At 45.4% G+C, this 144,179-nt stretch overlaps 1 protein-coding gene and 1 long non-coding RNA gene across 5 annotated transcripts in view; one reads left to right on the top strand and one right to left on the bottom strand.

Annotated features, from left to right (window-relative positions):
• The window catches only part of LOC132835962 (uncharacterized), a 134,454-nt gene extending 104,699 nt beyond the window's left edge, over positions 1-29,755 (bottom strand). Inside the window, exon 1 of the long non-coding RNA XR_009647315.1 lies at positions 29,599-29,755. This is a non-coding gene — a long non-coding RNA (uncharacterized LOC132835962). The remainder of the gene's footprint in view (positions 1-29,598) is intronic.
• Positions 29,756-40,094: 10,339 nt separating this feature from the next.
• On the top strand, positions 40,095-120,980 carry LOC132835998 (adhesion G protein-coupled receptor E2-like). 4 transcript variants are annotated; one of them, XM_060855184.1, is made up of 17 exons: positions 40,095-40,340; positions 52,387-52,524; positions 68,286-68,381; positions 76,242-76,385; positions 80,020-80,145; positions 82,611-82,672; positions 84,635-84,812; positions 87,343-87,447; positions 88,949-89,160; positions 92,836-92,997; positions 96,449-96,652; positions 100,310-100,530; positions 102,474-102,540; positions 103,936-104,027; positions 110,441-110,609; positions 116,756-116,851; positions 118,600-120,980. In XM_060855184.1, the coding sequence occupies exons 2-17, from the start codon at positions 52,458-52,460 to the stop codon at positions 118,648-118,650; spliced, it is 2,052 nt and encodes a 683-aa protein (XP_060711167.1). In that variant the 5' UTR covers positions 40,095-40,340; positions 52,387-52,457; the 3' UTR covers positions 118,651-120,980. The 4 variants fall into 4 exon arrangements, with proteins under 4 accessions (XP_060711167.1, XP_060711166.1, XP_060711169.1 ...); XM_060855183.1 differs by lacking the exon at positions 52,387-52,524; XM_060855186.1 differs by lacking the exons at positions 40,095-40,340; positions 52,387-52,524 and adding an exon at positions 41,698-41,718.
• Positions 120,981-144,179: the final 23,199 nt, after the last annotated feature.

Genomic DNA, 144,179 nt, shown 5'->3' with positions numbered 1-144,179 from the left:
AAACAGACCCTTTGGTCCAACTCATCCATGCCAACCAGTTATCCGAATCTAATCTAGTCCCAGTTGCCAGCACTTGGCCTATATCCCTCCAAACATTTCCCATTCATGTACCCATCCAGATGCCTTTTAAATGTTGTAATTGTATCAGCCTCCACCATTTCCTCTGGCAGCTCATTTCACATACACACCACCCTCTGTGTGAAAATGTTGCCCCTTAGGTCCCTTTTAAACCTTTCCCCTCTCACTCTCAACCTATGCCCTCTAGGTATGGGCTCCCACATTCCAAGGAGACAACTTTGTCTGTTTATCCTATCCAGGAAACATCCCACTATACGTCCAATCCTAGACTCCCTCTAAGGTTACAACAAAAAACGGTAGATGCTGGAAATCTGAAACAAAAACAGAAATTGCTGGACTAACTCAGTAGATCTAGCAGCATCTGTGGAGAGAATACAGAGTTGACGTTTCGGGTTCAGTGAACGTTCTTCAGAAAGGTTGTGATGAAATTGATTGAAATTGGATTTGAAATTCACAGCATATAGACAGATTGGTCAGATGGAATTTGACCTTGAAAAATGTTGGATTTTGGAACAAGGAACAAGACAAGAGAGCACTCAATGAGTGGTAGGACGCTAGGAGGCTCAGGGGAACAGAGAGATCTTGGGGTGCTGGTCCACAGATCCCTGAAGATGGCAGGTCAAGTTAATAGGGATAACATCTGCCTTTACCAGTCGTGGTACAGATTATGAGAGCAGGAAGTTTATGTTGGAGTTGTACGGGAACATTGGTGAGGCCACAGCTGGAGTACTGTGTGCAGTTCTGGTCCCCACACTACAGGAAGGATGTGATTGCACTGGAGAGAGTGCAGAGGAGATTCACCAGGATGTTTCCAGGGATGGAGCATTTCAGGGATGGAGGGAGGCTGGATAAGCTCGGGTTGTTTTCTTTGGAACAGAGAAGGTGGAGGGGGGACCTGATCGGGGTGTGTAAGATTATGGAGGGGTATGGACAGTGGGGCGGAGGGGCAGAGTTAGCAGCTGTTCCCCCGAGTGGAAGGATCAGTAACAAGGGGGTGGAATTGTAAGGAAAGGGCAGGAGGTTTAGAGGGGGGTTTGAGGTAAAATACTTTCACCCAGAGGGTTGTTGGGGTCTGGAAAGTATGGCCTGTGAATGTAGTTGAGGTGGAAAACCTCACAACCTTTAAAAAGCACTTGGGTGAACACTTGAATTATCATAACATTCAAGGCTACAGGTCAGCTGGGGGAACGTGGGACTAATACACAGTTCAAATAGCTTTTCATCAGCACAGACACAATGGCCTCTTCTGTACTGTATGGTTCTTTACCTGTGCATCTGTAAGTGTAACCATCAGGGAAAGAAGGGCAATTCATCGCCCTGAATTCGATTTCTCAACACAAACTTCAGAAAGGGGACAGAAAAGCTGGGGGCGGGGGTGGGGGGGTGGGGGGGGGGGGGGGGGGAGAGAAATCAGCAATTGGAAACTGCATTGGAAAAAGATTGCAAACTACAAAGAGGAAGTGTGGAAGGGTGTTTTCTTAACACCCACGACGTACATGGGCTGACTTTGTGTGAGAAATTTATTTTGCATCCCTCAGAGAATCGAAACGGCTGGTGAAACTTTGCAAAGCTGCAGGACATGAGTGATCTTTCTCCATCTAGAAGTTTAGACCCCACCTGGCACAGCTCCAGCTGTCAAACCTACTTCTTCAATAGAAATCTCGCAGGGTAGCGAAGAGTAAAAGTGTGAAGCAGCTGACTGTACGTTATGCATTCTGTTGCTTAACTGCTAAAAGGATCCTGCAGAGAGTACTGTCAGAGATAGATCAAGTGATTGCGAGTTAGCGTGGGAAAGTAACAGCTTTGAGGAAGACACAGGCTACTGGAGAAATGGTCACTGCTGGAGTTACAGTGACAGAGGGATAACATTCCGGGGGTTTGGAAGGATGGATACTATCAGAGAGTTAGGGTATGAGGAAAGCAAACTTTGGGAGCAATTTGGAGTTGCAGTAGAATGGATATTGTGGAAATTAGGAGGATGGATTTTTAAAATTCAATCAAGGGATTGCCCAGGCCAGCATTTATTATCCCATCCCTAATTGCCCAGAGAGCAGTTAGGAGTCAGCCGCATTACTGTGGGTCTGCAGTCACATGCGGTCCAGAGTAAGCAAAGATGACAGCTTCTTTCCCTAAAAGACAGCTGTGGAGGGAACATCTCCGAGACACCCGCACCAGTCAATCACACCGCCCTGTGGTCCAACATTTCAACTCCCCCTCCCACTCTGCCGAGGACATGGAGGTCCTGGGCCTCCTTCACCGCTGCTCCCTCACCACCAGACGCCTGGAGGAAGAACGCTTCATCTTCCGCCTCAGAACACTTCGACCCCAGGGCATCAATGTGGACTTCAACAGCTTCCTCATTTCCCCTTCCCCCACCTCATCCTAGTTTCAAACTTCCAGCTCAGCACTGTCTCCATGACTTGTCCGGACTTGTCCGACCTGCCTAGCTCCTTTTCCACCTATCCACTCCATCCTCTCCTCCCTGACCTATCACCTTCATCTCCTCCCCCACTCACCCATTGTACTCTATGCTACTCTCTCCCCACCCCCACCCTCCCCAAGCTAATCTCTCCACGCTTCAGGCTCTCTGCCTTTATTCCTGATGAAGGGCTTTTGCCCGAAACGTCGATTTCGCTGCCTGTTGGATGCTGCCTGAACTGCTGTGCTCTTCCAGCACCACTGATCCAGAAGCTGGGTTCAAGTCCAGGTCTCCAAGATATTACCAGGGTCTCTGTATTAACCCCATTCAGCCAATGCCTCCCCATGATATTGTGGAAGTTATGATCTCGGGAGAATAGATATTGTGGAAATGTTAGAGAATGGGTATTGTGGAGGTGTGGATGCCAGGGGAATGGATACTGTGGAAGTGTTAACAACCGAAAGGGTGAGCTCAATTGCACAGCACTGATCATGAAAAAAATGGTAGTTCAAATAATATAGTTCCAAGAAATTCTTGAGATGTTTATAGAATTACTAAAAATGTTAATTGTAGGTATGAACACTGAGGCTGTGGTTTCTTAGTTCCGCTGATCAAGTTCATGTTCAAGAATCTAGATTAGAGTGGTGCTGGAAAAGCACAGCAGTTCAGGCAGCATCCAAGGAGCAGGGAAATCATCAGGGCCGAAACGTCAATTTTCTTGCTCCTCAGATGCTGCCTGAACTGCTGTGCTTTTGCAGCACCACTCTGATCTGGAGTCGGTTTCCAGCATCTGCAGACCTTGTTTTTACCTTGTTCAAGAATCTGTCCAGTCTCTGCACAGACGCAGCCCAGTCACGGGTCCATCGCTCACCCCAAGCATGTTACCTCACTCACACAGCCTCTTCAGGTGCTGACCTTCCTCAGCCCAGTACAGTGGGGTTTCATGTCCCCATATCCAAACCAAGGGATGAGATGTCCTCCCAAGGGATATGCAGTGAAGTGAGCTCCGGAACAATAGGAGGGTAGAAAAGGAACACAGTATTTAGAGCAACAACTATTCATAGACAATTTGGATGGCAGGATGGAATTGAATGAGTGAGAATACCCAATGACATTTAGCAATAAAATATACTAGAATATATTAAATACACTGTATATGGGGTATTCTAAAACATACCAAGGAAAGATTACTTAGATGCTCCCTGGACTGGATGGCCTGTGTTATAAGGAGATGCTGGATAAACTGGGGCTGTTTTCCCTAGAGCATGGGAGGCTGAGGGGTGACCTGATAGAGGTTTATAACATCATGAGGGGGGTAGATAAGGTAGATAGCCAATAGCTAGGGAAGTCTAAAACTAGAGGACATAGGTTTAAGGTGAGAGGAGAGAGATACAAAAGAGTCCAGAGGGGCATTTTGTTACACACAGTGGGTGGCGAGTGTCTGGAATGGGCTGCCAGAGTAGAATCATCGAATCCCTAAAGTGTGGAAACAGGCCATTCAGCCCGACAAGTCCACACTGACCCTTTGAAGAGTATCTCACCCAGACCCATTCCTCTACCCCATTACCCTACATTTCCCCTGATCAATGCAGGAGTAAAAAGTGAGGTCTGCAGATGCTGGAGATCAGAGCTGAAAATGTGTTGCTGGTTAAAGCACAGCAGGTCAGGCAGCATCCAAGGATCAGGAAATTCGACGTTTTGGGCCACAGCCCTTCCTCAGGAATCCTGATGAAGGGCTCTGGCCCGAAACGTCGAATTTCCTGTTCCTTGGATGCTGCCTGACCTGCTGTGCTTTAACCAGCAACACATTTTCACCCCTGATCAATGCACCTAACCTACATATCCTGAACACCAGGGGTAATTTAGCATGGACAATCCACCCTGACCTGTACATCTTTGGTCTGTGGGAGGAAACCGGAGCACCCGAAGGAAACCCACGCAGACACAGGGAGAATGTGCAAACTCCACACACACACACACACACACACAGTCGCCCGAGGGTGGAATCAAACTCAGGTCCCTGGCGCTGTGAGGCAGCAGTGCTAACCACTAAGACCCAGGTAGTGGTGGAAGTGAGTACAATTTTAAGATACATGGATATGAAGGGATATGGACCAAACACAGGCAAGTGGGATTAGATTAAATTGTGAAAACTGGACGGCACAGATAAGTTGGGCTGAAGGGCCTGTTTCCGTGCTATAAACCTCAATGTCCCTGTAACTAACAGTCATCTCAAAAGGAAAGAGCACATGAGAAAGGACCAAGAGGTTTTTTAGTGTCTGTAGATTGAGTTAAAAACTACCATCGCCAACGGTGACAAAGAGGTGATTATTGCAGACAATACTGTGTCCATCAGATTCAAGACCGGTCAAACTCTCACCTCTCCGTTATGTCTATTGCATCTATTTTGTCCTCCATTTAAATTGATAGCTCTCAAAGAAAACACACTTCAAATGTTATAACTAAACCATTTGTGACTCTTTGTCTCTCTTGGGTAATCTATTACCCCTTGTCTAGATTGTACGCTAAGCGTAGGAAGCTGTTTTCTTGATTCTATAGAAGGAGAATGAGGGAAGAAAGATTAAAGACAATCTTGAGGACGTTGCACTCATTTCAAAACCTGTGGGAAAGCTTCCTGATCATGAAAGAAATTTCCAGAACTCCATCCAGTCTGATGATCCCACAGGGTAAACCCATTGATCCCATTTTCCCCACAAACATTCTTAATGGATGGAAGAATCAGTCAAAGGTAAAAGATTCTTCCCTGTTCTCTCAGAGGGGAGGGAAGCTGTGGAATTCTGGGACATGAAGTATATTTAAGAGTGAGACAGATAGGTTTTTAGGAAGGGGATTGAGGGCAATGAGGGAAAGGCGGGAAAGTGGAGTTGAGGATTATCAGATCAGCCATGATCTCACTGAATGGTTGAGTAGAATCGATGGGCTGAATGGCCTACTTCTGCTTATGGTCTAAGCGTACAAAGAAATGCATCAATTCCTCTCCAAAAGCAGTCAACAGGCAAATTGCAGCTCACTGACTTACTTGGACAGCGCAGTTGCTTGTGTAACCTAGGAGTCATGATGACCAATTAGCACACAGCAAGCTCTCTCAAATGTAGTAATGTCCGGATTTTCTGTTTTGCCTGTGGTGTTGATTGAGTGATAGATATTGGTCTGGACCCCAGGCTAAATCCCATGCTAATCTTTGAGTAGTGTCCACATTCACCTGGGACTGCAGACAGACCATCTGCCGAATGCTTCATCTGAGGCATGTTCCTTTAACCTTGTGGCAACTCCCACAGTGCAGCACCAGAGTTTTCAGTGTAAAACACTGCACTCAAGGCTGGGTGCAAGAATTGAACCCATAACCCTCTAACTCGGACACAAGATTGATAATACCTTGGTTCTAGATTAGAGTGGTGCTGGAAGAGCACAGCAGTTCAGGCAGCATCCGAGGAGCAGGGAAATCGACACTTCGGGCAAAAGTCCTTCATCAGGAATACAGGCAGAATGCCTGAAGGTTGCAAATGTGTTGCTGGTCAAAGCACAGCAGGCCAGGCAGCATCTCAGGAATAGAGAATTCGACGTTTCGAGCATAAGCCCTTCATCAGGAATAAGAGAGAGAGCCAAGCAGGCTAAGATAAAAGGTAGGGAGGAGGGACTAGGGGGAGGGGCGATGGAGGTGGGATAGGTGGAAGGAGGTCAAGGTGAGGGTGATAGGCCGGAGTGGGGTGGGGCGGAGAGGTCAGGAAGAGGATTGCAGGTTAGGAGGGCGGTGCTGAGTTGAGGGAACCGACTGAGACAAGGTGGGGGGAGGGGAAATGAGGAAACTGGAGAAATCTGAATTCATACCTTGTGGTTGGAGGGTTCCCAGGCGGAAAATGAGGCGCTTCTCCTCCAGCCGTCGTGTTGTTGTGTTCTGCCGGTGGAGGAGTCCAAGGACCTGCATGTCCTCGGTGGAGTGGGAGGGAGAGTTAAAGTGTTGAGCCACGGGGTGATTGGGTTGGTTGGTTCGGGCGGCCCGGAGGTGTTCTCTGAAGCGTTCCGCAAGTAAGCGGCCTGTCTCCCCAATATAGAGGAGGCCACATCGGGTGCAGCGGATGCAATAGATGATGTGTGTGGAGGTACAGGTGAACTTGTGGTGGATATGGAAGGATCCCTTGGGGCCTTGGAGGGAAGTGAGTGTGGAGGTGTGGGCGCAAGTTTTACATTTCCTGCGGTTGCAGGGGAAGGTGCCGGGGGTGGAGGTTGGGTTGGTGGGGGGTGTGGATCTGACGAGGGAGTCACGAAGGGAGTGGTCCTTGCGGAACGCTGATAGGGGAGGGGAGGGAAATATATCCTTGGTGGTGGGGTCCGTTTGGAGGTGGCGGAAATGGCGGCGGATGATACGTTGTATGCGGAGGTTGGTGGGGTGGTAGGTGAGAACCAGTGGGGTTCTGTCTTGGTGGCAGTTGGAGGAGCGGGGCTCAAGGGCGGAGGAGCGGGAAGTGGAGGAGATGCAGTGGAGGGCATCGTCGATCACGTCTGGGGGGAATCTGCGGTCCTTGAAGAAGGAGGCCATCTGGGCTGTGCGGTGTTGGAATTGGTCCTCCTGGGAGCAGATGCGGCGGAGACGAAGGAATTGGGAATATGGGATGGCGTTTTTACAGGGGGCAGGGTGGGAGGAGGTGTAGTCCAGGTAGCTGTGGGAGTCAGTCGGTTTATAATAGATGTCTGTGTTGAGTCGGTCGCCCGAGATAGAAATGGAAAGGTCTAGGAAGGGGAGGGAGGAGTCTGAGACAGTCCAGGTGAATTTCAGGTCGGGATGGAAGGTGTTAGTAAAGTTGATGAACTGTTCAACCTCCTCGTGGGAGCACGAGGCAGTGCCGATACAGTCATCGATGTAGCGGAGGAAAAGGTGGGGGGTGGTGCCAGTGTAGTTGCGGAAGATGGACTGTTCCACATATCCTACGAAGAGGCAGGCATAGCTGGGGCCCATGCGGGTGCCCATGGCAACTCCTTTAGTTTGGAGGAAGTGGGAGGATTGAAAAGAGAAGTTATTAAGGGTGAGGACCAGTTCAGTCAGTCGAAGGAGGGTGTCAGTGGAAGGGTACTGGTTGGTGCGGCGGGAAAGGAAGAAGCGGAGGGCTTTGAGTCCTTCGTGATGGGGGATGGAGGTGTACAGGGACTGGATGTCCATAGTGAAAATAAGGCGTTGGGGACCGGGGAAGCGAAAATCCTGGAGGAGGTGGAGGGCGTGGGTGGTGTCCCGAACGTAGGTGGGGAGTTCTTGGACTAAAGGGGACAGGACCGTGTCGAGGTATTGGGAGATGAGTTCGGTGGGGCAGGAGCAGGCTGAGACAATGGGTCGGCCGGGGCAGGCAGGTGCCTGAAGGGTGGAGAGATAAATGAGAGGAGGGTGGGGGTGGGGAGAAAGTAGCATAGAGTACAATAGGTGAGTGGGGGAGGGGATGGAGGTGATAGGTCAGAGAGGAGGGTGGGGGAAGGTAGCAAAGAGTACAATGGGTGGATGGGGGTGGTGATGAAGGTGATAGGTCAGAGAGGAAGGTGGAGTGGATAGATGGGAAGGAAGATAGGCAGGTAGGTCATGTCATGGGGACAGTGCTGAGCTGGAAGGTTGGAACTGTGAGGTGGGGGAAGGGGAAATGAGGAAACTGTTGAAGTCCATATTGATGCCCTGGGGTTGAAGTGTTCCGAGGCAGAAGATGAGGCTTTCTTCCTCCAGGCGTCGGGTGGTGAGGGAGCGGCGGTGAAGGAGGCCCAGGACCTCCATGTCCTCGGCAGAGTGGGAGGGGGAGTTGAAATGTTGGGCCACAGGGCGGTGTGGTTGATTGGTGCGGGTGTCCCAGAGATGTTCCCTTAAGCACTCTTCGAGGAGGCATCCAGTCTCCCCAATGTAGAGGAGACTGCACTTTCTCCCTATCCCCACCCTCCTCTCATTTATCTCTCCACCATGCAGGCACTCTGCCCCTATTCCTGATGAAGGGCTTTTGCCTGAAACGTTGATTTTCCTGCTCCTCGGATGCTGCCTGAACTGTTGTGCTTTCCCAGCACCACTCTAATCTAGAATCTGGTTTCTAGCATCTGCAATCCTTGTTTTTACATATCTGATACTGCCTTGGTGGTCTGTGTGTGTGTGAGCTATGTCCCCTGGAACCATTGTGTGAGACAGAACTTTCTAAAAAACATAAGTGCATCTGTACAGGGGTCTTCACAACATCAGAGTGATTCAAAACATCTTACAGCCAAAGAGACAACAGCAGAGATTGCTGGGAAATCTCAGAAGGCCTGGCAGCATCTGTGCGGAGACATCAGATTAACCTTTCAGGTTGAGTGACCCTTCCCCAGAACTGAGCCAAAGAGCCTTGATTTGATGTCCCATGTTAAGGACAGCATCTCAGGCAAAGCAGCACTCTCTCAGCATTCCCAAAGGAAGACAATTACAGACCAGTAAGTCTCACGTCTGTCGTCTGCAAGGTGTTACAAAGGATTCTGAGGGATAGGATTTATGACCATCTGGAAGAGCATGGCTTGATTAAATGCAGTCAGCACAGCTTTGTGAGGGGCAGGTCATGCCTCACAAATCTTATCGAGTTCTTTGAGGATGTTACTAGACAAGTTGATGAGGGTTGAGCGGTGGATGTTATGTATATGGACTGCTGTAAGGCATTTGATCAGGTTCCCCATGGTAGGCTTGTTCAGAAGGTCAGGAGGAATGGAATACAGGGAACCTTAGCTGTCTGGATACAGAATTAGTTGGTCGACAGAACACAGCGAGTGGTAGTGGAAGGAAAGTATTTTGCCTGGAAGTCAGTGGTGAGTGGTGTTCCACAGGGGTCTGTTCTTGGGCCTCTACTGTTTGTAATTTTTATTAATCACTTGGATGAGGGGATTGAAGGATGGATCAGCAAGTTTGCAGTCGACACAAAGGTTGGAGGTGTCGTTGACAGCATAGAGGGCTGTTGTAGGCTGCAGCGGGACATTGACTGGATGCAGAGATGGGCTGAGAGGTGGCAGATGGAGTTCAACCTGGATAAATGTGAGGTGATGCATTTTGGAAGGTCGAATTTGAAAGCTGAGTACAGGATTCTTGGCAGTGTGGAGGAACAAAGGGATCTTGGTGTGCACGGACTTTTTTCACTGGAAAAAAGAAGGAAGAAAGGAGCCCTAATTGAGGTATACAAGATAATGAGAGGCATAGATAGAGTTGATAGCCAGAAACTTTTTCCCAGGGCAGAAATTGTTAACATGAGGGGTCATAGTTTTAAGCTGTTTGGCGGAAAGTATAGAGGGGATGTCAGAAGTGTGTTCTTTACACAGAGAGTTGTGAGAGCATGGAATGCGTTGCCAGCAGCAGTTGTGGAAGCAAGGTCATTGGGGATATTTAAGAGACTGCTGGACATGCATATGGTCACAGAAATTTGAGGGTGGATACATGAGGATCAGTGGTCGGCACAACATGGTGGGCTGAAGGGCCTGTTCTGTGCTGTACTGTTCTATGTTCTATGTTTTAAGTGCTACCTGATGGCTGGCACACGGGAAGCACAATGTGGGAAAGTGTGAGGTCATGTAGGAAGAATAGGGCTATTTTCTAAATAGGGAGAAAATTCAGAAGTCTGACGTGCAAAGAGACTTGGGAGTTCTCGTCCAGGATTCTCTCGAGGTAAACCTGCAGGTCGAGTCAATAGTTAGGAAGGCAAATGCAACAATGGCATTTATTTTGAGGGGACTTGAATATAAAATCAGGGATGTACCTCTGAGGCTCTATAAGGCTCTGGTCAGGCCACATTTGGAGTTTTGTGCACAGCCCCATATCTCAGGAAGGATGTACTGGCCCTGGAGCGTGTTCAGAGGAGGTTCACAAGGATGGTCCCAGTAATGAAAAGTTTAACATATGAGGAGCATTTGAGGACTCTGGGTCTGTACTCGATGGGGTTTAGAAGGATGGGGGGGGACCTAATTAAAACATACAGAATACCGTAGGGCCCGGACAGAGTGGCTGTTGGGAAGGTGTTTCCATTGTCAGGAAAGACTAGGAACCAAAGGCACAACCTTGAAGTAAAGGGGAGACCTTTCAGAATGAAGATAAGGAGCAACTTCTGCAGCCAGACAGTGGAGAATCTATGGAATTCACTGCCACAGAAGGTTGTGAGGGCCAGGTCATTGAGTATATTTAAGAACAAAGAACAAAGAAAATTACAGCACAGGAACAGGCCCTTCCCTCTCAGCCTGCACCAATCCAGATTGTTTATTAAACCTGACAAAGACTGAGATAGATAGGTACTTGAGTATCAGGGGGATCAAGGGTTACAGACAGGAAGCAGGAGAATGGGATTGAGAAACTCAACAGCCATGATTGAATGATGGAGCAGATGCAATGGGCTGAATGGCCTTTCAGCTCCTATGTCTTATGGCCTTATGGTTTTCCACTGTGTAGGTCTGGAACATACACCTTTCCAAATCAAAGAGCAACAGTGATATTCTCCGACAAGTTAACAACTCCCACCTATTTTCAGCCTGCCACATCAGGGTAGACTGAGCGAGCTTCCTGGCATCGCTGATGACCCAAGCACCAAGTCCAATTCTTAAACAACGACAACCTGCATTTACATAGCACCCACAGCAAGGTAAACCACCCCTTGGAGTACCACCTGACATTTTTGACAATGAACTGCCTCAGGAGAGGCAGTTTGGGCGGGTGAACCAAAGGCTTGGTCAAAGAGGTTTAAAGAGGATTGTAAACGAGGAAAGAGAGAGGGAGAGACACGGAGAAGGGTTTTTCAGCATTTAAAGCCCAACTAACTGAAGTCATTGGCTACCAAGGATGCTGTGATTAAAACTGACACTGTGCTAAAGGTCCCAAGGTGGAGTGGCTCAGAGAACCCATGGTCACTGCTGGGTAATGCCTGAATTGATCCTTCCATAGACAGAAAAATCTGATGGTACACAGCTTGGATATTCCTGACAAAAGGCACATTTTCTCAAAGCCTTTCATCTTGCCCTCATCAGGACCATTTGCAAGAATATCAATGTAGCATGTTTATCCTGTACAAGAATACTGATTGGCTGGCAAGTGGACTCTGAACAGCAGAAGAGTTGATACAGGAAGTCCTGACACGTGAAGGATGTTAAATTTTGAACTGAGATGACAAGACAAGTTGACCAAGTAATTATAATAGACCATTATTATAGACCATTATTAAAATTGAAATAAGGCCTACAATGATCAAATTGTTTCACAATTATAAACATTCGATGGGCAGAAAATTACAAAACATCACAAACCACTGACTCAGTTATTTACGCAGTAACAACGCGTCTCCTGCTCTCGGCATTTTGTATGAATCCATAGATTGCACATTGTTGGATTGAATTCATTAAATGTATTTATTCAGGGAATGTGGGCGTCGCTGGCTGAGTCAGTATTCATTGTCCATCCTTAGTAGCTATTGAGAAGGTGGTGTTGGTGAGGAGCCGACTTGAATGACTGCAAGATGTAAGTCCACCCACAGTATAGGCAGCTCCAGCAATATAATTGTGGCATGGTGGCTCAGTGGTTAGCACTGCTATCTCTCAGCACCAGTGACCTGGGTTCAATTCCAGCCTTGGGTGACTGTGTGGAGCTAGTGAACAGTGGGAGCTATTTTGTCACATATTAATGTATGGAAGCCATTTTACCTCACGTTCAATGCCTGTCCTGTAGGAAGCTTGTCTCCCACGCCTGCCTGAGATGGTTGGCCTTGCAGCTGTGCAGCGACCTGATAAACAAATTCCTCTCTTTGCATGAAGCCCTTCGTCTCTTTGCAAGCACCTACTGTATACGAACGCCTGCTCTCAAGTTGCTCTCCTTGTTTCTCCCCGTGATATCATGAATAACCGTGTCAATCCTCATCGACACTTGTGTGCACCTTACTTTCTGAATTAGACCGCTACAGGTTGGTCACCCTCTGGTTAACCGACTCTTTCCCGACACACATTCTCCCCGTGTCTGTGTGAGTTTCCTCCAGGTGCTCTAGTTTCCTTCCACAGTCCAAAGATGTGTACGGTTGAGTGAATTGGCCATGCTAATGTGTAGGTTAGGTGCTTTAGTCAGGATAAATGTAGAGTAGTGGGGGAATGGGTCTGTATGGGTTACTCTTCAGAGGGTTGGTGTGGACATGTTGGGCTGAATGTTTCTGCACTGTAGGGGATACTATGATTAATAAAGTTGGGAATTAGGCTGGTGAATCTCATTTGCAGACTGTTGTCTCACCTCCTTAATCCCAATGGACATTTCCCTTTCATCTGATTGGGGTAAGAGATAGTGTCAGTATGAGGTGAGATTTAAACTGTGGAGGAAGTTCAGAGGGGACACTGTCGTATTTCACCCTGGGGGAAGCACACTCAGTTCTCTAACCAGCTCGAGTTTATCATCGGGCACAAGCCACGATTTGAAGATGAGGGGGATTTCCTGTTAAGAAACATTCACATGACTGGCATTGGTGGAAGTTACTCAAGAAGAAGCTTTCCCACACTCAGCTCCCAGAGGGGAACCAACAAAAAAAAACACCAAAAGAGAGTTCCAACATGGTTGGTTTCAAAGCAGATTAATCTGCTGCATGGATCTCTCAGGGTGGGGTTCAGGGCTGATGTTGTCACCAAGAAATATGGGAATAGAAACTAAGAAGGAACATGATCTAGCCAAAGCCGAGAAATACATATTTTAGATTAGATTAGATTCCCTTCAGTATTGAAACAGACCCTTCGGCCCAACAAGTCCCACACTGACCCTCCAAAGATTGACCCATTCCTTATCGAATATTTACCCCTGACTAATGCACTTAACACTGCGGGCAATTTAGCATGGCCAATTCACTTCATCTTTGACTGTGGGAGGAAACTAGAGCACCCGGAGGAAACCCGCGCAGACATGGGGAGAATGTGTAAAATCCACACAGACAGTCACCCGAGGGTGGGATTATCCAACATCCTGATTTCCTCACCCACACCAGCAATATTGACCAAACACTCAATCTCCCAGCTTCCTTCAGGTACACTGCTGACATCCCACGACAGCAACCAATGAAATTTAAACTCCATTTACGCAAAGCTGCAATTGCTGTGGACTCGTAGTGTCCCTACCTCTGAGCCAGAGCCTCAGGTTCAAGCCCCACCTCCTCCAGAGGTGTGTCATAAATCCCTTGAGCAATTTGGTCAGAATCATATTTATCCCCTTACCTCTAACAGATGCTTGTGGAGCAGTGGTAGTGTCCCTACCTCTGAGCCAAGCAACTCAGGTTCAAGTACCAGAAATGCATTATGGCATCTCTGAACAGGATGAGTTAGAATACCATTTATTTCCACCCTCTAAAAGACTCTTGTGGTGAACTGGTAATGTCCCTGCTCCTGAGCTAGGAGCCTCAAAGTTCACATCCCGCCTGCTCCAAAGACCCATCATAACATCTTTGAGCAGGTTGTTCAACCTACATTTGAAGACTTGAGTCAATGGTGGTGACCATGAAACTATCATTGGTTTTTGGCAAACCACACCTAATTCTCCCGTGTCTGCATGGGTTTCCTCCGGGTGCTCCGGTTTCCTCCCACAATCCAAAGATGTGCAGGTTAGGTGAATTGGCCACATTAAATTGCCCATGGTGTTCAGCGATGTTTAGGTTAGGTGCATTAGTCAGGGGCAAGTATAGAATAATAGAAGAAGGGAATGGGTCTGGGTGGGTTCCTCTTCGGAGGGTCGGTATGGACTTGTTGGGCCAAAGGGCCTGTTTCCACACTGTAGGAATTCTATGATAGCTCACCAATGTCCTTTAGGGAAGGAAATTTGTTGTTCTCATCCTATATGTGGCTCCAAACCCACAACAATATAGAAATTAAGAGTAGGAGAAGACCATTCAACCCTTCAAGCCTGCTCCACCATTCACTAAGATCATCCAAGCCTGTTCCCATTATTGCCCCCATACCCATTGATCCTTTTAGCCCTACCAAGATGGTTGATTCTGAACTGCCCTCTAACATAGCTGTGGAAGTTTCTCAGATCGAGGGCAGTTAGGGACATCACATGAAAGATTAAAGGAAAACTAATCGTCATACCAACAAAGCATGTGACAACTCGTTGACACAACTTGTCTCAAGCAGTTGACAAATGCTTTCATTTTGCGCTCAATGGTTGCTGACTCATCGTTAGACCATTACACAACCCCAGAGCTAGGAGTCTGAACATTGGTGTATATCTTTGTTTCACTCTATGTTTTCCAATTCTAGGTTACCTGCAGCGGAAAGTCATTTGCTCGAGACGACGATATTTGGAATGAAAGGTTCCAAGCCAAAACCTCTCGCTCCTAAAACCTTCTCACGATTGCCTCCACCAGCTCAGATTTCGGAAGCTGACAAGCCAACACCCAGTCATGGTATGAAACAAAACCTCCTCTGATTTCACGTTGGAAAATCTGAAAACATCCCGTTTGTTTTCTGCCCACTGACCCGATGCCTCTGTCTGTCAAATGTCTGAGACAGCATCAAATCATTCATAAATTTTGCATCAGATTTTGTCTTCTGACTGCACATCAACCATATCTTCAAAACTGCCTATTGTCACCATCATAATAGTGCCTCCTGTCTCGGTCATTCAGAAATATAGAAGCATAGAAGCAGGAGGAGGCCATTCGGCCCTTCGAGCCTGCTTCACTATTCAATATGGTCATGGTTGATCATCCAACTCAGTCCCCTTTTCTCATGTTCTCCACATACCCTTTGATCCCTTTAGCCCTAAGAACTGTACCTAACTCATTCTCGAAAACATTCAATGCTTTGGCCTCAGCTGCTTTCTATGTTAGTGAATTCAATGGGCTTACCACTCACTGAGTGAAGACATTTCTCTTCATCACAATCCTAAATGGTCTACCCTAGATCCTTAAACTATGACCCTGGTCAGCACTCCTTGACTGTTGGGAACATCCTTCCTGTGTTTACCCTGTCCAGTCCTGTTAGAGTTTTATAGATTTCTATGAGATTTCCCCTTATTCTTCGATACTCCAATGAATATTATCCTAACTGAACTAATCTCTCCTCATACATCAGTCCTGCCATCCCAGGAATCAGTGTGGTAAACCTTTGTTACCCTCCCTCCGTAGCCAGAGCACCCTTCCTCAGATACAGGGACCAAACCTGCCCACAATGCTCCAGGTGTGGTCTCACCAAGACCCTGTACAATTGCAGCAAGACATCCCTGCTCCTGTACTCGAACCCTCTCACTGTGAAGACCAACATCCCATTTCCCTTCCTCACCTCCTGCTGCCCCTGCAATGCTCCCTTTCAGTGACTGGTGTACAAGGACACCCAGCTCTCACTGCCCCTCCCCCTTTCTACTTGTCAATGAAACCCTCATTCATGTCTTTACTGCCTTGAGACATAATTCTTCTAACAATCTCCCATTTGGTCTCTCAATGCAAGTGCATCCAAAATGCTCCTGCCCATCTCCTCACTCGCACCAGGTCCTGTTTATCTGTCACCTTTTTTTTAACTGACACGCATTCGCTCTGAGTTAAGATAAAATCACAACTTTAAAATCCTCACCCTTATTTCCAAATCCCTCTGCAGTTTCTCCCTTCCCTATCTCCATAATCTCCTTCGTGCTTATACCCCTCAGACATCTCTGAACCCTTCCAGTCCTGGAGCATCCCTGACCCAAAGTGCATCACTACTGGTGGCTGAGACCTGAGCTGAGAACTCTGGGATATCCTTCCCAAGCCTCCCAAACTCTCTCTACCTTCATAATGCTTCTTCAGGACACAACGTTTCTCATCGACCTTTGGCCATCCACTTTCATGCCTCCCCATTGATTTCAGATTCACATTTGTGGCTTGTTATGGTTTTGAAAACCATTTGGTCACAAGGAACTTGGATGTTGCTGAGAAAAAAAATCACTGTTCATCAGGACACTTCACAAGAATACCAATCCAAGGGCAAACACCAACATCCATACTGCATGAGAGGAGGGAATTGATTGGCTGGCAGGTTAACTCTGATTGGTCAGCAAGTTGACCCTGATTGGTAGAGGCATTGCCATAAAGAATATGCTCTTTAATACTGATTGACAGTCAACTGCCAAATTCGGTTTAAATCTGGTAGGTTGATCCTAACTGCTTAGGACATCTTGTTTTAAGTTATTTGTAGGATGTAGCCACCACTGGCTGGCCAACATTTATTGCCCTTGAGTTGCCCATTATCCTGAGTGAAAGGATACTGTCTCTTTTGTCAAGATACAGTGTATATATATGTTATTTCTGTCCACAGAGAACTGGGTGCTCTCTATTAATGCGGATTCCCATACACACAAGTGTGCTATCCTGTGACCCTGTCGACAATCCTAGTTTGGCAGCACAACTCTTACCACTTTCAAGCCTATCTAGCCTAACGGATCTAATTGATGCATCCCGCACTGGAATTCATGTTTGAAATAGAAGGGAGAAATGAGCTCCCTTTTCTTGATGTTTCAGTTGATGGGGTAGGCTGGGGTGTTCTCAACTACTGCCCACTCCCTTCACTGGTCAATATACAAGTTGGGATTCCAACAGTCCCAGGTGCTGTAAGTTCAGCTTTATCGGCAACTTTGTAAACGGGTGCTGGGGATTGCGTTCACTGCACAAGCTTAAGGCATCCTGCTGGATAATGTTTACTCCAATCAGAACAGTTCTCGCTGCATCTTGGTGGAAAGTCCCAAGGTTCTGAAAAGTCTACCTCAGAATACTCTCAGATGGTTTGTATCTCACATGTGTGACCTAACTGATTCCCGCTGCTACACTGCAACAGGAGTGAATCTCACCATCCACAGAACGTGGCCATCAAGATGTTCTGCCTCTCACAGTAAATGAGTGGCGCGGTATATGAGTTTCAGTGCTGGTGTGATGCCAGGTGGCCTGAAGATTGATGGATCATCATGGCAGCATAATCTCTCAGCTATTCACAACAAGGAAGGCACTGATTTTAAAGCAACCACGTTGTGTCCAGTAAATATGGTTTTGCTAATGGGCAGCATTTGCTAAACAGTCCTAAAAGCACAAAGAATAACAGTGATAACCAAATCAGGATTGTCAGTTGGGCCCACAGACTACACATACAATCGTGTCTACTGGAAGCTACATATAGTATAAAACACAAGACCCTGGTGTTTCAAGGTGGAAAGGATATATTTACAAAGTGCATCTTCCAACTCATCAAGGGAGGTGATAGCCATTTGCTTGTTCATTCATCTTTGCTATGTCCTGACCAATCAAAGCCAACATTCCTGCTTTAGAATTTAAACAAACCCTAGCAGTTAACTCAGAGGAAGTGAGGACTGCAGATGCTGGAGATCAGAGTCAGAAGGCATGGTGCTGGAAAAGCACAGCCGGTCAGCCAGCATCCAAGGAGCGGGAGAGTCGATGTTTCCAGCATAACGTCCTCATCAGAAAAAGCTGATGAAGAGCTTATGCTCGAAACGCCGACTTTCCTGCTCCTCGGATGCTGCCTGACCGGCTGTGCTTTTCCAGCACCACACTTTCTGACCCTGGCAGTTAACTGTTAATCAGCATGAATGGATACATTCTACAGGACACCACCTCAACCAATCAGAGTCAGTCAGCCAGAATAATTGGTGTCTTTCCCCTGGAATTGCATTCTTACAGATTGTCCTGATGAGTGCAAGATAAAGCTTCAACAAAATGTTTTTAAATGTGTAATGACTGCTGTCAAAGATCAGCAGGCCCAGCTTTCCAGCATTTTACTGTTTGTAGCTATGGACAATAATTGAAACCAAACATAAGCTTTGAAGGAGCAGAATCTTGCTCAACCCTCAATGGACATTCTGTCAGCAAAAGAGGATTCGGAACAGTTCTCTTTTTCTGATTCAAAATCGCTCTGTTTAGACTGAAGAGTTCCTCTTCTGTGATTAGGGAGCGCAAGTCAACTTTCTCTGTTCCTTTTACAAGTTCTCTGTGAACATCGACCCCAAGAAGTTTCACACCTCTTTAAAGTATACTCTGCTTTTTAAGTCATAACAACCACCTTGTTGCTCAGGTTGTACTGCACTTTTATACTCTGTCTTGCTGCTTATTCAGTCAACTCATCAAAAGCTCCTTGTGAGCTCCTCACAGCTTACGTTCCCTCAGAGCTTTACATCGCCAGCAAATTCAGACCCATTACTCTCACACTCGTCATCTCAGTCAATAATCATGATTGTAATTAATAAATCTTAATGGGTAGCGCTGACCTTTGAGTTGGAAGGCTATCCATTCAGGTGTCACTCCAGATACCTGGCAACATAATATAGGTTTCATGGTTAGTATGCCAGCCCACCTATGCTCATGACAGTATCACAATATTGTAGACACTGAGCTCAGGTTATAAAGGTCTCACCTTAACTGAGGCCACGTGAAGCATGACTTGGAGACGCTGGTGTCGGACTGGGGTGGACAAAGTTAAAAATCACACAACACCAGGCGATAGTCCAACAGGTTTAATTGGAAGCACTAGCTTTCAGAGCGCTGCTCCTTCATCAGGTGGTTAAGATCATGCTCATAGAATTTATAGCAGAAGGAGTCCAGTGTGGTGGAGATGTATATAGTAAACAATCTTAGATTAAAGCTTCCATCTTTTATAATGGGATATGCTGGTTTCTGTCCTTTGATGTGTAAGTCCCAGAACTTCTTACAAATTACATTCTCAAGATAGCTCAGGTTATTAAACAATTGAGGTGAAGTCTGTCTGTGTCCCGATGCTATGTCAGTTTTACAGTTTTACATAGATTCATACAGTTTTTGAGCAAAATAAAATGTAATTCTGCAAAAACAAATTCACCCCAAAAGCATATATGTCTGCACATATAGTGGGCGGCACAGTGGCACAGTGGTTAGCACTGCTGCCTCACAGCGCCAGAGACCCGGGTACAATTCCCGACTCAGGTGATTGACTATGTGGAGTTTGCACATTCTCCCCGTGTCTGCGTGGGTTTGCTTCGGCTTCCTCCCACAGTCCAATAATGTGCAGGTCAGGTGAATTGACCATACTAAATTGCCCACAGTGTTAGGTGAAGGGGTTAATGTAGGGGTATGGGTGGGTTGCGCTTCGGCGGGTCAGTGTGGACTTGTTGGCCCGAAGGGCCTGTTTCTACACTGTAAGTAATCTAAATATATACACCAGTCCGGATAGATATGCATCCGTTTGTATGACATCTTTGCGTGCCAATGAATCATACCAAATGTTCTCACAGACTCCCCATAGTGCTGACAAAGGCCATTTGGCTCATCAAGTCTGCACCTACCCTCTGGGGAGCATCTCTATGACCCCACATGTGCCACGGCTAGCCTACTTATCCCTGGGCACTACGAGTAAATTAGCATGGCCAATCCACCTAACCTGCATAATTTAGGATTGTCGGAAGAAACTGGAACAAACCCGTGCAAACATGGGGAGAATATGCAAATGCAAAACAGACATGAGGCTGGGATCGAAGCCAGGTCCCTGACAGTGTGAGATAGCAGCGCTAGCCACTGTGCCAGCCATTTTCCATTCGGATTAAACAATATCACATTGCCCACATCTAGTTTTTTTTTGTTTCAAGGAATAACATAAGCATTGCTGCAGCGGAAACCCACATCCTAGCTGACTCTCTCATGCAGCATGCTGGGAGTGCTGCACTGCCAGGAACACTGTCTTTGGGTGAGCCTGCCCCCTCAGGTGAATGATTATGGAGTAATACTAGATCATTTGCCCTCAGGATACCCAGCAACTGATGACAGAGGTTACGTGGTCATTGACATGTTGCTGGCTGTCTGTGGAAATTTGTCTGCAGTATTTGCTGCATTGCAGTGTGACAAAACGGTGGCTGTAAAATGTTTTGAAAGGCAGTCTGGAAAGATGATACGTAAATGCACATTTAGCAATTATTTTCCTAATGACTGGGTGCAATCAACCCCAAAACAAATCACCTCAATTTTGACTGGATGGTTGTAATGGTTCAGTGACGTGACAGATTTGTTTACTGTGTTTAGTGAAGAATGAAACAGTGGGCTTACCCAGTTCAGCCCAAGTTAAAATACCTCCACCCATTGGGACAATGCCAAGGTTATATGTGTGCTGGTCCCAATCACCAAGTAATTGTGTGTATTCAGCTCATGTGAGACGGCAGTCACATGTAGTGCAGACTAAAACTACATGATAACATTATCTACTTCATTTGCAAAGTGGCTAGACACCTCTGCGAGATAGGGATTCATGGACATATACGTAAGTTCTTCATTGTCGACTTCCCCGAAGCCAAGGAATGGAAACAACAAAAATATCACACATCTCAGTGGCACAATAAGGCACTCAGCTGAGGTTATGGTTTCATTTTGCGTCGAACTCTGTGCTGTCCCTGTCCTGGGAGTGGTTGATGGGGACAGTGTAGAGGGAGATTTACTCCATATCTAACCCCATGCTGTCCCTGTCCTGGGAGTGTCTGATGGGCACAGTGTAGAAAGAACTTTACTCTGTATCTAATCCCATGCTGTCCCTGTCCTGGGAGAGTTTGATGGGAACAGTGTAGAGGCAGCATTACTCTGTATCTAACCCTCTGCTGTCCCTGTCCTAGGAGTGCTTGATGGGGACAGTGCAGACAGAGTTTATTCTCTATGTAACCCTGTGCTATCCCTGACCTGGGAGTGTTTGATGGGGACAGTGTAGAGTAATAGAGATGTACAGCATGGAAACAGACCCTTTGGTCCAACCCGTCCATGCCGACCAGATATCACAACCCAATCTAGTCCCACCTGCCAGCACCCGGCCCATATCCCTCCACACCCTTCCTATTCATATACCCATCCAAATGCCTTTTAAATGTTGCAATTGTATCAGCCTCCACCACTTCCTCTGGCAGCTTATTCCATACACGCACCACCCTCTGTGTGAAAAAATTGCCCCTTAGATCACTTTTATATCTTTCCCCTCTCATCCTAAACCTATGCCCTCGAGTTCTGGACTCCCTGACCCCAGGCAAAAGACTTTGCTTATTTATCCTATCCATGCCCCTCATAATTTTGTAAACCTCAATAAGGTCACCCCTCAGCCTCCGACGCTCCAGGGAAAACAGCCCCAGCCTGTTCAGCCTCTCCCTGTAGTTCAAATCCTCCAACCCTGGCAACATCCTTGTAAATCTTTTCTGAACCCTTTCAAGTTTCGCAACATCTTTCCGATAGGAAGGAGACCAGAATTACATGCAATATTCCAACAGTGGCCTAACCAATGTCCTGTACAGCCACAACATGACCTCCCAACTCCTGTACTAAATACTCCGAACAATAAAGGAAAGCATACCAAATGCCTTCTTCACTATCCTATCTACCTGAGACTCCACTTTCAAGGAGCTATGAACCTGCACTCCAAGGTCTCTTTGTTCAGCAACACTCTCTAGGACCTTACCATTAAGTGTATAAGTCCTGCTAAGATTTGCTTTCCCAAAATGCAACACCTCACATTTATCTGAATTAAACTCCATCTGCCACTTCTCAGCCCATTGGCCCATCTGATCAAGATCCTGTTGTAATCTGAGGTAACCCTCTTCGCTGTCCACTACATCTCCAATTTTGGTGCAATCTGCAAACTTACTAACTGTACCTCTTATGCTCGCATCCAAATCATTTCTGTCCTTGGTCACAGGCCTCCAGTCTGACAAACAACACTCGACTACCAACACCCTCTGCCTCCAATCTTCAAGCCAATTTTGTATCCAAATGGCTAGCTGTCTCTGGATTCCATGTGATCTAACTTTGCTAACCAGTCTAACCTGTCGAACGCCTTGCTGAAGTCCATATAGACAAAGTCCACTTCTCTGCCTTCATCAATGTTGTCTCTCAATCAAATTAGTGTTACACAATTTCCCCCACACAAAGCCATGTTAACTATACCTAATCAGTCCATGTAATTCCTGTCCCTCAAACTTTTAAAACACAAGCCTTTAGCATGACGGAATCATGGAATCCGTAGAGAAGTGAAGCAGGCCATTCAGCCCATCAAGTCCACACCGGCTCTCCAAAGAGCATCCCACCTAAATTCATCCCATTCCTGTAATCATACATTTCCTGTGGATAATCCACCTAGCCTGCACATCCCTGGACACTATTGGCAATTTAGTATAGCCAGCCCACCCAACCTGCACATCCCCGAACCGGGGGAGGAAACCCGAACACCCAGAGGAAACCGCGCAAACACAGACAGAACGTGCAAACTCCGCACAGCCAGCTACCCACGAGTGGAATCAAACATGGTCCCCGGCACTGAACCACTGAGCCACCATGCCACGTACAGGAAAGCCTTCTCGAAAATAATGGGGAACAAAGACAGCATTGTGGAAATGCCTAGTCTGCACACAAGACAGAAGCACTGAGTTATACATCCCACCCAGGAAACCAGGACCTCCCAGAAATATTCAGAGTGTGCAGATAGCCGAGAACCAATCAGATGACAACACTTAATGGACAATGAGCTTTACTCTGTATCTAACCCCGTGCTGTCCCTGTCCTGGGAGTGTTTGATGGGGACAGTGCAGAGAGTGACCTTTACTCTATATCTAACCCCGTGCTGTCCCTGTCCTGGGAGTGTTTGATGGGGACAGTGCAGAGAGTGACCTTTACTCTGTATCTAACCCCGTGCTGTCCCTGTCCTGGGAGTGTTTGATGGGGAGAGTATTGAGGGAGCTTTACTCTGTATCTAACCCCATGCTGTCCCTGTCCTGGGAGTGTTTCATGGGGACAGTGCAGAGAGTGACCTTTACTCTGTATCTAACCCTGTGCTGTCCCTGTCCTGCGAGTGTTTGATGGGGACAGTGCAGAGAGTGACCTTTACTCTGTATCTAACCCTGTGCTGTCCCTGTCCTGCGAGTGTTTGATGGGGACATTGCAGAGAGTGACCTTTACTCTGTATCTAACCCCGTGCTGTCCCTGTCCTGGGAGTGTTTGATGGGGAGAGTATAGAGGGAGCTTTAACCAAAAGAGAAAATGCTGGAAAATCTCAGCAGGTCCGGCAGCATCTGTAAGGAGAGAAAACAGCTGACGTTTCGAGTCTAACTGACCCTTTGTCAAAGCTAAAAAAAGGGAGAACTAGGGAGGGATTTATACTAGGCTGAGGGAAGGTGAGTCATGGCTCCAGAAGCAAAGGGAGCAATAAAGAAGTGATAATGAACGAGAGAGAGAGAGAGAGAGAGAATCAAGAAATAAAAGATACAGAACAGTGAAAAAATATTTAAAAAAGGATAAATAAAATAAATGAAATAAAATTACGGAGCAGGAAGAAAACAGAGGGGTTGAGATGGGATAATCATCTGGAGTTGATAATAATCTGAATGTTGACCCTTACCCCCTCCCTCCCCTCCCAGAACAAGGAGAGGGTACCTCTTGCTCTGACCTTTCACCCCACCAGCCTTCACATACAAAGAATAATTCTCCATCATTTTCGCCAACTCCAACACGACGCCACCACTAAACACATCTTCCCTTCCCTCCCCGTGTCTGTATTCCACAGAGACCGTTCCCTCCAGGAAAACTTAGTGCACTCCTTCATCACACCTAACACCTCTCGCATCACACACGGCACCTTCCCATCACACCTAACACCTCTCCCATCACACACGGCACCTTCCCATCACACCTAACACCTCTCCCATCACACACGGCAACTTCCCATCACATCTAACACCTCTCCCATCACACACGGCAACTTCCCATCACATCGAACACCTCTCCCATCACACACGGCACCTTCCCATCACACCTAACACCTCTCCAATCACACACGGCACCTTCCCATCACACCTAACACCTCTCCCATCACACCCACCACCTCTCCTATCACACACGGCACCTTCCCATGACACCTAACACTTCTCCCATCACACCTAACACCTCTCCCATCACACACAGCACCTTCCCATCACACACGGCACCTCTCCCATCACACACGGCACCTTCCCATCACACCTAACACCTCTCCATCACACACGGTATCTTCCCCATCACACCTAACAACTCTCCATCACACACGGTACCTTCCCATCACACCTAACACCTCTCTCATCACACACGGCACCTTCCCATCACACCTAACACCTCTCCCATCACACACGGCATCTTCCCATCACACCTAACACCTCTCCCATCACACACGGCATCTTCCCATCACACCTAACACCTCTCCCATCACACACAGTACCTTCTCATCACACCTAACACCTCTCCCATCACACACGGTACCTTCCCATCACACCTAACACCTCTCCAATCACACACGGCACTTTCCCATCACACCTAACACCTCTCCATCACACACGGCACCTTCCCATCACACCTAACACCTCTCCCATCACACACGGCACCTTCCCATCACACCTAACACCTCTCCATCACACACAGGACCTTCCCATCACACCTAACACCTCTCCCATCACACACGGTACCTTCCCATCACACCTAACACCTCTCCAATCACACACGGCACTTTCCCATCACACCTAACACCCCTCCCATCACACACGGCACCTTCCCATCACACCTAACACCTCTCCCATCACACACGGCACCTTCCCATCACACCTAACACCTCTCCATCACACACGGTACCTTCCCATCACACCTAACACCTCTCCCATCACACACGGTACCTTCCCATCACACCTAACACCTCTCCAATCACACATGGCACTTTCCCATCACACCTAACACCTCTCCCATCACACACGGTACCTTCCCATCACACCTAACACCTCTCCCATCACACCTAACACCTCTCCCATCACACACAGTACCTTCCCATCACACCTAACACTTCTCCCATCACACACGGTACCTTCCCATCACACCTAACACCTCTCCCATCACACACGGTACCTTCCCATCACACCTAACACCTCTCCAATCACACATGGCACTTTCCCATCACACCTAACACCTCTCCCATCACACACGGCACCTTCCCATCACACCTAACACCTCTCCCATCACACACGGTACCTTCCCATCACACCTAACACCTCTCCAATCACACATGGCACTTTCCCATCACACCTAACACCTCTCCCATCACACCCGGCACCTTCCCATCACACCTAACACCTCTCCCATCACACCCAGCACCTTCCCATCGCACCTTACACTTCTCCCATCACACACAGCACCTTCCCATCACACCGAACACCTCTCCCATCACACGCGGCACTTTCCTATGCAATTGCATAAGGTGCAACACCTGCCCCTTTACCTCTTCTGTACTCACCATCCAAGGCCCCAAACACTCATTTCAGATTAAGCAGCGTTTCACTTGTACCTCTTTCAATTTGGTCGATTGCATTCGTTGCTCCCAATGTGGTTTCCTCTATATCGCAGTGACAAAACGCCGACTGGGTGATCGCTTTGCTGAGCACCTTCGGTCTGTACACAATCAGGTCCCGGACCTTCCCGTGGCTTGCTACTTCAACACCCAATCCTGCCCCATACCCACATGTCTGTCCTTGGCCGGCTGCAATGTTCCAGTGAAGCTCAACGCAAACTGGAGGAACAGCATCTCATCTTCCGACTAGGCCCGTTACAGCCTGCCAGTCTCAACATTGAATTCAACAACTTCAGATGATTATCCCATCTGTTTTCATTCTGCTCCATTATTTTATTTAATCTATTTTATTTATCTTTTTTTATATATATTTTTTCACTGTTCTGTACCTCTTATTTCTTGATCGTCTCTCTCTCTCTCTTTCCAATACCGAACAACCCAGATGGCCTCCTTCTTCAAAGACCGCAGTTTCCCCCCAGACGTGGTCAACGATGCCCTCCACCGCATCTTCTCCACTTCCCGCTCCTCTGCCCTTGAGCCCTGCCCCTCCAACCGCCACCAGGACAGAACCCCACTGGTCCTCACCTACCACCCCACCAACCTCCATATACATCGTATCATCCGTCGTCATTTTCGCCACCTCCAAACGGACCCCACCACCAGGGATATATTTCCCTCCCCTCCCCCATCAGCGTTCCAAAAAGACCACTCCCTCCGTGACTCCCTCGTCAGGTCTACACCCCCCACCAACCCAACCTCCACTCCCGACACCTTCCCCTGCAACTGCAAGAAATGGAAAACTTGCGCCCACACCTCCTCCCTTACTTCTCTCCAAGGCCCCAAGGGATCCTTCCATATCCGCCACAAATTCACCTGCACCTCCACACACATCATTTACTGCATCCGCTGCACCCGATGTGGCCTCCTCTATATTGGGGAGACAGGCTGCCTACTTGTGGAACGTTTCAGAGAACACCTCTGGGACACCCGGACCAACCAACCCAACCACCCCGTGGCTCAACACTTCAACTCCCCCTCCCACTACACCAAGGACATGCAGGTCGTTGGACTCCTCCATCACCAGACCATAATAACACGACGGCTGGAGGAAGAGCGCCTCACCTTCCGCCTTGGAACCCTCCAACCACAAGGGATGAACTTAGATTTCTCCAGTTTCCTCATTTCCCCTCCCCCCACCTTGTCTCAGTCCCAACCCTCGAACTCAGCACCACCTTCCTAACCTAAAATCTTCTTCCTGACCCCTCCGCCCCCACCACCACTCCGGCCTATCACCCTTACCTTATCACCCTCACCTTAATCTCCTTCTACCTATCACATTTCCAACACCCCTCCCCCAAGTCCCTCCTTTTATCTTAGCCTGCTTGGCACACTTTCCTCATTCCTGAAGAAGGGCTCATGCCCAAAATGTCAATTCTCCTGCTCCTTGGATGCTGCCTGACCTGCTGTGCTTTTCCAGCAACACATTTTCTACTCTGTACCTAACCCCATGTTGTCCCTGACCTGGGAGTGTTTGATGGGGACAGTGTCAATGGAGCTTTACTCTGTATCTAACCCTGTACAGTCCCTGTCCTGGGAAGGGTTGATGGGAGACAGAGTAGAAGGAGCCTTACTCTGTAACTAACACTGTGCAGTCCATTTACTGGGAGTGTTTGATGGAGAGAGTATAGAGGGACCTTTCCTCTGTATCTAACCCTGTGCAGTCCCTATCCTGGAAGCGTATGATGGGGACAGTGTGATTGGAGCTTTTCTCTGTATCTAACGCTGTGCTGTCCCAGTCCTGGGAGTGTTTGATAGGGACAGTGTAGAGGGAGCTTTGCTCTGTATTTAACCTCGTGCTGTCCCTGTCCTGCGAGTGCTTGACGGGAACAGTGTAGAGGGAGCTTTATTCTGTATCTAACTCCGTGCTGTCCCTGTCCTGGGAGTGTTTGATGGACTCAGTGTAGAGAGAGTTTTACTCTGTATCTAACCCTGTGCTGTCCCTGTTCTGGGAGTGTTTGATGGGAACAGTGTAGAGGAAGCTTTACTCTGTATCTTTTTCTTTTACCCTATGATATCACCAGCTTTCGGTATATTTGCTAATCACCCTTGTCAGAAGTCTTATGACAGACCCCTGGAGCAATTAACACTTGAACCTGGGCCTTCTGGCTACTGACACTACCACTGCTCCCCAAGAGATGCTAGGACGTCCAGCATCCAGCATCCTGGTTGAATGGTTTCGAATCTCTCTGAGTGTGATGAGGACAGTTGTAACTACCTTAACTACTTGGTTCAGTAAGGAAGCGGTTAAAGCAGTCCATTTTGAGGTGGCGGAAATGACGACGGATGATACGATGTATATGGAGGTTGGTGGGGTGGTAGGTGAGGACCAGTGGGGTCCTGTCCTGGTGGCGATTGGAGGGGCGGGGCTCAAGGGCGGTGAATGATGCCTTTGGTCAGTATGGCACCGGTTTGAGGGCCCACTGCATTGCTTACGCTTCTTGTGTTTTGCCTGATGCTGGTTAATGTGACCAACTAAACCCTGTCAGAAAGAGCAGTTATGCCGAGCTTGTATGATGGTCAGACACACACCTACGGAGGGAAACAGAAACCACCTCCTCTGTGTCACTGTCCCGCTAATCACATGACGTGCAGTCATTCGAGAAGGCATCTCACCACCAACTTCTCAAGGGGCAATTAGGGATGGAGGATAGACAGGCAGCCCAGCTAGTGACGCCCATTTCCCATTTAATAAAAATACTTTATGATCAATACTTTCGAACCGTGAGACTGAATCATACTTCCACAGGATGGGAGGTCTCGGTGTCACATTTGGCTCAAAGCACAAATATATCTGGGCCAGGAAGTGACTCCACATCGGAACCCCGGGCAAGTGAGCAATCATATCCAGGAGGCAAAATGATCAAACTTTTACAAAATTACAAGAGGCAGACAGTTAGGGTTTCTTTTTTCCCAGGCTGGAGATGTCAATGGCTGGGGGAGCAATGGTTCAGGGCAAAAGGGAGAATGTTTAAAGGAGATGGGAGAAACAAGTTTTTTTTTTACATCGAGGGTGGTGAGCGCCTGGAACATGCTGCAGAGGAGCTGGTGGATGCAGATAGGGTAGCAACGTTTAAGGAGCATCTTGGCAGACACATGAATAGGCAGGGGATAGAGAGATAATGGACCACATCCAGGTCATCCTGCTAGAACGCTCACTTCGTCAGCATGAATTCACTGTAACATGATTGATGATTAGTGATGCCGTTTCTAAAATGCAAATTTTTCAAACACACGTGGGCTGTAACATGATTACATCACCAACACTTTAAGCACTATTTCTAAAGCGTGATTTTTCTATAATTGCACAAAAACATTGTGTTATAGAACTGACTGTAGGGGTAAAAGGGCTTATAGTTCAGAAAGGTATTGTGTGTCAGCGATGAGTTGGTGGGCCAAAGGGCCTATAGCTGTGCCCTACTGTTCCTCATTTCTCTTTGTCCTTTTGATTATTGCCATGGGGCTGTGATACTCATTTTAATAGTTGTTTAATTGATCGCCATAGCGACCCGGGCCTGGAACACCACGGAGACTGGAAGGAGCAGAGAAATGGAGGAGAGTGGATTCACAACACGACATGTGCACCAAGGGGAGCAGAATTCTAACTGTAATTATAATTATAAATATAACTTCTTGCCTCCAAAACAATGTTGAACCATCTCCCCCCTTCCTCCCCCCAACATCTCACCACCTCCCACCGAAACACTCCCCCATACACCTACCTGCTTTTGTGTGCCTTGGCTTATGAAACAGGCTTCAAGCCTGCTTGGCCTCTCAGCCTATCGATGGGTCTCTGACTTAAAATAGCACCAGAGTGCATGGCACTGGGGTTTCCCACAGTAGGCACAAAGCTGCTTGTTTGGCGCTGTGGCTGGTTCCTTTTTCTTTTTTCATTGAGAGGAAGCAGGTAATTCTCAGCACAGCGTGATGAAGCAAGGCCCAGGGCACGCATCGTTTGCTGTCTTGCTATTGGCTGATTTGACTGGTAAGTCATGACTTCTTTTACCACTTCCCTTCCCACAGCCCCAGACTGTTGCTGAATCTTCAGACACATTGTGCAGTAACTGGGGACACCGATGGCATCCTGGAACTGACTGCATTTCTTGTAAACCATGTGTTCATGGCTCTTCCACTTTTGCAGAATGGTCTAAGTCACATTTCACTTGGGAGGCTCGACATTGAAAGTTTCCCAATTATTCAACCCCAACTAACCCTTAACTCACACAGAAAACACTCGTACTGTTATCCTGCGTTACACAAACACACTCACAAATCTAAACACTTGCAGACACAGACACACCCACATACACCCACAGAAAACAGACAGACAAACACACTCCAACACTGTCATATAGGCACTGACAATCATAGAAGTACACACATCAATCATAGAGTCATGGAAAATAGACCCTTCGATCCAACTCGTCCATGCCGACCAGATATCCTAAACTAATCTGGTCCCATTTGCCAGCACTTGGTCCATATTCTTCTATACGCTTCCTATTCATATACCTATCCAGATGCCTTTGAAATGCTGTAATTGTACCAACCTCCACCACTCCCTCTGGCAGCTCATTCCATACAGGCATCAGCCTATGCATGAGGATACACAGATACACACATACACTCATACAGACACACACACACACACACACACACTCTCATATAGACACACACACACAGATACAAACACACATACAGACGCACGCACACAGACATACACAGAGACACACAAGCACGCAGACAACGCACACACATACATATACGCACACAGATACACAGACATACGCACAGAGACACATTTACACACACACACACAATACAAACTTTCTGACAACAGTGTCTACCAGTTGTAATGATAAAAAATGAGGGAGAATCTCATAAAAACCTACAAATTCTAACCAGACTAGACAGAATGAATGCAGGAAGGTGTACTTGATGACCAGGAAGTTCCGAACCAGGGGCTCACAGTCTAAGGATACAGGATAGCCCATTTAGGATTGGGACGAGGAGAAATGTCTTCACCCAGAGATTGGGGAACCTATGGAATTCTCCACCACAGAAATGACGGATGCCAAAACATTAAATGTTTTCAGGAATTGGATATTGTACCTGAGGCTAAAGGGATCAAAGGGTATGGGGAGAGAGCAGGAACAGGGGATTCAGGTGGATGATCAGCCATGATCCTCTTGATCGCTCAATACCTGGAAAGTTTTCTCATCCTGACATCGTTGCTTCTTTTGCCAATTCTGTGTAAGACACCCCCAGACGTGGTTCTGAAGCTCCTGGATCAATAATCAACAGCCACACAATGAGTTGGGTACAGCCTGCGCTGAATGAGGTGCTCCATTATGACTGCGCTGAGTTATACATTGACAATGACACTGCCTGCTCAGAAGTCCCACAGACCGGGCATGGCCTCGGGGATCTCGTGGTGTGATCTCAGAGCAGGGGACTGATCAGCTTCACTCAGCTGCAGCCACAATTCCTTTTCTTTTATTTAGTTTTTAATTTACTCCGGTTTTAATTCCATCCTCTGTGCTATTCAATGCCATCAGCCTCTGGGCACCTCCTCATATTTCTGCTGAAAGAAATGCAGGCAGATATCAGGGCTGGGGGAGGGGGGGAGGTGTTATCTCTGTACCTCCCCCGCCCCGATCATTAAATTACTTGAAACAGTAGAGGCCCAGTCCCAGATCTTTAAAATATGACACAGATCTTTCAAACTGCTTCACAGGCTTGCCAGAACTGTGCCCCTTGACCCATATCTTCTCATCCTGCCTCTTGTTCTCAGGCCCATGATGCATTGCTTCTGTCTGTCAGGATGCCAACTCCTTTGTTGTCCAGTCACAAGATCAAGCCTTGGCTCACAGAACTTCACCACAAACATCAATAGTCTACTGGATTACAAACCCTGCGTGTGTGTGTGTGTGTGTGTGTGTGTGTGTATATCTGTCCATCAGTGTTTGTGTACATCTCTGTGAGTGTGTGCATGTGTCTGTGTGTGCATTTATCTATTCATGTGTGTCTGACTGTACATCTGTGCATGTTGGCTCATAGCCTTATTAATTCATGGGATGATGCCAACACTGGCTGGGCCAGCATTTATTGCCCGTCACTAATTGCCCAGAGGGCAACTAAGAGTCAACCACATTGCCATGGGTCTGGAGTCACATATAGACCAGACCAGGTAAGGATGGCAGTTTCCTTCCCTAAAGGAAGGAACATTTGAAACGTTAACTCTGTTTCTCTCTTCCACAGACCACCAAACACTGGCATTTCACCAATGACCCAAATTGAGACCAATTAGCTGCACAGAGCGTGGAAACAAACCAGTGAGCCTTCTGTTCATTGTCGGTCAGTGCTGGACCAAACCTCCAATGTCTCCAGCACCTTAAAAAAATCGATCATTCAGCCCATCAAGTCTGCTCCATCATTCAATCAGATTGTGGCTGCTCTGAGAATCCTCAACGCCACTTTCCGGTCTTATCTGGACAATGTTTGATCCCCTTCCTGATCGAAAGTCTGTCTATCTCAGCCTTGAATAGACATAACTACCCAGCCTCTACAGCTCACTGGGATCATCTTCACAGTGTGGAGGGATTGTCTTACAAGTGGAGGGTGACCAGGTTGGGACTCTACACACTGGGATGTAGAAGAATGAGAGGTGACCACTTTGAAACATATGGGATTCTTAAGGGGCTTGACAGGGTCAACGCTGAGAGAATGCCTCCCCTCATGGGAGAGTCTAGGACCAGAGGGCAATGTCTCAGAATAAAGGAGTGCCAATTTCAGACTGAGATCAGGAGGACTTTCTTTTCCCAGAGGGTTGTGGGTCTTTGGAACTCCTTACCACAGGGTGAGCCATGGAGGCAGAATCCTTGTGGATATTTAAGGCTGAGATCGATAGATTCTCGATCAGTTGGAGAATCGAGGGTTATGGGGAAAGGGCAGGGAAGTGGGTACGAGGAATGTCAGATCATCCACGATCCTGTTGAATGGTGGGGCAGGCTTAAAGGGCTGGCCTACTCTTGCTCTCCACTTCTATCTCTTTTTACGGTTTAACTCAATTTGTGCCCCAAACTCTGTGTCCTTCCCCAGTTTCACACGTTCAGGTTCCCAAATTCCCAACTGGTTCGCAAGGTCCCACTTCCTGCTTCCGCAGCAGCAGAGTGATTTTCCCGAATGTGAAATTACGTGACAGATACTGTCGTAACACACAGCTTGATTTGGGGCATCAGTAAATGGAACTTCCGAGGTTGGCATTTGGCTGTTTTTGCCAGAAGACAGTCTGCAACACTGTTCAGAAAAACTAACCACCTTTATTACCGTTTCCACCAGATACAAGAGTACGTTAAGCAGGACATTACTTCGGCATTCAGCTCCCAGTTTTATTTGCTCAGACATCACTGAAGTAAAATTCTCCTGAAACGGAGGCAGTTACTTTTTGGACAGTAACCCCAGCTCCCCCATCTAGTTCTGGGCTCATCAGCAAGAGAAAACATCCTTTCCATAGCTACCCTGCATGTTCATCTGGTAACCCCATAAATGAAAATTGCCCTCGGTAGCCATCTTGAAATGTGGCACCATTTTGGCCCAGTGACAATGAAGGAACAGCGATATATTTCCAATTCAAGATGGCGAGTGGCTTGGAGGGGAACCTGAAGGTGGTGGTGTTCCCATTATCTGCTGCCCTTGTCTTTGATGTTAGGGGTAGATTCTTTACTCAGCGAGTCGTGAGTTCATGGAATGCCCTGCCAGTAACAGTGGTGGACTCTCCCTCTTTATGGGCATTTAAATGGGCATTGCATAGGCATGTGGAGGATAGTGGGCTAGTGTAGGTTACGTGGGCTTGGATCGGCGCAACATCGAGGGCCGAAGAGCCTGTACTGCGCTGTATTTTTCTATGTTCTATGTTCTACATGGAAGTGGTTGTGGGTTTGGGGGTCTTTGGCAAATTTCTGCAGTGCATCTTGTAGATAGTGCACACTGCTGCGACTGAGTATAGGTGGTGGAGGGAGTGGGTGCTTGTGGATGTGGTGCCAACCATGCGGGGGCTGCTTTGTCATACAATCATAGAGTCAAAGAAATGTACAACACATAAACAGACTCTTCAGTCCAACTCATCTGTGTCAAATCAGATATTCTAAATTATTTTAAATATTCCAAATACTCCAAATCCATACAATTACAATATTTAAAAGGCATCTGGATGAATAAATGAATAGGAAGGATATGGGCCAACTGCTGGTAAGTGGGACGAGATTAATCTGGTTGGTGTGAATGTGTTGGACCAAAGGGTCTGTTTCCATGCTGCACATCTCTAGGGTTGTTCAAAGCTATCAATTGGGTTATGAAGTGGGTGACTGTCTTGTCAGTTTTTAAAATTTTATCTCACTAAACTAGTTTATATCAGGGTTTAAACCAAACTACAGATACCCATTGAATGCTTTTTCTCACCTTCAAACCTCATTCGCAAAACTATAAAGATGGCAGGGGAGGTGATGCGTTGCAACTGTAGCACATGGGGGTCGCCGGGCACCAGTATGATCCATAATAAAGGCATCTGCAATAAAAGTCTGCGTCCCGAGGAATTCTCACGCCAGTTTGCTTGCATGGTGTCCATTATTTCTAAACACTGTCATGTCTCTAATTCAACTGTGAAGGGTGATAAATTAGCAGCTGGGTGATACAGTATGTTTAGAGGGGGGTGGGCCAAGCACTGACAAATGGAACTAGATTCGTTTCAGATATCTGGTTGGCGTGGATGAGTTGGACTGAAGGGAGTATTTGAATGACAATGGACATATAAAGAGGTAGAAACAGGGAGGTAAAATCAATGACTGCAGATGCTGGAAACCAGATTCTGGATTAGTGGTGCTGGAAGAGCACAGCAGTTCAGGCAGCATCCAACAGGCAGCGAAATCGACGTTTCGGGCAAAAGCCCTTCATCAGGAATAAAGGCAGACAGCCTGAAGCGTGGAGAGATAAGCTTGGGGAGGGTGGGGGTGGGGAGAGAGTAGCATAGAGTACAATGGGTGAGTGGGGGGAGGGGATGAAGGTGATAGGTCAGGGAGAAGAGGGTGGAGTGGATAGTTGGAAAAGGAGCTAGGCAGGTAGGACAAGTCCGGACAAGTCATGGGGACAGTGCTGAACAGGAAGTTTGAAACTAGGATGAGGTGGGGGAAGGGGAAATGAGAAAGCTGTTGAAGTCTACATTGATGCCCTGGGGTTGAAGTGTTCCGAGGCGGAAGATGAGGCGTTCCTCCTCCAGGTGTCTGGTAGTGTACGCCAGGAATCTCCCATCTGACAGAGGGGACTCTCAGAAGGATGGTAATCTTTCAAATTCTATTTCTCAGAAGCCAATGGAAGTTGCTTCATTGAATATGTTCAAGGCCGAGAGCAGCAGTCTTTTGCTGATCTGAGTGAAGGCAGCAATGGAGGACTAGAAATATTACTGGATTAGGAACCATCTTAACCATGGGCTCAACTCTCACCACAGTCAGTGGTGAAATTTGAATTCAACTCAAGGAGGAGTGAATTGGATATCGAAAGCTCATGTGGTGGTGACCAAACTGCTGATTGTTGTTGAAAGCCTATCTGACTCACTGTTGGCTTTTCGGGAAGGAAATCTGCCCTGTTCTTACCTCCATGTGACTCCCCACCCACAGCATTGATGCTTAGCTGGGGATTAACATTGAACAAATAACGTGGAACAAAAATCAAGGATTATGGGTGGGGGGACCAGAGTCAGGTCGGCTGTACTCTCACTAAATAGTGAGCCAGTCTTGGGGGGCTGAACAGCCTCCTCCAGATCGCACTACATTGCGATCAGTTTGCTTTTTTTTTGCAGTTGCAATCCTTCATTGGATGCATCTCGAACAGAAGGTCCTTGGTCCATCAAGCACTTCCTGGCGTCATAGAGTCATAGAGATGTACAGCACAGAAACAGACCCTTCGGTCCAACTCATCCATGCCAACCATATATCCCAGATTAATCTAGTCCCATTTGCCAGCACTTGTTCCATATCCCTCCAAACCCTTCCTATCCATATACCCATCCAGATGCCTTTTAAATGTTGCAATTGTACCAGCCTCCACCACTTCCTCTGGCAGCTTATTCTATATGCACAGCACCCTCTGTGAAAAAATTGCCCCCTTAGGTCTCTTTTATATCTTTCCCCTCTCACCCTAAACCTACACCCTCTATTTCTGGACTGCCCCACCCCAGGGAAAAGACCTTGTCTATTTACCCTATCCAAGCCCCTCGTGATTTTATATAAATCTCTATAAGGTCACCCCTCAGCCTCTGACGCTCCAGGGAAAACAGCCCCAGCCTATTCAGCCTCTCTCAATAGCTCAAACCCTCCAACCCTGGCAACATCCTTTTGTCCTGAAGCTTGTGAAGTTTAAATGCAAGTCTCATTTTCGTTTGAATGAGAGATGTTCTCTTCCTGGAAGGCGTGGCTGCTGTGAGGAGACTAAGCTGATTGTCGGATGGTGAATGCGATGCAGTCCTTCAATGGAGTTCCCGGCTGCTTGATTCCCTCTTGGTCACTTTCCAACACAGTCTCTCAGTTGAACAGAGGAGCCTTTTCTTCAGCTGCTTGCCCGTTCTCCATATTGAGCGGTCTGTGCAAACTGAGTGAGCAGAAACACAAACATGCTGGTGCCTATCAGTAAAATCTGATAATGCTCCCCTACCTCATCTACACTATGACCAAAGAAACTCGCCGGTGACCCCCCTCCCCTGCTGTACATTATACCCCAGCTCTTTCCCTTCGATGAGCCGCACTTACACTGACACACATCCACGCTCATTCAAAACTATTCCTTTCTCTCATCTGTCCTTGGTAAGCAGCCAATGGGCAGAGCCTCTGAATTACACCACATCCAGAACTGATATGGAGGGCTTCTTTGGAATTTTTGATGGCATTTATTTGGAACAGATTCCATTGCATGTAGAGTAAGAATTGGTTGAATTTACAGACAAGTCTTTTCAAGCTTGTTGCTCAGATCTTTCAGAGTCCCGGTTAATGTAACCCTCTATTAATATCCAGGCTGATGGATCTATTTATACCCATGGAGTCCCAGCCAATGGAGGTAACCTAGAGACCGGCTTGTCCTGTATTAAATTTTAACTAGGCCGCAAACCCACTTGGAGTATAAGGACTGTCTGTTGTGTTCGGTGGACTTCACCACTCCAGTTATGGAGATTCCCAGTGATGGGGCAGGATGGAGGAGGGCGGAGGGAGATGGGGGAGGGGGGGTAATAGGGAAGCAGGTACAGGCTAGTGAAAGACAGACTCTTCGGTTTCAATGTAAAAGGGACCCAATGGGCAATGTTTTCACACAGAGGGTGGTGCACGCATGGAACAAGCTGCCAAAGGAAGTGGTGGAGGCTGGTACAATTACAGCATTGAAAAAGCATCTGGATGGGTGTATGAATAGGAAGGGTTGAGAGGGATATGGACCAAGTGCTGACAAATGGGACTAGATTAATTTAAGATATCTGGTCGGCATGGACAAGTTGGACCGAAGGTCTGTTGCTGAGCTGTACATCTCTCTGACTCTATGACTGACTGTTCAAAGGCAAGGGGTGAAAACAGTCCCGCGTAAAGAGAGAAGAGTCGTGCGTGCATTTAGATAGCACCTTCCGCGACAGTCTGAGCACTTCACCAAAAAAGATTAGAGTCGACTCACCGAAAAGTCTCCAGCTCTGCTTTAGCGTGGTTAGCACAGCAAGATCCCACAAGCAGTGAAGTGACGGTGGCCAGACGGCCTGTCGACACTGATTCAGGGATACCGACTGAGCAGCTCACCGCGGAGACCTGCGGAGAGATCCTCTTCGAAAGTGTGCCCTCAGTTCAGCAGCTGATCTGAAAGACGTCACCTCTGACAGTGCTGCAGCCCCTCAGCAATGAGCTACAGCCTCTGGAGCTCAATTCCTGGCAGATGGTTAGGATCTTAAGGTTATCTTTTAAAGTTGGGTTGTGATATAATGATGACACGTAATTTTAACCTTGGGCTGTTGTGTAAATGGAGGCTGTTAAATGGTTCATTAAAGTCACTGAATTTGAAAATTGGAAGGAAGTCAAAGTTGTGGTGGATCCAATTTCTCCCATGTGTCTATGCAATGATAAAACATAGAAGAAAAGAGGCCCTTTGGCCCTCGAGGGAGCGCCGACCTGTGAACCACGGGGCCTGTTCTGTGTTATATTGTTCTGTATTCTATGTTCTACACCCAAAGCCAAAATTATCTCCCTGTTGTGAGTGTAGACTGATCCCATCTGATCAGATGGGATTCAAGGAGAGCTTGCCAATTAGACACAGAATTGGCTTGGCAGGAAGAGACAGAGGATGGTGATAGGGGGTTGTTTCTCAGACTGGAGGCCTATTACCAGCAGTGTTCCACAGGGATTGGTGCTGGGTCCGTGTTTGTTACCAGCAATCTGGATGAGACTGTAGGAAGCATGGTTAGTAAGTTTGCCAAAATTGGTGGGATAGTGGACAGCGAAGAAGGTTATCCAAGCTTACAAAGGGATCTAGATTAATTGGGCCAATGGGCTGAGGAGTGGCTGATGGAGTTTAATACAGATAAATGTGAGGTATTACATTTTAGTAAGACAATCCAGGGCAGGACTTATGCAGTTAATGGTAGGGGGGTTCAGGTTCATTTGAAAGTTGCATCTCAAGTAGACAGAGTGGTTCAGAATGTGTTTGACAAAATCCTCAGACCATTGGGAGTAGGAGTTGAGATGTCATGTTGCGATTGTACACCACGTTGGTGTACTGTCTTCTGGAGCCCTGTGTTCAGTTCTGGTCACCCTGCTGTAGGAAGGATATTATTAAATTGGAGAGGGTTCAGAAAAGATTTACCAGGATGTTACCGGGAATGGAGGGTTGGAGTTATAAGATAAGGCTGCTTCGGCCGGGAGCTGTTTCACTGGAGTGTGACTGGGGTGACCTTGTAGAGGTTTATAAAAGTATGAGGGACATAGATAAGGTTGAATAACAAAGGTAGGGGAGTTCAAAACTAGAGGGAACAATTTTGAAGTGAGAGGAGAAAAATTTAAAAGGGAGCTGAGGGGCTATCTCTTCACACAGAGGATGATACATTTATGGAACTGCCAGAGGTAGATGCAGGTACAGTTACAACATTTAAAAGAGATTTGGACAGGTACATGAATAGGAAAGGGTTAGAGGGATATGGGCTAAATGGGGCTAGTTTAGTTTGGGAAACCTGGCCAGCATGGATGAGCTGGGCCGAAGGGCCTGTGCCAGTGCTGTATGACTCTACAACTGCATCAACAAGGTAAAAACAATGACTGCAGATGCTGGAAACCAGATTCTGGATCAGTGGTGCTGGAAGAGCAGAGCAGTTCAGGCAGCATTCATCAGGAAGAAGGGCTTTTGCCCGAAATGTCGATTTCGCTGCTCGTTGGATGCTGCCTGAACTGCTGTGCTCTTCCAGCATCACTGATCCTGAAACTGCATCATAGAGTCAGCTAAGTCAACTAGAGTCGGCTGTGGCTATATGGATAGCCCTCTCATCTCTGAGCTACAAGGTTCTGGGTTCAGTTCCCACTCCAGAGTCGGAGTGAGTTACTGAGGGAGTGCAGCACTGTTTAGGGTGTTAGTGTTTGATATGAAGGGAGATGCCAAAGCTGGGGTGTTCTTGTTTGTGTTATGCCTAAGTCAGTGCGAGTATTAGAGTATGATCATATCTCTCAATATCAGCCAAGGCAGAAGCAATAAGCCTGTGGTGTCCCTCTGCCACTGAAAGTCCCCCAGGTCTCCATCACCTCCACACAGATGCTTACACAACTCCCTTTTGACATCCACGGCAGCCTTCCCTCACACTGCCTTCTGTTTTATTGCTGCTGCCTGTTAAACCCCTTACACAATGCACAGTCAGAAGTCCAGACACCGAGCACAGGTTCTGAAAGGCCAGGAGGGGAACTTGCAAATCAGCTGGGAACTGAGCAGGGTTTGGGACGGGGTGAATATTGCACCTGAACATTGTCCTTTCCAGACAGTGTTCAGGGAATCCCTGCAACAAGCTGCAACCAAAATAAACAGTGACTCACTCCCGATCGCTAAAAGCTGCGGGCGGCTGTGGGTGTGTGTGTGTGTGTGTGTTTAAGTCAGGCACTCCACCCCCCCCCCACTCTTTCGGTTTGTCATTGGTTAGGACTGAGTGGGTAGAGGGAGCTAGAGTCACATTGGCAAGGCACTGAACTGTAAAGCATGATCAGTCTGGGCAGATGTGTGCAGGGTTGTGACGGAGAGGTTCTGAGGGGAGTGTACAAAAGCTGTAAGAAAGACCAGCACTCTGCAGACAGTACTGCGAGCGAGAGAGAGAGAGAGTTTATTTACTGCTGTCCAGGAACGTTTCACTGCTTTGATAAGGAGAGTGGGCAGCAACACTCATTCATGGCACCCAGTCGCTTTTTTCCCTTAGGTAAGTTACAAGCCCACGTTACATTGAATGTAGAGTCTAATTGTCAGTCACTGCTCTTTATCTCTCACCACCCTCTCGTCTTTTCTCTTGCCTCCCGAGTTTGCTTTTCTTGATGAATGATCGCTGTATTGGCACTCATCCGTTCGGTACAGTGGCAAAGTTCAGAGTGCCCGGGTTTGCTGCGTTAATGTTACTGTGTGTGCTCCTTCACTGCTGCCACTCGTCTCTCCTGTTCACTGGAGAGGGTAAGGCTGGGGGCTTTCTGTGCCAGCTGGCATCACTGGGTATGTGGGAGAACAGTCATGGGGTTTCCAGCTGGTGGCTGAAAGTGGTCAACCTACACCCAGCATCGGGCAGTTTTCTGAGCTCCTGTCAGCTGTTTTCTTGTAATGAGCGAATAACTCGAGAGAGAAAGGGCTGGCATTTCCAAGCATCTTTCATAAACATTTGTTTTTCTGCCGGATGAAGTTCCAATGTCTCAGACTGAGCAGCACCCTCTCAGTCCTGTGCTGGGGTTCCAGCTAACTTTGTGAATCCAATAAACCACATCCAATAAACACACACACAGACACACAAACATACAAACATACACACACACACACAAACACACACACAGACACACAAACATACACACACACACACACACACAGACACACAAACATACACACAAACAAACACACACACAAACACACAAACATACACACACAGACACACACACACACAAACATACACACAGACACACACACACACACAGAGACAGACACACAAACATACACACAAGCAAACACACACAGGCACACAAACATACATACACACACACACACAAACATACACAGACACAGACACAACAGAAAAACACATGCATACAGATACACACACATTGACAGACACACAGATGCACAGACACACACGTAGACATGTATACACCATACGCACACGCACAAATATACACACAGAGATGCACATACACACACAGACATATACATAGATGCACATACACACACACACACACACACACACACAGATATATATGCACACACACAGACATACATAAACACACACACACACCCACACCCACAGAGACACACACACACACCCACACACACACACACCCACCCACCCACACACACACACACACACACACATACATAAACACACACACACACCCACACCCACAGAGAGACACACACACACACACACACACACACACACACACACACACACACACACACACACCTAGTAGTGGCAGATTATGAAGCAAGAATGTAAAAGAAACAAAGGTCAAAGGATTAAGGCAAACAAAGAATGAGATAAAGAGCCAAGAGAAACAGGAGGTAGTGAGAAAAAGCTGACGAAAGTGAAGCGATGCGGGGGAGCGGTGAGTATGAGGGAAGCTTGGACAAAGGGAAAAGCGAAAGGAAGAAAGGAGACGCAGAACAAAAGGAGAGAGTGATGGTGAGAGCAGCAAAAGGAGGACAGAAAGATCAGATCAGCGGGATGAAGCCAGATGGCAATGAAAAGACTGAAAATAAGTGGGTAAAGGAGCAGAGACCAGTAAACAAACTGTGTAGCTGTATGCGATATTAAAGTATAACCTTCAGCAGGAAAGTGTGGAACATTGAGTTCTGTCCTCAATATAGATTCAGAAAACTATTCCTGGAAATGTTCAGGAAATGTCTGAATGGTACAGGAAGAGGAATGTAGCAGGCCGTCCACGCTGATAGGGGACAACAAGAAAGGACCTTGTTTTGTAAAGTACCATGAAAGCAGTGATACAATCTTCCAGGTTCCTGTTCTATGTTAGCGGTGACTGGCACAATCTGCTCATGTAGCTGTCCGACTGACTCAACTGATAGACAAAGACCCAGCGCGATTTTCCAATACTGAGTCAAAAAGTCAGATATATCAACCTCTCGATGGCAGGTGACCACATCAGAGACTGTTTTAATTTATTTGAATTCTTCAGTAAATGCATTTTTGAGTGGAAGTACCCAGCATCGGCAGCAAGTGTAGTTTTGGTGTTTTGTCTCATTTGCTGTTACCCCATCCTACTAAAGCACTTTGCGTTTTCAGGCCAATGCTTTGTGACGGGATTCCACCAGCTCAGGCTTTTTCAACCCCGTAACCTTGTTCCCATTATCGTCTAACTTTTGGTTCACCCTCCTTTACCTGTCCCCCACACAACAGTGGGGATGCTGGGATGTGGCATCGCTGTGGCTTTTGTGTGGCATCTTCAGTTATCACCCCTCAGGAGGTTGGTGGGGGGTGGGGAGGGGAGGTGAAAAAATCCTGGGATTTGGAACTGGTTATGATGAGAGGACCATATGGTATTACCAAAACAGGATGGCGGGTGACTTCAGATGAACATTGAGGTGGCAAGACAATTATATTTCTGTGCGTCTGGGAGCTGCTATTCAATAAGCCTTGGTCTTAGGTGGTACTTTTGTCAGGTAACCAAGGGAGTCAATGTAGGCAGAACCTTGGTCAAATTGGTGTCCTTCCCTGGGATGGTGTTGAATTTGAGTGCTGTTGGAGTTGCACCCACACAGCCTTGTGGAGTGTATTCTGCCTTTCCCCTGACTTCGTGCTGGGTAACTTTAGCAGTGAGTCACTCAGTGCACAATTCCCAGCCTCCAACCCTTGGGTGTCGCAGGTGGAGAGTCTCTATTGTTGGAGATGCTCAATTGAAACTCATTTGTCAATTGTCCATCGTCGTCCAAGACTTGCTGGGTTCAAACATTGATTATTCAGGAAGGAACATGTGCTTGAGGAGCCATGATCCGACTGAATGGGGGAGTAGACCTACTCCTGCTCCTGTTTCTTATCATCAGACTTCGCACTGCTAACCTCACAGTAGAGAGAATGCTGTTGATGAACTGCTGAAGATTAGAATGGATAGGTGGTTGTTTCTGACTGTCACAGACTCCATGGACTGAAGGGCTGTGTTGTAGACGTTTATGACTGTAAGAACTGAATATCCCAACTCCGTCATCTATTGAAACCTCAAGATGTCCATTTTCTAACAGGTACTACAGATGGTGACTGGGCTCAGGCTAAAATCCCCTCTTTCCAATTGAGTAGAATTTGGACCAGTTTGAGCCATCTCTACTATCCCCAGATCATGATTTGGAGAACTGAAACCAACATGTTCACGCTAAAAGATGAGAGGCTTAACAAACAATCCAGGTCTTTTTCAATATATAATTTCAGTTACGTCACACTGTAAACTTTTGCTATAAATTCTGTGTCTTACGATCTTATACTCCACAACCCCTGATGAAGGAGCAGCGCTCCGAAAGCTAGTGTTTCCAATTAAACTCTTGGACTACATCTAGTGTTGTGTGAGTTTTAATGTTATATTCCCAGATCAGTCAGGGTAATGTTGATATGAAGTCTGTGAAGGGGTTTGATCTTGGTGGTGGGTGAGGGGAGACCAAATTTTGGGGGCTGTCAACAACGAATAGTCACCAATGAGGCCAATGAGGAACTCAGGTTATCTCGAGAGTGGTAACATTGTGCAACGTGGAGCACAGGGGGGAGGTGAGGGGAATGCATGGATGTAATTCAGCACAATCTGGGTCAAAATGGAAGGGGGTAAGGGCTGCGGTTCGGGTGAGACAGCCTGTGTGCAACATAAGCATTTGTCAGTTGGTTTGAGTGGGTTGACTCAAGACGCTGTATCGGAGTGCGATGTGAACCAGGCTGACCTGAGAGTCTTTGTCGCATGGTGCCAGGTGTAGTTACCCAGCAAAATGTAAAGAAACCACACACTCATTACGAAACTGCAGCACAAAGATTTGGCAGTGTGATCATCGGAGCGTTCTGCGTAACCTTTTTAACATGCAGCCCTTTCAGATCTCGATCAGAAATCCCATTTGGGTTCTGTTCCACTCTGAAACATCACTTGGATGGTGGAAACTTACAGTAGAGAGTGCTGAGACGAGATGAATATCTAAGTAACAGCATTTTCTGCTCTACAATTAATCAGCTTCGTGTCAAACCGAGTACACAGCGATCCTCCAGGAGAAGACAATAGCCTTAATTGATCAGTGGTTTTTATATTTAATCAGAGGTGGGTATCGCTGGCTGGCTCAGCATTTATTACCCGTCCCTAGTTGCCCCTTGAGAAGGTGGTGGTGAGATGCATTCTTGGTGGTATGGAGACTGCTGCCTCACAGCGTCAAGGACCCAGGTTCAATTCCAGCCTCGGGTGACTGTGTGGAGTTTGTACATTCTCCCTGTGTCTGCATGGGTTTCCTCCAGGTGCTCCGGTTTCCTCCCACAGTCCAAAGATGTGGAGGTTAGGATGGATTGGCCAAGGGAAATTGCCCATAATATTCAGGGATGTGTAGGTTAGATACATCAGTCAGGGGAAATGTGAAGTAATAGGGTAGGGGATTGAGTCTGAGTGGGTTGCGTTTCGGAGGGTTGGTGTGGACTTGATGGGCCAAATGGCCTGTTTCCACACTGTGATTCTATGAACCACTGCTGCCCATTTTGTGTAGGTTGACTCACAATGCTATTGGGAAGGGAGTCCCAGAATTTTGACTCAATGACACTGAAGGAACAGCCGATATATTCCCAAGTCAGGATGGTGAATGGCTCGGAGGTGGTGTTCCCGTGTAGCTGCTGCCCTTGTCGTTTGAGGGGGGGGTAAGGGGTCACAGATTTGGAAGGTGCTGTTGAAGACAGGTCTCTGAGTTACCCAGCAGGGCACCTTGGAGATAGAGCTCACCGCTGCTGCTACTGGGGGTTGGGAGTAGAGCTGGAGGGTGTTTTTGTACTGGTAAGGATGTTGTTAGGTAGATAAGCAGAAGGCTGGAAGAATACAACGCACCAGGCAGCATCAGGAGGTGGAGAAGGGTTAGACCCAATAGTTGACTTCTCCACCTCCTGATGCTACGTGGCTTGCTGTATTCTTCCAGCTTCCTGCCTGTCTACCTGGGATTCCAGCACCTGCAGGCTTCTTGCCTCTGACTAAGGGTGTTGTTAGAGCAGATTGCTTTGTGTGGAAGGTACTCTTGACTTGCACTCCTTTAGGCAAGTGCGCCAGCTCTCCGAATGAGGCTGGATGGTGGACAGACTTTGGGGAGCACGAGTCCACCAGTCAACTCTGACCAGCTCCCGTAGCCGCAGTGCTAAGACGGTGGGTCCATTGTAACCCCAGGGTTCAGTCAGGGTTAAACAATGGAGGCAGCTGTTTCAATCACAATGCGACAGGACTGCCTTTAGGATTTCCAGGGAATGTAGAGCCGATTATTTCTCAAGGAAGCGGCAGTGATCAGGAGCGATGGCCGTGACTGCTTTGCTCAGCAGTGGCAGGCAGGCATAGGGTGGGGGCAAACATGGCAAGGGAAAGGGGGACAGGGGGGAATCAGACAGTGAGCTGGGAGAGACTCAGGGCAGTCTGCAGTTCACTCTCTGTGACTACAAAATCATCTAATCCTCTCCCCCTCCCTCGGATTCCAGTCTGTGGAGCGTGGCCAGGAATCTGTTGTTCTATTCTTCACGCTCCGATTGTGTTGCAGCCTGGCAGGTCAGACTGGGAATTGTTGAAAACACATGGAAGAAAGTCCTGCTGCTGCTTTGTACTGGTAAACGTGCCAGTGCCCAGATCGGAGGCAGTGACTGGCCTCTGATTGACCAGAAACACTGCCCGGATCACTGGAGCGTTGGAGGTTGAAGGGTGACCTTACAGAGCTTTATAAAATCATGAGGGGCATGGATAGCGGTAATGACTAGGGTCTTTTCCCTAGGGTGGGGGAGTCCAAAATTAATTTTCTCAGGTGAGAAGGGCAAGATTTAAAAGGGACGTGAGGGGCAAGTTTTTCAGGCAGAGGGTGGTTCCTGTGTGGACTGAACCGCCAGGGGAAGTGGTGGATGCAGGGGACAGTTACAGCATTTAAAAGACATTTGGATAAGTGCATGAACAGGAAAACTTTACAGGGATACGGCCCAGTGGGACTTGCTCAGTTGGGATGATGGAAACATGCACACTGACCGAAGGGTCTGTTTCCGTGCTGTGGAATTCCGTGACTCGGACAGAGCAGCGGCGATGACATTTTATGGGTGACAACTTCTGGCCCGTCAGAGGCTGGCATCTCTAGCACTCGGGCAGTGCCACCGGGCAGGTAGTGATCTCTGCCGGAACTAGCGATCACGGAGCGCAAAGCAGTGAGGCAAGTGTGTGAGGATCAGTGGGTTGACGGTAGTGCTGGAGTTACAGTTTCTAGGTTTGGGCTCAGGGAAGGGGATGGTATCAGGGTTCTCAGTTGCAAGATCTTGATCTCAAGGGCTCAGAGGGCATTGGGGGGTGTGGATTGTGGGAATGGGGGACTGAGTTGGATGACCAGTTGGGTGATCATATAGAATGGTGAAGCAGTCTCGAAGGGCCGAATGGCCTGCACCAGCTCCTGTTTTTCGTGTCTGTCAGCAGACATCACCTCCCCTGCGTCCTCCCTCTCGGACAGACACAGATGCTTTTTTTTTCCCAAGGGCCACACTGTCTTCCTTAGCCAACGCCACGCTGTGGGATTTTGCTGTGCATGAATTTGCTGTCACATTTCCTGTCCTTCACTGCATCTCCGAGAGTACTTCATTGGTTTCGGTGTGATGCCTCGGGATGCCTTAATTTTGGGAATGGGACAATTCTGTTCCTTCTTTAATTAGTCAGGCAGCCTCTGGATCTTGGGTGAAGTGTTGCCCTGCTGGGGCAGGGTGTAACCATCTTGGTTGAGGGCTCCTAAAGTTTGTGTCCATTTGGTGTTTCAAGATGAACTGAGGTCCAAGGAGAAGCGCTGACTAAAGAGAGTTCCTCGTACTCTGTGAGGATCCTCCAAAACATGGTCCCATCAAATTCTCAACCTTATATTCAGATCCTTCCCTGGGATATGGGTATCGCTGGCACTGACAACATTCATTCCCGCAGACACATAACCGTCTATCCCCCCTTATTGCCCCAGCATGCCATTGAGTGGTTTGCAGGCCATTTCAGATCATGCTGCTGTGGGACACATGTTGACCAACGGGTAAAGATGACATATTCCCCACCACCACCCCACTCTAAACTAGATCAGATTTTACAACTGTGTCAATGGTCTAAAGACATGAAGGTTTGGTGGATTGGCTATGCTTAATCTCGCATAGTGTCCAAGGATGTGTTTCTGCCTGGTACTTGGGTTACCTCCCACAGTCCAAAGATGTGCAAGTTAGGCAGGTTGGCCATTCTAAATTGCCCGCAGTGTTCAGGGATGTGTCAGCTAGGTGAGTTCACCATGGGAGATGCAGGGGTAAGGGGATGGGTCTGAGTGGAAGCTGTTTGGTGTGGACCAACTGTAGCGATTCTATGATTCTATGATGTGCTGGTTAGGTGGATTGGCCATGCTAAAGTGTCTGTAGTGTCCAAGGATGTTCAGGTTAGGTGGATTAGCCATGCTAAATTGTTTGTAGTGTCCAGGGATGTACTAGTTAGGTGGATTGGCCATGCTAAATTGTTTGTAGTGTCCAGGGATGTACTGGTTAGTTGGATTGGCCATGCTAAATTGTTTGTAGTGTCCAGGGATGTACTGGTTAGTTGGATTGGCCATGCTAAATTGTTTGTAGTGTCCAGGGATGTTCAGGTTAGGTGGATTGGCCATGCTAAGTTGTTTGTAGTAGCCAGGGATGTTCAGGTTAGGTGGATTGGCCATGCTAAATTGTCTGTAGTGTCCAGGGATGTTCAGGTTCGGTGGACTGGCCATGCTAAATTGTCGGCAGTGTCCAAGGATGTGCTGGCTAGGTGGATTGACCATGGAAATGGGGAGTTATGGAGGTAGAATAGGGGAGCTGGGTTTGGGTGGGTCTTTGGAGGGTCGGTGTAGACTTAATGGGCCGAATGGCCTCTACCTGCACTGCAGGGTTTCTCTGAATGTATGAGCCTGCTAACACTTCATTCCAGATTGACTTAGTCCCTTGAATTTAAACTCCTGGGCTGACTTCATAGGATTTGGATTCCAATCTGTTTCTGTCACCTAACAGTGAAATATGCAAGTCTTAGGTGGGGGAAGGGCTGGTGTGACCAGTGTTAACAGCAACTTTTCAAGCTTGCTATTATCTATCGCTGACCTGAGATGTTACTGTAGGCTACATGGATGTAACTTCACCAACATTAATTACAGCCTGTCTAACACTTCAGGAACGCAGTTCATTCACAGTGGTCCTAGCTGAGAGGGGAAATGTGCTCGGCCCTGCCAAATACAATTCAATACAATTCAATGAAGTGCAGGAACAGGCCCTTCAGCCCATCAAGTCTGTGCCAACTCCTAATCCTTAATTAGACCTGCTAATTATTGCCCACGTGTGTTATCTATCACCCTGTTTGCCTCACATTCATGTGTCTATTAAGATGTGGGCAGCACGGTGGCCCAGTGGTTAGCCCTGCTGCCTCACAGCGCCAGGGACCTGGGTTTGAATCCAGCTTGGGTGACTGTCTGCGTGGGGTTTGCACTTTCTCTGTGCAGGTTTCCTCCGGGTGCTCTGGTTTCCTCCCACAATCCAAAGATGTGCAGGTCAGGGTGTATCGGTCATGCTAAGTTGTCCATAGTGCTCAGGGATATGTAGGCTAGTGCATTAGTCAGAGTAAATGTAGGAGAATGGATCTGGGTGGTTTGCTGTTTGGAGGGTCAGTGTGGATTTGTTGGGCTGAAGGGCCTGCTTACATACTGTAGGGATTCCTTAAAAATTGCTAACATGCCTGCCTCCACTGGCTGTATATTGCAGGTATCCACTGCCCTCTGTATGTGAAACAGTTTCCCATCAGTTCTCCCATCAACATACCCCTCTCAACCTTGAATCTGTGCCCTGTTATAGCTGACCTGCCCACTCTGGGGTAAAAAGCCTCTGACCATCCCCCAGTCTATGCCTCACATATTTTTGTAAACCTCTATCAAGACAGCCCTTGGCTTCCATCTTTCTAGTGAAAGCAATCTGAGTTTATCCAACCTCACCTCATGACCAAAACCGTCCAGACTGGGCCACGTCCTGGTAACCTTCTCTGCATCTTCTCCCAGAACTGAATGCAATATTCCAAATGTGGCCCAACTAAAGGTTTCTACAGCTGTAACATAACTTGACAATTTTTATATTCAAAGCGCCGGCCGATGAAGAGGAACGTGCTATTTGTCTTTTTAATCCATCTGTGTTGCCACATTCGGGGATCTGTGAACATATATGCCCAGACCCCTCTGTATGTCACCTTGCACCGCTGACCCACTCAACTGGCAATGCTGAGCCACTTTGGGTCAAAGGTTTAGACCATGTTTTCTGTTACTGGGTGTCGTGAAGCACATCGATGGAAATAGCCCATCGATTGTTCTCAGCTCATTTGGGGGTGTTGCTGGCTGGAAGTCCAATTTGACTTCACCTTCTCAACGGCTGTTAATAAACAGTGGTCCAGACTGTCACGTTCATATCTCATGAATGAAATTAAGGACTCAGACCTCCTCTTTTTCTCTTCAAACGTATAAATAATTGGAAATGCAAAACTTAAATGTTGCTCAAAGGAGATGAGAATTCAAAGTTTTCATCTTGCATTCACAAGGCGATTATCGGAATGCTGCTTCCAATTCCGATTTCCCTGTCATAGGAAAGATGTTGTGAAACGTGAAAGGGTTCAGAAAAAAATTCACAAGGATGTTCCCAGGGTTGGAGGATTTGAGCTACAGGGAGAGGCTGAACAGGCTGGGGCTGTTTTCTCTGGAGCATTGGAGGCTGAGGGGTGACCTTATAGAGGTTTATAAAATCATGAGGGTAAATAAACAAGGTCTTTTCCCTGGGGTGGGGGAGCCCAGAACTAGAGGGCATGGGTTTGGGGTGAGAGGGGAAAGATTTAAAAGGGAACTGAGGGGTAACTTTTTCAGGTAGAGGGTGATTTGTGGTGGAGGCTGGTACAATTACAGCATTTAAAAGGCATTTGGATGGGTGTACGATTAGGAAGGGTTTAGAGGGATATGGGCCAAGTGCTGACAAATAGGATATCCGTAGCACAGATAAGTTGGGCTGAAGGGTCAGCTTCCATGCTGTATGACTCCATGACTTGACAATGAGGATGCAATAAATATGCTTCAGAAAAGTGAACAGCAATTTACCCAGAAGGGAGCTGCTGTGTAAATTGTAGCTTGTCATTTTAATTGGAATCCCCTTTTGTTTAAGCTGTTCTTCCAACATTCTACTCTCAATGATTGATAGGTTAAAAATAAACATTAACTTTTAGCTATCTTTAATTTCTAATGAATCACTAATTTCCTGAAGAAAGTCATGATTAAAGCTGTTTCTGACTCATTTCCAGTATGACACTTCAGTTCGTAACACCTTAATCCATTAACATAAACCTCCTGGTCTCTCTGTCCTTGCTCCCTTTGACAGTTATCTACCATCTGCATCCTCCCTGCCCAGTGGAAACAATACCTCCCTCTCTGCTCTATCAAACTGATATATCTGCTGTAAATTAATGAAGTTCAATTCCCATCTGTTCCATTTACAGTATGCTGCTGTTTTCTAAGGCCACAAAGTGGTGGCACAGTGGTTAGCACTGCTGCCTCACAGCGCCAGAGACCTGGGTTCAATTCCTGACTCAGGTGACTGTCTGTGTGGAGTTTGCACATTCTCCCTGTGTCTGTGTGGGTTTCCTCTGGGTGCTCCAGTTTCCCCCCACAGTCCAAAGATGTGCATGTCAGGTGAATTGGCCGTAGTGTTAGGTGAATTGGCCGTAGTGTTAGGTGAAGGGGTAAATGTAGGGGAATGGGTCTGGGTGGGTTGCTCTTTGGAGGGTTGGTGTGGACTTGTTGGGCTAAAGGGCCTGTTTCCACATTGTAAATAATCTAAAGGTTGGAGTTAAATGGACGATAGCAGAGCTGCTATGAGCAGAATTTAGAAGCTGTCCACAGTGCCCTGGGTTCCCCAGTCTGCTCTGTTCCCATCTCCAGTACTGTGTAGTGCTGAGCCCTATCACATCCAACACTGACCCAACATCAAGTCCTGAGCTCTGCTGATAGAAGGCTCCCATTCTGGCTGTGGGCCTGGGCAGATAACAAAGCCAGCTTCACTTCCGGTTGGTCAATCAGACATGTCTATCTGAAACTAACAGAGCAAGAGCTCTCTGGACTGCAGCCACTTTATTCTCAATAACAACAGGCCAATGAGCAGACCAGTCTAGATTACTGAATCCTGATATTTCTAAGAAATAAGGGTGTCACTGGACTGCAGTTACTGATGAAGATGGTTTCATCTTATATGGCTCAGTCGACAACTCTCTCTCTCAAAGTTGAGCGGCAATGTTCAAGCCCTGCTCCAGGTATTAAAGTGACAGGCTGAGCCCAATTTCAGTGCAGCATCACTTACAGATGTACAGCACAGAAACAGACCCTTCGGTCCAACCCATCCATGCCAACAAGATATCCCAACCTAATCTAGTCCCATTTGCCAGCATTTGTGTCCAGATGTCTTTTAAATGTTGCAACTGCACCAGCCTCCATCACTTCCTCTGGCAGCTCATTCCATATACATACCACTCTCTGTGTGAAAAAGTTGCCCCTTAGGTCCCTTTTACTTTCCCCTCTCACCCTAAACCTATGCCCTGTAGCTTTGGACTCCCCCATCCCAGAGAAAAGACTTTGTCCATTCACCCTTTCTATGTCCCTCATGATTTTATACACCTCTATTAGGTCACTGTCAGCCTCCGACGCGCCAGGGAAAACACTTGAAGAAGCCTCTGCCTTTGTAGTGCTGCTGGGGGTGAAGATTCAATAGCGTTTTGTCGAAGACCTCCCCCCCACAGGGGTCCTGGTCAATGTTTATCCCTCAATCGACGTCACTGAAGGAGAATGTCTGGTCATTATTGTGTCATCTCGCTGTGAGAGGATGAGGATGTCTCAGATCTGACATTATAACCACCGATAACTGTAAACCACCCTGGGACCTCCAATTGTCACATGGCTGTAGAAGTTAGCTGGGCCCTTCGGAAGAAGGGTGACCGGACCCGAACCGTTAAATCTGCTTTCTGTTTCCTCAGATATTGCCAGAGTTCCTCCAGCAATTTTTCTACTTTCACTCAGATGTCCGGCAATTCCTTAACTTATCCTGATGGTTGGGAAGCTGATGGATTTACAAACCGCACTGGTCTTCCATCCCATTCTATTTTACTCTTCAGGTACTCATCAGAGAATGTCATTCAGCCCAGCCTGTCTCTACTGGCCCTTTGAAAATGCTATGAACACACTGCCCCTGTTCCTTTCTCCCGAATTTCCCCGTCAAGCATCTGTCCAAATTTCCCATTACTGAATCTGCTTCCCAGTTCCAATCGTTGCAATGGCCAAGTAAAAAGTTATTTCTTTTGCCAATCCAAGACCATTTTGCGCCCAACATTTGTCGCTCTCCATTTTGACTCTGTCAAAATCTCTCTCGATTTTTTTACTCTGTTGAAATCTCTCTCTCCTGGGCCACTTCCCTCTGAATCTATGGTGACCGAGCACAGCTCCCTACACGTTGACGAAGTCTTTAATCTCTGGGACCACATGAGTCAAGTTCCTCCACACCCGACTGATGCCTTTTCTAACACCCAGTGGGCCGAATATCTGCAGAGTGTGTAAAAGGGCAATGTCCCACCCAAACCCAAGGGAGAGGGGAATTTACGTTCAAATTATTCTGCTAATATTTGCTTTATCTGCTGCTAAAGTCTTTCTGAAAACTGCAAACAGGAACAACAAACCAAGGGGAAGCTCTCGTTCAATATACTTCTGTATTTTCGAATGCATGTATTCACAGACAGAGTGTGCATTGCTTTATGATTTCTTGAAGAGTGTGGGGTGATTTAATTGAAGCTTGCAAGAGCCTGACCCCATGGATGTGAAAAGGCCATTTCCTCCTGTGGATCTAAGGGGGCTCTGTTTCAATTTGAGAGACTTTCCTTTTAGGACAGAGTTGAGGGGGATTGCTTTGTCTCTCCAAGAGGAGCTGCATGACTTTGGAACCCTCTACCTCAGAAGGTGGTGGAGGCCGGTCATTGGACATTTTTAAGCTGGAGGTAAATGGATTCCAGCTAGGCAGGGAATTGAAAGTTATCGGTGGTTACTGGGAATGGGGAACGCGAAACAGAAAGATATCACGCAAGTGAACTTTATGAATGGTGGAGCAGGTTTGAGAGTCTGAATGACTTAAGTCTGCTCCAAATTTATAACTTTCTTTCTTCGCTTCAGTCATGCGCTCTGTCCACTGGGCTCTGCCTACACGTAACAGTATAGTCCAGAAACAAATCCAGTCTTTAGATTTCACCCCCAGTCAAACAGACCCTCTTGCCTTTTTCTCAGGGTCAGGCAAACAGCACATTCAGAAGAGAGAGTTGGAATCTGGGAAGTGCGCGACAGTTAGAATGAGCTAAAGCAGGGAGAGTGCTGCTCGGCTGAAGTCAGTGATGCTATAACGACCAGGAGAAAGGGAGAGCTGCAGAGGCTGGAGAGTCAGAGTCGAGAGTATGGTGCTGGAAAAGCACAGCAGGTCAGGCAGCATCCGAGGAGCAGGAGGGTCAACGTTTCAGGCATAAGCTCTCCATCAGGAATGAGGGGGCAGAAAGGTCCTAGGGGGGCTGAGAGCTAAATGGGAGTGGGTAGGTTAGGGAGTAGGTAGCTGAGTGGGCGATGGTGGGGCCACCCGACACCTGGAGGAAAAACACCTCATCTTCCGCCTTGGGACCCTCCAACCCCAGGGCATCAACGCTGATTTCACCGGTTTCTTCATTTCCCCTCCCCTCACCTTATCCCAGATCCAACCCTCCAACTCGGCACCGCCCCTCATGATCTGGCCTACCTGTCCATCTTCCTTCCTGTCTATCCGCTCCACCCTCTGCTCTGACCTATCACCGTTTCCCTCCTCCCCACTTTCATCTACCTATCACATTCCCAGTCACCTTCCCTTCTGCCCCACCCACCCCCTCCTATTTACCTCTCAGCTCCCTTGGGCTCCCCACCCCAACGTTCCTGATGAAGGGCTTATGCCTGAAATGTCGATTCTCCAGTTTCTCGGATGCTGCCTGACCTGCTGCGCTTTTCCAGCACCACGCCTTTTGACGCCGAAGTCAGGAATGCAAGCCTTCAAGTTAAAGTCATGAAAGGAGTTGAGATTTAAAAAGGGTAGTCACTTATCGTGACTGAAAAATCAGAAGCATAAAGCATTCCTGTCAGTTTTAAACATCCATCCAATGCTGAAATGTTCAGTTATTGGGAAAAACAGTTTTGCTGACCCACAAAGGCGCATTAAATGCAAGAACAAACACAATAAGTAACACTTTGTTAAATGTGTCGTTTATCAACACATGAAAACATTCAACTCAATGTGCATCTGTCAGAAAGGCCTATCCAATTGTTCCAAATTGGTTTAAATTATCGATGTGGACTAAACCCGTCAGAAAAGAACCATGTATCCATTCCAACTTAAGTTCCCTGTCAATAGAATTGGTCACCACAATGACAGTCTGGTGCCAAAAGAGCTTTTACAAGTTTGGAGCCTCTTTCTACTTTTAATTATTGTTGGGGAGGTTTTCAAATGTAATTCGATAACATTTTTAAAACATGTCTCCCTTTTTTCCTCTCTCTTTTTATTTCTTTCCCTTGATCCAATTTCCTTAACTCTCTCTTATTCATGTTCTGTACCCAATTTAACGTTAATGTTGTTAATCTCGCAGACCCTTGAGGCTTGAGACATTGTGCTGCTGACTGATACCTCGTGAATCTGTTTGAGATACACAGTCAAGTGTCCTGTGCTCTAAGCTCCTAGATGCCCCCTATAGGGCAACGAGCAAATTGCTGTGCAGAGGTCCTCAGTGAGTCAATGATTTTGTGCAACTTTAATAAATGTCTGGCTCCATTAGTTTGTTAAAGAGTCAGTGAGTCATAGAGACAGACCCTTAAATCCAAACAGTCCATTCTGACCATAATTCCAAACTAATCTCCTCCCATCCACCTGTGCTTGGTCCATATCCTTCCAAATGTCTCCTATTCATGTACTTATCCAAATGTCTTTTAAATGTTATAATTGTACATGTGAACCACTCTCTGTGTAAAAGTAGTTGACCCTCGTGTCCTTTTTAAATCTTTCTCCTCTCACCTTAAGAATGGACTAGGAAAATAAAACCTGCCTCATCCCCCTTATCTATACCCCTCATGAGTTTATAAGGTCATACCTCAACCTCTTACACTTCAGTCAAATAAGTTCCAGCCTTTCCAGTTCACCTTTAAATCTCAATCTTTCATTTCCAGCAACATTCTGGTAAATCTTTGCCGAATCCTCTCCAGTTTAATAATATCCTTCCTATGCCAGGGTGACCAGAACTGGACACAGTAATCCAGAAGAGGCCTCACTAACATCACCCTGACGTCCCAACTCCTATACTCAAAGGTCTGATCAATGAAGGCAAGCATAGAGTCATAGAGTCCTCCAGCACAGGGACAGGCCCTTTGGCCCATACTGGTCCACACTGACCAAAATGGCCATCACCGCTAAGCCCATTTCCCTGCACTTGGCCCATATCCTTCTAATCCTTTCCTATCTATGTATTTTCCGAATGCCTTTTAAATGTTGTTAATGTACCCGCTTCAACCACTTCCACTGGCAGCTCATTCCATACGCGCCACCCTCTGTGGAAAAACGTTGCCCCTCAGTTTCCCTTTTATTCTTTCCCCTCTAACCTTAAACTGATACCCTCTAGTCCTCGATTCCCCAACCCTGGGGAAAAGACTGAGTGCACTCACCCTATCCATGCCCCTCATGGTCTTACACACCTCTATGAGATCCCCCCCTCAGTCTCTTTTGCTCTAAGGAAAGAAGTCCTAGCTTGTCCAACCTCTCCCTATAACTCAGATCCTTGAGTCCAGGCAACATCCTTATTAATTTCTTCTGCACTCATTCCAGTTTAATAACATCCTTCCAATAACAAGGTGAGCAAAACTGAACACAATACTCCAAGTGCAGTCTCACCAAAGTCCTGTACAACTGTAACATAACCTCTAACTTCTATACTCAATGCCCTGACTGATGAAGGCCAGTGTGCCAAAAGCTGCCTTCACTGCCCTGTCTACCTGTGGCTTCACTTTCAGAGACCGTGTACCTGAACTTCAAGATCCCTCTGTTCCACTACACTCTTTCAGGCCCTGCCATTCACCATGAAACTCCTACCTCGCTAAACGCCTTCTTAACCGCCCCGTCCAATATGTTGCAAATTTCAAAGAATTATGTGCCTGAACTCCCAGGTATTTCTGTTCTACAACACTACCCAGGCTCTATCATTAATTGTTTAATTTCTGTCCTTCATCCCCCGCGGCAGAGCTCAGACCATATAACCTTGACAAATCCAGATAAAGCAAACCAATAGCTCTATAGCACATTAGAATTTCATTCCACAGAACAAGCAGATGGATTTGTGCAGAAGTAGAGAACTCTCACACAGAACCTTATCTGATTGTACATATAAAACAAGATTATACAGCAGCAGTGGTATGCGTATTGTTTCATGGTTTGCTTTATCAGCGGTTCCCAATGGTATTTTAAGCTCTCATTCTTGTAAACCTTGATCCTGATATGAACCATTTTGTTCAGATGTGGTGCAACAGGGAAAGACTGGGTGTCTCATATTCCTGGTGTATGCTGCGATAGAGCAAATCTGCACCACTGTACAATCGACAGACCCCCTTCAGAAATCACAACCCATTGCTGAGTGTCTGACTCACCCAACAGCATTCCAGAACCCATTGTGTGGTGGAAGTGACAAGTCAGTGCTCAGTGAGTGTCTGATCCATCAACACTGCGAACCCATTGTTTTCTATTTCTAAGCCCTTTGCGATCACAATTCATCACTGCCCGACTGTCTGAATAACTCAACAAGAAGGGGCATGCTTTTATGTGAAAGAAAGAGAGCTTACCCAGCGCTTTTTCACGATCTGAGAACGTACCGAACAATTCAAAGCATTGTTCGACATGGAGCCACTGCTGTGAAGGGTAGGAAATACTGCTGCCAGTTTGTGTACAGCAAGTTCCCACAGGCAACAATACCATAACCTGTTATTGAGGTGTCGTTTGAAGGAGAAATAGCACAGACTCTGGTGTTAGATTAGATTAGATTAGATTACTTACAGTGTGGAAACTTCGGCCCAATAAGTCCACACCGACCCACCGAAGCGCAACCCATCCGTACCCCTACATTTACCCCTGACCATAGGCCACAGATCAGCCTTGATTTGGAGGGAGGTGATGGCCTAGTGGGATTATCGCTGCAATGTTAATCCAGAGACCCAGGCAAGGTTCTGGGGACCTGGGTTTGAATCCCACCATGGCAGAGGGTGGAATTTGAATTCACTTAATTAAAAATTGACACTTAAGCAGCTAATGATGATACATTTTCATCAATGTGAAAAAGGTTCACTAACGCCCTTTAGGGAAGGAAACCTGATGGAGGGCACAGTGGCTCAGTGGTTAGCACTGCTGCCTCACAGCACTTGGTTCAATCCCAGCTTTGGGTAACTCTCTGTGTGGAGTTTGCGCATTCTCCCTGTGCCTGTGTGGGTTTCCTCCCACAGTCCAAAGATGTGCAGGTTAGGGTAAATTGGCTGTGCTAAATTGCCCATAGCGTTCAGGGATGTGTAGGTTAGGTGAATTAGTCAGAGGGAAGTGTAGAGTAATAGGGTGGGGGAATGGGTCTGGGTGGGTTACTCACTCTTCAGAGATTTAATGTGGACTTGTTGAGCCACTGTTTTCCACACTGTAGGGAATCTATGAAACTGCCATCCTTACCTGGTCTGGCCTGCAAGTGGCTCCAGACCCACAGCAATGGCTTGGACCGGCACAGGCCTGGAGGGCTGAAGGGCCTGTTCCTGGGCTGTAAATATTCTTTGTTTTTAATGTTGAGTCATAACTGCCCTCTGGATAATAAGTGCTGCCTAGCCAGCAACACTCGCATCCTGTGAGTGAATAAAGTAAAAGAATTCCATTGAATGGCAGAACAGGTTTGAGGGACCGAATGGCATCCTTTCATTCCTATGGGAATCGTGAAACCCAGTTTAATTTTCTACATTGACATGAGAGGAGCTTTAACACTTATTCCAAAAACTGGGCTTTAGATTAGATTACTTACAGTGTGGAAACAGGCCCTTCGGCCCAACAAGTCCACACCGACCCGCCAAAGCACAACCCACCCATACCCCTACATTTACCCCTTACCTAACACTACGGGCAATTTAGCATGGCCAATTCACCTGACCCGCACATCTTTGGACTGTGGGAGGAAACCGGAGCACCCGGAGGAAACCCACGCAGACACGGGGAGAACGTGCAAACTCCACACAGACAGTCACCTGAGGCGGGAACTGAACCCGGGTCTATGGCGCTGTGAGGCAGCAGTGCTAACCACTGTGCCGCCTTCTGACAGTACTGCACTGAAAGGGCTACCCTAGGATTTAGGCTCAAGTCCTGAGGCAGGGGGTTGAATCCCCTAGCCCTCAGACCCAAAAAATGTGAATTTGATCATTTATTGTCAATGTAGTGGTGACCTTTCACTCTGAGCTGTTACATCATGGAAATCTAGCAGAATTAAATTTGAGGGAATCTTCCAACACTCAATATTTTGTACAGTAGGAGTCTGAAGATATGCTGAAGACTCAGTGCTGGTTGGGATTTTGCGAGCTTGTATTAGGTGCATGTGGGTCTGATAATGGGGCTACAGTCATTGCTTCCTTTCGTCATTATGAAGCTTGGGTTACACTCAGCATCCATTACCACATGGAACAAGTGACTATCAAATCAAAGTCATCAGCAACCGCATTCAAGTAATGCCCAAATGGAGAAGGGAAGACAAAAATATTTGCCGACAAAGTTTATTTTCATTCATTTCACAAGATGTAGGTGTTAGTGGCTGGGTCAGCAAATATTTATTCCCCAATCTCAATTTGGGTAGCTTTCTTCCCGAAAGGGCTTGAGGTGGGATTTTCTGAACAATCAATTCATGGTCGTCATTAGACTCTGAATTCCAGATTTTCCTTAGAATTCAAATTCCGCCATTTGTCATGTGATGGGATTTGAACCCAGGTCCCCAGAACGTTACCTGGCTGGCTGGATTAACAATCCCATGATAATATCATCAGACCATCACCACTTCAACACAACCCTGCAGGCTCTCACTTTAGCTCTCTCACACCTTTCTATGTTAATCACAATTAGGTAGCTGAAATGTTTTGAAACCTCAAAGACTGAAATTGCTGGAAAATCTCAGCTGGCCTGATAGTATTTGTGGAGAGAAATCAGAGTTAACGCCTCAAAACTTCACCAGTTCTGGATCTGAAACATTAACTCTGATCTTTCGCTGCAGAACCTGCTGAGAGTTCAGTCCGAGTCAGGATGGTGAGTGGCTCAGAGGGGAACTTGCAGGGGGTGGTGTTCCCCATCTATTGATTAGATTAGATTACTTACAGTATGGAAACTGGCCTTTTAGCCTAACAAGTCCACACCGACCCGTCGAAGCACAACCCACCCAGACCCATTCCCCTACATTTATCCCTTCACCTAACACTATGGCATGGCCAATTCACCTAACCTGCACACTTTTGGACTGTGGGAGGAAACCCACACAGACATGGGGAGAATGTGCAAACGCCCCACAGTCAGTCTCCTGAGGCGGGAATTGAACCCGGATCTCTGGCGCTGTGAGGCAGCAGTGCTAACCACTGAGCCACTCTGCCACATCAAGGGGCCCGTAGTTACCATTTGAACTGGCCCCAACACAACTGGTTCCTGTTGTTTCCCCACTGATTAGAAGGGGAATGCAGAGGATTCACCGAACCCCCTTCTATTCCGATAGCTCCCAGGTCCATTCATGGACATTTGAATGTTGATACTGAGGAAAAACAGCCATAACAACAAAAGAACTAATTTGACTGCAGGTCAAGCTTTTCAATAGCAGAAAGATGTGAGAAAAGCAGTAAAACCTGCAGATAAAATACAAATGTGCAATTAAATTGGACATTTCGTGGGATCTCACAGCAAGTTTGAGATTGACCATTCTAGCTTTCCTCAGAAGTTTCTTTAGTTTCACAGATCAGCACAACATCAAGGGCCGAAGGGCCTGTACAGCGCTGTAATGTTCTCTGTTCTATGTTCTTCCTCTCCCAATCTCTCTCTCTGACACTATCAGTCTTACCACCTCCCATTCGGCCTCCATACCACCTCCAGTATGGGCCCCAAAAACTCTCATCCCCTCTGACACCACTCCCCACCCATCATCCTCCTGGTTTCCCATTGGGCCACAGCCTTCGCTGTCATCCGTTTTTGTGATGAGGCCTAATGGAGCGAGGTAAACTCCAGAGCAGATCCAGAGGCCCAGAGAGCAAGCCTGCACTACCCTTCCTCACTCCAATAATGGAACACACATTCCCACCGTCCCCCAGAGGATAGAGTGGGTGAGGGAACACCTCATCCTGTTAGGTCATCCTCCCTACTTTGTACCTTTCTGCTATTGTTCTCATACAATAGCTCAGAGTTGCAGAATATATTAAGTAACTGGCCCCAAGGGGAAGTAAGTTTGGCAGGAGCATCAGTGAAAGGAGAGCATTCATAGGATTGTGCAGAAGCAGACTCTCTGAAGGAAGGTCCTGGTTAAGTGCCAAGCTCTGACTTTTCCCCTGTCATCCTACCCCTTGCTTCTATCCAAGTCACCATCCAATGCCCCTCCTGAACCCCTTGATTGAAACTTCCTCCCAGGCAGTGCCTTCCAGAAATTGCCCAGGGAATTTGAAGCTAAGATCTACAGAGTCTTGTAAGAATCAGTATGTTGCATGTTAACTTTACCCCTTGATTAATTGCTCTGTTTATGATGGTAATAAACACATGACTCTGGAACAAGATTCCCTCTCATCTCTGAGTATTGGACAGCTAATCTAATCTCACCCCGTCAAGATGGCGGCAGAGTAGAGTTTCTCAGCTGGAGCTTGTCCACTCTGTCCATTTCTTTTCTTCTTGCTCTTTTAATTGTTTTTGTTCTCTTTACTTACCTCAAGTGCACTCCTGGTCTCAAGAGGAAGCCCAGAACAGGCTCCCTGCTTTAGAACTTTCGGACTGTAATGCTGAACCTTTCCTTTTATTTCTTTATTTTTAGTTTATACCTAATATTTGGTACCTCAATGTCCTTCTACCTTAAATGCCGCTAAAAATGGCAACTATGCCCACTTTTCTCCATTCTCCTGTACTTGTGGCAATCAAACCTTATTCTAATTCGCGTATGAGTGACTGTAGATACATTATTGTTAGCCTTTTTATTCATTCAAGGGATTGTGGGTAGGCTGGCATCTATTGCCCACCTCCAGTTGCTTAGAGGATAGCTAACGTTGCTGTGGGTCTGCTGTCACATGTAGGCCAGACCAGGTAAGGATGGCAGATTTCCTTCCCTGAAGGACATTAGTGAACGAGATAGGTTTTTTACTTCGATCATCATGAGACTAGCTTTTTATTTATTGAATTTAAATGTCACCACCTGCCAAGGTGGGATTCCAAACCGTGCCCCCATTAGCCCAAGATTCTGGGTTATTAGTCCAGTGACCATAGTATAATCCAGCTTCCCCTGAGCAATTGGTTCTGAATGTAAGGTATTTGTATTTAAGTATTGTATTTCTGATCTTCAAAATAATTCCGATTCAACACTTTCTGAATTCTTGCCACTTTTGATCAATATTTGTCCCACGCACTGCATTCAGAGAGAGAGCTGATATAATCACAGCCATCTATTTGGCACAGATAGTTTCTAGTACACTGACAAAACAATGGCACATTGACTGGCAGAATTGTAACCGTCTTGTGTATACTAAGTTTAGATTAGATTAGATTATTTACAGTGTGGAAACAGGCCCTTCGGCCCAACAAGTCCACACCGACCCATCGAAGCACAACCCACCCATACCCCTACACCTAACACTACGGGCAATTTAGCATGGCCAATTCACCTAACCTGTACATTTTTGGACTGTGGGAGGAAACCGGAGCACCCGGAGCAAACCCACGCAGACACGGGGAGAACGTGCAAACTCCACACAGTCAGTCGCCTGAGGCAGGAATTGAACGCAGGTCTCTGGCACTGTGAGGCAGCAGTGCTAACCACTGCGCCACCGTGCCACGCACAAAGGCACAGCAAGTGCACGCCGAAACAGAACCAAAACTTGCCTTCAAAGCATAGAGCAACCAGCAATCTTAGACCAGGTTAAACCACCACCAGTCCTCTCTCTCCAGTGAGAGGGAACCCTACGGTCTGGTAAGACCATTGACTTGACTGTAGCACAGGTTCCCCTTGTTCCAGGCCCACTCTGGGACTTCATAGCCAAATTAGGTGCGTCCATAGTATGACCGAGTTCAGTGAGTGTCAACTCCCCAAGTGAAAGAAACGTGTCTGAATATATTAGAGAGCAAACGGGAGATTTTGCCTTAATCCCCTCTGCTTGGCTCTCCACTTACTTTAAGGAGTTCCTTAAAAAATCTCCACCTGTGATCAGGGCTTTGTGACTCTGGCATGAACTGGTGTGGCTGACTGCAACGTCAGAGAGATGCTTATATTCCTGTGGCTTTCATGCTTCCCCCATATCGATGCTTTATTGATAGATACACACAGTCTATACCGTACTGTACTTTATTAGTCCGTCTCTCCCAGGGCACACTGTTCACAGTCTTTTGTACGTGACTGCTGGTATCCAAGTTACATCAAGTTACACATTTGTGGGTGGCACGGTGGCACAGTGGTTAGCACTGCTGCCTCACAGTGCCAGAGACCCGGGTTCAATTCCCACCTCAGGCGACTGACTGTGTGGAGTTTGCACATTCTGCGTGGGTTTCCTCCGGGTGCTCCAGTTTCCTCCCACAGTCCAAAGATGTGCAGGTCAGGTGAATTGACCATGCTAAATTGCCCGTAGTGTTAGGTGAAGGGGTAAATGTAGGGGAATGGGTCTGGGTGGGTTGTGCTTCGGCGGGTCGGTGTGGACTTGTTGGGCCGAAAGGCCTGTTTCCACACTGTAAGTAATCTAATCTAATACATTACAATTCCATGTTTGATCATAGGACATAGGAGTGAAAATAGGCCAGTCAGCCCTTCATTGGCTGATCTGATAATCTCGCTGCTCCTTCATCAGGTAGTTTTTTAGATTAGACTTTTTTTTTAGATTAGACTTACAGTGTGGAAACAGGCCCTTCGGCCCAACAAGTCCACACCGACCCGCCGAAGCGCAACCCACCCATACCCGTACATTTACCCCTTACCTAACACTACGGACAATTTTGCTTCACCAATTCACCTGACCCGCACATCTTTGGACTGTGGGAGGAAACCGGAGCACCCGGAGGAAACCCACGCAGACACAGGGAGAACATGCAAACTCCACACAGTCAGTCGCCTGAGTCGGGAATTGAACCCGGGTCTACAGGCGCTGTGAGGCAGCAGTGCTAACCACTGTGCCACCGTGCCGCCCATAGTTGTGGAGAATAAGACCATAAAACATAGAATTTATAGTCACAGTACAGTGTCATGGAGATGTCATGATACATTTAACAATTTTAGACTCAATCTTTCTTCTTTTAGAATGGGATGTGCTGGTTTATGTCCTTTGATACGTAAATCCCAGAACATCCTTTATATTAATTATCAAGATATCTCTAGCATTTATAACAATAGGTGCCATCTCAGTTCAGACAATGCTTTAAGGTGTGAGGTCTGTCTGTGTCTAACAATAAAGGTGAAGTTATCTTGAGAATGTAACTTAAAAGGACTTCTGGGATTTACATAATAAAGAACCGAAACTAGCATGTCCCATTTCAAAAGATGAAAGATTTAATCTAAATTTGTTTAACATATCATTACAGCTCTGTGACACTGTAAGCCTTTTGTTATAAATTCCGTGTCTTATGTTATGTCTTATGTTGCTGTTTGACAACCAGCTGATGAAGAGATAGCGCCTCAATACTAGTGCTTCCAAATAAACCTGTTGGACTCTAACCTGGTGTTGTGTGTTTTTTTTCATCTTTTAGAATTGGTTGCAGGTTTTGGTTCATTATTATGTAAGTTTCAGAACTCCTTTCAAGTCACATTTACGAGACAACTTAACGTTTTATTAAAAAAAGGTGACAACTCAGAAAATGTATTAAAGGTGTGAGGTTAGAGTCTGTACGTATTCCATCTGGAGTCAGGCTGGTTCTATTTCCAAAGTAGGAATTTATAAAATGTTGACTAGATTATAAACAATATTGACTGCCCACAGACTGTGCACTTTTTGAACAAAATACAATTCCGCAAATGCAAATTCATCCCAATGACTTGCATAGGCATGTGAGGGAGAGAGAGAGAGAGAGAGAAAGAGACAGAGAGAGAGTGTGTGTGTGTGTGTGTGTGTGTGTGTGTGTGTGTGTGAGAGAGTGAGAGAGGGAGAGAGTGTGTGTGTGTTTGTGCATGTGGGAGTGTGAGACTGTGTGTGTGGGAGAGAGGGAGAGACAGTGTGTGTGTGTGTGCATGCACGTACGTGCTTGATAGAGTGTGTGCATAAGTGTGATGGAGTATCACCCTGTGAGAGGGTGTGCACATGGGTGTGAATGCGGGGTGTGTATGTGTCTGAGAGAGAGGGTCTGTGTGAGTGTGTGAGTATGTAAGAGTGTGTGTGTATTTGTGCTTGTGTGTAAGTGTACAGACACATTCTAACCTCACACCTTTGTCTGAGCTGAGATATTAACCTATTTTATAAAATCTTAAGACACCTTGGGAATGTGACATGAAAGAATTTCAGACTGGAGGCATGTGATCAGTGGAGTGCCACAAGGATTGGTGCTGGGCCCTCTGTGTTTTGCCATTTATATAAATGATTTGGATGAGAGCTTAAGAGGTACAGTTAGTAAGTTTGCAGATGACACCAAAATTGGAGGTGTAGTGGACAGCGAAGAGGGTTACCTCAGATTACAACAGGATCTGGACCAGATGGGCCAATGGGCGGAGAAGTGGCAGATGGAGTTTAATTCAGATAAATGCGAGGTGCTGCATTTTGGGAAAGCAAATCTTAGCAGGACTTATACACTTAATGGTAAGGTCCTAGAGACTGTTGCTGAACAAAGAGACCTTGGAGTGCAGGTTCATAGCTCCTTGAAAGTGGAGTCGCAGTTAGATAGATTGTGAAGAAGGCATTTGGTATGCTTTCCTTTATTGGTCAGAATATTGAGTACAGGAGTTGGAAGGTCGTGTTGCGGCTGTACAGGACATTGGTTAGGCCACTGTTGGAACATTGCGTGCAATTCTGGTCTCCTTCCTTGAAATGATTCAGAAAAGATTTACAAGGATATTGCCAGGGTTGGAGGATCTGAGCTACAGGGAGAGGCTGAACAGGCTGGGGCTGTTTTCCCTGGAGCGTCGGAGGCTAAGGGGTGACCTTTTAGAGCTTTACAAAATTATGAGGGGCATGGATAGGATAAATAGACAAAGTCTTTTCCCTGGGGTTGGGGAGTCCAGAACTAGAGGACATGGGTTTAGGGTGAGAAGGGAAAGATATAAAAGAGATCTAAGGGGCAACATTTTCACGCAGAGGATGGTACGTGTATGGAATGAGCTGCCAGAGGATGTGGTGGAGGCTGGTACAATTGCAACGTTTAAGAGGCATTTGGTTGGGTTTGGAGGGATATGGGTCAGGTGCTGGCAGGTGGGACTAGATTGGGTTGGGATATCTGGTCAGCATGGATGAGTTGTACCAAAGAGTCTGTTTCCATTCTGTACATCTCTATGACTCTATGACTCTATGACTCTAAGTTCTGTGATTTACATATCAATGAATCGAAACCTTCAACCCATTCTAAAAGATGAAAGGCATAACAGCAATCTAGGTTTGTTTATATATCACATCAATTGTATGACACTTTTGTGTAAGTTCTGTGGCCTATCATCCTACTCCACCAAGGAGTGGCACTCTGAAAGTTTGTACTCCCTCATAAACCTGTTGGACTATAACCTGGTGTCATGTGATTTCTAACTTTGTCACTCCAGCCCAACACCTACACATCCTGATAATTCTATTCCCTGCCTATTCTTTATAACCCTCGATTCCCTTGTTGATTAAAAACCTGTCTGAGGGGTAGAGTTGTCAGAATCCTAGCAGACCGCAGGGCTGCTCTCTCATCAGACAGAGAGAAATAACCTGTGGTGGTTTAGCCTGAGGGTCACCTGAGGGGAGAGGTTGAGAGTTAGTCTTTGGAGGGTCGGTGTGGACTTGTTGGGCTGAAGGGCCTGTTTCCACACTGTAGAGTTTGTAGGATTACAGGAAGGAGAATCCTTCATGGTAACCTCAGCTGGCATGGGAATTGAACCCAACACTGTTGGCATCACTCTACATTACAAACCAACCCACTGCTGAGAATAACTGAATAACCCCTCTTACTGACATCCACCTTGATATCCCCTCATGTGATTCAATGTCAACATTTGTCTAATAATGCTTCTCTGGAACATCGGGGTAATCAAACAACATTAAAGGCACTATGTAAATGCATGCTATTATCTTCATTCAATGTGACTAGTTATCCAAGTATCTTCCACTTGGACAGCGGTTAGCACCACTGCCTCACAGCACCAGGGACCCTGGTTCAATTCCACCCTTGGGTGACTGTCTGTGTGGAGTTTGCATATTCTCTCTGTGTCTGTGTGGGTTTCCTCCCACAGTCCAAAGATATACAGGTTAGGTGGATTTGCCATGGGTGGAGGGATGGGGTGGGATGTCTATGGGTGGGTCAAATGGCCTCTTCCCAAATTGTAGGGATTCTATACGAGCTTTGCAATTGGCGAGTCTGGCTGATGTCTGCTGACTGCTGGGGATTGAGACTAGGATGCAGCGATGTTAAAATGTCAGAACTGGGTTCAGACTGTGAAAATGAGCTCAGTACAGTCGCTCAGCAGTTGCAACTGAATACAGCTCAGATCTGCAGCAGCTCCCAGCACGTTCACCCACCACAAAACACCAAAGGGTGGTCAGTGGTACTGCACTGAGTAGAAGCCTTTCCGCAGCATGAGTTACATTCTCCCCAGTCACAGACACCCAGAGCACGTTCTAAACACACCAGCAGGAAGTCTAATGCAAACCTGTGACCCCCATCACACAGCAGGACACACATGCGTGCTGTAGAGAAAGGCAATCTGTTCCGAGTCACAAAGCAAATGTTGACCCTATCCTTATCATCTCGAGTTAAACTCTTGGATTTGTACAAAGGAGTCACATGCATTTTCCTACAGTGATCAACATACCAGACTTGGGAAAGGCACCTACACCCTTACAGGAAAGTTTCTTCCTGTAACATGATCAGAGAAAGCGGATGTTTCACTAACCTTAATTCATCTTACCTTAATCAATGCATTCTTCCAGCCTCTTTGCAATAAACTTTGCAAGATTCCCATTAGATACCCCTGGACTATTCACCTCCGCCAACCCAATATTGACATATGAAACACATTCAAAGTAGTTCCTCTTGAAGTCCTTTTTGGATTTGTCAGTCGTTATCATCGTAGGTCCTCGTTTCTCCATGTCTCTGCCCTCGTCAAAAGCCCTTTCATGACCACTCTTTTTCTAGGCAAAAAAATTCAGGTCCCAGACTGGGGCTATCTCCAATTTGGTAATCTCTCTCATCAGGGATGATCTGCGGATGTAGACTTTAGCAGCGGCCATGCTGGGATGGGATAGGAATCGGAATAAGGGCTGAAGGAGCTTCCCATGTGGAAAAACCCTGCAGTACTTATGTGCTTCAACTGATGAGCGGTTGCAATGTGTCACAGGCTATACATACTGCCTCGAGGTTTCCCCAGTGCCAAGTTAACCTTCTGATTAAGGCTGGTTCAAGTATCCTATTCTAACAAACGCTCTCCCTCTCTCTCTCTTTTTCCAGCGTTGTTCCTCTGCACTCTTGTGGCTTGGTGTTCATCTATCCCAACTCCATGTGCTCCAGGAGGTACAAGCAGGAATGGACAGTGTGGTGTGGAAGGTAAGGGAACCATCACTGGCACACAGGCACTGACAATAGCAAGCAACCCTCACATCAAACATAGAAAACAGCAACAGGGAGGAGGCCATTCAGCCCTTCGAGCCTGCTCCGCCATTCAATATGATCATGGCTGAGCATCCAACTCAATCCCACTTTCACCCCCATACTCTTCAGCCCTAAAACTATATCTATTTGATAGAACATAGAACAGTACAGCACAGGAACAGGCCCTTCAGCCCACCATGTCTGAGCTATCCATGATGCCTTTCTAAAACAAGCCCAACTGCCTGTGTGTACATGGTCTATACCCTTCTGTTCCCTGCCTGTTGATGTGTCCATATAAATGCCTTTTAAATGTTGCACTAATTTTGTTATTGAGTGCTGTTTGTATCTGCCTTTCATTGCTTGCCTAGCTCAGAGGAGCAGGTAACAGTCATAACATGTCTCCTGTCATCAGGTAACGACAGATTCGATATCGTACCCTTTGGAGCTCTCCAATGCTGCAGCTATCAAGATGAATCATCGCGAATGTGCAGTTGCTGAGATTTCATCTTTTTGCCCATCTGTGTGAAATAAATAAAATCCATGACACTGTACTGTGACTATAAATTCTATGTTTTATGGTCTTATTCTCCACAACTATGGGCGGCACGGTGGCACAGTGGTTAGCACTGCTGCCTCACAGCGCCTGTAGACCCGGGTTCAATTCCCGACTCAGGCGACTGACTGTGTGGAGTTTGCACGTTCTCCCCGTGTCTGCGTGGGTTTCCTCCGGGTGCTCCGGTTTCCTCCCACAGTCCAAAGATGTGCGGGTCAGGTGAATTGGCCATGCTAAATTGCCCGTAGTGTTAGGTAAGGGGTAAATGTAGGGGTATGGGTGGGTTGCGCTTCGGCGGGTCGGTGTGGACTTGTTGGGCCGAAGGGCCTGTTTCCACACTGTAAGTCTAATCTAATCTAAACCACAGACATATCTGAGTTGGGGACGATATTATCCAACCACTGTCACCAAAACAAGGCATGAACTAACCTGCAGGTTTAACATCAAAGCCAGACCGGTTTGTTGCAATCGTGGGTTGTGGGCGGATTCACCTGCTGCTACAGAAACTGAGTTAGAATCATAGAATCCCTGCAGCGCAGGCTGAGGCCATTTGGTCCATCGGGTCTGCACTGGCCCTCTAAAGAGCATCCTCTCATGCTATCCCTGGAATCCTACATTTCCCAAGGCTAACCCACACTATGGGCAATTTAGCATGGCCAATCCGCCTAACTTTGGATTGTGGGAGGAAACTGGAGCATCAGGAGGAAACCCACACAGACACAGGGAGAATGTGCAAACTCCACACAGACAGTCATCCGAGGGTGGAATTGAATTCAGGTCCCTGGCACCGTGAGGCAGCAGTGCTAACCACTGCACCACCGTGCCTCCCTGCACATGCACTTTGTGCTCACACACTAGTGCAGCACTAAGGGAATGCTGTCCCTTTGAAGACAGTCATTAAGCCGAACACCTTACCTGCTATCCTGGGGTGGTTATAATCGCATCCACGGCACTCTATCCAAGGTCACAGGGGGAATCCTGGCTAAGTTGTTTTTTTTAAAATTAATCTCTTGAACCAACACATCACATGCACAGGCTTTCCAGTCATTGTTATCTGTGGGATCCTGCTGTGTACCAGACAAGACGCCACATTTTCTGCACTGAGTAGCGACAGGTCCAAAACCACTCTGTCAAACATCGGTTGCTTGGGGACGCTCTCTAAGTGCAAAGGCCAGGGTGGTGGTGGGGTGGAGAGTGAGAGAGGGACAGTGTGTGTGTGTGGGTGTGTATGTGTGTGTGTGTGTGTGTGTGTGTGAGAGAGAGAGAGAGAGAGTGTGTGTGTGTGTGTGTGTGAGAGTGTGTGTGAGTATGTGTGCGTGAGAGAGAGAGTGTGTGTGAGTGAGTATGTGTGTGTGAGAGAGAGTGTGAGAGTATGTGTGTGTGTGTTTGTGTGTGTGTTTGTGTGTGTGAGGGAGAGAGGGACAGTGTATGAGTAGTACGTGTGTGTGAGAGAGAGAGAGAGTGTGAGTATGCATGTGTGTGAGAGAGAGACAGTGTGATTTTGTGTGTGTGAGAGAGTGTGAGTATGTGCGTGTGTGTGTGAGAGAGAGGGACAATGTGTGAGTATGTGTGTGTGTGAGAGACAGAGAGAGAGAGAGAGAGAGAGACAGTATGATAATGTGTACTAGCATGGATGACAGGGTAGTGTGCAAGCTTATGAGAAAATGCGAGAGTGTATGTATGTGAATATGTGTGTCTGTACCTGAGTGCTAGTATGAGTATACACGTGAAACCATGCGAGTGTGTGTGTGTGTATGTGACACACTACAACTGTGTGTGAGTGAGTGAGTGAGACAGTGTGAATGCTTGGTGTGTGTGTACGTGAGACAGTGCAAGAGTGTATGTGTTTGAGAGAATGAGACAGTACAAGAGGGTGTGGGAGTGTGTATGTGAGATAATGCAAGTGTGTGTGCATGTCTGAGAATAAGTGAGACAGTACAAGAGTTTATGTGCGTGTGTGAGTGTGTGTGTGTTTTTGTGTGAGTGTGACAGTGAGAAAGAAAGAGAAAGGAGAAGGTTGCTGAGGATGTTGGCCAGGTATTTCAGTACTGTCACCTCAGGCCATAGTTTCCTGCCCATTCATTCAGATTATTGAGAAATGATAGGTTAGTAAGCACAAACGTGGAAAACCCCAACTAACATGCATGGAAATTGCACAGCCATAGTAGCAGTAACTTTGAAGAGCAGAATATGTAAACCAGAATAGTGAAGGTCTAATATGAATCAATGTGGTTGAATACTGATATTAAAAGATTGCGTGAGAATGAGTGGGTGTATGTTAATTGCTTTACTACAAAGACAGGGGAAATACCCTCCAGTTCTCATGGAAGATAGCACATTTATAAAGCCAACTTCTAACTTTAGCAAGTGTGGATGTGCACACCATCGATATAAACAGTAAAAAGTGGGAAAGCATCATTTGTAATATTTTAACACGATATACAGTGAGACAAAAGACCACACTGACTTGACTACCATCTTTGGCAATGAAGTTTTCAGCCCGTTCCCAAATTATTGAAAATGTTTTCCTGATCATCACGGAATGACAGTGTTCACAAGGTTAAGAATGTTACGACGACATGATAAACTCAAGTTTTCATGTGCCACATCCAGTTTGTACAGGTTGAAAGTTGCAGAAGAATTTGACAAATGCACAGTAAAAGTAGCAGAACAGAGTAGTTGCAGTTGACAGCATGGGAGATTGGTCAATTTGCCTGTGTGTTGCAGAGGTTAGGTTCTTAGTTAGCTATGGTAGACTTGTTAGCTCCCTAACTAGTTGCTAATACACGAACACGGAAGCAAACCAGAGTTGTGCCCATCAGGGTCTGTGTGGAGCTGCTTGAGAGAAAGTGCTTGAGGCAATTGTTTGAGTTAGACCAGGGAGGGCTCTCATCACCCACTGTGAGACAGTGACACCTACTGGTGGGAAAAATATAGAACCAGAAACAGGAGGAGGCCATTCAGTCCTTCCAGCTTGCTTCACCATTCAATATGATCATCCATTCCAGTTCCTGGTCTCTCCCCACACCCTTTGATCTCTTTAGTTTTAAAGACTGTTTCTAAAAAGGTAAGATAAGGTTGTCATAGTCTTACCAGACCCTGGGCCTCCTCTCTCATTAGACAGAGATGACTGGTGGTGGTTTAACCTGAGGGTCAGCACGCCTCAGGGTGAGGGGAGAGGCTAAGAAGGAGAGTCCTTCATGGTAACCTCAGCTTGTGCAGGAATTGAACCCACACTGTTGTCATCACTCTGCATTGCAAAACCAGCTGTCCTGCCAACTGTAACCCCCCTATATCTGACTCCTCCTTGAAAACATTCAATGTTTTGGTCTTAAGTGCTTTGCCTGGTGGGAAGATGCTAAATAGTTCAGAGTGGGACCTGACTGTGATGCCTCACCCAGTCCAACAGCTCAGTGACGCCATCCAGTCCAACAAACAGGGGCTGAGATGCATTTCTGGAGAGGAGTGACCCTCGCTCACTCTTGAGTGAGCCAATCACACCAAGAGGATATGTGGTGAGGTCAAACTAACAGGCAAAGCAACAGATGCCTGATAATTGGGAAACGTGGGTTCAAATCCCACCCATAACACGAGGGGAAACTTAAATTCTGTTAATAACTGCAAAGGTAACCATAAACAACTAAATTGTTAAAGAGGGGAAAAAAAATGATATCTTGTTCATCAAGGCCTCCTTAAGGAAGAAATGCACCAGTCCACCTGGTCTGGTTAACATGTGATTCCACACCCATAGCAATTGGTTCACCCTTAACTCCCCTCTATTGTCAAAATGTGCCTTGATGGACCACAGCAGATTGAAGTCATCACTTTCTCAAGGACAATGAGGGGTGTGCAATAAATTGAATAGAACTTAATTTACTTTATTGTCACGTGTACCGAGGCACAGTAAAAAGCTTTGTCTTGCAAGCAATACAGGCAGATCACAGAGTTTGGGCGGCACGGTGGCACAGTGGTTAGCACTGCTGCCTCACAGTGCTAGAGACCTGGGTTCAATTCCCACCTCAGGCGACTCTCTGTGTGGAGTTTGCACATTCTCCCCGTGTCTGTGTGGGTTTCCTCCGGGTGCTCTGGTTTCCTCCCACAATCCAAAGATGTGCGGGTTAGGTGAATTGGCTATGCTAAATTGCCTGTAGTGTTAGGTGAAGGGGTAAATGTAGGAGTATGGGTCTGGGTGGTATGCGGGTCAGTGTGGACTTGTTGGGCCGAAGGGCCTGTTTCCACACTGTAAGTAATCTAATCTTAAGTAGCATAGATAAGTAAATAAAAGGTAAACAGCGGCAAAAACAAAAAAAAATAGGTACAGGCAAATGTTCAGAGTTTGAGTCCGTTTAGTAATCGAACAACAGTTGGGTAGAAACTTTTTCGAAACCAGCTAGTGCTTGTGTTCAGGCTTCTGTACCTTCTCCCCGATGGTAGAGGTTGTAGAATAACATTACCAGGATGGGATGGATCTTTGAGAATGCTGGCGGCCTTTCCTTAACAGCGGGCCTGGGAGATGGAGTCTATAAACGCATGAGGTGGTCTTGTAGCACAGTGTGTAATGTCTCTGTCTCTGAGCCTGAGCCTCTGGATTCAAATCCCATGCCAGGAAAGGTGTGTTCTTAAAAAAAACGACAGCCACGTAGGGGAATATTGACCTACAAATCCTTCCAATGTACTCTCATGGCAGGCAGTGAGAGACCCTTGGGTCAGCAAGATACCACCCCCCAAGCTGCGTTGTCTTTATTCATTCATCGGATTGTTGATCATGGGGAAGAGAAGTTATAGATGGGGGTGGATAGTCATTCACAGGATGCGGGCATCGCTGAGTGAGCCAACATTTATTGCCTGACCCTAGTCACCCTTGAGAATGTGGTGGTGAGCCACCTTCTTGAACCACTGCACTCCATTTGGTGAAGGGACCACTCCCCCCCCTCCCCCGCCCCCAAGCCCCCCATGATGTCCTCAGGGAGGGGATTCCAGAATTTTGACCCAGCAACACTGGAGGAATGGTGATACGATTCCAAGTCAGGATGGTGAGTGGCTTGGAGGGGAACTTGCAGGGGGTGGTGTTCCCCTATATCTGTTGCCCTTATCCTTCGAGATGGAAGTGGTCACTGGTATAGGAGTTGCTGTCCAAGCAGCCTCGGTGAGATGCCATGCATCTTGCCAATGGTACACACTGCTGCTGCTACTGTGCATTTGGTGAAAATGGGAATGGTATTGAAGGCTGTTCATGTAATGCTAATCAGGCAGGGGCTGCTTTGTCCTGGATGGTGTCGGGCTTCTTGAGTGTTGTTGGAGCTGCACCCAACCAGGCAAGTGAGGAGTATTCCATCTCACTGCTGCCTTGTGCCTTGTCGATGGTGGACAGGTCTTGGGGAGTCAGGAGGTGAGTTCCTCGCTGCAGGATTCCCAGCCTCTTGTAGCCGCTGTTTGGTGAGTCCAGTTCAGTTTCTGTGACAGACAATGAACCTTTCCAGGAAAAAAAAGCTAGTTATTAAAATCGACAGAAGTTTTGCCTGCCTGTGTGTATTAAAACTCGAGAATCTCCCAATTGTTTTAGATTACTTACAGTGTGGAAACAGGCCCTTCGGCCCAACAAGTCCACACCGACCCGCCGAAGCGCAACCCACCGATACCCCTACATATACCCCTTACCTAACACTACGGGCAATTTAGCATGGCCAATTCACCTGACCCGCACATCTTTGGACTGTGGGAGGAAACCAGAGCACCCGGAGGAAACCCACGCAGACACGGGGAGAATGTGCAAACTCCACACAGTCAGTCGCCTGAGGCGGGAATTGAACCCAGGTCCCTGGCGCTGTGAGGCAGCAGTGCTAACCACTGTGCCACCGTGCCACCCGTGGTTCCGTGTTGTGGACTGGGAACCCCTTTCTTAATAACACTGTGGGTGTCCTGACACACCTGACAGTTCACAAAAGCAGCTCACCCTCACTTTTTCCTGGGCAAGTAGGGATGGGCAATAACTGTGGGGCTAGCACGCGACAGAACAAAAATAGTTTCAACACCACCCACAAGTTATGGATGAGTCAACACTGAGCAAAACTTTACAGTCCTCTTGAAACATGAATTTGCCATGATAGAATCATGGACTCTCTACAGTGTAGAAACAGGCCATTAGTTCCAGCATGTGCGGAGGGAAATCAGAGTTCAACTACATTTGGAGTTCTATCTGCAACATGGCAGGCCACTTGGTTGTCATTTGCATATTTTACTGGTTTTTAATTTTGTTTTGCTTTCTGGGGTCAGTTCCAAAACTCCGACTTGACTGCCCATGTCTTGCAAACTGGAGACCTTTCTTCGACCTTTCGTTTCTCTCCAGCATTGTCGAGCATATGGGCCACCTGTCAAACCCCATGTTCGATCTACTCATGATTTATAACCTATTTGTTGGTGGGAGCTGGGCCAGCATTCATTTCTTATCCAGAGAGGGCGCTAAGGAGTCGCTTTCTTGATCCACTGTAATGGTTGATATAGCAACCCCCACAGTGCTGTTAGGGAGGGAATTCCAGAAATTTGACCCAGTGACACTGAAGGAACGGCGATGTGCTTCCAAGTCAGGATGGCAAGTGGGAACTTGCAAATGGTGGGTAGATCCCATGCTGCCCTTGTCCTTCTCAATGACAGAGCTTGTGGGTTTGGAAAATGCTGCTGAATGAGTCTTGGTGAGTTGCTGTAGTGTAGGGGGTACACACTGCTGTTACTGAGCATCAGTGGGGTGATGATTAGAGGGATGAGTGCAATGCCAATCAAGCTGCTAGTCTGCACTGAGCTTTTTGAGCTTCTTAACAAGGAGTTAGATATAGTTCTCAGGGCTAAAGGGGTCATAGAGTCATAGAGATGTACAGCACAGACACAGACCCTTCAGTCCAACTCGTCCCTGCTGACCAGATATCCCAACCTAATCTAGTTCCACTTGCCAGCACCTGACCCATATCCTTCTAAACTCTTCCCCTTCATATACCCATCCAGGTGCCTTTTAAATGCTGTAATTGTACCAGCCTTCGCCACTTCCTCTGGCAGCTCATTCCATACACACACCACCCTCTGTGTGAAAAAGTTGCCCCTTAGGTCCCTTTTAAATCTTTCTCCTTTCACTTTAAAGCTATGCCTCCTAGCTGTCAGACTGTCCCATCCTGGGGAAAACACCTTGTCTAAACCATGACAGAACATTTTTCGGGCTCTGGTTATGTTGGCAGACAGCATTCCAATGGGTTTTGGTGTTGCATCTTTTTCAGCTGCACGGTCGTATTCTCCGCATGCATGTCCCCATGGTTCAACTGCAAAGCAAAACCATGGGAGCCCAATGTGTAAGTGTGATGAAGGGTTTTTCTTATGCCTGAGCGTCAACAATTGTACAACTGGACGGCCATATTGCAAAGGTAAGATTTTCTTGTTCGAGCAAGTGTCCTCCTTATCCCTGGTGTTTCCCTATTGTTTCTGGGTTAATCTCCACTTAAGATCATCCTCCTCAGTTGTGCTGAAAAGCATAGGTCAGGAGGCTGAGGAATTAGTCGCTGCTCACTTGCACGGGTGCAGTTCCAACAGCACACAGCAACAACACCATCCTACAGAAAACATTATCCTATAGAAAACACCATCCTATAGAAAACATCCTACAGAAAACATCATCCTATAGAAAACACCATCCTACAGAAAACACCATCCTACAGAAAACATCGTCCTATAGAAAACACCATCCTATTGAAAACATTATCCTATATAAAACATTATCCTATAGAAAACATCATCCTATAGAAAACATCATCCCATAGAAAACACCACCCTATAGAAAACATCATCTGGTAGAAAACACCATCCTACAGAAAACATCATCCTATAGAAAACACCACCCTACAGAAAACATCATCCTATAGAACACATCATCCTGTAGAAAACACCATCCTACAGAAAACATCATCCTATAGAAAACACCATCTTACAGAAAACATCATCCTGTAGAAACCACCATCCTACAGAAAACACCACCCTATAGAAAATATCATCTTATAGAAAACACTATCCTACAGAAAACATCATTCTGCAGAAACCATCATCCTACAGAAAACACCACCCTATAGAAAACACCACCCTACAGAAATCATCATCCTATTGTTTCTGGGTTAATATCCACTCAAGATCATCCTCTTAATTTGTGCTGAAAAGCATAGGTCAGGAGGCTGAGGAATTAGTCGCTGCTCACTTGCATGGGTGCAGTTCCAACAGCACACAGCAACAACACATCCTACAGAAAACATTATCCTATAGAAAACACCATCCTATAGAAAACATCGTCCTATAGAAAACACCATCCTACAGAAAACATTATCCTATAGAAAACATCATCCTATAGAAAACATAATCCTACAGAAAACACCACCCTACAGAAAACATCATTCTATTGAAAACATCTTCCTGTAGAAAACACCATCCTACAGAAAACACCACCCTACAGAAAACATCATCCTGTAGAAAACACCATCCTACAGAAAACACCACCCTACTAAAATCATCATCCTATAGAAAACATCATCCTCTAGAAAACATCATCCTACAGAAAGCACCATCCTACAGAAAACACCACCCTACAAAAAACACAATCCTATAGAAAACATCATCCGGTAGAAAACATCATCCTATAGAAAACACCATCCTACAGAAAACACCATCCTATAGAAAACACCACCCTACAGAAAACATCATCCTATAGAAAACACTATCCTACAAAACATATCATCCCATAGAAAATATCATCCTATAGAAAACACCACCCTACAGAAAATATCATCCTATAGAAAACATCATCCTGTAGAAAACACCATCCTACAGAAAACACCATCCTGTAGAAAACACCACCCTACAGAAAACATCATCCTATTGAAAACACCATCCTATAGAAAATATCATCCTGTAGAAAACATCATCCTACAGAAAATATCATCCTGTAGAAAACACTATCCTACAGAAAACATCATCCTATAGAAAACATCATCCTATAGAAAACACTGCCCTACGGAAAAAAAACATCCTGCAGAAAACGTCATCCTAAAGAAAACACCAACCTACAGAAAACATCATCCTATAGAAACTACAGAGTTGTGTACACAGTCCAGACCATCACAGAAGCCAACTTCCCATTCATGTGCTCTATCTACACTTCCTGTTGCCAGGGAAAGGCTGCCAACATTATTAAAGACCCCTCCCACCCTGGTAATGCTCTCCTACAACCTCTTCCGTCAGTTTGAACACACACACACACACACCAACAGGTTCAAGAGCAGCTTTTTCCCTGCTGTTATTAGACAGCTGAATGGACCTCTCTATCTTCAGATCTAATGTTGGTCTCGCGTTATACGCCTCTTGTGTAGTTGTAACCTTGTGTGCCTCGTTCTGTCCAAGCACTCTATGTGCCCTTGTTTGCTATGGTCTGCCTGCACTGCTCGCAAAACAAAACTTTTCACTGTAATTGGGTACATTGACAACAATAACTCAAACCAGGACAAAGGCCCAAACTACTACCAGCAGCACTCACTGACTCCGTCCACACGACGGTAGTAGTGTGCACCATTTGTCATGCACTCTGCTGGTCTTACGACAGTGATTATGATGTATGGATGAGTTTAAAAATGAGAATGTTTTTACATCGTCTCTTCCAGATCATTTATACTGCAGCTGCTGGTGGGGAGTACGGTGACTAAACCTAGTAGCAGGAATGATAAAGTAAAGGCCTTATCCTAGCCCATCGTTTTTTTTAGTGTTGCTCTATCTACATCAGATTGTGAATATTCCATTATCCAGTGTTGGAAAGATGTAAGGAGCTTATGAAATGCACCAGTAATCACAGAGTTTGGTTTAACATTGACAGACAGACTCTCAATAAGGCAGGCCCTATTTAGCCTCCTGTTCCAGAACAGGAGGTGGGCCTTACCAATAGAAATGCCATTAAACACACACGGGAGGAAAAGGGCTGGGGGGCTGGGGAGGTTGGGGGATGGGTGGGTGGTGGTGTCCAATCCTCGATTGTCAGATACCCAGTCTAATCACGGGGTCTTTGTATTGGGAGAGGGTCGGTTAGATTGGGGGCCACTCAATCATGGTTGATTGGTCAATGAGGGAAGGAAAAGGGTATTTAGCCTTCTTGACCCACATGCTGTGCTGCAAAGGCACACATTATCATCTCCCTGGAGTTGGCCTGGCCTCCCTCCAGCTACCTGGCTTCCCAAGGTCCAGGACATCCTGTCCATCATTAAATCTGCAAAAAGAAAGGCCTCACCAAAATATTTAAATTTCCAACCCATCTCCTGCCTTTCTGCCCCAATTAAATCCAGCTCATGAAGCCACAGAGTCATACAGCACAGAAAGAGACCGTTCAGTCCAACCAGTCCATGCCAAGTATAATCCCAAGCTAAATGATTCCCACCTGCCTGCTCCAGGCCCATATCCCTCTAAACCTTTCCTGTTCATATACTTATCCAAATGTCTTTTAAATGTTGTAACTTCTCTGGAAGTTCATCCCACATGTGAACCACCCTCTGTGTAAAATATTTGCCCCTCATGTCTTTTCCAAATCTCGCCCCTTTCATCTTAAAAATGTGGCTCCTGGTATTGAAATTCCCCAAAAGGCAACTGTCATTAATCCCATGCCCCTCATTATTTTATAAACCTCTGGAAGGTCGCCTCACAACTTCCTACGCTCCAATGGGAAAAGTCCCAGCCTTTTTTCATAACTCAAACCTTCCTTACCCGGCAACATCCTGGTAAATCTCTCCAGCTTAAGAACATCCTTTGACCAGAACTAGACTCAGTATTCCCGAAGAGGCTTCACAATCTCAAGTGGGGAGGAGCAGAGGTGCGATAGAGTCAAGGGTTTGCGAATTCAAACAAGTGCAACATCTAGCACATCCCCGATTCACGGACTGTATGGGTTTTGAAACGCAGCTCATCTGTACCACAAAGTCCATGTGCTCTACTGGTCAAAGACTAAACAAAAGATTATGTTTTGCAATTTACTTACAGATAAGGACGAATGCAAGATGACCAAGACGAAATGTGGCAGCAATGCAACCTGTGTGAATACGATTGGAAGCTACTGCTGCCAATTCAATGGACTAATGCAGAATGCCACAAATAAGGCTTGCTCAAGTGAGACATTATTGGGACGACTGACATAAACACCACTTTAGGAAAGAGCGTTAACAATGAATGTTTTTGAATGTTTGGGGACAAAACCAAGGAACTATCTGTATTTTGCATCCAGCAGTGAATTGGCCTCAAAGGAAGCATCCCACAAAAGATTACGTGTTCTGGAGTGGCTCAGTGGTTAACACTGTTGCCTCACAGCACCAGAGCCCTGGGTTTGATTCCAGCCTCCAGTGACTGTCTGTGTGGAGTTTGCACATTCTCCACCAGTCTGTGTTGATTTCCTCCCACAGTCCAAAGATGTGTAGGTTAGGGTGGATTGGCCATGTTAAATTGCCCTTAGTGTTCAGGGGTGTGTGGATTAGGTGCATTAGTCAGGGTTAATGTACAGTAATAAGGAATGGGTGTGGGTGGGTTACTCTTCAGAGGATCGGTGTGGACTTATTGGGCCAAAGGGCCTGTTTCCAGACTGTAGGGATTCTATTCTATCTTTGTTACCTGGATTGGCTGATGTTACATTGATTTTGGGGCCAGCTCAGAAAGACTTCTGGCGCCCAGCAACAGTGATGCCAGGCTTAGCAGCCAATCAGATTGTTCAATACTAACAGACAGCAAAGCTGGAAGTCCTGATCATCCTTTGCCTTTTACAACAAAAACAAGAGTGAAATAAAGATTGGGATTGAAGTAGAAAGGGAAACATCTTTTGTTTATTCACGGGGACGAAGGAAAACCAGCACATATTGTCCTAATTGTCCAAATGGCAGTTAAGAGTTAACCATGTTGCTGTGGGTCTGGAGTCACATGTAGGCCAGACCAGGTAAAGATGGCAGTTTCCTTCCCTAAAGGACATTAGTAACCCAGATGGGTTTTTCAACAATTGGGAATAGTGTCATGGTCATCTGAATTCTAGATTTTTAAAAAATTGAATTCAAATTCCATCATCTGTCATAGTGGGATTTGAACCTGGGTCCCCAGATTAATCATATAGTGATAATACCATGAGGTCATAAGCAGGTATTTTATTACAGCAGGAAAAAAAGGTGAGGAAATAAGATTGAGGTGGCAGTTAAAAGCAGGGAGGACCGATTCATCCATGAGAGGTAAGGTCTTCACCTCTTAGTTGGGCCTAGTCAGTAAGCCCTAGGCCTGGTTTCTCTTGGGGGAAACTAATTAGCACACGGCACTCACACAGTTGTAGGCCCTTAATTGCATTAGCAAAAGAATTGGCTCCTGTCATTGGTCTCAGTGAGAGCTACTCGTTTGTTCCTCCAAGCCCATGTTCTGGGCAATAAATGTCTGGCCATAAGTAAGCATACACTTCACACTACCCAATGCTTGCTCCTTACCCAGGGGTGACATAGTGGTAATATCCATGGATTAGTGCTCCAGAACCCCAGGCTAATGTTCTAGGTACTTGGCTTCAAATCCCGCAAAGGTAGCTGGTGAGATTTGCATTTGATAAAATGTTGACCATGCACCGTTGTCAAAATCCATCTTATTAGGTAATAAATCTGCCATCCTTACTTGGTCTGGCCCACATATGACTCCAGACCCACAGCAATATGGTTGATTCTTAAGTGCCATCTAGGTAACACATGCTGTCCTGGGTCATAATACCCACCTCCCATTCCATGAATAATAAAAAATCTTGAATATTTCTGAAAACAATTTGTACTGTGCAAAACAATTATTCTGTTTTTTTTTAAACTCTTGCATGATCTGTTTTTAATCTTTAAACATCAGAGTTTGATATTTTACTCTTTAACAACAAATTGCCAAATTCTGATTGTCACTCTATGAGCCAATTGGTGGCTCAGTGGTTAGCATTGCTGCCTCACAGTGCCAAGGAGATGGGTTTGATTCCACTGTCGGATGACTGTCTGTGTGGAGATTGCACATTCTCCCTATGTCTGTGTGGGTTTCCTCCCACAGTCACAATGATGTGCAGGTTAGGATGGATTGGCCATGCTAAGTTGCCCATAGGGGACCTGGAGATTAAGTGCATTAGTTGGAAGTAACTGTTAAGTAATAGAGTTGGTTCATTAGTCAAGGGTAATGTACAGTAACGAGGTAGAGGAATGGGTATAGGTGGGTTACTTTCAGAAGGTCAATGTGGACTTGTTGGGCCAAATGATCTGTTTCCACACTATAGGGATTCTATAAAGTTTACTAATTGGCAATATCCCCATCGCCCAGCTTGACATTTGACAGCCCTGTGTGCCAAAATGCCCTCACCCCAATGCCAATCTTACGATAATGTGTTAAAAAAATGAACAGAAACCTAATCTGCAAGTCTCAGCCAATTGTGAACAAATCATCGACTTTCAGTTTCAAAATCTTGAGTTAAAAATCCACCGGTGCTTATCGTTCAGAATGAAATGTTTGTCTGCAGTAAACATACCGCATGTGAGCTGTAATCCTTTTTGAAATGACCCTGTGATACTAATCTGTGCCTTCCATTTTCCCAGGATGTGAAATCGAATGCTATTTTTCCAAGAACTCAATCAATTCCTATTTTTCTGAGCAAATGGTAAGTCGCTCTAAACTGCAGGAGAAAACGCTGAGAGTCTCAATTATCCATGTTATTTATTAAAGGCTTGGATAACAGCTGAGAAACTTACAGAGCCAAATCTGTTCATTATATAACATTAGGCAGTATTATAGCCGGTGTAGATAATAGCATGAAATTACAAAGATATATTGACGTGCCAAGTGAATGAACAAAACTATGGCAGATGGAGTTTGATACAAGCAAGTGCTTGGACAAAAAAAGGATAAATTTGTAGTTGGTATGAAATTAAATATAATGGTTGTCCCAAGAGACTTGGAGATTCAGGAGCAGAGATCTTTAAAATGCCACCAAGGTGCAGAAATAATCGAGACAGCTAATAGAATGCTGGCCTTTATATCTAGAGCACTGGAGTACAAAGTTACAGAAGTTATACAAAACCCTAATTCAACCCCAGCAACTCTGAAGAAGGGTCACTGGACCCCAAACTTTAACTCTGATTTTTCTCCTATGGGTCCTGAGTCATATGTAGGCCAGACCAGGTAAGGAATAAAGGACATTAGTGAACAGATGGGGTCTTCCAACAGTTGACAATGGATTTGTGCTGCTAGACCTGCTGAGCTTTTCCAGCAATTTCTGTTTTTGTTTTTTGTTTCTGATTTCCAGCCAAGCGCTGTTTTTTTTCTGGTTAGACCTCACTTGGAGTAGAGTGAGCAGGTATGAGGATAGACTGGCCTTGGAGGGAGTACGGTGTAGGTTTACAACGATACCTGGACTTCAGCAGCTATGGGGAGAGATTATACAAATGAGGCCTGTTTTCTCTAGAATTTAAAGGGTTAAGGGGTGATCTGATCAAGGTTTTCAAGATATTAACAGGAAAAGACAAGGGAGATAAAGATAAACCATTTCCACTGATCGGGGATTCTCGAACTAGGGACATAACCTGAGAATTAGGGCCAGACCAGTCAGGGTGTTAGGAAACACTTCGACACACAATAGTTGGTAGATGTTGGAATTCTCTTCCACAAATGGCAGTGGATTCTGAATCTGTTATTAATTTTAAATCTAAGATAGATAAATTGTTGCTGAGCAAAGATATTAAGGGACTCCATATATATTGTACATGGAGCTACACCACAGAACAACTTCAAGGGGCTGAATAGCCGACTCGTGTTTCTATGCTCCGAACTTGCATCGCTATAGCGCCATTCAGAATTTCTGGCTGAAAGCACTTTAAGGACCAGAGGCTTGGAAAACTGCTGTGAATAACACATCTCTGTGGCTAAGGTGAAGATTTCTTCTGTAAGTTACATTAAGCAGTGACAGAATGGCACTAATTAATGCAACAGGATTTTAAGATCATGACAGACAGGAGCAGGAGGGTGACTGGATAGTCTGAAGTTGTCAGGATGGGAACTGCTCCAACAATACTGAAGAGGCCCAACATCATCCAGGGGAAAGGTGCCTGTATAATCAGCTCCCCATCCAGCACCTTCACCATGCCCCTATTCCACAGCCCAGCCTCAGTCGCAGCAATGTGTACTATCTATAAGGAGCACTGCAGCAACTCACTGAGGATCCTCTGACAGCAGCTTCCAAACCCACACCCTCCACTGCCTAGAAGGACAAGGAGAGCAGATACATGGCAACACCGACCCTCGCAAATTCCCCTCCCAGCCATGCATTATCCAGACGTGGAGCAACTCTTCCTGCATTGCCACTCTGTCAAAATTCTGGATTCCTCCATACACCCCACCCATAGCTTTCACACCCCAAAGAGTGTCGTGGTTAAAGAACACGGCTCTCCATTGTCTTCTCCAGGGCAATTATGGACGGGGAATAAAGGAAATGCCCACAAACCATGAAATATTAAGTTTTTTAAAAAAGCACTGAGAAATAGTTAGCGTTTTATTGCTTGTTTAAAGTGCAATAATAACATTATGTAATTGAAAATGACCGTTTTCTGAATCTTGTTGTTAACAGTGTCTGAACTCATGTCAAATGAAGGCTTTATATACCAACATGAGCAGAGATGTTGAGAGGGCATCAGATGAAACCAGCAAAGTTGCAAAGATCCTGTATAATGCCGAACGTATCCTAAGATCCCTGGTCGAGATTCCATGGAATGGAAGTGAAGAGCGAAAGTCAACGGCTGAATTTGGTAATAAGTTACCACTTTTCAAAATCTGTTAATGCACAGCAACTCACCCCTCCCTATCAGTTACCAGAAAGGTAGTGTTTGTCCCCATATGACAGAGAGGTAGAACTCTGTATGTTCCAGTTCTCACTTATTGTCACATACCCAATAGAATGGTGAACATTAGGAACAAATAGAGATCATTCAGCCCCTTGATCCATCTCTGCCACCTAATCAGATCATTCACGAATTGAATTTCAACTCTTGTCTTTGTTAAGCATCTCTTGCAAGGTATATGTAATGTTCATAGAATCCCTACATGGCAGAGAGAGGTCATTTGGCCCATTTCAGCTGTGTCCACCCTCTCTCTGTAACCACACACTTACCATGGCTAACCCACTGAAGCCTGCACATCCCTGAGTACTATGGGTAATTTAGCATGGCCAATCCCCCTAACCTGCATATCTTTGGACTGGGAGGAAACCAGAGCACCTGGAGGAAACCCACGCAGACACGGGGAGAAAGCGCAAACTCCACCTAGACAGTCACCTGAGGCTGGAATCAAACCTGGTTGCACTGAAGGTTGCACTGTGAGGCAGCAGTGCTAACCACCGAGCCATCAATGCTCAAAGGTCCAATTGCTCTGTGTTTTATCTGGTAACTAAGCTAGCTCACTCAGCTTGATTGTTTGAACCTAGAATCAGTCGAGCCCACAAGACCACTCCCTAAGGCCTCCAGCTCACCAACCCAACTTGTCTTCTTCCAACAAGTCTTATCTTTGACTTCCATCAATGAGTCTCATAGCTGGGTGCAATTCTAGCAGTGGCCAGCTCTCCCAGTGGCGCTGCTAGGACCGAAGAGCTCAGAGGTGCAGGGAAATCAGAATGTCCTTGTACGTAATTTACAAAAGGTTTGTTTGTAGATACAGCAAGTAATCAAGAAAGCTAATAGACAGTTACCTTTTTCTATAAGGAGAATTGAATACATAAGCATGAAAGTTGTGATTCATTTAGACAGGGCACGAGTGAGACCGCATCTGGAGTACTGTGCACCATGTTGGTCTTCCTATTTAGGAAAGGCTTTAGATTATTTGGATACAGTTCAGAGAAGGTTTGCCAGGCTAATACTAGGAACGAGAGTCATCTTAGCAGGAAAGGGTGGGCAGCCAAGCCTTGCATTTACTCGAGTTTAGATGAGTAAAAAGCAACTTGATTGACATGTTAAAATTCCTGAGGGGTTTGGACAAGATTGATGAGGAGATGGTCAGTAGACAGGGTAGATGAGAGAATCTAGAACATGTTTTAAAAATAAGGAGTCTCCTATTTAAAACAAATTAGGTGAAATTCTTTCACTCAGACAGTCTTTGGTATTCTCTCCCTGAAACGGTGGTGGAAACAAATATTTGTAAGGCAGAGGTAGATAGATGTTTGGTTATCAAGGGGGTGAAAGGCCATTGTGTGTAAGTGGGAGTGTAGGTTGGAGCTTATAATCATATCAGCCATCATCTTATTGAATGGCGGAGCAGGCTCGATGGGCTGAGTGGCCTCCCATATTCAGATGAAGGTTCCTGAGCTGCCTGGTTTCCATAGCATTCTCAGACCTCCCCCTCACAAAAAAGGTGATGCTGGGATTGCCCCCTTCCTTCCAAACCATCATAGAGTCATCCAGCATTGAATCAGACCCTTCGGTCCAACTCGTCCATGCCAATAAGATATCCTGAATTAATCTAGTCCCATTTTCCAGCATTTGGTCCATATCCCTCTAAACCCTTCCTATTCACGTAACCATCCAGAAGCCTTTTAAATGTTGTAATTGTACCAGCCTCCATCATGAGTTCTATTGCCACCCTTTTGTTTGCTTATGTACAGAATGTGAGCATCTCTGGTGAGGCCAGCATTTATTGCCCATCCCTAATTGCCCAGAGGGCAGTTAAAAGTCATTGCTGTAGGTCTGGAGTCACATGTAGGCTTCCTTCCCTAAAGGGGATGAGTGAACCAGATGAAGTTTCATTCCTTATGAATCAATAAGAGTCAGGATCATCCTTGATTCCAGATCAAAACCTTCATGTGAATATGGGAGGCCATTCAGCCCATCAAAAAAGAGCAGTGCTGGAAAAACACAGCAGGTCAGGCAGCATCTGAGGAGCAGAAGAGTCAACATTTTGGGCGTAAATCCTTCTTCAGGAAAGTGATTCCAGATTTGATGCTGAATTCAAATTCCACGATCTGCTATGGTAGGATTTGAAACTAGGTCCCCAGCAGTGTTGCAATAGGAATAGCTGAGCAGTAATACCCCCAGGCCACTGCCACTCTGCGCAATTAGAGGTAGTGGTTAAGGAAGGGTTAGTTCACTCGCCCACCTTCCCTTTGAGCACAGCTTTCTAACACTCACAGGGCAGGCATCTCCCTTCTGGACGCAAAGGCCTGAACTAACCCATTTTATGGTGTAGCTGTATTCACGAGCAAAGGTGAACGGGGAAGTGTCACGGCGATTATTAAGGAGAAATTTGAGTGCCTCAAAGGTGGAAACTAATAGTTACCTCATGAATTTTCAGATATCGTAATAAGGCACGACATGAGTCCTGTAGAACCCATCGTGGTATCAGCACATGGGAACTCCATGCAGATTGATCCAGTTATATTTATAGACACGGCAACAGGTAAAGTATCATTACAAACTGATAACTGCAATCCAAACAAACCCAACTCAGCGGAAACTCATAAAAATACGTTAAATTGGGCCAAATCATGGATATTTTTCAAATATTTTACAATCTCCTAGAATCCCAGAATTGAAGGGACAGAGTAAAGGCATAATTCCAACCGGATGTCCACTACCCGTCAGACTGGGAATGGTCTTTAAGGAACATCCTTTACCCATTCCTGTCCTGTTACATCTCGCTGAGGTTTTGCAATCTACTTTTTTGGGTACAAGCCCATCACCATAGCCCTCATAGACTTAAAACCCTCGGTCTCCCGCTTACCGAGTCCTCCAGCAGCATGACACACAGAGGGAAGTTTTTTTTATATTTACTCACGGGGTGTGGGCAATGCTGGATGGATCAGCATTTATTGCCCATCCCTAATTGCCCAGTGAGCAGTTAAGAGTCAACCCCATTGCTGTGGGTCTGGAGTCACGTGTAGACCAGACCTGGTAAGGATGACAGTTTCCTTCCCTAAAGGACATCAGTGACCCAGATGGATTTTTGTGGTGATTATAAAGAGGTCGGCCCGTTGGACATCACAGAATATAAGTTCCCTGACTGGCTTGTTAATCGGGTCCAATCAGGGAGCCCTGGTTGACATAACGTCAGGGATATTGAGGCCCTGACTGCCTGATTCAGTAAGAGGCAGTGCTACTGTCAAAGGCATTTGTAAATGAATGATGATGGAATGCTGGTCTCTATTTCACAATTACCCTATCCCATTGCCCAACTCCAGATCCACAGCCTCAGGGACTTCCAAGTATTCCTCTGAAAACTTCCTAAATGCTGTGATGGCTCCTGTCTTTATCATCCTTTCAGGCAGTCGGTTCCAGACACCCACCAGCCTCTGCCACTCTGAAACAGATTTTCTTTCAATCTCCTCCTGGCCATTAATTTAAACCTAAGCTGGTTTGTGACCCCCTCTCTCTGAGGAGAAAGGTCTTTCCCTCTCCACCCTGTCTGTGCCCCTGATAATTTTGTTGACCTCAGTCAGGGTCCTCCTCCAGCCTTCTCTGGAAAACAGCTATCTGATCTCTCATCATCCCTGAATCGCACCAGCTCAGGCTACGTCCTCAGTAACCCTCTCTGAATACAATCGCACCCTTGCTACAGCACGATGGACTGCTCTCCCTCCTCAACCACAGCCTGGGTCTCTCATGACCTGGCCAGGCCTGGATCTAACTTGCCAATTTTACCCGTTCCTGATGCTGCCTTTCAGCTCAGAGGTTTGTCTCTGTATCTGAAGGTCATTTTTCTCAAAAGCCACTCTGGTGATGACAATCAAATGGCAGTCCACCATACGATATTCAATGGCACCATTTGAGGGAGAAATGATAAATTCGTTGAAATAAGAAAACCCACATTACGATTTTGTCAATGGATAGCGAGGGTGGAAATTGAAAAGCTGGTGATGGAGTGGTGATCTCTCTCTCTTTCTCTCTCACACACTCTCTAGGCAAAAGGAGCAGAAATCCAGCCATTGCCTTCATTGTTCACAAAAACATGGCAACACTTTTGGGCAATCAGAGTGCGGTGAGGGAGGAGACTCTGGCTACACCTGAACGAAAGACAGATGTGCTGAATTCAGTGATCATAACGGCAGCTATAACCAGCAAGACAAGAGACTTTCCCACCCATCCCATCAACTTTACCTTCAGCCATATTACGGTTTGTAGCACATCATCCCACAGCACTTGCTTTCCAGGGGGATTGTTGCTTCCAGAATCACTTATGAAGTAGGGATGTTTGCTAAGACTATGCACAGCATAGTCAGGGAAAGAAGCTGTCTGAGGATTATCGCTTAGTTTGTGCAGTGCACAGCATTATCTAAGGGAAATAGACTGACATTGGAAGCAGTCCAGAGAAGGTTCACTCGACTGACCTATGGAGGGACTGTCCTACAGGGAGAGGTTGAGTAGGTTGGGTCTGTGTTCATTGGAGTTGAGAAGACTCAGAGCGATTTTATTGAACACTCCTGAATTCATCAGGAGCAGCGCTCCGAAAGCTAATGCTTCCAATTAAGTCTGTTGGACTATAACCTGGTGTTGTGTGATTTTTAACTTTGTCCAACACCAGCATCTCCAAGCCAAGAAATTCTTCGAGGGGTTGAAAGGATCACTGCAGAAAGGTTGTGGGACAGTCTGGGATCAGAAGCTACAATATTAGAATAAAGGGTCACCAGGTTAAGACAGAGGGCAGTGAATCTGTGCAGTTCTTCACCACACAGGCTAGTCAATAAGTCGATTCAAGGCTGAGATAGATTTTTAGTTACTAAGGGAGTCAAGGGTTGTGCGGAAAAGGCAGGAAAGTGGAGTCGAGGGTTATCAGAGCAGCCAGAGGCACAGAGTCTCAATGGGCTGAATGGCCTATTTCTACTCCTATGCCTTACGGTCTTATTGAATGGTTGAGCTATGGAAGGAGGCCATTTGTCCCATCATGCCCATGCTTCTTAACAGATTGGAAACCATTTCCAATGATGCTCTAGGCTGAAAATTGAAGGTTAGCACTGCTGCCTCACAGTGCCAGGGATCCAGGTTCAATTCCAGCCTCCGGCCAATGTCTGTGTGGAGTCTGTGCATTCTCCTCGTGTGTGCGTGGGTTTCCTCCGGGTGCTCCGGTTTCTTCCCACAGTCCAAAGATGTGCAGTTTAGGGTGGATTGGCCATGCTAAATTGCCCATAGTGTTCAGGGATATGCATGTTAGGTGCATCAGTTGGGGGTAAATATAGGATAATATGGTAGGGCAATGGGTCAGGGTGGGTTACTCTTTGTTGGGCCGAAGGGCCTGTTTCCACACTGTAGGGATTCTATGTCCCCTTACGCACCCCCCAAAAAAGGTTTCTCCTCTGTAGGGATTCTATGATGACTCTATGATTTGGGGATTAGATGTTTGGGATTGGTTTCTGCTCCTGCTGATAAATTCTAATGGTGGGAAGCTTGACACTTTGCTCTGCTCATACCCCTACTTCCCCAGCCTCTACCCCACACTACCTTTACCCCCATTTTGGCATCACAGTTGGTGGTAAGGAGACGCCTGGGTTACCCAGGAAGCCTATAGCAGGCAGCAAGGGTGGGCCTGCACACTGTGGAATGGCCACCAGTGACCCTGGACTATGCCATGTTCTAAAGGCAAAGGGTCTCATGCCAATGAGACAAGCACCACCTCCTGCTTTCCATTTTACCTCAAACCATAACTTGGTATAGGGTCACTGTGAAGGTTGCTGGACAGGGACACCATACATTATAAAACTAAAGAATTCAACTACTCAACTTGAATAATTCGACTTTAATATCCACCATCCTCAGTTGAACCTTTTGCCTGTTGGAAGCTTGAGGTCAGTAGGCAAAACTGATAATTGGCCATGTGTTTAGCCTGCTTAGTCACTGAGGCAGAATCCCGCTATGAATGCTTGGCTGAATGCCAAGACAGATTCAGCTGAATGGAGAATGTTTATATAGTGATGGATAGGACTACTAACCATATTTGTTTGCCAGTTCTCTGAGCCTTTATCTTTTGTTAAAGTGTTTTTTCTTTACCTGTTTGTTTATTTCAGTAAGATTTAAGATGTTGACTCAGTTAAATGATTTTTCAAATGCGAGTATAAATGGCTATGTTTGATAGGATAAGCTTTTAAGAGGGGATTTTTTTTCTTGGGGTTTTGAACAGCTGATTTCCTTTTGTTTGAACTTCATGAGTACCTCAAAGACGGGGTTATTTTAAGAGTTATTGGGTCTCTACCTATTAATACTGGAAGAATGTTTCAGAGGCCCAACAGATGTTAGGATGCTAAATCAATATGAAATTCAGGGACTTGTCTGACACACACTAAGATCTGATATTCCATACTATTGAATGCAGAAGATGACTTTATCCAATGGATAAAATACTCTAATGCATACGTATTGCAATATTGCATATTGTGCTAGCTAATTCAATATTTCTTAATTTCAAAGGGCAGTGCCCTATGTTTAATCAGTGTATTAATAATATATTTAACATTTCAAATAATATTACAGTTAAAGTAGGTGAGGACTTTTCAAAGTACCTGTTAAAATGTTTGCAATGCCACAATGGACATTCCCCAATGTTCACAAATTGAGCTTCCATGAGTCCCACATCCTTCTTGAATCCACTTCATTAACTGAAATATTTGTAGCCAGCATTTAAACTAGAAACCCAACAACAATTTAGCTGTGTGTCAGGTTGTATTGTGTCACTTTTACCAGTCTGAGGGAGATGGTGAGCATGGTTAATGGCATCGTGGTACAAAACCATGGCCGTACACCCCTCCCATTTGAATATTCCAAGGCTGTTCTCAGAACCAGGGGGTAAAATTTCATCCCTTTTCTCAATCTTCTGGGGCCCCCTGAATCATTGGCAGCATGGTGGCACAGCGGTTAGCACTGCTGCCTCTCAGCATTGGGAACCCAAGCTCGATTCCGCCCTCAGGTGACTGTGTTGAGACTGCACATTCTCCCATGTGTCTGTGTGGGTTTCCTCCGAATACTCCAGTTTCCTCCCACACTCACAAAGATGTGCAGGTTAGGTGGATTGGCCATGGGAAATTGCCCATAGTGTCCGGGGATATGCAGCTGGGTGAGTTAGCCATGGGCAATGCAGGTTACAGTGATGGGGTGAGTGGAATGCTCTTTGGAGGATGGGTGTGAGCTGAATGGCCTACTTCCACATTGTAGAGATTCTATGATTTTGAATATACAGCAGTGTGTACTGTCTGCAAGATGCACTGCTCAAACTAACCAAAAATCCTCAGACAGTATCTTCCAAATCCACCACCACTTCCATCGAGAAGGACAAGGGCAGCAGATAAATGGGAACACCACCCCCTGCAAGTTACCCTCCAAGGCACTCACCATCCTGATTTGGAAATATATTGCCGTTCCTTCACTGTCGCTGGGTTGACATCCTGGATCTCCCTTTCATCAGCAGTGTGTGTGTAACCATACAAGACAGTGTGCCACCAAAATCTCAAGGGGCAACTAGCCACGGGCCATAAGTGCTGGCCCAGCCAATTACACTAAAATTGCAGGAAAGACTAAAATATAAATTGTTACCAAACACAAATAATGGCCATCATTAAGCCAGCAACCCATTGTACATAACAGGGCATGGCCATTTTCACAACCCACCTGGCACAGGGGAAGTTCTCAAAACCAGGTATTTAAAAGCTTTTTAAAATAGGGGAGGGTGGCAATAACACCATTACACTGTGCCCTGGAGAAATACAGTCCATGGGCCATACATGACAAATATCTAATTGAGGGGAACGGAGAGATATTGGGAGTGGAACGTGCATTCTGAAAAATTCCCTTGTCTTTTCTGCAGGCCAATGTGAACAATTCGATTATAAGATGCGTCTATTGGACCGGAACTCTGAATGGAACTCCCTGGTCTACTGATGGCTGCGAGTTGGTATTCTCAAATAAAACCCACACGGTGTGCCAGGCGTTTCACCTCTCCAGCTTCGCCATCCTAATGGCATTGAAGGTACCATTGATCAGATTCATTCCCCGCATTGAAATACCAGACCCCCATTGGCTGGCAGGGGCAGGGTAGGCAGCTAGGGCTATGGAGCAGGCAGCCAAGGGAGATGGAGCAGGCATGAGGCTGTGACCAGGCAAGAGAGAAAGCAGGAAAGACATAAGGAGATGAATATCACCGCATGGGCAGTGTCAACAGCTGACAGCAGGCTCAGCAAAACAAAGTAAAAGACGTGCCTTTAAATAGCACCTGGCACAACCTCTGGATGTTCTATTTGTTCTTGCAATGGGAGTGTCACTGGCAAGGCTTTGTGAGAAGGTTTACCTGCAATTGAATGGTTTGCATTAAGAGTCAACCACATGGCTATGAGTCTGGAGTCACGTGTAGGCCCGACCTGGTAAGGATGAAAGATTTTCTTGAGTGAAGAAATTTAGAGAAAGTAAATGGGATTTCATGACAATTTGCACCTTACAAACAAATCTAGCCTTTTGCTCCAGACTTATAAATTCTCTATACGGTATGTCTCCAGGGCATCATACATTAGACCTTGCTATGACTAGTCTAATAATATCCCCATTACGCGACAGTCACCAGGAGGTTCCAATTAAGAGCCAGTTAAGTGCTTTACTGTAAGAAAAATGGAAACTAATTTCACCGCCACCAGCTCCTATACAGCAGTGTAATAAAGGACAGAAAATCTGATATAGAGATCGATATCAAACAGGAGGCTGGGGAGGACTGACCACTCCATTTTGAAAATGAGCACGTCAATTATGGAGCAGATAATATCAAAATTCGGAAGTTCTGGTAAAATTGCCTTGAGCGAGGGCTCAATTATAGGTCGCAAAATTGTAGAACTTTTGAGTTCATGAATTATAGTTGAGTTCAATGAGATTCTGAAGCCAGGCTGGTTGAAATGTGTCTGAAATACTTGTCGTCAAAACTGTTGCACACTGTGCTGAACTTTCAACAGTGGCAAAAATTCACACTTCTCCATATGCAGTTATTTAACAGGATGTTACTGCAGCTCAGATGAAACTGATTAAAATGCTGACTGATTGTAACATGCCCGATTATAAATTTTACTCCAGCTGCTTACTCTGAGTTACGTACTTTATTGAAATAAGTCCTTACTTCCCACAGCATCGAGACAAAATCCCATAATATTCATCTCTCCCAATGTGCACACTGTTCACCCTGGACGCCCTTGCTTTATTTACTTAGCAAGCACAAATCCCTAAACTCGAGCAGTAACCCCATGTTGGCTGAGCTCGAGGTCTTTAGTCCACCATGTAGTCATTGAAACAAAGGAACAGGAGTAGGCTATTCAGCCCCTCATCCCTGCTTCACCATTGAATGATCTGTGGCCTAAGTCAATATCCCTGTCTTTGGCACATCTGTCTTACTACATTTGCTTAGCAAAAATGTCTCTCACTCTCTCAGATTTAAAATTAACAACTGTTCCAGCATCCATTGCCATTTGTGGAGGAGAATTTGTGTGTTAAAGTGCTAAGATCTCCCCTGAACAGTCTAATTCTCAGACTATTCTCGAATTTCCAATTAATCAAAATAGTTCACCTTTAACCAACCTGTCTTTTCTTTTTTGCACTTTGGAGGCAATGGCCTGGTGATTCTATTGCTAGGCTGTTACTTCTGAGGCCTAGCTAATGACCGGGGTTCAAATCCTGCCATGGTCGATGGTAGAATTTGAACTTGGTACAATCTGGAACTAAGAGTTTTAATGATGACTGTGAGTCCATTGTCGATTGGTTGGAAAAGCCCATCTGGGTCACTAATGTCCTTTAGGGAAGGAAACTGCCATCCTTACCTGGTCTGGCCTACATGTGACTCCAGACCCTCAGCAATGCAGCTGTGTCCGGGGCAATTAGGAATGGGCAATAAATTCTGGCTTAACCAGTGACGCCCTCATCCTGTGAAAGAGTAAAAACACCTTCTAACTTCCAGAGAAGATAGGCTTCAGTTGTATAATCTTTCCTCAAAACCTAACCTCTGATCTCCAGGTATCATTCTTGTAAACCTCCACTATACTCCCTCCAAGGCCAGTCTATCCTCACTAAGGTGTGGTTCCCAGATCTGCTCATTGTACTCTTAAGTGAAGTGTAACCAGGGTTTTGTATAACCACAGCATAACTACTGCACCTTCAGTCCTCTAGATATGAAGGCCAACCTTCCATTGGCCTTCTTAATTACTTTCTCCATATGATTGTGGCATTTCAAAAGCATAGGGGTCATCCTCAGTAAGGTACCACATGGTTTGTTTCTCTCCACAAATGCTTCAGGCTTTTGTTCTGAGTCTCCAAATTTGGAGGTTGGCTGCACAGGGAGCTTTGTTTGTCCTGAATCTGTTTGGTGAGGACTCCTGGTCTAGCACACAATGAAAATATGGTTGATCTGCAACTTCCCTTCATTTCCCCATCTTGCTTAGCTCAACAGAAAAGCAATCAACTGCAGTTTTTAAGATTTCCAATTGAACCCCAATCACATAGCCTTTTTTTGGGGGGGGGCGGGAGGAGACGCGGTGAGATTGCTACTTCCATGAAGAAATGGTACCAGACATCAGCTCTGAAGTTTTGTTTTAGGTTTGTGCCGTTAATGTGCATGCTGAATATCATGAAGCCATGATACTGCAGTGCAGTGAGAACTGCAGATAGTCACAGAGCACGGAAACAGACCCTTTGGTCCAACCAGTCCATGCTGAAAATAATCCCAAACTGGATTAGTCCCACCTGCCTGCTCCTGGTCCATAGCCCTCCAAACCTTTCCTGTTCATATATTAATCCAAGTGTCTTTTAAATGTTGTAATTTTACCCAGATTAATCACTTCCTTTGGAAGTTCATTCCACACACAAACCACTCTCTGCATAAAACATTTGCCCCTCATGACTTTTTAAAATATTTCTCCTCTCAGCTTAAAAGTGTGCCCTGGTCTTAAAGTCCCCCACCCTAGGGAAAAGACAACTACCGTTAATTCTATCTCTGCCCCTCATTATTTTATAAACTTCAATAAGGTTCCCTTTCAAACTCCTACACGCTAGTGAAAAAAGTCCCAGCCGATCCAGCGTTTCCTTATAACTCAAACCTTTCATACCCAATAACATCCTGGTAAAACTCTTCAGAACCCTCTCCAGCTTAATAATATCCTTCCCATACCAGGGGGACCAGAACTAGACATGGTACTCCAGAAGAAGCCTCACTAACATCCTGTACAACCTCAACATCACGTCTCAACTCCTATGCTGAGCAATGAAGAGAGTAAAGTGCACGTTGGGTAAAATAATGTGTTAGGGTGCTGCCCCATTGACACACTTCAAACTATTGCTGTTCTCTCCTCCAAACAACTCACTGTGTTTCTCCAGGATTTCAATCCCCATGACTTCTCCTCACAGGGCTCAGGGAAATTGTCTCACTCATTAATCTCTCCAACTTCTGTTCACAGGATCTCCCACATGTGTTTGCACTTGAAGTCATCACTTACGTTGGATTAAGTGTCTCCCTGGTGTTTCTGTTACTGGCCATTGTCACCTTTGTCACTTGCCAATTGGTTAATGACACGAGACGCACCATCCACATTCACCTGTGCGTGTGTTTGCTGGTCGCTGACTTCATCTTCCTTTTCGGAATCTCACTAACCGAAAATCGGGTAAGGAATCCTAACGATTGTTCCGTTTGTGTCACCGCACTCAAGGGAGGTGCCACAATAAATTGGTTGCTCATGTTGTTGCCAGTCACACACTTTAATCAGATAAGTGATGGGAAAGATGCTCTATTCCACCAGGTCATAGTCTATGTATAGAGGCCATTCAGCACCCCCCCCCATTCAAGTCTGTGCTAGCCCTAGAAATATTGATCCACAGAGTCCCACATCCCCCGTCTCTTTTTCCATAATGCTGCATCTCATTTCTTCCTCGATAATTTATCCAATTGCCTTCTTCCACTGGACTCCAAGGCAGCGTGACCATGACTACTCACTGTGTGAAAACTTCATCCTCCCCTTCATATGGATATGGATGCAAGAAGCACCGGATATAGTTGACTCCTTGCGAGCTCCTGCATGCAGATCTAAGTTTCCCATTTCTTACAATCGTTCTACCCTCTTTAAACTTAATAGCATACTTTCAAAAAATTGCTACCTGTGTTTTTGTTTTTGCTGCTGTTTACCTATTATTTACTTATCTATGCTCCTTAACTCTGTGATCTGACTGCATCACTTGCAAGACAAAGCTTTTCACTCAGTATTCATGACAATAAATGCAATTCAATTCAATTTATCTCTCTAGCCCCAGCCTATTCAGCCTCTCCCTATAGCTCAAACCTTCTAACCCTGACAACAGCCTTGTGAATCTTTCTCGAACCCTTTCAGCTTTTGCCACATCTTTCCTGTAGCAGGGAGACCAGAATTGAATGCAGCATTCCAAACGTGGCACTGTACACTCACGTGACTTGATGCTAACTGTGGTTGTCTGAAGATTCAGTTGAGCTGAAGAAGACACTGCTCTGGTGAATCTCTTTGGAATGTTGCTCCCTTTTCTAAAATGTTGGCCCCACGATCCACCTTGGGGCACAACAACGGGGGTCTGGAGCTCCAGGAGGAACACTCCTGAGCTCTGAGAGTCTAGGATCAGTACCACTGGGCTGTGATTTTAGTTTCCGCCATGTAGGCCTAACTCGTGACTTAGAATAGTTTACCCACCACCTCTTTGTCTGTGTCCTCTGAGCCATTACATCGAAGGTCAGGGACCCTTGTAGAAGTTTTACTCACTGGAATACCTATGTATCGGTCACTGAGACATGCAAGAATGTCTGGAGGTTGTCCAGGTTACAACTCAAGCAGAACCACATATAAACATGTCTACTCCCCTGTACTTAAGGTTAACCATTAAAGTCAATAATTTTTATAGCCACGTTTTTTTTAATTTATCACATCTGAGACCTCCAAATGTTAGCTGCTTATTAACTCAAATCCTTTTGCATGCCAGTTGTTCACTTGTTCGTGGCACATGGGAATTTAGGATGAAGTGGTAGTGTTGATTAACTACCCCCTTACTTCACTGAAAACATGAGGGGCAGGTAGGGTAAATAGACAAGGTCTTTTCCCAGGGTTGGGGCAGTCCAGAACTAGACGGCATAGGTTTAGGACGAGAGGAGAAAGATATAAAAGGGACCAAAGGGACAACTTTTTCACATAGAGGGTGGTGCGTGTGTGGAATGAGCTGCCAGAGGAAGTGGTGGAGGCTGGTACAATTGCAACATTTAAAAGGCATCTGGATAGGTACATAAATGATGTGGAGGGATATGACCCCGGTGCTGGCAAACGGAATAGATTGGGTTGGGATATCTGGTCAGCATGGATGAGTTGGACCAAAGTGTCTGTTTGCGTGCTGTACATCACTACAACACTAAATGTTCAGATTTTGAATTATTTCAGTCAGGGCAGTTAACAACGGGGACAGTAATTTTGAGTACAGTTGGGACGTTATGTTGAGGTTGTAGGGGATGTTGGTGAGGCCTCTTCTGGAGGACTGTGTCCAGTTCTGGTCCCCCTGTTATAGGAAGGATATTAGTAAGTCAGAGAGGGTTCAGAAAAGATTTAGTAGGATGTTACCAGGAATGGAGGCTTTGAGTTCTAACTCAAAGTGGATCTCTTTCCCACAATAAAGATGCTGATTTTTATGTACTTAATAATTTTGCCAGTCAACAGCATGAAGTTATAGGCTGGGACTGGAGCATAGGATGTTGAAGGGTGACCTTATAGAGGTTTATAAAATCACGAGTGGTATAGATAGGGTTAGTGCCTTTCCCTACGATAGGGGATTTCAAGAATAGGGGGCATATTTTTAAGCTGAGAGGAGAAAAGGACATGAGGGACAACTTTTTTACACATGTTCGTGTCTGGAATGAACTTCCAGAGGAAGTGATGGATGAGTGTAGAGTCACAACATCGAAAAGACATTTGGACAGGTTTGTGGATGGGAAAAGTTTGGGGGACATGGGCCAAGTGCTGGCAGATGGGACAAGTTTAGTTTGGGATAACACTCACATGGACTGGATGGACCGAAGGGTCTGTGTCCATGCTTTCCATCTCTATGATTCTAATAAAATATGTTTCGCTTAAAGCTTAATGGTGGACCAATCAAATAACACTGGCCCTTACACTTGCCTTTAAATAAAATTGCAAGTTAGGCGCTATTTGATATTTCTTGATGGGTTTGGTCTGGTGTACAGCTGTCTGTCTGATGAGCAAATATATCTTGGATTTTCAAATAAATTGAAGCTACACCGTGTTCCAGTCCAATGTGAGAGTGGGAGCTTAGTTTTAAAGAAAATCACACAAGAGCACAACAGGGGAATTCTATAGCAAGGACGATAACTTTAAAACTAAAGGCAAGACTTTAATGAGAGAAGGGAATACTTTAAAGCAGTTGATTTATGTATTTAATAATTTGCCAGCCAACAGCTTGTAGGAATATAAGTCCATGGATATGGAATATGGTACAAATCAGCCATCATTTCATTGAATAGCAGAACAGATTTGAGGGGCTGAATGGCCTATCAGTGTGTATCTTCCTCTGCTACGTTAACAAAGGCAATAAAGTATTGCTCAACATCTCGATTAAACTAGCAGGTACATTTCACACTGGTGTATTAATGTATTCTGTTGTCACAATGTTCAGGTGAGACTGGAAGCCAATCCTTTAAGAAACGTTCGATAATGTTAATTTGGACTCAGTAATGAGCAGGATCATTTCTGACATTGTCGCTCTTTAAGCCTCCTTGATTATGAAACAAGATTGTCCATGAGGTCCTTTTCTGATCTTCACTGCGTCAACACAATGCTCACTCCTGAATCAGTAGATTGTGGGCTTATGTTCCTCTTGTTAAGGTTGAACTTAGGTTAAAACTTAGGTTGGCTCTCTATTGCAGTAATGAGAGGGCACAGCACTGTTCGAGGTGCGGTCTTCTGAAGGAGACATTGAACCTATACCCCACCCTCTCAATGGGTGGGGGCATGTATAGACTCCTGTGACAATATTGCAAAGTGAAAAGGAGAGTTCACCTCTATTTACCTCTAGGTCATCAGCACATTGCTGTTTATGGGAGCTTGCTGTGCATAAAATTTCCACCATCTGGTCATGATTATGACAAGGGTTAGACAACAGAAGTGCCTCATCGGCTGTAAAGTGTATTTGGACATCCTTTGTCCCAAGAGGTGCTGCATAAATGAAAGTTCCTTCTCACTCTTTCTAACTGTGTGCCATTCACTGGAGCTCTGAACTGACGCCGTGACTGTTCTGTTTAGATATTTTGTGGAATCATCGCAGGTGTCCTCCACTATACCTTTCTCGCAGTCTTTGCTTGGATGTTCCTGGAAGGGATCCAACTTTACCTCATGGTGCAGGTGGTTTTCGTCCCAAAGGTTCCTCTCAAGCGATACATGCTTTGGGTTGGCTATGGGTTTCCAGCTTTGATTGTCACAATTTCAGCAGCAATTAACTATGAAGGCTATGGCACCGAATCATCGTGAGTTTATATTTTTAAGTATATCTTCGTGAGACGTGAATGCATTTATGTTGATTTGTGAGAAAGGATGCATAATATGTTTCTTGTTGCATCCACAGCGTTTTTAAACATGTCTGTCATGCTGCTCCTTACCTCCTGGAAGTATTGATTTCACAATGTGGAGTAGTTAGCTCAGTAGATAGCTCAACCCAACTGGCTATTCTTTGCAAGAGATTCTTGATATTGTGTCCCAGTGTATCTTGGACAACAGACAAGAGTAACATACCATGCTCAATCGCCAGGCAGACACACAAGGTTGTAACTAGGAGTGGAGGCCCAGTGACTGATCCCTCCTGACCATGGGAAAGGGGTCTTGAGGCCAGTTTTAGCACCTTCTGGGATGTAACTCAGATGATGGGGAGGTGCCAGAGTTCGACTGGGGTGGACAAAGTCAGAAGTCAGATGACACCAGGTTATATCCCAACGGGCTTATTTGAAATCACAAGCTTTCGGAGCGACGCTCCTTCGTCAGGTGAAGTCAGGTGACTTTCAAAGGTTATAACCCAAAAGCCCAAGTCAATGTCCCAGCAGCATGGGTTCAAATCTGACCATGGCAGCTTTTGGAATTATGAATTCAATCTGGAATTGAAGGTTCACAGTGACCATGAGTTGTTCTAAAGACCCGACCAGTTCACTCATTTTGAGAAGGATATTTGCAATCTGGACCCACTGCAATATGGCTGACTCTGAACTGAAACAGCATGCCACGTCATTAGCTTCACTGGCAGTTCAGGGGTGGGGGAGGTGATAGCATAGTGCTATTATCATTGGACTACTGACCCAGATAATGTTCCGGGGAACTGGGTTCGAATCCTGTCAAGGCAGGTGGTGGAATTTGATTTCTGTAAAGAATATGGAATTAACAGTCTCATGACAAGCATGAATCCATTGTGGGCAAAACCCATCTGGTTCGCTAATGTCCCTTAAGGAAGGAATCTGCTATCCTTACTTGGGCTGGACTACATGTGACTCCAATGTGGTTGAGTCTTCTCTTCCCTAAGAAATGCTGGTCTGGTCAGCGACACCCACATCCCATGAACAAATAAAAAAGTTGCTAACCCCAAACATAAGAAACAAGAGCAGGTGGAGAGCCCTGTTCAGTATCATTGTGTCTAATCCTGGGTTTCAATTTCACATTTAACCCATTCTCTATAGTCCTTCAAGAGATCAGAACATACACTTTTGCATCCTTAGATATATTAAGTGATGGAGCCCTCTTGGACAGAGAATTCCAAAGATACGCCACCCCCTGAGCAAAGACATCTCAGTTTTAAACACTCAGTCCCTTATCCCAAGGCTGCCCCTATGTTTTCGAGTCCCCAATGTAAATTTTCGGTGTATTTCCTGTGTAGCGCCTTCTGATTTATGAACATTTTCAATGAGATCACCTCTCATTCTTCTAAACTCTCGAGAATGTGGGTCCAGTTTGACCTGTGCCTGCTCGCAGGGACAAAGTTATGAACCATTCGATCCACCTACAATGCAAGCCCAGCTTTTTCTTAAACATGGATATCAAACCAGCATACAGTGGTCCACAAGTAGTCTCTCCAAGAACCCCCTCCCCCCCCAACTCCTTTACAATAGTAGTGAGTCTTTTTTATTGCTGTGTTCCAATGCCTTACAATAAAGACCAACATGTCATCCCATTAAAAAAATGTAAAAATGTAATCCTGGGTGGGGAATCCGGAGTTTGACATGCCAGTGAAGATTTCCCAGTTTGGATGAGCAAGGAAAGATTTTAAAATTCTTTGTAACCCAGGGGACCAGGGGAGTTGTTCAAGTGAACCTTATCAAGGTCAGGGGTGTGCCAGTTAACTAGCACTTTGGAGAGATGGAATGTAGTGTTATAGGTGCTTTCCAAATGACGTTGTATTTTTTGACCATTTTTGAACTTCGAATTGCAGGTGTTGGCTTTCGACGAAGAATTTCCTTCCTTGCAGCTTCTTTGTGCCTGCTCTACTGATCAGCATTGTAAGTTTGATTCAAAGCATCAGTTCAGTCTATTATTGCAACAAGTCTCTGATTTGTGCTCTTGGAGGAGGTGGGAGATAGGAGGGTAGAGGGAGTTGATAAGTGATGGGGGTAGTTACAGCAGGGAGGTGGAGACATGGATTGATGGGGCTTGGTAAAGAGAGAGAGAGAGAGAGAGAGAGAGAGACAGACAGATGGAGACCGGTGTAATTCAAAGCTCCTGTTGAGGTACATGAAGTCTCAACACCATAGTCAATCTCCCCTGTAACCACCTGCCACTCAGAATAACACATTGGACATGTATCTTAGATGACAATTCTGGGTCTTGCACAGTTAATGCCTCACCACATTCCAGTGCACTCTGACAGAAAATATGTTACTGCAGATGTTCTCCTGGCTGTGATGTTCCTTCAGCTTAAATAGTTCAACTCGACTGCCCGCACTCAAAGACAAAGACCTCAATAAAGGGTTAGTGAACTCCCAGTGTGTGAAAGACCAAGTTTGGTCACAAAGTCTGCCGATGTCTAGTGACACATGAGGCAGATTAAGCTTCTGTCTGCTCCTGCAGCTGGCTTTTCCCTGGGCAGGTCGCCAGTGTGTCACCGGTGACCAGAACGTGAGCTGGAGAGGATCCCACTGGCATCACACACGGCTGATCAGATCTCCCTACCTGCCAGAGGCCTATTAGGAGTCACGGGTTGACCTGCAACCTTTCCCTCAGCAGACCCTCAGCCTATCAACATCACTATCGTGCCATCATTGGCCATCAAGACAGACTCAAAGCCACAGCTTCTGGGTCAGAGGCACGGACACTACCCACTGCACTCTTCTTATATTGCTCACATCCAACAAAGGCAATTTTCGCAGGATTTTCCGTCCCCTGTAACTCAGCATCGATGCAGTGCAAGAAGTTCCAGTTTTCCATTGCGTTATCATCTCTTCCCCTTGAAGGTAGCAATTCTCACTGCAGTCATGTCCCATTGATAGTGGAGTCCTCCTCTGCTTTATCAACTAAATGGCATTATTTCCTTACCTTAGCCTGCATGTTGAGTGCAGGGGGACCATTCAATTGACACCCAACCCTTGTCTTATCCTTATTCAGCCTTCAGCCACCTTCACTTCTGGAAGGAGTTTGTCGGATACTGACCTGCCCATGTAGTTCTCTCTGAAATTGGGATATTAAAACCCAACTGAAGCATCCCAATCACCTCCCAACTAAGCTCAGCCAACCGAGTAGGTACAGGGGACTGACTCTAACAACTCCTGGTGTTAATGAAGAATAGCGATTTACGGGATAAAAATCACTAACGCTCCCAATTCGATTATGGAATACCTTCTGTTAACATTTCTGAGCATTTTTATGAAATTGTACATTGTTTTCCTTCTTAATTACAGATCAATTTTATCTTTCTTTGCAAAACATTAATGACATTGAAAAAGAAGCTGTCAGATGTCATTTCAGAAAACAGGACACTGGGAAAACAGAGGTAACTATATAACCAGCTTGCCTTAATTTGCCCCTTCTGACCGAATGGTGACTTACATTTCCAATGCCTCACATCAGTTTTACACCTATTCATTGTTCTCTCCATTTTTTACACCTATGAAGTTGATCTTCATCTTGGGTTAGTGGGTAGCTGAACTACGGCTGAATCTGGAGCTCCAAATATCCATGACTTGCCTGTCATAGAGTTACAGAGATGGACAGCATAGACACTTCGGTCCAACTCATCCATGCCGACCAGATCTCCTAACCTAATCTAGTCCCATTTTCCAGCACTTGGCCCATATCCCTCTAAACCCTTCTTATTCATACACCCATCCCAATGCATTTTAAATATTGCAATTGTACTAGCCTCCACCATTTCCTCTGGCAGCTCATTCCATACATGCACCACCCTCTGTGCGAAAAAGTTACCCTTAGATCCCTTTTAAATCTTTCCCCCTCGCGTTCTGGACTCCCCCACCCCAAGGAAAATACTTTGTCTACTTATCCTATGATTTTACCCTCATGATTTAATAAACCTCTATAAGGTCACCCCTCAGCCTCCGACGCTCCAGGGAAAACAGCCCCGGCCTACTCAGCATCTCCCCTTCCTCAAACCCCCCAACCCTGGCACCATCGTTATAAATCTTCTCTGAACCTCTTCAACTTCCACAACATCCTTCCAATAGGAAGGAGACCAGAATTGCATGCAATATTCCAAAAGTGGCCTAACCAATGTCCTGTACAGCTGCAACATGACCTCCCAATTCCGATACTCAGTGCTCTGACCAATAAAGGAAAGCATACCAAACGCCTTCTTCACTATCCCATCTGTGTTTAGTGTAACCTTGTAGGTAGAGGAGGACCTTGTAGCCTAGATTTCAGATCATCCAGGCACTGAAGCTTGAGTTCAGTTGCATTTCATCTCAGCATGAGGTATTCCGTGGTATCGATACCCATCTTACCTCCAGTCACTCTCTCTGTATTATGGAGTAAGTATAGTGCACTCAGTCAGTCAGCTATGTGGCTGTAATGTACAACAGCATTAGTCAGCACAGAACTCAAACCATGACTCCCCACCAATCTAGCACTGCATCTCCCATTAAGGAGTTATCATCAAGACATGATGACACCCACTGGAACATGTTAAAAAGCACTTAGGTAAGTACATGAACAGGAAAGGTTTGGAGGGATAAGGACCAGGAGTAGGCAGATGTGACTAGTTTAGTTTGGGATTATGTTCGGCATGGACTGGTTGGGCTGAAAGTTCTGTTTCCATGCTATATGACTCTACCTGTTTAGGTGTGTGATGCTGCAGTTGTGGAAATAGTGTTGTTAATAAATATCAAGACATCTGTCTCAACTCTCTGATTGTTGTATGGGCTAATGTGTAAAAAACACCCACAAAGCCCATCACTTAATGAAGTGTTGTCTGAGCTGCTCCAGGACATTGGTATCTCAGCGTGACAGTGAGCAAGTGTTCTGGGAAGGGCCATTTTTCCGGTGTTACACTGAGGCCCAGCCTTCCTGTCAGTTAAAGCATCTCATGGCACTGATTTAGAGATGGGCGAAAGGGATTCTCTCCCAGGTCCTGATGAATATTTATCCCTCCATCAATGTCACAATTGAAAGAAAGGATAATCTGATTATTATCACATTGTTGTTTGCGGGAGATTTCTGTGTGCAAACTGGCTGTCGATTTTCTGACAACAGTGTCAGTACTCCAGAAATGTCCTCAGGATGTGAAAGGTGCTAGATAAAAGCAGGTTATGCTTTGACTGTTCGACCAGAGCTATGATGTCCAGGATATAGGCAGATCCTGAACTAAAACAGATATGGTTTCATAGGGTTTAACAGCAATTTAATATCAGCTTGGTAAAGGCTCGAGGTGATTCTGAAATAAATATGGGGAAAGCTGAGCAATCATTAATTGATGCCGAACATGTTACAAACTCCCAGTTTGGGGTGGGGGAGCAAGCAGCATTGGTTGGGGTATGCAGCGGTCTCATAATTACACTTTAGGAGCCAGATCTAGGGCAGACTCCTTATTGATTTAATCTGATGTCTCAGCCATAGTACTCCAGAGCTCTGTTGATGCTCAAGCACTTGTTTAGGTTCCCAGGTGATTAGAAGACTCAGTTCAGGTTAAGGGGAAGGTCACAAGTGATAGTCTGAAGGACCATGATGGCCACAGCTGGAAACAACTGGCAACAAACCTTGCAGAATGGGCTTAGAGGGAGGAAAGGCCTGTTCCTATCGCAGTACTCCAGCAAGGAGCCTAGACAATCTGTCTGCTTTCAGCTGTCCATCATCAAAATACAAGAGGGAGATTTCACTCTAGCTTCCACTGTCTGTATTTTCACTTTGGTGTTGTGATGTTATGTAGGGACATAGGAGCAGGAGTAGGCCATACAGCCCCTTGGGCTTTCCCATTATTATGTGGCCTAATTCCCCAATATCCATCTTTAGCCCTTATCCCTTAATACCTTTGCTTAACAGAAAAAAACTATCTCAGATTTAAAATTAACAACTGATCCAGCATCCACTCCCATCTGCCGAAGTGTTTCCTAACATCTCTCCTGAATAGTCTGGCCCTAATTCTCAGACAATGTCCCTAGTTCTGGAATCTCTAACCAGAGGAAATAGTTTATCTTTATCTACCCTGTCTTTTCCTCTTTGTATCAGATCATTCTTTAACCCTCTAATTTCTAGAAAAAATAGGCCTCATTTGTATAATCTCTCCTCATAAATTAATCCCTGACATCCAGGTATCATTCTTGTAAACCTACACTGTACTCCCTCCAAGACCAATCCATCCTTACTAAGGTGTGGTACCTAGATTTGCTCACTATATTCCAAGTGGGGTCCAACCAGGATTTTGTATAATTGCAGCATAACTTCTACAACCTTGCACTCCAGTTCTCTAGATATAAAGGCGGGCATTCCATTGGCTGCCTTGATTATTTTCTGCACTTGTCATTTATGCTCCTGAACCCTCAAGTCTCTTTGGACATCCATTGTATGTAACTTTATACCATCTAGAGAGTACTTCCTTTTATGTGTTCAAAATGGATAACCTCACAGTTGCTTCCATTGAACTCCATCTGCCTCAGTTCTGCCCAGTCGCTTAGTCCATCAATATCCCCAGTAGTTTTATGCTGTCACCTACACTGTATACAATGCTAACCCTCTCTGGTTAATAAACATAACTGCAATGATTTGACATGGATAGCAGGCAACTCCGTAGGGCATGTGTAAACAAATAGTAACCATTGCTCCACAGCTTGGAACATCCTCAGAATGACCGTGAAATAGTATTTTAAGAAACGGCTAAAAATTCTCTGTTTTAAGAATCAGCAAACTCTCCACCATAATAGTGATTTCATTATTATTTTATTTATTCGTCAATAGCAGGGCCAGGATTTGTTTTCCCCATCACAGAATTGTTACCGTACAGAGGGAGGCCAGTTGTATCTGTACTGGCATCCTGAGCATTTTGCCTTCGTGCCAATTTTGTGCCGTGACCCTGCAAGTTGCTTCTATTTAAATAATCAGCCAGTGCCCTCCAGAATGCCCCGATAGGACCTTACTCCACCACACTTCCACATTGTTCAGCCTAAGATCAGACCATTGGCTGTGTGAAAAACGAGTTTTCTCAGTTGCTTGTTTTGTAAAGCATTTTGAAACTGCACTTTCTGGTTCTCCATCCATTGATGAGGGGGTACAGTTTATTCACTCTGTTCTAAACTTCAATCAAATCTCCCCTCAGCTTAATCCTCCCTAGGTCTCTCCAAGGAAAAAAATTAAAAGTCACAAAGCACCAGGTTATAGTCCAACAGGTTTATTTGGAAGCACTAGCTTTCAGAATGCTGCTCCTTCATCAGGTAGCTAGTGGGGCAGGGGGTCATTGGACACAGAATTTATCGTAAAAGATCAAAATGTCATACAACTGATGCGATGTATTGAACAAACCTAGATTGCTGTTAAGTCTTTAATCACTTAAAATGGGGATGCAGGTTTTGATTTATTAGTATGCAAATACCAGAACTTCTGTCATGTTATATTCCTGAGGTAACATTATTTAAAATAAAAGTGACATCTCAGCTCAGACAATGCATTAAAGGTGAGAGGTTAGAGTTTGTCAGTATTCAATCTTGAGACTGACTGGTTTGATTTCTAAAATAGGAATTTATAAAAGGTCACATAGACTGACAGCCCCAACCTCTCCCATCTACAGACAGAGGCGTACTTTCTCTTCCCTCGAACCATTCTTGTAAACTCCTCTACATTCTTTCCAATGCATTTACTTCCTTCCTAAGGTGTGGGCTCAGCACTGTCCACTATATTCCAGCTGACCTCTAGCCTGTCTCTTATGTAGCTTAGTTGGCTGGATGGCTGGTCAGTGGTATTAATAGCATGGGTTCAACTGCTAGACTGGCTGAGGTTATCATGAGGGCTTTTATTTCCAGGGTGGCACGGTGACTCAGTGGTTGGTACTGCGGCCTCACAGGGACCTAGGTTCAATTCCGCACTTGGCCAGTGTGTGGAGTTGGCACATTCACCCTGTATCTCTGCACATCTCCTCTGATTGCTCCAGTTTCCTCCCACAGTCCAAAGGTGTGCAGGTGAGGTGGATTAGTTGTGCTAAATTAGTGGATTTGGTGGATTGGTCATGCAAAATTGTCCACAGTGTCCATAAATGTGCAGGCTAGGCTGGTTAGTTGTGTAAATTACTGGGATGGATCCAGCTGGTATGCTGTTCAGAATGTCAGTGTGGACTCGATGGGCCGAATGGTTTGCTTTTATTCTGTAGGGATTCTATAATTCTCTCCTTGTCTGAGGTATGGTGACTCAGGTTGTCTCTCTGTGATGAGAGAGTGGGACAGTGGCAGCTTTGCTTTTATTTCTATAAGTTCAACATAACTCCTCTGTTCCCCTACTTATGAAGCCTAGAATACTTTATGCTTTATTAACAATTCCCTCTAACTGTCCTGTCACCTATCATGACTTGCGTCCATATATACCCAGATGGTCCTACTCCTGCTCACCCTTTAGAATAGTTCACCTTATTTTGTGATGTCTCTTCATGTTCATTATTCCATTGTACAGCACCTCACATTTCTCTGCATCGACCCTCATCTGCCACCTCTCTGCCCACTCCACCAATTTGTCTATGCCCTTTGGAATTTCTACATTGTCTTCCTCACAGTTCACAATTCTTCCCAGCTTTGTATAATCCTCAAATGTTGAAATTGTTCCCCTGCACAGCAAAATTTTGATTATTGTGGCTCTGTGGTTACCACTGCTGCCTCATGGCGCCAAGGACCTGGTTTGATTCCAACCTCGGGCAACTGTCTGTGTGGAGTTTGCATCTTCTACCTGTGTCTGTATGGGTATCCTCTGGGTGCTCCGGTTTCCTCCCACAGCCCAAAGATGTGCAGGTTAAGTGGATTGGCCATGCTAAATTGCCCATGGTGTTCAGGGATGTGTAGGTTAGTTGCATTAATCAGGGTAAATATACGATAATAGGGCAGTGGAATGGGTCTGGGTGGGTTACGCTTTGGGGGTAAGTGTGGATTTGTTAGCCAAAGGGCCTGTCCCCACACTGTAGGGATTCTATGATTCTGTTGGTAGAATCAGGAAAACGAAGAATCCCAATATTGTCCCCTCGGGACCTCTTCTACAAATCTTTGTTCAGCCTGATAAATATCCCATAACCAATTTCATATCCATGTTGCATGTTCAGTTGAAGAATTCCCACTGTTGTGTGGCTCTAGATTTGAATGCCTTTTGGAAATCTTGCTTGGGTCATTTCTGTCAATTACGTTGCTGTGGATTGGAGTCACATATCAGCCAAGTCACATGAGAATAGCAGAGTTCCTTCCCTGAAGGACATCAATAGATGGGTTTTTATGCTAATCGACAATGGCTTCAGAGTCCCAATTGCTGAGACTAGCTTTTAATTCTACATTTTATGAACTGAATTTAAATTCCACCAGCAGCCATGTTGGGATTTGAACCCCCGCTCCGCCCCCCTCAAAACCTTAGTTTAGGCCTCTGGATTATCAGTCCACTGAAAGCGAAAGGCACTATAGCCTCAATGGCTTAGGAGAGAGAGAGAGAGAGAGAGAGAGAGAGAGAGAGAGAGAGAGAACTGGTGGTGGTTTAACCTGAGGGCCAGCACACCTCAGGGTGAGGGGAGAGGTTGAGGAGAGTCCTTCATGTTAACCTCAGTCAGTATAGGAATTGAACCCACGCTGTTGGCATCACTCTGTATCAGAGACCAGCCAACTGAGGTAACCGACCCTAAGTCTGCTGTGTTACTATCACCACACACTAAGAGCCATTGTGTTATAGATTTTTGCATTAAGCACTGCTTTGAAGAATTTGATCATTGATTCTGTTTTCTTACAGAGTATTTACAATGACGGCCTTTGGTCAGTTGGCCATCCTGGGCTGTACGTGGATGTTTGGCGGGTTTTATATCCAGAATGCAACCGTTCCGATGATGTACATCTTCACCATATTAAACAGCTTCCAGGGCATGTACATCTTTATCATGCACTGCCTGATGTATAAGAAGGTTAGCACTCCTTCCTTTTGTTCATGTCTTCTTTCTCAGACACTCTGGTTTCATCTGTATCCATGAGTTTTCCTGAAGAAACTGGCTTTTCCCAGGATACATTTCATTGTCCCTCTTCACTTTGGGAATACTGTGTTCAATTCTGGTCCCCCAAGCATGTTGCCAGAATTGCAGGGTTTGAGTTAGAGGAAGAGGCTCAATGGAGTCATAGAGTCCTACAGCACAGAGATAGGCCCTTTGGCCCAAACTAGTCCATGCCGATGAAAATGTCCATCCATGCTGACTTAATTTCCCTGCACTTGGCCCATATCCTTCTAATCCTTTCCTATCTATGTATTTAGAGTCATAGAGATGTATAGCATGGAAACAGACCCTTCGCTCCAACCAGTCCATGCCGACCAGAAATCCCAACCCAATCTAGTCCCACCCGGCCTATATCCCTCCAAACCCTTCCTATTCATATACTCATCCAAATGTTGTAATTGTACCAGCCTCCATCACTTCCTCTAGCAGCTCATTCCATACATGTACCACCCTCTGTGTGAAAAAGTTGCCCTGTAGGTCTTTTTTATATTTTTCCCCTCTCACCCTAAACCTATGCCCTCCAGTTCTCCCTCACCCCATGGAAAAGACCTTGCCTATTTACCCTATCCATGCCCCTCATAATTTTGTAAACCTCTATAAGGTCACCCTCAGCCTGCGACGCCCCAGGGAAATCAGCCCCAGCCTGTTCAGCCGCTCCCTCTAGCTCAAATCTTCCAACCCTGGCAACATCCTTGTAAATCTTTTCTGAACCCTTTCAAGTTTCATGACATCTTTCCGATAGGAAGGAAACCAGAATTGCATGAAATATCCCAATAGTGGCCTGACCAATGTCCTGTACAGCCACAACATGACCTCCCAACTTCTGTACTCAATACTCTGACCAATAAAGGAAAGCATACCAAACACCTTCTTCACTATCCTATCTACCTGCGACTCCACTTTCAAGGAGCTTTGAACCTGCACTCAATCAATTTTGTGAGACATGATTTCCCATGCACAAAGCCATGTTGACTATCCCTAATCAGTCCTTGCCTTTCCAAATACATGTACATCCTGTCCATCAGGATTGCCCACCACCGAGGTTAGGCTCACTGGTCTATAGTTCCCTGGCTTGTCTTTACCACCCTTCTTCAACAGTGGCACTATGTTAGTCAACCTCCAGTCTTCCGGCACCTCGCCTGTGACTATTGATGATACAAATATCTCAACAAGGTGCCCAGCAATCACTTCTCTAGCTTCCCACAGAGTTCTAGGGTACACCTGATCAGGTCCTGGGGATTTATCCACCTTTACCCATTTCAAGACATTTAGCACTTCCTCCTCTGTAATATGGACATTTTGCAAGATGTCACCATCCATTTCCCTACAGTCTATATCTTCCATATCCTTTTCCACAATAAATACTGATGCAAAATACTCATTTAGTATCTCCCCCATTTTCTGCGGCTCCACACAAAGGCTGCCTTGCAGATCTTTGAGGGGCCCTATTCTCTCCCTAGTTACCCTTTTGTCCTTAATGTATTAGTAAAAACCCATTGATTCTCCTTAACTGTATTTGCCAAAGCTATCTCATGTTCCCTTTCTGCCCTGCTGATTTCCCTCTTAAGTATACGCCTACTTCCTTTATACTCTTCTGAGGATTCACTCGATCTATCCTGTCTATACCTTACATATGCTTCCTTCTTTTTCTTAACAAAACCCTCAACTTCTTTAGTCATCTGGGATTTCCTATACCTACCAGCCTTCCCTTTCACCCTGACAGGAATATACTTTCTCTGCATTCTCGTTATCTCATTTCTAAAGGCTTCCCATTTTCCAGCCGTCCCTTTACCTGAAAACGGCTGCCCCCAATCAGCTTTCGAAAGTTCTTGCCTAATACCATCAAAATTTGCCTTTCACCAGTTTAGAACTTCAACTTTTAGGTCTGGTCTATCTTTTTCCATCATTATTTTAAATCTAATAGAATTATGGTCACTGGCTCCAAACTGCTCCCCCACTGCCCTGCCTTATTTCCCAAGAGTAGGTCAAGTTTTGCACCTTCTCTAGTAGGTACATCCACATACTGAATCAGAAAATTGTCTTGTACACACTTAATAAATTCCTCTCCATCTAAACCCTTGACACGATGGCAGTCCCAGTTTATGTTTGGAAAGTTAAAATCCACTACCATAACCACCCTATTATTCTTACAGATAGCTGAGATCTCCTTATAAGTTTGTTTCTCAATTTCCCTCTGACTATTAGAAATTCTAAAACACAATCCCAATAAAGTTATCCAAATGCCTTTTAAATGTTGTTAATGTACCCACCTCAACCATTTCTTCAGGCAGCTCATTCCACATGCGTACCACCCTCTGTGTAAAAACATTGCCCCTCAGATTTCCTTTTATTCTTTCCCCTCTAACCTTAAACTGATGTCCTCTCGTCCTCGATTCCCCAACCCTGGGGAAAAGGCTGAGTGCATTCACCCTATCCATGCCTCTCATGATCTTACACCTATGTTTCTCCCCCCTCTCAGTCTCCTACGCCCTAAAGAAAAAAGTCCTAGCTTGTCCAACCATTCCCTGTAACTCAGACCATTGAGTCCAAGCAACATCCTTGTAAATTTTTTTTCTGTACTCATTCCAGTTTAATAACACTCTTCCTGTAACAAGCTGACCAAAACTGAACACAATACTCCAAGTGTGGCCTCACCAATGTCCTGTACAACTGTAACATACCTTCTTAACATCTAAACTCAATGCCCTGACTGATGAAGGCCAGTGTGCCAAAAGCCTCCTTCACTGCCCTATCTACCTGTGACTACTTTCAGAGAGCCATGCACCTGAACTCCAAGGTCCTTCTATTCCATTACACTCCTGAAGCCTCTACCATTCACCATGAAACTCCAACCTTGATTTGACTTTCCAAAATGCAACACCTCACTCTTAGCTATCTTAAACTCCATTCGCCATTTCGCTGCCCACTTCCCCAACTGATCAAGGTCCTGCTGCAATTTCTGATAACCTTCCTCACTGTCCATGATGCCGCCTATTTTAGTGTCATTTGCAAACTTACTAATCATGCCTTGTCCATTCTCATCCAAATCACAGTTATAGATAACAAACAGCAATGAGTCAAGCAGTGATCTCTGAGGCACTCCACTAATCACAAGCCTCCAGTCCAACAAGCATCCTTCCAATATTACCCTCTGCTTCCTACTACCAAGCCGATTTTGTATCCAATTTGCCGGCTCCCCCTGGATTCCATGCGATCTAACCTTCCAGAGCAGCCTACCATGTGGAACCTTATCAAAGGCCTTACTGAAATCCATATAGACTCCGTGTACCACCGGGCCCTTGTCAACTTTCCTGGTCACTTCACCAAAGTACTCTAACAAATTTGTGAAGCATGACCTCCTACGCACAAAACCATGCTGGCTACTCCTAATCAAACCCTGTCTTTCCAAATGCATGTATTTCTTAGCTCTCAGAATCTTCTCAAGTAACTTACATATCACAGATGTTGAAGCTTACTGGTCTATAGGCTTTTCTTTGCAATCCTTCTTGAATAATGGCACAATATTTGCTACCCTCCAGTTTCCCTGGACCTCACCTGCGGCTAACAATGATGCAAAAATAGCCAGGGTTCCCACAATTTCTTCTCTAGCCTCTTACAGTGATCTTGGATATATCTAGACAGGACCAGGAGATTTATCCACCTTCATACATTGTAATACATCCAGCACCTCCTCTATTGTGATATGGACTGTCCCCAGGATATGACTGACTTCCCCACGTTCCCAAGTCTTCATGTCTTTCACCACGACTTCACCACGACTTCCTGTGATTCTGCACATACATGCTGGGGCTGTTTTCCCTGGAGCTTCAGAGGCTGAGCGGTGACCTTATAGATGTTTATAAAACCATGAGGGGCACGGATAGGGTAAATAGATAAGGTCTTTCCCCAGGGTAGAGGAGTCCAAAACTAAAGGGCATAAGTTTAGGGTGAGAGGGGAAAGATTTAAAAGGGACCTAAGGGGCAACTTTTTCACACAGAGGGTGGTGCGTGTATGTAAGGAGCTGCCAGCGGAAGTGGTGGAGGCTGGTACAATTACAACATTTAAAAGGCATCTGGATGGGTATATGAATAGGAAGGGGTGAGAGGGATATGGGCCAAGTGCTGGTAAATGGGACTAGATTAATTTAGGATGTCTGGGCAGCAAGGACACGTTAAATTGAAGGGTTTGTTTCTGTAAGACTATCATTTCTGAAACTTGACAATAACCTTTGAGGTTTTCAGTCACAGCATTATAGAGATGTACAGCTCAGAAACTGACCTTTGGTCCAATGCGTCCATTCTGACCATACACCCTAAATTAATCTAGTCCCATTGACCAGCATTTAGCCCATATCCCTCTAAACCCTTCCTATTCATATACCCATCCAGATGCCTTTTAAATGTTGTACCGGCCTCCACCACTGCCTAAAATCCAATAATGAATTTTGGAGAAATATAATTACGCAGAGAGTGATGAAAATGGGGGATTCATTAACCTTTAAAGCAATGACATGAGATGAATAAGACAGATGCACGCAATGAGAAGCTGAATAAATGCTTGTGGCTGAACAGGGTTAGACCAAACACGTTCACATGGAGTGGAAACACTGGTGTGGATGTGATGGGGTATCTCTCTGCTATGCTCAATAATTCTGCGTTGTATCTACGTTGTTCACTCATACACTGAAACAAATCTGAAACAAGCACAGAGAATGCTGGAGAAACTCGGCAGGTCTGGCAATATCTGTGGAGAGAGAGAAATAGTTTTGAGTTCTTCAGAACTGGACTCAAAATGTAAACTCTGCTTTGTCTCTCTACAGATGCTGCCAGACTTGCTGAGTTTCTCCAGCATTCTCTGTCAGTTTTTAGATTGCATTGTAAATGTCCTTTGTCTTGGGGAATGATGGTGTAATGGTGATGTCCCTAGACCGGTACTCCTATAGCCTAAGCTAATGTGTTGGGAATGTGAGTTCACATCCTGTCAAGTCAGCTGTTGGAATTTAAATCCAATTTATCCATCTGGACGATGAAGCTAAGCTGTCAACTGTCATTAAAAACCTATCTCATGACTTATAGCAACACTGTTGACTTTTAAATGTGCTCTGAAATAGAAAAGCAAGACAGCCTTGTTAGTGATCCCTCAGTCCCGTGAATGTAAGAACTCAGAGCAGGAGTAGGCCATCTGTCCCCTTGAGCCTGCTCTGCCATTCAATAAGATCATGGCTGATCCTTACATGGACTCAGCTCCACTTAGCCATCTTTTCACCATAACCCTTAATTCCTTTACTGTTCAAACATCTACCTGTCTTCCCCTTAAAAATATTCAATGTGGTAGGCTCAACTGCTTCACTGAGCAGGGACTTCCACAGATTTACAACCCTCTGGGTGAAAAAGTTCCTCATCTGCTCCCCCTTATTTGGAGATGATGCCCCTCATTCTAGTTTCATCCAGTCGTGGAAACAACCTCCCTGCTTCTATCTTATCTATTCCCTTTGTAATTTTATATGTTTCTAAAAGATCCCCACACATTCTTCAAAATTCAAATGATTATAGTCCCAGTCTACACAATCTCTCCTCATAAGCCAATCCTCTCAACTGAAAGAATGAAGGAAATGGAAATTGGTCTAAATTTAATTTCTTGTCAATATTGAGCTATTATGAGGACTGAAGGCAAGTAGTCACCTTCAGACAATGGGCAGGTATGTCCAGCAGAGAGCACTAGATCAGAACTAGAGCAGAATCCCGTTTAAATGCCTCTCCATTGACGTACACTAAGATCAGATAACTCAACACAAACTGACAGACAGAAGTGGAACCTCCTCAGCACATCTATGTCCCATCGAGCCTGCTCTGCCATTCAATAAGATCGTGGCTGTTCCTTTCATGGACTCAGCTCCACTTAGCTGCCTCATTGAGAACCTGCAAAGAAACTACATTAGAAGGGAAATCACATCTAGAGTAATCAATCCCAGCGATAAATCGAATGACAAGGAATGAACATAGAACAAGTCCATCTACTTATTGTACAAATCTCAAATTGTGTTTGTCTTTGCTTTTTATAGGTGAGAGACATGTACGTTCGGTGCTTTAGGAAGTGTTTGGGGAGACCATACATATGGACACCCCTTTCCAACTCCAGCTTAAGGACATCCAACCAGGTAAGATACAAATATAAACACAAATCTTGATCAGCCAGGAGAATCAAGAGTTCCAGGGGAAGGGCAGGCACGTGGACAAGAGAAATGTCCGATCAACCATGATCCTATTGAATAGCAGAGCAGCCTCGAAGGGCTAAATAGGCTACTCCTGTGTCTATTTCTTATGTTCAAACTCTTCCATCAAGTTATGGATAGGAAAGATTTAGAGGAATACAGACCAAACACAGACAAATGGGATTAGTTCAGTATAGGAAACCTGGTCAGAATGAATGAGTTAGGCAGTAGGGTCTGTTTCCATGCTGTATGACCCTATGACTCAGTAAATCCTTGTCACTGACTAATATCTATGAAACCATAGACTAGAACTTGTGTGAAACATTAGGATGTCCTGCTTTCACATTTCAATATATACAGCCACCATTTCCATGTAACTGATCCAAGATTGGAATCAGACATCATTCTTGGCAGCAGGATCTCAGCCTTGCGACAAAATCACACATTACTCAAAGAAAGATAATAGAATTTCACAGTTACATTCATTCAATGCTTCTATTTTGGTGTCAGCCGTGACTCTGTTCATAGCACTCAATGCTAGAAGAAGGCGGCACAGTTTGAAGACAATGGGGTTTTCTGTTTAACAGGAAGAGAGAGTCACAGAGATGTACAGCACAGAAACAGTCCAACCCCTCCATTCTAATCAGATATCGTAAATTAATCTAGTCCCATTTGCCAGCATTTGGCCCATATCCTTCTAAACCTCTCCTTTTCATATACCCATCCAGACTCCTCTTAAATGCTGTAATTGTACTAGCCACTGCCACTTCCTCTGGCAGCTCATTCCATACAAACACCATCTTCTGATTGAAAAAGTCACCCCTTAGATCCCATTTAAATCTTTCCCCTCTCACCTTAAACCTATACTCTCTAGTTCTGGAGTCCCCCTACACTGGGAAAAAGACCATGGCTATTCACCCAATCCATGCCCCTCATGATTGTACAAGGTCACCCCTCAGCCTCCAACGCTCCAGGGAAAATAGCCCCAACCTATCCAATCTCTCCCTGTAGCTCAAATCCTCTAATTCTGTCAACATCCTTGTAAATATTTTCTGTTCCCTTTCAAGTTTCACAACATCTTTCCAAAAGCAGGGAGACAAGAATTGAGCACTGTAATCCAAAAGTGGCCGAACCAGTGTCCTGTATAGCCGCAACGTGACATCCTATACTCAGTGCACTGACCGATAAAGACAAGCGTATCTAATGCCTTCTTCACCACCCTATCTACCTGAGACTCCACTTTCAAAGAACCATGAGCCCACACTTCAAGGTCTCTTTGTTCAACAACACTCCATCTTACCATCAAGTTGACCTTACCATCAAGTTGAGGATTAAATATTGGTGACCAGGGAAGACATCCCTTCTCTTCTTTGAACAGTGGATACAGAGTCACTTACACTCACCTGATAGTGCAGGTGAGATTTGGTTTCAAAATTCACCCAAACAGTGACACCTCAGACAATGCAGCACTCCCACAATACTGCACTGGGAAACATCAGCTTAGCTTTCAATGTACTAGTCTCAGAAGGCTGGGTTTAAAATCTGACTTTCTGACTCAGAGACAAAGGTGAGTATCACTGAGGCACAGCCAATACTTCGAACCACTTTGGAGAGATTTTTATTTGTATTAAAAACAGACATCATCTCAAGAACTTGCTTTGTCTAACTCACCGTTTGTCTCTTCCCTTTTGTAGGGACGGAGAAGCGTCCAGGAGACAGAATCGACATCCGGTGCAGTTCAGTGACGTAGTTATGAACTTGTTGGACTGTAACTTCGTGCTGTACCATGTGGCTTCAGGTTTTACCAGTTGCTGCCATACAGACATCAATCCCCAGGCATCTTGGTTTATAACAGACCGGGGCTACACAGGAACACCTTCTCTCTCTATTGTAATTTGGCACTGCTCATTCTCAAACACTGGGAAGTCCCAAAGATGGGTAACAATTTGGGGAATATAACATGGGACTAGCTGCCAATAGGCATTCTCCCTGGTTTTTCTAGGTTAACACTTGTTGCTCATCCAATATCTACAAACAAATTTAGTTCATTGTTGCTTTAGGGACCTTGTGGTATACAAATGGGTTACTGCGTTTCCTTCACTCTGTTGGTGACTGCACTTTGAAAAGTACTTTATTAGCTGCAAAGCATTCTGGGGTATCATTAGATTATCAAATGCAACTTCTTTCTTTAAATGAAGTTTAAAAATTGTCAACATCTGTACTACGTTAGAATCTGTAACATATAGCTCTGATTTGCCTCTTTTTTTAAATGATATTTTCACAGTGGAGATGCTAGTTTTGGAGATCTGTAGGCACAGAAGGAATATGAACATAAAGAGTCTATGTGGTGCATTTATCTCACCAGGTTAAAGTCTATCATTCTGTTGCTGTTAATTCAGATTCCCAGGAGATAATGGTGTTTTAGACAGAATGGACATTAAAGGGCACATAATTCTCACATATGACCACTGATTACCCTCGGTCCAGACAGCATGATTTCAAATCCTACCATGGCATGTTTGAGATCTTGAATTGGGCTTAATCCAAAAAAAGGCAATAACCACAAACATGCCACAAATTTACGTAAATTGTCATAAAAACCTCAACTAGTCCATTGAAGGCTTCCTCCTCGAATCCTACCTGTACATGAATTCAGAAAACTAACAGTGTGCTGCATTGAATGGTCCACCACCATTCTCTCAGATCAACTGGATGTGGCAGCTTCCTAAAGATGTTCAAATCTGAGAGTAAAAAAGTTCTTTATTCCAGCACTTGCTCAGAAATCTTGACACCATCCAGGACAAAACATCTTGCTCCTCAGCACCCCATCCACCACTGCCAATAGTCATTCCCTCCACAACTGATGCTCAGTAGCAGCAGTGTATACCACCTGGAGAATGCACTGCAGCAACTCACTTTTGACAGCTTCCAAATCCCGCCGCAACTTCCACCTGGAAGGACAAGGGCATCGGACACATGGAACCCCCCTCCAAGTTCCCCTCCAAGCCACTCACCATCCTGATTTGGAAATGTCTCACCATTCCTTTGCTGTCATGAGATCAAAATCCTGGAATTCACTCCCTGATTGCACTCAGAGTTGACCTACAGCATGTGGACTGCAGTGGTTCAAGAAGGCACCATTTTGTTGAGGATAATTAAAGTTAGGCAAACATGCTGGCCCAGCCAATAATGCAGACACTCAATGAACAGATATATAGAGAAAAGCTCATGTGGACTGCAAGTGCTATAGGAACAACTACTCCCCAATAATTCACCCAGACAGCCAGTATAAGCTGAAAGAGGTGAAGAACGTGTGTGGGCTATTTACTTCTCAATCCTGATGCGTCATTAAGTTCAATCTTGATGAGTGGCAGTCTAACTCCATTTACTCACATGGGCTCCGTCACACTTACAGAAAGACTGCTCCTTTAGTCATTAAACTAAAGAGTGTCTTATAGCGAGTGCCTGAACCTTTCTTCAAGTAACAGTCACATTTCTAACACTTGTAATCAAACTGTGTGACAAGAGTTGGGAATCTGACCAGACCATGGCCTGAGTTGATGTAACTCTCTCCAGAAATGAGAATTGCTTCAGAGATGTCTGCTGACCTTTACATGGAGGACACAGTGCTTAAAGAGGACCAAAAAGACACATGGAAAGGGAGGGATAGCAGGGTGTAGTTGTTTAAGTGAATCATCGTTGCTTGAAGCTGCTTGAATCATTAATCTATTACAATCTGAAAATAGAGAAATAATGGACAATTTGGCACCGAGACTAAGAAAGGGAGGGATGAGAATAATGGCAGACAGAACAAATTTGAAAGCATGGAAAATATCAGACAATTCAAAATGCTTAGAAAAATACTTTTGTCTATCAGTAATGGCAGGGAAATCTAAAAGGAAATTTGATTGTGTAAATATGAAAGAATCTGGTACTTGTCAAGTAAGATTAAATATTGCTAAGAATGTATATTTGTATGATAGAAAATCTCTATTAAGATATTAACAGTTATTTCACTGAAATGCGGATAAAATCTGTGCCTCTAGAATGTAATAAATATAGATTTCAATCTAAATTTTGTGTAATTGTTCTATAACACACAAATTATCAACAATTTCATCACATTGCCTAACTATATAACACTTTGATATATTGCACAAGCAGCTAATATTCAATGATATTAGAATTTAATATCATGAGTTCCCTGTTTTATATTCATATATTGAATATTGCATATTCATTGAATTATTAAACATCAATCATATGTTACCACATATTAAATGATAATTTATCAATATCATGCAATAATATGTTATTTTTTAGATGTACTTAGAAACACGTTGTCAACAGACTTGATACTCTGCCAGCAATGGTCTTGAATTTTAAAGAAGGGAATGGTGGTGCCTTCCCTACTCCTAGACCAGCCAGCCCGCCTGCTCCACATCTCCAGTCCATTAGAACTCTTCCAGAGTCTATAGAATGCTGGAAAATGTTCACCAATGCATCTGCTATTTCTAGGGCCACTTCCTTAAGAACTCTGGAATGTAGATCATTGGGTCCTGGGGACCATTGGGGTTTTACTCCCATCAATTTTCCCAATACCATTTCCTGACTAATAAGGATTGCCTTCAGTTCCTCCTTCATGCTTGGCTCTCTGTCCCCTAGCATTTCCTGAAAGTTATTTGTGCCCTCCTTAGTGAAGACAGACCCAAAGTATTTGGTCAACTGGTTTGCCATTGCTTTATTGTCCAAAATAAATTCACCTGACTCTGATTACCAGGGACCTACATTTGTCTTCAGCAGTCTTTTTCACTTCACATAATGCAAGAAGCTTTTGCAGTCAGTTTTTATGTTTCCCACAAGTAATCTATTTTCCCTTTCCTAATTAAATCCTTTGGTGTCCTCTGCTGAATTTTAATTTTCTCCCTGTACTCAGGGACTTTTTCTGGGTAATCTATGTGCCTGCTCTTTGGCTTTAACACTATCCCTGATTTCCCTTGTTAACCGTGGTTGAGCCACCGTCCCTGTTTTACCCTTTCACCAGAGAGGGATGGACACTTGTTGAAGTTCATCCATGTGTTCTTTCAATGTCTGCCTTTGCTAATCCACCTTCAACCCCTTAAGTATCCTTGGCTCGCTTATCCTAGCCAATGCCTATCTCATACCATCAAGGTTAGCTTTGTTTAAGCTCAGGACTCTAGTCTCAGATTTAACTGTGTCACTCTCCACCTTAATGAAAAATTCTATCACATTATGGTCACTTTTCCCCAAAGGAGCTCTCACCCGAATATTGCTAATTAATCCTCTCTCATTGCACAATACCCAATCTAGGATGGCCTGTTGTCTCGTTGATCCTTGACATAAATTGCAGGAAAAGGACAGCAGGTCAGGCAGCATCTGAGGAGTTGGAGAATCAACGTTTCAGGCATAAGCCCTTCATCAGGAATGCAAGAGAATCAACATTTTGGGCATAAGCCCTTCATCAGGAAGGGTTTACGCCTGAAACATCAACTCTCTTGCTCCTCAGATGCTGCCTGACCTGCTGGGTTTTTCCAGCACCACACTCTCGACTCTGATCTCCAGCATCTGCAGTCATCACCTTCTCCTCCATAAATTGTCAAGGAAACCATCCCTCATACATTCCAGGAAATCCTCCTCCTGTATTGCTCTCAGTTTGGGTTGCCCAATCAGTATGTGGATTGAAGTCACCCATAATAACTGTTACACCCTTACTGTACCCCTACTGTATCTCTCACTTCCTGTTTGACACAATCCCCTACCTTACAACTACAGTTTGGTAATGTGTACACAGCTCCCGTTAACATTGATTCCCCTTTGGTGTTCCGTAGTTCCACTGATACAGATTGCACATTGTTCAGGCTAACCTCCTTCCTGACCATTGGGTTAATCTCCCTTTCCTTTCCATCTATCTATCCTGAAAATTGAACAGCCTGGATATTGAGTTCCCATCCTCTTGGTCAACCTGGTGTCGGGTTTCTGTGATCCCTAATTACAACATACCCATTAACAACTGTCTGCGCAGTTAATTCATCCACTTTATTATAAATATTCCTCACATTGAGACACACAGCCTTCCGGCTCATTCTTTTTCGTCAATTATTGCCTTTTTAGAATTAGGATATATATAGAACACAGAACATTATAACACAGTACAGGCCTTTCAGCCCACAATGTTGAGCCGACCTATGGAACCAATCTGAAGCCCATCGATCCTGCATTGTTCCACTTTCATCCATATGTCTATCCAATGACCATTTAAATGCCCTTAAAGTTGGAGAGTCTACTACTGTTGCAGGAAGTGCGGTTCACACCCCTCCTACACTCTGAGTAAAGAAAATACCTCTGACAGCTGTCCTCTATCTATCACCCCTCAATTTAAAACCACTCATGCTAGCCATCAGTATTCGAGGAAAAAGGCTCTCACTGTCCACCCTATCTCACACTTTGATTATCTTAAGTGTCTCATTAAGTCACCTCTCAACCTTCTTCTCTCTCACGAAAACAGCCTCAAGTCCCTCAGCCTTTCCTTGTAAGACCTTCCCTCCATACCAGGCAGCATCCTAGTAAATCTCCTCTGAACCCTTTCCAAAGCTTCCACATCCTTCCTATAGTGTGGTGACCAGAACTGTACACAATACTCGCCGCACCAGAGTTTTGTACAGCTGCAGCATAACCTTATGGCTCCAAAACTCAATCCCTCTACCAATAAAAGCTAACACACCGTATGCCTTCTTAACAACCCTATCAACCTGGATGGCAACTTTCAGGGATCTATATACATGTTCATCAATATCTCTCTGCTTATCCCCACTACCAAGAATCTTACCATTAGCCCAGTACTCTGTATTTCTGTTGCTCCTTCCAAAGTGAATCACTTCACACTTTTCCACATTAAACTCCATTTGCCACCTCTCAGCCCAGCTCTGCAGCTTATCTATGTCCCTCTGTAACCTGCAACATCCTTCAGCAATATCCACAATTCCACTGACCTTAGTGTTATCTGCAAATTTACTAACCCATGCTTCTACACCCTCATCAAGGCCATTTAAAAACAAATGACAAATAGCAGTGACCCAAAACAGATCCTTGCAGTACCCCACTAGTAACTGAAGCCTAGGATGAACATTTCTCATCAATCATCACCCTCTGTCTTCTGATCCAAACCCCTAATCACCCTCAATCCCATGCGCCATATTTTCTGCAATAGCCTACCATTGGGAACCTTATCAAATGCTTTACTGAAATCCATATACACCATATCAATCACTTTACCCTCATCCACCTGTTTGGTCAACATCTCAAAGAACTCAATATAGTTTGTGAGACACAACCTCCGCTTCACAATACCATGTTGACTATCCCTAATCAACTTATTCCTCTCAAGATGATCAGAAATTCTATCTCTTAGAGCCTTTTCCAACACTTTACCCATAACCAAAGTAAGGCTCACTGGTCTATAAAATTACCTGGGTTGTCTCTACTCCCCTTCTTGAACAAGGGGACAACATTTGCAATCCTCCAGTCTTCTGGGTCTATTCCTGTAGACAACGATGACATAAAGATCAAAGCCAAAGGTTCTGCAATCTCCTGCCTGGCTTCCCAGAGAATCCGAGGATAAATCCCATCCAGCCCATGGGACTGATCTGTTTTCACACTTTCCAGAATTGTTAACACCTCCTCCTTGTGAACCTCAATCCCATCTTGTCTAGTAGCCTGTATTTCAGCATTCTCCTCAACAACATTGTCTTTTTCTAATGTGAATAAACTAACGAAAAATATTCACTCAGCCCTTCTCCTATCTCTTCAGAGTCCAGACACAACTTTCCACTATTGGCCAGCCCTAATTTATTTTCTGGTCATTCTTTTATTCCTGATCTTCCAGGATAGGACACATATTGTTGGATATTTAGTGTTTGTGTTTGTGTTACCCACAATATCATACTTGCCAATTTCAATTCCGCTACAATCTCAGTTACCTTGTTTTTTTTGATTAGATTAGATTACTTACAGTGTGGAAACAGGCCCTTCAGCCCAACAAGTCCACACCGACCCGCCGAAGCGCAACCCACCCATACCCCTACATTTACCCCTTACCTAACACTACGGGCAATTTAGCATGGCCAATTCACCTGACCCGCACATCTTTGGACTGTGGGAGGAAACCGGAGCACCCGGAGGAAACCTACGCAGACACGGGGAGCACGTGCAAACTCCACACAGTCGCCTGAGTGGGGAATTGAACCCAGGTCTCAGGCGTTGTGAGACAGCAGTGCTAACCACTGTGCCACCGTGCCGCCCACAAACCCACATTGTTTTGTATACAATGTGGATTTAAGTGAAACACCCTCAGTCCTGTGCTGACTACCTACGGTCTTATAGCTGTCCCCAACTGCTGTGCCTAAGTTAGATCTCCGGCACTTCCCATACTCTCTGTCTTATGACTTTTTCTGCTGAGTCTTCTCCCCCATAACTCTTTTCATATTTTTCCATGCAGTTGAAACTGGCCTTGTTCCCAATATTTAGTTTAAAGGCCTTCAAACTCCTCCTTAAATACATTCAGAGTCCCAGCAACCGCCACTCTCTGGGGCAATGAATTCCATAGATTCATGACTCTTTGGGAGAAGTAATTTCTTCTCATTTCTGTTTTGAATCTGTTGCTCCTCCTTAAAACAGTGACATCTTGTCCTACAAGAGGAAACATCTTCTCTACGGCAACGTTGTCAATCCTCTTTCACACCGGAACATAGGAATTAGGAATGGGAGTAGGCAATTCAGCCCTTTGAGTCAAGATTAGAGTGGTGCTGGAAAAGCACAGCAGGTCAGGCGGCATCTGAGGAGCAGGAAAGTCAACCTTTCAGCCCAAAGCTCTTCATCAGGAATAAGAGGGCTTATGCCGGAAATGTCGATTTTCCTGCTCCTCGGATGCTGCCTGACCTGCTGTGCTTTTCCAGCACCACTCTAATCTTGACGTTCATCTCCAGCATCTGCAGTCCTCACTTTCACCTAATTCAGCCCTTTGAGCCCAATCTGCCATTTAACCTGATCAAGATTGACCTTATCCTGGTCTCACCTCCACTCTCCTGCCTGTTCCTTTTCACCCTTTATTTTGCTTTATATCAGAAACATATTGATATATTTCCTGAATCTGTTGATTGATTCTGTCTCCACTGTACTGTGAGGCATTGAGTTCCACAGTTTCATAACACTCTTAGAGAAGTAATTTCTCCTCATCTCGGTTTTGAACTGACCTCATTTCACTCGATATGTATGACCTCCTTTTTGAGACTTTCGCACAAGAGGCATACACCATGGAATCAGTCTCTTTGGACTAACACGTCCGTTTTGACCAGACATCCCAATCTGACCCAGTCCCACCTGCCAGCATTTGGCCCATATCCCACCAAACCCTTCCTATTCATATACCCATCCTGGTACCTTTCAAATGTTGTAATTGTACCAGCCTCAACCACTTCCTCTGGCAGCTCATTCCATACACACACCACACTCTGCATGAAAATGTTGCGTCAAAAGTCCTTTTAAAATCTTTTCCCTCTCACCTTAAACCTATGCTCTCTAGTTTTAGAATCCCCTACCCTGGTTTATTCACCCTATCCATGCTTCTCATCCTTTTATAAACCTCTATAAGGTCACCCTCTCAGCCTCCGACGCTCCAGGGAAAACAGCCCCAGCCTATTCAGCCTCTTCCTATAGCTCAAAACTTCCAAGCCTGCCAAAATCCTTGTAAATCTTTTCTGAACTTTCTCAGGTTAAACAACATTGGTTTAATGGAAGGGTGACCAGAACTGTACACATTATTCTCGAAGTAGCCTCACTAATGTTCTATACAGCCACAACATGATGTCCCAACTCCTGTACTCAATGTTCTGATCAATGAAGGCAAGTGTACCAAACACCTGCTTCAACACCCTGTCTTTCTACCTGTGATTCCAGTTTCAAAGAGCTATGCACCTGTACTCCAAGTCCCTGTGATCAACAATATTCCCTTGGGCTCTACCATTAAGTGTATAAGTCCTGCCCTGATTTGCCTGACCAAAAGGCAACAGCTTACATTTATCTAAATTAAACTCCGTCTGCCACCCCTCGTCCATTTGGCCAATCTGATCAAGGTCCCATTGTACTCTGAGATAATCTTCTTCACTGCCCACTACACCAGCTGTTTTGGTGTCATCTGTTAACTTACTAACCATACTTCCTATATGACAAAAAGTAGTGGACGCAGTACCAATTTTTGTGGTATTAGGCTTCCAGTCTAAAAAGCAATCCTCTACCACCACCTTCTGTCTCCTACTTTCAAGGCAAAATTGTATCCAATTGGCTAACTCCCCTTGGATCCATTAACCCTATTAACCAGTCAACCCATGTGGAAACTTGTCCCATGGTCCACTGGGGTTGTGGTAGTGTTGCACAGGGGGCGGCCAACTGCCGCCGCAACATTAACCGACTCAACCTGTCCACCCCTCTTAGCCACTCCAACCTCTCACCCTCGGAACGTGCAGCCCTCCACTCCCTCTGCTCCAACCCCAACCTCACCATCAAACCAGCAGAAAAGGGAGGCGCGGTAGTAGTTTGGCGCACCGACCTTTATACCGCTGAGGCCAAACGCCAGTTCGCGGACACTTCTTCCTACTGCCCCCTTGACCATGACCCTACCTCCCACCACCAAACCATCATCTCCCAGACCATCTATAACCTCATCACCTCAGGGGATCTCCTATCCATCGTCTCCAACCTCATAGTCCCACAACCCCGCACCGCCCGTTTCTACCTCCTGCCCAAAATCCACAAACCTGACTGCATCGGCCGACCCATTGTCTCAGCCTGCTCCTCCCCCACCGAACTCATCTCCGCATACCTTGACACGGTCCTGTCCCCCTTAGTCCAAGAACTCCCCACCTACGTTCGGGACACCACCCACGCCCTCCATCTCCTCCATGATTTTCACTTCCCCGGTCCCCAACGCCTTATCTTCACGATGGACATCCAGTCCCTGTACACCTCCATCCCCCATCACGAAGGATTCAAAGCCCTCCGCTTCTTCCTTTCCCGCCGTACCAACCAGTACCCTTCCACTGACACCCTCCTTCGACTGACTGAACTGGTCCTCACCCTGAACAACTTCTCTTTCCAATCCTCCCACTTCCTCCAAACCAAAGGAGTTGCCATTGTCACCCGCATGGGCCCAGCTATGCCCGTCTTTTCGTAGGGTATGTGGAACAGACCATCTTCCGCAACTACACAGGCACCACCCCCTACCTTTTCCTCCGCTACATCAATGACTGTATCGGCGCTGCATCGTGCTCCCACAAGGAGGTTGAAAAGTTCATCCACTTTACCAACACCTTCCACCCCGACCTCAAATTCACCTGGACCGTCTCAGACTCCTCCCTCCCCTTCCTAGACCTTTCCATTTCTATCTCGGGCGACCAAATCAACACAGACATCTACTATAAACCCACTGACTCCCACAGCTACCGAGACTACACCTCCTCCCACCCTGCCCCCTGTAAAAACACCATCCCATATTCCCAATTCCTTCGTCTCCACCGCATTTGCTCCCAGGAGGACCAGTTCCAATACCATACAGCCCAGATGGCCTCCTTCTTCAAGGACCGCAGATTCCCCCCAGACGTGATCGACGATGTCCTCCACCGCATCTCCTCCACTTCCCGCTCCTCCGCCCTTGAGCCCTGCCCCTCCAACCGCCACCAGGACAGAACCCCACTGGTTCTCAGCTACCACCCTACCAACCTCCATATACAGCGTATCATCCGCCATCATTTCCGCCACCTCCAAACGGACCCCACCACCAGGGATATATTTCCCTCCCCTCCCCTATCAGCTTTCCGAAAAGACCACTCCCTCCGTGACTCCCTCATCAGGTCCACACCCCCCACCAACCCAACCTCCACTCCCGGCACCTTCCCCTGCAACCGCAAGAAATGCAAAACTTGCGCCCACACCTCCTCCCTTACTTCTCTCCAAGGCCCCAAGGGATCCTTCCATATCTGCCACAAATTCACCTGCACACCTCCACACACATCATCTATTGCACCCGCTGCACCCGATGTTGCCTCCTCTATATTGGGGAGACAGGCCGCCTACTTGCGGAACGTTTCAGAGAACACCTCTGGGACATCCAGACCAACCAACCCAACCACCCCATGGCTCAACACTTTAATTCCCCCTCCCACTCCACCAAGGACATGCAGGTCCTTGGCCTCCTCCATCGCCAGACCATAACAACACGACGGTTGGAGGAAGAGCGCCTCATCTTCCGCCTGGGAACCCTCCAACTACAAGGGATGAACTCTCCAGTTTCCTCATTTCCCCTCCCCCCACCTTGTCTCAGTCGAATCCCTCGAACTCAGCACCGCCTTCCTAACCTGCAATCTTCTTCCTGATCTCTTCGGCCCCACCCCACTCCGGCCTATCACCCTCACCTTGACCTCCTTCCACCTGTCTCATCTCCAACGCCCCTCCCCCAAGTCCCTCCTCCCTACCTTTTATCTTAGCCTGCTTAGCACACTTTCCTCATTTCTGAAGAAGGGCTCATGCCTGAAACATCGATTCTCCTGCTCCTTGGATGCTGCCTGACCTGCTGCGCTTTTCCAGCAACACATTTTCACCACTGGGGTTGTGACAATATTAAAATGAATTTTGTTTACCATCGAAATTGTTGGACTTACAACTACCTAAAAAGAGTTGTTGACAGGGCTCTCGATAGCTTGCGGTCCATCTCCCGTGCCACGACCCTCACCCCCTCCCTCCCCTCCCAGAACAAGGATAGGGTCCCTCTTGTTCTCACCTTTCACCCCACCAGCCTTCACATGCAATGAATAATCCTCCACCATTTTCGCCAACTCCAACACAACGCCACCACTAAACACATCTTTCCTTCCCTCCCCCTGTCTGCATTCCACAGAGACTGTTCCCTCCAGGACAACCTAGTGCACTCCTCCATCACACCTAACACCTCTCCCATCACACCTAACACCTCTCCCATCACAACTAACACCTCTCCCATCACACACGGCACCTTCCCATCACACCTAACACCTCTCCCATCACACACGGCACCTTCCCATCACACCCAGCACCTCTTCCATCACACCCGGCACTGCTTCCATCACACCTAACATCTCTCCCATCACGCACAGCACCTTCCCATCACACCCTGCACCTCTCCCATTACACATGGCACCTTCCCATCATAGCTAACATCTCTCCCATCACACACGGCACCTTCCCATCACAGCTAACATTTCTCCCATCACACATGGCACCTTCCCATCATACCTAACACCTCTCCCATCACACCTAACACCTCTCCCATCACAAACGGCACCTTTCCATCACACCTAACACCTCTCCCATCACAAACGGCACCTTCCCATCACACCTAACACCTCTCCCATCACACATGGCACCTTCCAATGCAATTGCATAAGGTGCAACACCTGCCCCTTTACCTCTTCCGTACTCACCATCCAAGGCCCCAAACACTCATTTCAGATTAAGCTGCGTTTCACTTGTACCTCTTTCAATTTGGTCTATTGCATTCGTTGCTCCCAATGTGGTCTCCTCTATATCGCAGTGACAAAACGCCGACTGGGTGATCGCTTTGCTGAGCACCTTCGGTCTGTACGCAATCAGGTCCCGGACCTTCCCGTGGCTTGCTACTTCAACACCCAATCCTGCCCCATACCCACATGTCTGTCCTTGGCCGGCTGCAATGTTCCAGTGAAGCTCAACGCAAACTGGAGGAACAGCATCTCATCTTCCAACTAGGCACGTTACAGCCTGCCAGTCTCAACATTGAATTCAACAACTTCAGATGATTATCCCATCTCGACCCCTCTGTTTTCATTCTGCTCCGTAATTTTATTTTTTTTATATATATTTCTTTCACTGTTCTGTACCTCTTATTTCTTGATTGTCTCTCTCTCTTTCTCTCGCTCCCCACTCTCTCATCACCTTTTTCCTCTTCTCTTTCCCGTTTGCTACCCTTCTCCCCTGTTTTCCATCTTGCCTCTGCTTCACCCATCCCCTCCATCCCCCACATATTTTGTCACATAGCACTGGCTTCAGCCTTGGTCATTCACAGCTCCTTATCTCCCTATAATCTCTCTGTGCACTGCCATTATCACCTCTTTATTGCTACCTTTGCTTCTGGAGCCATGACTCCACCCTCTCCTCCCTGACCTATCACCTCCATTCCCTCCCCCACGCACCCATTGTACTCTATGCTACTTTCTCCCCACCCCCACCCTCCTCTAGTTTATCTCTCCATGCTTCAGGCTCTCTGCCTTTATTCCTGATGAAGGGCTTTTGCCTGAAACGTTGATTTCGCTGCACCTTGGATGCTGCCTGAACTGCTGTGCTCTTCCAGCACCACTAATCCAGAATCACCTTCTCTCAGCCTAGTATAAATACCTCCCTAGTTCTCCCTTTTTCTAGCTTTGACAAAGGGTCAGTTAGACTCGAAACGTCAGCTCTTTTCTCTCCTTACAGATGCTGCAAGACTTGCTGAGATTTTCCAGCATTTTCTCTTCTTTGGCTTAAGATTCCTTCTAACACATCTAAATGCTAATTAATTTGCCAGTTTAGGATTATTTAATAGCAGGAATATTACCTGAAATTCGACAAAATCCATTTTATCATTATTTCACAAGCTGTGTAGCATATTAATTAAATCATTGCAATCATGAAGAGATCGCATTTTTATTAATTTGACCACTTGATCCAGTTTAGTATGAGATCTTTTTATGAGAGAACAGGCAGTAGATAGTTTAAATTATGGTTATGTGAACAACATATAGATATAGCAAATCTTTAAATTTGTATTTATAGTCATAGAGATGTACAGCACAGAAACAAAACCTTCGGTCCAACTCGTCCATACCGACCAGATATCCTCAATTAATCTAGTCCCATTTGCCAGCACTTGGCCCATATCCGTCTCAACCTTTTCCATTCATATACCCATCGAGGTGCCTCTTAAATGTTGTAATCGTACAGCCTCCACCACTTCCTCTGGCAGCTCATTTGAATCATGCACCATCCTCTGCGTGAAAAGGTTGCCTCTTAAGTCTCTTTTAAGTCTTTCACCTCTCATCTTAAACCTATGCCCACTAGCTTTAGACTCCACTACCCTGGGAATTTCCTTGCAGCTCAAACCCTCCAATCCTGGCAACATCCTTGTAAATGTTCATTACAATAATTCCAATGAAAGGTTACAGCCAAAGCTTTAAAACTTGTTTTTTTCTCCATAGAAACCTGCTGAGTACTTGCAGAATTAAGTTTCATTTATTACTTTTGTCCCTCAAAGTGGGCAATAATAACATACTTACCCATCTGTTTATTTGTAAATAAACTATCTCAACACCTCTGTGACGGAATTCAATAAAATCTGGAACACAATTACCACATAGCCCAAGGAAAATCTGATGAGCACTTTCAGATCCTCCAACTTTTCTAAAGGATCCTATGGAAGGTATGACAAATTGACTGGGAATGTTGCGAAACAAAGAGACCTTGGAGTGCAGATTCATAGTTCCTCGAAAGTGGAGTCACAGGTAGATAGGATAGTGAAGAAAGCATTTGGTATGCTTTCCTTTATTAGGCAGAGCATTGAGTATAGGAGTTGGGAGGTCACAATGCACAGGGCAGGACATTGGTTAGGTCACTTTTGGAATACTGCAATCAGCTCTGGTGTCCCTACTACAGGAAAGATGTTGTTAAACTTGAAAGAGTCAGAAAAGGTTTACAAGGATGTTGCCAGGGTTACAGTGTTTGAGCTTTTGGGAGAGGCTGAAGAGGCCAGGACTGTTTTCCCTGGAGCATCAGAGGCTGAGGGATGCCCTGATATAGGTTTATAAAATCATGAGGGACATGGATTGTGTAAATAGTCAAAGTCTTTTCCTCAGTGTAAGGGAGTCCAAAATTAGAGAACATAGGTTTAGGGTGAGAGAGGTCAGATTTAAAAGGCATTTAAGGGACATTTTCATGCAGAGGGTGATACGTGTATGGAATCAGCTGCCCAAGGAGGTATTGGAGACTGCTTCAATAACAGCATTTAAAAGGCAAGGGTACATGAATAGGAAGCGTTCAGAGGAATAAGAGCCAAATGCTGACAATTGGGACGAGATTAATTCAGGAAATCTGATCAATATGGGCGAGTTAGATGAAAGGGTTTATTTCTGTGCAGTACATCTCTGTGACTGTGACTCTATGATATTGTCCTTTTAGAATATTATGGGTTGTCTCAGCTGCTATGGTGCAATTAGCCAAAACATGATCAAAGGTTTCCAGATGTGAATTGGCCTGACCCTATCACAATGAAATGGAACCTCTCAAAAATATATTCATTTTGTTTCAATGCTGCAGGTACAGGTTAGCTCAGACAGCCGGACGGCTGGTTTTTGATGCAAACAGAAAGAGTTCACTTCCCACATCAACCGCTTGCCTGAGACATTGTGACCCTCAGGGTAAACTCACCACCAGTTATTTCTCTCTGGGACTACGGCAACTTTACAAGTAACAGAGTTTCAATCAGGCACAGGGAAAGCCTCAAGAAACAGCTGGAGTATTGTAATAGCATTGGGTTAACAGCATTGTGGAGCTATGCACAGAGTGATTTCAACTTATTATACCACACTGTCACACCTTGTATCGCCATTTCAATTTATTGACTTTGCGCATTTCTGCAGCAAAACGTAGAATTATGCTGCAGAATAATTGTTATTAATTTGGGGAAAGCCAGCCTCCCTCTGAGATGTAACAAAAACATAGTGCAGGAGAAACTCTCCATGTCCATCATATCAATCTCTTTAGCATTTTCTTTACCTCAATTCGATACCCCCATCATTCCTCTGCACTCTAGCAAGTATAAGCCCAGTTTATTAAACAGCTCCTCATAGAACACCTCTTTCATTCCTGGAATCAAATTGGTAAACCTCCTCTGAACAGCTTCCAGTCCCACCACATCCTTCTTCGAGTAAGGAGACTGGATCTGAACACAATATTCCAGATGCTGTCTCGCCAATGCCTTATATGATTGTAACTGCATATAGAGTCATAGAGTAATTGAGAAGTACAGCACGGAAATAGACCCTTCGGCCCAACTCGTCCATGCTGACCAGATATCCCAACCCAATCTAGTCCCACCTGCCAGCACCTGGCCCTCTGCATGAAAAAGTTGCCCCTTAGGTCCCTTTTATATCGTTCCCCTCTTACCCTAAGCCTATGCCCTCTAGTTCTGGACTCACCGACTTCAGAGAAAACACTTTGTCTACTTATCCCATCCAAGCCCCTCATGACTTTATAAACCCCTATAAGGTCACCACTCAGCCTCCAACATTCCAGGGAAAACAGTCCCAGCCTATTCAACCTTTCCCTATAGCTCAAATCCTCCAATCCTGGCAACATCCTTGTCAATCTTTTCTGAACCCTTTCAAGTTTCACAACATCTTTCCGATAGGAAGTAGACCAGAATTAGATGTAATATTCCAACAGTGGCCTAACCAATGTCCTTTACAGCTGCAACATGACCTCCCAACTCCTGTACTCAATACTCTGGCCAGTAAAGGAAAGCATACCAAACGCCTCCTTCACTATCCTATCTACCTGCAACTCCATTTTCAAGGAGCTATGAACCTGCACTCCAAGGTCTCTTTTTTCAGCAACACATCCCTAAGACCTTACCATTAAGTGTATAAGTCCTGCTAAGATTTGCTTTCCCAAAATGCAGCACCTCACATTTATCTAAATTAAACTCCATCTGTCATTTCTCAGCCCATTGTCCATCTGATAAGATCCTATTGTAAACTGAGCTAACCTTCTTCACTGTCCACTACACCTCCAATTTTGGTATCATCAGCAAACTTACTAACTGTACCTCTTATGCTCGCATCCAAATTGTTTATGTAAATAATGAAAAGTAGAGGACCCAGCACTGATCCTTGTGGCACTCCACTGGTCACAGACCTCCAGTCTGAAAAACAACCCTCCACCACACCCTCTGTCTTCTACCTTTGAGCCAGTTCTGTATCCAAATGGTGAGTTCTCCCTGTATTCCATGAGATTTAACCTTGCTCACCAGTCTTCCATGAGGAACCTTGTCGAACGCCTTACTGAAGTCCATATAGATCACATCTAATGCTCTGCCCTCATCAATCCTCTTTGTTACTTCTTCAACAAAACTCAATCGAGTTTGTGAGACATGATTTCCCACTCACAAAGCCATGTTGACTATCCCTAATCAGTCCTTGCCTTTCCAAATACATGTACATCCTGTCCATCAGGATTCCATCCAACAACTTGCCCACCACTGATGTCAGGCTCACTGGTCTATAGTTCCCTGGCTTGTCCTTACCATCTTTCTTAAACAGTGGCACCACGTTAGCCAACCTCCAGTCTTCCGGCATCTCACCTATGACTATCGATGATACAAATATCTCAGCAAGAGGCGCAGAAATCACTTCTCTAGCTTCCCATAGAGTTCTAGGGTACACCTGATCAGGTCCTGGGGATTTATCCACTTTTATGGGTTTCAAGAGATCCAGCACTTCCTCTTCTGTAGAATTGACATTTTTCAAGATGTCACCATCTATTTCCCTACATTCTATATGTTCACTTTTACAATCCAGTCCTTTTGCAATAGATGTCAGGATTCCATTTGTCTTTCTTATTATATGCTGTATCTGCATGCACACTTTCTGCGATTCATGCACAAAGTTAGCTGGCACGGTGGCTCAGTGCTTAGCATTGATACCTCACAGCACCAGGTACCCCAACTTGATTTCAACCACGGGTGACTGTCTGTGTGGAGTTTGCACATTATCCCCGTGTCTGCATGTGTTTCCTCCAGGCGCTCTGGTTTCCTCCCACAGTCCAAAGATGTGCAAGTTAGGTGGCTTCGCAATGCCAAATTGCCCATAGTGTCCAGCAAAGTGCAGGCTAGGTGGGTTAGCCATGGGAAATGCATGGATACAAGATAGGGGAAGTGAGTCTGGGTGAGATGCTCTTCAGAGGGTCAGTACGGACTTGATGCGCTGAATGGTCTGCTTCCACATTGTAGAGATTCTATGATTCTAACTGGAGATGTCCAGGTCCCTCTGCACTGACGCATTTTGAATCTGTTTCCCATTTAACTAATAATTTGTACTTTTGTTGAATCTTGTGAACTCCACGAGTATAGGCCCAAACTGTTCAAACTCTCTTCACAAGGCAAATCAATAATCTCACGCATCAATCGAGAAAATCGCCACTAAACTGCCTACATCCCTCCTTAAGTAATGGGACCAAAACTGTTTGCAATACTCTATGTGCTCCCTTATGCCTTGGACAAGTGTGGAATATTTCCTGACATTTATCTGAATAAATTATATTTAGATAATATTATTTATCTAGATGGAGGTGAAGTCAATGGATGGAAGTTTGGTTTGTGTGATGAACTGGTTTACAATTCTCCACGGTTTCTTACAGTCATGGGCAGAACAGTTGCCACACCAAGTGTGATGTATCCAGACAAGAATGCTTTCTGTGGTGCATCTATTAAAACTGATAAGAGTCTTTATGGACATGCCAAATTTCCTGAGCCTGCTGAGGTAATATAGGCATTGTTGTGCTTTCTTGACCGTCAATTGGGTGGTCCAGGACAGATTGTTGGTGATCGTCATTTCTACAAACTTATTGCTTTCGACCCTCTCCACCTCAGCTCCATTGATGTAGAGAGGGACATGCCCTCCACCTTGCTTCCTGAAGTCAATGCCCAGCTCTTTTGTTTTGCTGACATTGAGGGAGAGATTGTTACCTTTATACTATGCCAACAAGACCTCTATCTCCATCTCATCATTGTTTGTAATCCAGCCTACAGTGGTGCCATCAGTGAACATGTAGATGGAGTTAGGATGAAACTTGGGTGCACAGTCATGAGTGTACAGGGAGTACAGTAAGGAGCTGAGTACACAGCCTTGTGGGTCAGCAGTGTTGACCTTTGTGGAGAAACTCAAAACTGAGAGTGCTCATTTATCCAATTGGAGTTTATTTCTCCAAACATCTAATCTAAAAAAGCTCTTTTTACAAATTACATCATCCAATTTTAATTAATGTACGGTTGGGGGAAGATTGTTGTGCCAGTTTTGGCTCAGTGAGTTTCACTCTCACCTTGGGATCCACAAAGTCGGGGGTTCAAGTCCCACTGCAGGGCGTGAGTGAATCACTCTGCAAAGGGAGAGGTCGACGTGCTGTCTTTCAGATGCAATGTTACTCTGAGAGCCTTCCCTACCTCTCAGGCATATCTGAAAGATCACATTATGGTATTTTAGCCAAAGAGCAGATTTCATCCCCGGAATCAAACTGGTGAACATCCTCTGAACTGCTCCCAGTGCCACCACTTCCTTCCTCAAGTAAGGAGCCTGGAAGTGAACACAAGATTCCAGATGCTGTCTCACCAATGCCTTTTATAATTGTAACAGTACGTCTTTACTTTTACAATCCAGTCCTTTTCCAACAAATGCCAGGATTTTATTTGCCTTTCTTATTCTATGTTGTACCTGCACACCCACATCGAACTCTCAACCAATGTCACACAAAAACGAATCAGGCTCTCTGATCATGATCACAAAGTTAGCCACATTCTCAAACTTGTTTAGTTTGTGAAGCAGGCACAAGCAAAGATGAAGCGTCTCTCAGCCTGAGTGTGGCTTTGTACATGTTTTCTGCACACTCCTTGACTTCCTGAGGGGTCAGCACTTGCTACATCCCAGACAGCTTCACGTCTTGCAGCAGAAACAGCGTGGACAAGTACCAAATGCCAGATATAGCTCATGTGCAAGCTACTAAACACAAGCACTCCCCAACACAATCATCTCACAAACCTTATAGCCACCAGCCCCAGCCTTCTTCTAGGCCAACATATAGAATCTTGACTACACCAGAAGTGAAACTATTAACTCTTCAACCATTTTGTGGCCAAGATGGTCAAGTTCCTAGGTGTGACAATAATCAACAATCTGTCATTGATGCACCAGTCAAGAAGGTACAACAACACATCCTTTCTCAGGAGCTAAGGAAATTCAGCAGGCCCAAGAAAACTCTCACCAATTTTTACAGATGCACCATAGAAAGCATTTTATCTGGAGGCTTCATGGCTTGGGATGGTAACTGCTCTGCCCAGGGCTGTATGAAACTACAGGGAGTTGTGAACATAGACCAGTCCATCATGGTAGCAAGCCTCCCATCCACTGACTCCATCCATACTTCCCACTGCCTCGGGAAGGCAGCCAACGTCATTAAAGACCCCTCCTACCCCGGTTATAATCTCTTCCAACCTCTTCTGACAGGCAGAATATACAAAAGGTAAAACACGTACCAACAGGTTCAAGAACAGCTTCTTCCCTGTTGTTATTGGATTTCTGAATGGACCTCTCAAATTTCAAATCTAATGCTGGTGTTATTTTTGTGCACTTTCTTTGCAGCGTAACTGCGCATTCCTCGCTCTGTTCTATCACCCTCTGATCTTGTACAGTGTAATCTGCCTGTACTGCACACAAAACAAAACCTTTCACTGTACCTAGGTACATGATAATAATAAATGAAATAAAGTCAACTCATTCAGTTTCAAATATAATGAAGATATAACATACATAACTCATGGAGCATCTTCATATAATCCCTTCATACCTGCCCACTTCTTTACAGCAACCAACCAATGTATTGTCTCAGTGAAACACGGGTCCAAGCCAGAACACAGTAAACAAACTTGTGAATGTCAAACGCTATCCTTGACTGTTAAAAAAAGTCACAAATTCCTGGAGTTCCTTTCCAGTTGCTGTGCGGGTAATGAATTTCTGAGAAATATAGGGTCAGGAGAGGGTGAGACAGTCCCTTCATCAATTAAATTAAGCCATGTTTGTATCTCCATCTTCACTCCATCTCTTTGCATCGGTTTCCTATACTTTAATATCCTGCCTAATAAAAGTCTACAAATCTCAGTTTTTAAATTTTCCAATGGCTCTGAACTTTAATATCTTTCTTTGTCGAGTTATATAGCCATACAACACAGGAACAGATACTTCAGACCAACTTGTCCATGCTGGTCATGTTTCCCAAACTAAACCAAGTCCCTTTGCCTTTATTTGACCCACAGCTCTCTAAACATTTCCTATTCATGTACCCGTGCAAATGTCTTTTAACTGTACCTGAATGCACCACTTCCTCTGGCTATTCACTCCATTTACGTACCACCCATTGCATGAAAAAGTTGCTCCTCAGGTTCCTTTTAAATCTTGCCCCTCTCACCTGAAACCTATACCCTCCAGATTTCATGTCTTGAAGAGATTTCAGGACTGTTGATGTGTTACATATCTTCTGATCAATCTGTTTGCTGCTGGAAGGTTTGCTTTTGTTGTTGTTAAGTAAACCAGCCACAGAGTTCATCAACAGAAGAAGGGTCACTGCACCCAGAATGTTAATTCTGTTTCTCTCTCCACAGATGCTGCCAGACCTGCTGCGTTTCTCCAGCAATTTCTGTTTTTATTTCAAATCTCCAAATCACAGTATGTTGCCGTCATTGTTATTTGAGTCTTAACTGAGTCAACCCTTGAAATTTCCATCCTGAAGGGACTACAAGTCCAGTGTAGGCAAGGTGATCCTCAGAAGTGAGCCCTTTAATCCTCAGGATTGTTCTTGTGAATCTTCACCACACTCCGATCTTCCCAAGAATGGAGCACAGTATTCTCAATCATATCTAAACAGACTATTGTAACATAACTCCCACAGTTCTGCTATTCAGCCTCACAGAGACAAAGACTAACATTCCATTTGCCTTTAAAATAGTCTTCATTCTACCTGTTCACTGTCTTTAGATGATTTCTTTGCCTAAACCTTACTGCTCATTCTCAGTTTCAAACCTTTCACTACTTAGAAAATGCCCTCAATTATGTCTTTACCCACAATGAATTCCACATCTACTCTGTTGATCTATAAATGTGCTGAGAGTGAAGAGAGGACGTAGATGTAAATAAAAATGTTTTTTTGGTCCATCATTGCTCGTGCTGATTCACTGGAAAAGCTGTTTTTCAATGCAAGGACTTCTCTCCACCTTGTAAAAGACACAATCGAATGCATTTCCAGCATCTTCCTACCAGTGCCCAACACAATATTAAAAAAAATTCTTCATCCCCTGCTTGGATCTTTTGGTCATCATCTTAAATCTATGTCCTCAAACTGCAACCTTTTTCCCCGGGGTAATCGTTACTGCATCAAAATCCTTCACCACTCTGATTATAGCTCCCCGTAATCTTGTCTACTTCAAAGAGAACAATTCCCACTTTACTAATCTCACCATGTAATTGCGTTCTGTCAGCCCCACTCTAATTTTGGAAAGGTGCTTCTGTACGCTCTCTAAGATTTTCACATCACCGTAGTCTGTAGTGTTCAGTGTTTGACAACGATACTCCAGCTAATGCCTAACGTGACAATATTGTGGCTTTCAGTGGTGTATTTAGTTCTGTATTTTGAATGAAGAAATGTTTTAAGACAGCGGTAACGATCTATTTGCATCCAATAAAATAAACAGCTTGTGATGCCTTGGTGTATTTTTAAATGTTGCAACAATAGAAAGAGCCTGAATCAGTGGGATCAATTCAGAACCAGGATTTTCCATTATAGTTGTTCGGCAGGAGTTGCTGGGGTCTTGAAGCTGGGTTTGGAACCTGCAGTCCATCTCTCTCTGCTCTCTCAGAGATTTCTCTTGATGGTTTTCCTCCTATTGCTTATGAGACAATTTATTTTACTGAATTGGCCTTTGCCAAGGGTGTGTTTGTGGGATGTTTCTGCACTGGAGCAGTTAAATAATATATTAGATTAGATTCCCTACAGTGTGGAAATAGGCCCTTTGGCCCAACTAGATCACACTGACCCTCTGAAGAGTAACCCATCCAGACCCATTCCCCCTGAATGATGCACCTAACTCCATGGGCAATTTAGCATGACCAATTCATCTAACCTGCACATCTTTGGACTATGGGAGGAAACCAGAGCACCCAGAGGAAACCCACACAGACACGTGGAGAATGTGCAAACTCCACACAGACAGTCACCCAAAGCTGGAATCGAACGCAGGTCCTTGGCACTGTAAGGCAGCAGTGCTAACCACTGAGTCCCAGTGCCACCCCCACGGTGGCTCAGTGGTTAGCACTGTTAATATTATTCTGTTCAGTTTTCCAGAAGTGTGAAGTTATGAATAAAGTGTGTTTTGCTTCAAATCTGGTAATTTGACAACCAAATTGCATCCAGAACACAAAGTTTAGCAATTGCTTTTAAAATAAGAAAAAGTTACGATCAAGACTGTCTTCTTAATATATTTTGAGGGGGTTGGTCTCGCCCATAACACTGATCAGTGATTTATAAAGAGCTAGCCAATTTCCTGGCTGAATCACATAATTGTTACTGTGCAGAAGGTGGCAGTTAGGCCAATCTACTCTGTACCATCTGTCTGGATGACAGACAGATAATCCATTTTGTGCCACCATGACCTCTTTTTCCTCTAGGCCTCCTCTCCATGTCTGTGTCTGTTCTTCTCCTCCGATAGTCTTCAAATTCCCTTTTTCAATGTCTTGATTGAACCTGCCTCCACCACAGTCTCATGCAGCGCATTCCAGATCCTAGTCACTCACTGCTCATAGGATCCTGATGGAGCAGAAAGAGACCATTCAGCCCATCGAGTCTGCACCGATGCTCTGAACAGCATCAGATTCACACCCACTCCCACCCAATCTCTGTAAACTTGCACTGGGATTTTTGAATATGGCTAATCCACCTAACCTACATATCCCTGGACACTATGGAATAATATTGAACATGACCAACACATCTAACCTGTAAATTTTTGGATTGAAAACTTTTCTTGCCATTTTCCTTTTACTAACTACTTCTCATTCTCGAAGCAACGTGTGTCCAGTTCCTGCCCTGACTGAGGTTCCTATGAAGGACTTTCTTCTCAACCTCTCCCCTCACCTGAGCTGTATTGACCCTCAGGTTAAACCACCATGCCAGCTGTGCCCCTCTAATTGGAGAGTGGGACAATGGTAACTTTATCTACCTTGAATTCTATTTGTCCAGGACCTGACTATGTCACTATGAACAGTGATTTAGTGTTTCTAATGTCAATCCTATGGTGCTACTGTTGCATCAGAGTGCAAGGGCTTGAAAGAGATAATGCTGAAGAGTGCACTGCTCATTATTATAATACCACCCAAATTCAGGAGATTGTGGTACAGTGGTACTGTCACCAAGCTCATAACCCAAAGACCCAACTAATGCTCTTGGGTTCAAATCCCATCACGGAGAGCAGTAGAATTTACTATTGAAGGAGTAGATACCTGAAATTGAAAAACAGTCTCCAAAACCGTCACTAATTGCAGTAAAAACCCACCTGATTCACTAATGCCCTTTATGGAAGAGAAAATGTGCTTTTACCCATCTGTGTGACTCCAGACCCACACCAAAGCCTCTTCACTATTGTCTGAAATGGCCTGACCAAGCCATTCAAAACTAATGAGTCCCACATCCCATGAAAAAATAGATTTTTGGACCAAAGAGTCTGTTTCCATGCTGTACATCTCTATGACTCTATGACTCATTTGGGGAACAACTTGAAGGAGCAAGCCTCCACATCAAGGTCTCCCTCATGATCTCAATCACAATGTCCATCTGATTGTCCTAACTTGTACCTAGTTACTGATATCAAATTAACAACACGTTGTTAAGGTAACAGCCTCTTCTTGTTAGAGTACCAGGTGGTTTTCCTTTACCAAAACTGGGCCAAATAAGCTCAAGTGGGAGTGAAGATGGTGGCTGCAAACATACATTGCACACCTCGATGAGCAGTGGTGAGGACCCATTTTACAACAAACACCACTGTGTATTTCCCTTCAGTCTGTAAAACAATGGTTCACCACTGCTCTCTATCTCTTCCTGTGTCTTGGCCAGGCCCATACTCAAGGTGCCATTGCCCCAGCAATCCCATGGACTTGCACTTTGCTAACAAGTTGAACACATGTCACTTTATCAAATGGCTTTCGCAAAATTGGTTCATGGGATGCAAGCACCACTGAGCTTTCAATCTCTAGCTGCCTTTGGGATGATGGTGAGCTACCTTCTGCACCACCACAGTCCATTTTTAAATGCTGCATTGGATACACAATCCTCATTGTTGCATATTTGGGCTACATCAGAGGTGAGACTTGGATTTCCAAACTGAAAATCACAATGTTAGGCTCCTTCAAGAATGTTGGTCTCCAGTTTTACCTATCATGGCGCTCCCCACTCTTTTTCCACTGAACATCGATATCCAAGTTCAATGAGCTTCTTAAACTACACGTTCTAACTCTAGTCCTGACCATCCACTGCCCACTGAGTGAACTAGTACATGAAAAACACCACGGATTCCCTGGTTCTTAAACATCTTTCCCTTTCCTAGCTGAGTTCTCCATTTCTGCAGCAAAATTCAAATGAGCGCAGAAATAAAATCCAAGCAAAGAAGTTTCATTTTGACCACGACTCACAGTAAGTCACGAGTGAATAACTATACAGCATTGCAGTCTCTGGGAGAAGGCAAAACAGATGCGAACAAATCACAGGCTGAGAGATTGAAAAGGACAAAAGCACTTCAGCAGAATGTGTCGGGCTAACTTTCTGGGTAAGTCATTAATATCTGTTGACCAATATACTTGATGTAATTACTAGAAATACAGTTTTGATGTAAAATATTCCCACAACATAAACCTTTCTAAGTTCCTGGTGCAGATTTGCAGCATTGTTTTCTTTTCTGAATCTATTGATAACTTTTGTTTTAAGTGTGGAAACAGGCCATCTTGGCCCAACACGTCCACACTGACTCTCCGAAGAGTAACCCACCCAGACCTCTAGTTTCTAGACTCCCTGGGAAAAACACCTTGGCTATTCATCCAAACCATGCCGCCCATGATTTTAAAAATCTCTATGAGGTAACCCCTCAGCTTGCAATGCTCCAGGGAAATAGCCCCAACCTATTCAGCCTTTCCCTATAGCTCAAATCCTGCAAACCCGGCAACATCCTTATGAATCTTTTCTGCATCCTTTGAAGTTTCACAAAATCCTTCCTAAAGCAGTGAGACCAGAATTGAACACAGTATCCCAAAAGTGGAAGAACCAATGTACTGTACAGCAACATGACATCCTACACTCA

The sequence above is a fragment of the Hemiscyllium ocellatum genome, chromosome 45, assembly GCF_020745735.1.
Source record: "Hemiscyllium ocellatum isolate sHemOce1 chromosome 45, sHemOce1.pat.X.cur, whole genome shotgun sequence".
Classification (NCBI taxonomy): domain Eukaryota; kingdom Metazoa; phylum Chordata; class Chondrichthyes; order Orectolobiformes; family Hemiscylliidae; genus Hemiscyllium; species Hemiscyllium ocellatum.
This window is presented reverse-complemented; position numbering and strand designations above follow the sequence as displayed.

What these genes read in the sequence shown, in the direction of transcription:
- LOC132835998 (XM_060855183.1), top strand. Translation starts at nt 40,127, where the DNA reads ATGATCAGTCTGGGCAGATGTGTGCAGGGTTGTGACGGAGAGGTTCTG. An exon ending in ATTTATAGACACGGCAACAG is followed by an intron (nt 87,448 to 88,948) that starts GTAAAGTATCAT and finishes CACACTCTCTAG; the next exon opens with GCAAAAGGAGCAGAAATCCA. An exon ending in TCTCACTAACCGAAAATCGG is followed by an intron (nt 96,653 to 100,309) that starts GTAAGGAATCCT and finishes TGTTCTGTTTAG; the next exon opens with ATATTTTGTGGAATCATCGC.